At 36.6% G+C, this 144,179-nt stretch overlaps 8 protein-coding genes, 2 long non-coding RNA genes, 1 other non-coding gene and 4 pseudogenes across 19 annotated transcripts; 7 read left to right on the plus strand and 8 right to left on the minus strand.

Annotated features, from left to right (window-relative positions):
• The first annotated feature begins 3,806 nt into the window (after nucleotides 1-3,806).
• LOC132285220 (uncharacterized) lies at nucleotides 3,807-4,974 on the plus strand. The gene is made up of 2 exons (XR_009472477.1): nucleotides 3,807-3,882; nucleotides 4,704-4,974. It is a non-coding gene; the product is annotated as an uncharacterized LOC132285220 (long non-coding RNA).
• Nucleotides 4,975-5,670: 696 nt separating this feature from the next.
• LOC132285583 (nuclear intron maturase 4, mitochondrial) lies at nucleotides 5,671-10,578 on the minus strand. The gene is made up of 3 exons (XM_059787774.1): nucleotides 9,999-10,578; nucleotides 9,690-9,879; nucleotides 5,671-9,370 (listed from the first exon to the last, which is right to left on the minus strand). Exons 2-3 carry the CDS (start codon nucleotides 9,778-9,780, stop codon nucleotides 7,059-7,061), a joined length of 2,403 nt encoding a protein of 800 aa, XP_059643757.1. The 5' UTR covers nucleotides 9,781-9,879; nucleotides 9,999-10,578; the 3' UTR covers nucleotides 5,671-7,058.
• Nucleotides 10,579-14,866: 4,288 nt separating this feature from the next.
• Nucleotides 14,867-16,538, plus strand: LOC132285962 (U-box domain-containing protein 26-like). Its single transcript, XM_059788203.1, has one exon. It carries the CDS (start codon nucleotides 15,237-15,239, stop codon nucleotides 16,434-16,436), a length of 1,200 nt encoding a protein of 399 aa, XP_059644186.1. The 5' UTR covers nucleotides 14,867-15,236; the 3' UTR covers nucleotides 16,437-16,538.
• A 4,194-nt stretch (nucleotides 16,539-20,732) lies between these two features.
• On the minus strand, nucleotides 20,733-38,046 carry LOC132284745 (uncharacterized). The gene is made up of 3 exons (XM_059786877.1): nucleotides 37,613-38,046; nucleotides 21,326-21,464; nucleotides 20,733-21,113 (listed from the first exon to the last, which is right to left on the minus strand). The coding sequence occupies exons 1-3, from the start codon at nucleotides 37,976-37,978 to the stop codon at nucleotides 20,929-20,931; spliced, it is 690 nt and encodes a 229-aa protein (XP_059642860.1). The 5' UTR covers nucleotides 37,979-38,046; the 3' UTR covers nucleotides 20,733-20,928.
• Nucleotides 38,047-39,081: 1,035 nt separating this feature from the next.
• Nucleotides 39,082-45,850, minus strand: LOC132285762 (ras-related protein RABC1-like). Of its 3 annotated transcripts, none has more exons than XM_059787971.1 (7): nucleotides 45,721-45,849; nucleotides 45,465-45,609; nucleotides 44,797-44,865; nucleotides 44,109-44,174; nucleotides 42,753-42,874; nucleotides 40,858-40,986; nucleotides 39,082-39,346 (listed from the first exon to the last, which is right to left on the minus strand). In XM_059787971.1, the coding sequence occupies exons 2-7, from the start codon at nucleotides 45,598-45,600 to the stop codon at nucleotides 39,239-39,241; spliced, it is 630 nt and encodes a 209-aa protein (XP_059643954.1). In that variant the 5' UTR covers nucleotides 45,601-45,609; nucleotides 45,721-45,849; the 3' UTR covers nucleotides 39,082-39,238. The 3 variants fall into 3 exon arrangements, with proteins under 3 accessions (XP_059643954.1, XP_059643955.1, XP_059643956.1); XM_059787972.1 differs by having other exon boundaries at nucleotides 45,465-45,604; nucleotides 45,721-45,833; XM_059787973.1 differs by lacking the exon at nucleotides 44,797-44,865 and having other exon boundaries at nucleotides 45,721-45,850.
• Nucleotides 45,851-48,346: 2,496 nt separating this feature from the next.
• LOC132284507 (probable polygalacturonase) lies at nucleotides 48,347-53,993 on the plus strand. Its single transcript, XM_059786617.1, has 5 exons — nucleotides 48,347-49,045; nucleotides 49,738-49,858; nucleotides 51,260-51,434; nucleotides 52,004-52,074; nucleotides 52,214-53,993. Exons 1-5 carry the CDS (start codon nucleotides 48,584-48,586, stop codon nucleotides 52,846-52,848), a joined length of 1,464 nt encoding a protein of 487 aa, XP_059642600.1. The 5' UTR covers nucleotides 48,347-48,583; the 3' UTR covers nucleotides 52,849-53,993.
• LOC132284508 (photosystem I reaction center subunit N, chloroplastic) lies at nucleotides 53,774-54,741 on the minus strand. The gene is made up of 3 exons (XM_059786618.1): nucleotides 54,321-54,741; nucleotides 54,110-54,235; nucleotides 53,774-54,002 (listed from the first exon to the last, which is right to left on the minus strand). Exons 1-3 carry the CDS (start codon nucleotides 54,621-54,623, stop codon nucleotides 53,913-53,915), a joined length of 519 nt encoding a protein of 172 aa, XP_059642601.1. The 5' UTR covers nucleotides 54,624-54,741; the 3' UTR covers nucleotides 53,774-53,912.
• A 1,492-nt stretch (nucleotides 54,742-56,233) lies between these two features.
• LOC132284506 (uncharacterized) lies at nucleotides 56,234-61,468 on the minus strand (annotated as a pseudogene).
• A 930-nt stretch (nucleotides 61,469-62,398) lies between these two features.
• On the plus strand, nucleotides 62,399-62,480 carry TRNAS-AGA (transfer RNA serine (anticodon AGA)). The gene has a single exon. It is a non-coding gene; the product is annotated as a tRNA-Ser (tRNA).
• A 1,205-nt stretch (nucleotides 62,481-63,685) lies between these two features.
• On the minus strand, nucleotides 63,686-69,555 carry LOC132285297 (ABC transporter I family member 10-like). 2 transcript variants are annotated; one of them, XM_059787469.1, is made up of 6 exons: nucleotides 69,363-69,552; nucleotides 69,069-69,240; nucleotides 68,818-68,904; nucleotides 65,000-65,125; nucleotides 64,805-64,927; nucleotides 63,686-64,007 (listed from the first exon to the last, which is right to left on the minus strand). In XM_059787469.1, the coding sequence occupies exons 1-6, from the start codon at nucleotides 69,431-69,433 to the stop codon at nucleotides 63,798-63,800; spliced, it is 789 nt and encodes a 262-aa protein (XP_059643452.1). In that variant the 5' UTR covers nucleotides 69,434-69,552; the 3' UTR covers nucleotides 63,686-63,797. The 2 variants fall into 2 exon arrangements, with proteins under 2 accessions (XP_059643452.1, XP_059643453.1); XM_059787470.1 differs by lacking the exon at nucleotides 65,000-65,125 and having other exon boundaries at nucleotides 69,363-69,555.
• Nucleotides 69,556-70,468: 913 nt separating this feature from the next.
• Nucleotides 70,469-72,397, plus strand: LOC132283302 (NAD(P)H-quinone oxidoreductase subunit O, chloroplastic-like). Of its 4 annotated transcripts, none has more exons than XM_059785242.1 (6): nucleotides 70,469-70,739; nucleotides 70,860-70,915; nucleotides 71,393-71,458; nucleotides 71,561-71,590; nucleotides 71,949-72,008; nucleotides 72,167-72,397. In XM_059785242.1, the coding sequence occupies exons 1-6, from the start codon at nucleotides 70,523-70,525 to the stop codon at nucleotides 72,194-72,196; spliced, it is 459 nt and encodes a 152-aa protein (XP_059641225.1). In that variant the 5' UTR covers nucleotides 70,469-70,522; the 3' UTR covers nucleotides 72,197-72,397. The 4 variants fall into 4 exon arrangements, with proteins under 4 accessions (XP_059641225.1, XP_059641224.1, XP_059641223.1 ...); XM_059785239.1 differs by having other exon boundaries at nucleotides 70,470-70,739; nucleotides 71,561-71,600; XM_059785241.1 differs by lacking the exon at nucleotides 71,949-72,008 and having other exon boundaries at nucleotides 71,561-71,600.
• A 469-nt stretch (nucleotides 72,398-72,866) lies between these two features.
• Nucleotides 72,867-80,075, minus strand: LOC132283303 (uncharacterized; annotated as a pseudogene).
• A 15,423-nt stretch (nucleotides 80,076-95,498) lies between these two features.
• On the plus strand, nucleotides 95,499-114,385 carry LOC132285886 (uncharacterized). Of its 3 annotated transcripts, XR_009472638.1 has the most exons (5): nucleotides 95,499-95,828; nucleotides 95,927-96,032; nucleotides 109,270-109,867; nucleotides 109,949-111,619; nucleotides 112,141-114,385. It is a non-coding gene; the product is annotated as an uncharacterized LOC132285886 (long non-coding RNA). The 3 variants fall into 3 exon arrangements; XR_009472636.1 differs by having other exon boundaries at nucleotides 109,949-114,385; XR_009472637.1 differs by having other exon boundaries at nucleotides 95,949-96,032; nucleotides 109,949-114,385.
• LOC132285664 (amino acid transporter AVT1I-like) lies at nucleotides 103,004-104,399 on the minus strand (annotated as a pseudogene).
• Nucleotides 114,386-115,543: 1,158 nt separating the features above from the next.
• Nucleotides 115,544-116,824, plus strand: LOC132281956 (amino acid transporter AVT1I-like; annotated as a pseudogene).
• Nucleotides 116,825-144,179: the final 27,355 nt, after the last annotated feature.

Raw genomic sequence — 144,179 nt, forward strand, 5'->3', positions numbered from 1 at the left:
GGTTGGCAGTCCTCAGGCACAGGTACCATAGGGACGTGTTTTTGCACTGGCATAGACCGATGCATCTTCTGGACCGTCAGTTCTTCGAGGTATATTTTCAGTGTTTGGTTGTTGGGCCCGTGTTTTGTTTGACTCTTGTGCATCTCATTCTTTCATTTCATCATCATTTGCACTTGCATCGGGGTTAGAGGTTAGTTTCATGGATCGGGCGTTATATGTTGATACGCCAGTTGGGGTTTCAGTGTCATTGAGCCAAGTTGTGTGGGATTGTTTCATTGTGATAGCCGGGCGTACCTTTGTGTTTGACCTTATCCTTCTGGAGATGACTAGCTTTAATGTCATTCTCGGGATGGATTGGTTGGCTTCATTTCATGCCACGATCGACTGTTACAGAGGAAGGGTTACAGTTTTCACTCCCGAGGGAGACTGTTTCTTTTTCGTGGGAGATCGGAGTGATTCCCACATTTTATCATTTTATGGAGTTCGTGGACGAAGTCATGGTGATTATTTCTTAGCTAGTCTTCTAGCCGAAGAAGATGATGTCGTGGGAAAAGTTTATCCAGCGATTGTTTGTGACTTCTTGGATGTTTTTCCAGGAGATTTGACAGAGTTGCCTCCACACCGAGAAGTGAAGTTCACTATTGATTTGATGCATGGTACTGTGCTGATTTCTATGGCACCGTATCGTATGGCACCAGTTGAATTGGAAGAATTGAAGAGGCAGCTTGATGATTTGAGGATGAAAGGTTTCATCCGACCGAGTGTGTCACCGTGGGGCGCACCGGTCTTATTTGCTAAGAAGAAAGATGGATCTTTGAGGTTGTGCATTGATTACCGGAAGTTGAATCATGCCACCATCAAGAACAAGTATCCTTTACCAAGGATAGATGATTTATTTGATCAGTTGAGGGGAGCCAGTTGTTTCTCGAAGATGGACTTGAGGTCTGGCTATTATCAATTGCGGGTTAGGGATGAGGATATCCTGAAGACAGCATTCTGTACATGGTATGGACACTATGAGTTCCTTGTTATACCTTTTGGCTTGACTAATGCGCCAGTGGCATTCATGGACTTGATGAACCGCGTCTTTCACGATTACTTGGACCAGTTTGTGGTAGTTTTCGTGGATGACATTCTTGTGTACTCACGGACTCGGGAAGATCACGAGGTCCATTTGAGTATTGTTTTACAGATTTTGCGGGAGCACCGATTGTATGCCAAATACGAAAAATGTGAGTTTTGGCTACATGAGGTGAAGTTTTTGGGGCATGTTGTTTCAGAAGGTGGAGTATCAGTTGATCCATCAAAGGTTGAAGCAGTTTTGACTTAGGAGCGACCCAAGAATGTGTTTGAGATCCGCAGTTTCCTTGGTTTAGCGGGTTACTATCGGAGATTTGTGAAGGATTTCTCCCGTTTGGCAGCTCCTATGACCCGTTTGACCCGGAAAGGGGTCAAGTTTGTCTGGAATAAGGCCTATGATTCATCTTTTCAGGAGTTGAAGACGAGATTGACTACAGCTCCAGTGTTGGTGATACCTGAGCGTGGCTTGGGTTATGTGATCTATTGTGATGCTTCACGTGACGGGTTGGGATGTGTGTTGATGTAGGATGGTAGAGTAGTGGCTTATGGGTCTCGACAGTTGAAGAATCACAAGTACAACTACCCTACTCATGACCTGGAGTTAGCGGCAGTTGTATTTGCCTTGAAGTGTTGGAGACATTACTTGTATGGTGAGAGATTCGAGGTATTTTCATATCATAGAAGTCTTAAGTGCCTTTTCTCCCAATAGGACTTGAACAACAGACAGAGGCGATGGGTCGAATTCTTGGAGGACTACAATTTTGACTTGCAGTATCATCCGGGCAAGGCAAATGTGGTAGCAGATGCCTTAAGCCGAAAATCTCGTAGAACTTTGGCCTGTCTGGCTATTCGGAAGTGGAAGATGCTTGAAGATTTGGCGGAGATGGGATTACAGTGTTTTGATGATGATGGTTACAGTGAGTCGGCATTCTTATTTAGTCTTGTGGCTCAGCCCATTCTTATTGTACGAGTGATTGAGTCACAGAGACAAGACCCGGACTTAGATGCCATCCACGCTTTGATCTCTAGTGGTGAGACAGTGAAAGATTGGGCCTTGCATGCAGATGGGGGTCTACGGTTCAGGGGTTTGTTGGTGGTTCCCACAGTATGTCGTGAGGATGTCCTACAGGAGTTTCACACTTCCCGTTTTGCAGTTCATCCAGGTGGTACTAAAATGTATCACAATTTGAGACGTCAATATTGGTGGAGCGGGATGAAAAATGATGTTGCACAGTTTGTGGCTAGATGCCTTACCTGTCAGCAAGTGAAGGCCGAGCATCAGAGGCCAGCAAGTTTGTTGCAACCATTACCTGTAGCGCAATGGAAATGGGAGCATATCACTATGGATTTTGTGACAGGTTTTCCAAGGTCACGAAGGGGCAATGAGGCCGTATGGGTCATCATTGACAGATTGACCAAGACGGCTCACTTTTTGCCTATTAAGGCAACAGATGATGCAGAGAAGTTTGGTGTTCTTTATGTGAAGGAGATTGTAAGGTTGCATAGAGTTCCTGTAACCATTGTGTCAGATAGGGATGCTAAGTTCACTTCGAAGTTCTGGGAAGGACTTCAAGTAGTGTTTGGTTCAGCGTTGCATCTTAGTACGGCATTCCATCCACAGACGGACAGTCAGTCGGAGCGTACTATCCAGATTTTGGAGGATATGCTTCGGGCATGTGTGCTTGACTTGGGTGGTAGTTGGGAGGATCACCTTCCACTTATTGAGTTTGCCTACAACAACTGTTATCAAGCGAGTATCCAGATGGCTCCATTTGAGGCGTTGTATGGTAGACCTTGTAAGTCTCCTGTTTGTTGGACTGAGGTAGGTGAGACAGCCGCCTTAGGACCCGACATTGTACTCGAGACTACTGAGAAGATTAAGTTGATAAGACAGAGGTTACTTACAGCTCAGAGCCGACAGAAGAGCTATGCGGATAAGCGGAGACGACCGTTATCCTTTGAGGTGGGAGACCACGTTTTTCTATGAGTTTCTCCACGGAAGGGATTGATGAGATTCGGAAAAAGTGGCAAGTTGTCGCCACGATTTATTGGACCGTTTGAGATTTTGGACTGAGTAGGAGAGGTTGCCTACAGGCTTGCTTTGCCACCACAGTTGGATAGGGTCCACAATGTTTTTCATGTATCGATGTTACGGAAGTACGAACCGGATCCATCTCACATTTTGAGTTGGGTAGATGTGGACATTGATGAGGATGTTTCCTACGAGGAAGGACCAATTCAGATTCTTAACACACAACAGAAGGTATTGAGGAACAAGACGATACCAATGGTGAAAGTCCTTTGGAGACACCACGGAGTCGAGGAAGCTACTTGAGAGCTCGAACAGGAGGTTCGGTCCAAGTACCCAGCGTTGTTTTCTTCCTTAGGTATGTCTTGATTTCGAGGACGAAATCCTTATAAGTTGGGGAGAATGTGATGTCTGTGTATTTATTGTGTGTGTGTAGTGTATTATAAAAGTAAAAGAAAAATAATTTAATGGTGGGGCCCACAAGGCACTTTAGAAAAGGGGCAGGACCATAAAGTTGGTCTCATTTTCCTGATTCCCTTTCTCTCTCTTCGTGCATCTCTCTTTCAACCCGTAAGCTCATTTTTCTCTTATTTTTTGGTTTCAACTTTGAGGTTAGATTTCTCACTCATTTCTTGTTGGAATTAGGTTCCGTTTGAGGCAAAACGAAGCTCGTGTCAAGCTCTATACATCTATACCATCAATTTCCAGTTTTGAGTCTTCCTTGGAGCTCGAATTTGAGGACCCATTTTCTAGGGTTTTGGTGCAATCTTGAGGTAGGGGCCCTTAATTCATGAAATCTTGTACCTTAGTGAGTTAATTGCCTCTAATTGCTGTTTAATTTGATTAGTTGTTTAAAATCTAGAGAATTGTTGATATGTATGCATATATGTTAGTTGTGTGACTATATTTGTTGATTGTTCTATGTGAAGCATGTTTAGGACTTGATTATATATGTTCATTGTGCTAGAACTTGTTATGTATAAGCATGTTATGACTTTCTTGATTATTCTTGCGAATTATGCCATGTTGCTTAAATTGGATAAAGTATGGAATGATGAACTTGTGTATGTCATTGAGGTATTCATGCATTAACATTGGGCAGGAAAAGGGAAAGAATTAATTTGCTTCAAAAAGGGGAAATTTCGGGAAAGTGTTTTTAATGAAATGATTTTATGCGAAACCCGGTCGCTGCGGGGTTACCAACGGGCCGGAGATTAATATAGCCTAGAGGGGACTAGGGAGTCGTCCTAGTGTGGTTGAGCTAGCTGGGCCCTATAATGACGCCGCGGGGTTACCAAGGGTCAGGGACATTAGCCAATCCTACTCTCGTGTCGCGGCGGGGTTACCAAAGGGCGGACTGTATTAACGTTTGAAAGTGATGGTTTTGAGAATGAAAATGGGGAGTGTCATTGACATGCATTGCATTGTTTATAATTGGAATTGAATTGTATGTTGTATTTGATCCCCTACGTTGTATGATCCCTATCTCCCATTGGCCTATGCTTTGCTTGAATTCACAAGGACACAAGATTTGTGTCTTGAGTGTCTCTGCTGAGCTATATGCTCACCCCTATATCTATATATTTTTTTTCAGGTCTTGGAAAAGAACCGGTGGACGACAGTCCACCTCAACTTTGAAAGTTGCTAGAGGAGCATTTTCCTTGTTATTTTGTAATAGACTACTCCTTTGTTCATCCCTCATTTTTTGTAAAATTCCAAAGGTGTAATGATGTAAATTTCTTTTGAAGAACCATGATCATGTAATACACTTATGATACTTGATGACATATGGGATGCGAACTTGATGATATGTAACTTGTTGATGAATGGAAGGATAATCCTAGCTTGAAGCATTGTCTAGATTAGTAGGTTGTATCATTATCTTTTGTTGCCGTGAATTCGGAAATTAGTTGCATGACAGGTTAATTATGCATTTAAACAGGTTGCGGAAGGTCCATTTTTAGGGGAGGTTATGCCGAATTTTAAAAAAAAAAAAAAAATTCTTGGCATTAGTTTTGGGATCGTTACACCAGATAACTCAATCATGCTATTGCAATCTCCCTAGTTCCCTCTAGGTTATATTAACCTACCGGTCCGTTGGTAACTCCGCAGCGATCGGGTTTTTCCAAAACACTTTCATCAAAATCTTCTTTTCCAAAACTCCCCATTTTCATTTCAAAAACAATTTCTTCCCTTCATGCAACCCAATGGTGTACATGCATGTCTCATGATGTCAATTCTATGAAATGAGAAATTTGACACAACACAAGTAAGCATGTTCTCATACTTTTAAAATTTAAACAATAATGGATTATCACTAAATACAATAGGACATGCTTTCATACACTATTCATAGCATGTGAACAATACAATAGGCATAGAACTCATTATATAAGCATGCTTCTCATATAGCACAATCAAGACAAGTCTTCACATATTCACATATATACAATCAAGACATTTTAAGCTACAATTAACACTAACAAGTATGCTATAACACAATTCAAGTAGAATAACTCACAAAGGTGCATGAATAATGTGAATTAGGATGCCTCTACCTCAAAATGAGCAAAACCCTTGAAATGGGTCAAGGAATTCGAAAATCAAGGAGGGCACCAAATCTAGAATTGCTGGTATGGATGTGTAGAGTTCCTCGTGGGCTTCGTTTTGCCTCAAACGGCACACAAATCGGGTAAGAAATGAAGAAGTAATCAAGTCTCAAAGATTGATTGAGAAAAGAAAAAGAAAAAGCAATCAAGAGAGTGGGAGAGAGAGAACCAGCAGGGAGAGAGAGTGAATGGTTGGAAATGTGGTCTCTAGACCACTTTTGATATAGTGATGGGTCTCACCACTTTGATTTTCTTTTCCCTTTTTCTTTTACTTCAATTTCTACACTACACACATATAATGCAACACATAAAATACCACTTAATTCACGTAAATTGAAATGCACAAAATGCAAGTGCTCAACTAGAATCCCGTACGAAAAATGTGAAAAGACCAAAATACCCCTGTGTCAACGAAATTCAGGAAAAATAAAAAATGGCAAAAATCAGAAACGTCACAACACTCCATTCAAAAGAATATGTAGATATTGTTGTCCATTAGTGCAATGCACAAAGGTTAATGTACAGTAGAACTGTTGGTATCCTGAAGACCAAAAAAAAAAAAAAGGGAATATCCAAGCCTATCAAAGATAAGAGCCTCCAAGGATTTTGAATATTCTCTAATGGACCTTTGAGTGAGAGGATTATCTATGGACTTCACTTTTGACAGCACAGGTGTATGGGCTTAAGCTGAATGCATCAATGGACTTCTAAGCTGCTCTTTGGAATTGTCACTATAAGGCCCTGTCATCTAGCTAAAGCCTGCAGTTATTTGTCAAATTGCAGAGTAATAGAAATATATGAGAAATGCAAACAATATATATACAAGCTATATTACAATTTTCTTTTTCTTCATTCCTCCACCAAAAATATAGAGTATTTCATACAGGCTTCAACAAAAAGTATACATATAACTTCTCCATGAAACTATGAAAGATACGAGGCAAAGAAACTGAAGCAACCCTTCTCACCAATAATTAATAAAATGTTGTTGTCTGCCGTTGGAAATTGTTGATGATCAGATGGCAGCATTAAATTGCAAGAATGTCGTTGGATTTTCTGCCCTGGGGTTCAGGTAAACGGGCAAGAAACTTCTCTCTCAGCATGTCCTACCTACCTTACTTTCTGTGCAGAATTTAATGAAAATAATTGCAGTCTCTTCAACAATGGTGTGAAAAATAAACTCTAGGTCTACAAAGGTCAAAGACCCATTAAAGTTCTTCACCAGAAGCCCACTAGAGAGTTTCTTCACACTGAACTGTGAAATTGTTCCGTCATTGAGTTGTCAATAGGGAGGGCCTTTTGCTGCTTAAGCATTGCTCTTCTTAACTTCTTGGATAGTGTCATTTCCAAGCACCAAAATCAATAGATTGGAGAGATATATGGCCAAGATACAAATCCTTTAGATGCTGTTTACACAACCCGATTCGTCTTTTATTCAAACTCGGATGAATGCAACTTGGAAACCCTGTCTTCCAACCGGGGAATCTCTGTCTCTCCATCACATGAAGGGTGTATACACATGGAGCCGTAGCCATACACCCCATAACAAAACAGTTGCAAGGCCTTGACTGGCTCACCATTCTTGCTAAGGATAGTAAACACAAACCACTGTAAGAAATTCCGTACATTAATGACTCACTAAAATTGAAATCTTTTGAATCTAATGTCTCACTTGCCATCTCAAGTTCTATCTCTTGGGTCGAGGGTATTCTGCTCAATTCTGAATCAAAACGATTCTCTATCTCAGTTTCAGGCATTCGGTACTTGGCTGCCAGTGTGCAGATACAAGACTTCCTTATTTGATCTGAAATCATTAGCTTTATCTCACCAAAATTGCTGCATTCACTGTACCATCTAAGCCATCGAGAAACTAAACCTGAAAACCAGTCAATAATTTGAATGTTATCTTGTAAAATAAGCACATGAGATGTACGGCCGAATCCTTTGGTATTTATCAGCCCATATCGTAAGAGATGCTTCTTTATGATGTCTACAGGAGCAACAATCTCCGTGGTGGTGACAGATTCAGAAGAGATGGAAGTAGGCAAAAGAGCAAGAGTTGAAGCTGTCTCGGAAGAAACATATTCCTCTGCACGCTTCTGAAATTCATAAAAGGAGTCTCTTAGTTCTCGGGGAAGAGCTGGTTCTGCAATATACTTGGCTAAGATAAATTCCTCACTGTCTGCAAATTTGACATTTATGTCTTGCATCCATATCTTTAGCAAGACTTTGTACCAGTGATCAGTTTCCATCCCAGACTTACGGAATCTGGAAATTTGACTCAAAAGAGAGCTACTATCAGATAAATGCTTAATCTCTGATTCTTTAACTTTCTTCAATCCATGAGCCAGCCATTTCTTCCCTATTCTGACATTTTCAGCGTCCCAATACTCTTGTTTCTGTGAAGCAAACATCTTAACTTTTTCCTTTAACTTGTGAACAGCTCTTACTGCCGGACTTTCTCTCACACTTCTTCTAACCAAAGTGCCAAGAAATCGAACACCATGCGGACCATTACATGGCAATATTTCTGTTTGATTATCAACATCCAAGTGGAGATAATTCTGCAAGTAACTTTGGATTTCAGACTTGAAAGCAAGAGCTACTTCTTTGGAACCTGAAATAGCAAAATATATCTCATCCATGAAGCGACAAGAGTGTAATCTTACATGAGACTTCTCCCCTCCAGTGTCTTGGATACTATTGCCTTTCATCTGCCTCCTAAACCAGCTACGTAGCTTTGAGTGGGATCCATCCTGTTCACAATGAAGCCCCATATCCAAAGCTTCATATCTCATCGACATACTGTACAATTCACAGTCAAGGAGATCAAGATATATATTTATTAAAATTGGGGACAACACTCCCTCTTGTGGAAGACCATGGCCTTTGGGGAAGCCCCCAAACTCCAGATTGAGCACCTGTGCATCAAACATGCTCTGGAGGGTGCTGTATAAGTTGGGGTCTTCTATCTTATTCTCCATAGCTGAGATGAGTTTGGCAAGGATAGCAGCATCAAGCTTTTTGTTAACAAGCAATGTGAACCACCAATCGGGATTAGAGATTTCTTTGCAGATGTATTTCAATGCCGAGGAGTGACCCCTCCCACTTCGACAACCATGCGAAATCTTAGAAAAGTGGGGCTTGAAAACAACTTCCAAAACTATTCTAATGGCTTCTTGAACAACCTTCAACTTCAGATTTGGAAGGATAAGGACTTCCTTCTTTGCACCCCTTGTTGAGATGGAGAATATATTGGCACTTATATCAAAATTCCCACAAAAGAGCTCTTCTGCTATAGATTCAAACGGGATGTTGTCACCATCCAGTGCTAAGTCGACATTTGAGTTGACTCTAATAGAATCATAAGCATCCCGAAGAGTTTTTGGATTGGCAACAACTTTTGTCATAAGGTCTTGAAACTTCCCATTTGTATATTGTTCCTTCACCCTCTTCTTTACACGGAGCTCAAGTAACCTCTTAAGCTCCATGCGTGTTTTGGGTCTCTTCTTGCCATGGTCAGAAGTTTCCTCAACTAAACAGGCTAATTCTTTTGCCAGTGTCATTTTGCCAATATCCCTATCACTGTCATTGCCAACTGCTTCAAGGGTAGAAGAAACTGAACGACTCAGCAGTCTTTTGATCCCTCTCCCTGTTACAAGGGATAAATAATCTAATTCAACTTGAATTATAGACCAGCAAAAGCTTGCACTACCAAGTAGAAAGTTTACATACTTTTCCTTTAAGTATGCATACAGTGTAATTATCAAAAGAAGAAGAATTGGAAGAATTGGACTCATCATTATAAGAACACTTCATTCCTTAAATTCTGAACAAAATATATATTTTCCGCCGTTAAGTACTCCATAATCAAATGATTTCGTTTTCAGATATTGTCCAGATATCAGGGTATATAAAATGATTTCAAAAACATGAAAAAGTTGAAAATGCGTAAGCGAGCAAGAGCTTACCTATATTGACCCCAACTAGGCCTATGCTTTGTGGTATGGTGCATTTTAGTAGGTTCCTCTGGCAAACAGTTGGCCAGCCCACAAACCGCATTTTCCTTACAGATTAAGAAGCCAAGTCACCATCCACTCTCATTCTCTTCTATAACTTCACCTCAAATTCAAAATTATATAAACCCAAAAGCTGCATAACCTGAAAAAACATAACCCATAACAGCAAATTCCGTTAAGTACATGCACAGGATGGCAATCTATTGACTTGTGAAATACATGAGGTACCAAGCAGAGTAAATGACTTCTAAGAGGCATTACCACAAACAGGTGTTATGCATCACCAAGTTCTGGGATGAGCATTGCAATTCAGTTCTGCAAGACAAGTCCGATCTCTTGCTTGAACAGGTCAGTGAACAATGATGATTGACAGTTTATTCAGTTATAACAACTGGGTCAGTGTTAAGAGCCTCTGGTATTTGTTATATATGTCCGTATATGACTCTGAGCATCCATGTGTGTCCTGCCAAATCTCAATTGTTGTCACATGAAGGTATATATAAGTATTGGTTGGTCGCCAAAAAATAAAAACTAAAACGAAAATTTAGTAAAAAGTGGGCAAACCACTATTACATAGACTCTGCAAAGAATTCACCAAAATTAAAAGAAAGATACTCGCTCTGAAAGGAAAAATAAAGACAAGTAAATTTTTTTTTGTGGTAAATACTAGAACTCGCTATATATTTTAGTAAGGATTTCAATATTTATTTGGTTGTTAATTGGAGTAATTCATTTCACTTGAAAAAATATATATATATGGAGTAATAATTTATTAATTTCATTTGTTTTAGGTGTGGACTCATTTGGTTTAGTAAAATAGATAGAAAAATATTGAGAAAACTAAACAAATGTGAATTTAGAAGTCTATACCAAACACGATATTTTGTTATATAGTCCGATCAAATTAACGCCCCTAAACTAAAAAAAAATTGAATAAAGATTACCATACATTATTTGATTAGGCATTGTGATTGGGTTGGAATCAATGGCCTACTATGTAATAATTTATCCGTGAAATAAATAGATTAAAAAAATAATGTCATACTTACATATTTATCTCATTTCTTTTTCTCAATCTTAAAGAATAATGATTAATTTGTAGGCTAAATTTAGCTCATAATCGTTACACATCTTAAATAGATATATAAGTATGTTTAATTTAAAATTTTATAATATTTTTCTATATTTATATAAATTTTAGAATAAAAATAAAAAATTGTACTCTGTACAAAACTTGTTTAGTTACAGTTTTCTTAAAAACAGTTTTTGAAGGCTATTATAAAAAAATTATTTTCATAAAATATCTTTTATAATTCTTTTAAAATAATTTTTTATTTTCTAAAATCTTCAGAACATCTTACAGTGAGCACCTCCTTTGAGTAAAAAAACATTTCTTAATCTTACGGATAAGAGTGTGCACTACTAATGATAAAGTTTTACCCTTTTTTATTTATACTATAAAAAATAAAAAGAAGATATTAGTGGAGCTTTATTAAAATAAAAAATAATCTATTTATAGAGAGAGAGAATTGAATAAGAGTTCAATTCAAATAAGAAAATAAAATAAGAGTTGTTTGGCGGATGACGTTGTAATGCAAAAATAATATGTTGACACGACATTTCTACTTTTTTTGATGATGGAAAGAGAAGTTTGTGGTTGGATGAAAAGGAAAGAAATGAGGTCATCCTTTCCATTTAATAGGAGGAAAAGAGGAGAAGATATTTTAAAAGATAAATAAACTATAGTTGTTTTCATTGAATTGGGCTTAAGCTTCAAACTATAGGCCTGACCCAAAACTTAATTTGGCATGACAATACTTTGTCATTAGGGTCGAGGTCGTCCTTCGATTCTCTCTCGGTGCATAAAAAGGGTTTGGTTTTAGAAGAATCAAATGTACGTGAGGGTGGCAAATTATGACACGATACGAGTTAAAAGGGTTTAAGTTTGAGTAATAAAAGAGTCGACACAATTAACCCGTTTTCTTAACCGTGTCGGGTTAGAATTAAGGGATTCAACCCATATAACCCGTTTATGACTCATTTAACTCAACATGTTATAATCGTGAATATGACCTATATAATATGTTACCTTTTTAAACCCAATTATTATGAATAGTTAAGTCATTTTAACATAAACTTTGTCTATATCTTATAAATTTTTTATTTTTATTTTAAATATTTGGGTTAATTATGATAATTTTTATCTATTATTTAGTACTGTATTTGATTAAATATTAAATGTCTCATTTTGATAAACAGGTCATTAAACGAGTTAACACATTTACCTGTTTAATAAACAGGTTAAGTTAGTGTTGAGAATTCTTGATACGATTATTAAATGGATTGAGTTTGGGTTTACCTATTTAGTATAATATCTTTACATCGACATGACACGAACACGAATTGTCACTCCTATTATGTACGTGATTTATATATATATATATATTATTATCTTATTATTTTGAATTTGTTACTTTCAATTCACAATGGAGCATTTCTTAGTTATCTCTATGCTTGCAATGTAGAGTTTTTGGTTCTCTCTTGGTGCATAAAAAGGTTTACTTTTTGGGAGGGTCAAATGTACATAATTTTATCTCTACTTACGAAAAGATTTTTTTTTTTTTTTAACTTGTTAGCCTCCCCGTTCATGATGGAACAATTATTACTATTAGATATTTCGATGCAATGTCTAAAAAAAAAAAAAATTAAAAATCAATTGGCATTAATTTAAATTGTATGATCTTCCCTTTCTAAATGAGAGGTTAAATGTTCAAGTGGTGTTAGAAATAAAATTACAAGTGTGAACGAAAAAAAAAAAAAAAACACACACACACACACACACACAAATGTCTAAAAGGAAAAAGAAAAGGAAAGGCAAAATATTTTCATAAAAAAATCAAGGGTGGCTTATGTACTTTTACGCAGTTTGTGACCAGACAAAGCGCGCATATAATATTTTATATCTATAAGTTCCTTAGATTTCTTTAGCCCCCTCAGCTAGTTGCGAAACTATTTTTGTAGATCTTTTAAAAAGTTAGAATATATAATGAGCCATTACTTTTTAATAAAATAACTATTTATATCTATGTATATAATACTAGTGGGGAGTTGAATTGTTCAAATGGCAGACAGGATAGTATTCAAAGGAGCGAAATTTCTTCATATCAATCTTAATTTTGAAGTTTCGTTTGTGGCCTTTGTTTTGTCCTCTTACTCTTTGGCATTTTGTCTCTCTCTCTCTCTCTCTCTCTCATCATCCATCACATACATATATATATATATATATATATATATATATATTATATGGATGCACAAATCAGTCTGGTCTTACTAAATGTTGGGAACATATAGCATGTTTTCTTGCCTACTCATTCGATAAGGATATATACGATGGGTATGGAGACTAACAACAAGAAGAGTGAAGAAAGTAGGTTATCTATTCTTAGCATTTGGTATTTGGATTTGCATAATATATTTATAATATCTTTAAAAATGTTATTATATATTTTACTGGGCATGCAAAATGACATATGGGGTGTCACTGTAAGAAAAACAGTGATGCTGTGAAAAGCATCATAAAACAATTGAAAAAAAAAAAAAAAAAAACTTAAAAGTACAGTAAAAATGTTATCATAACATTTAAAAAAAAAAAAAAACAAAAGTGAAAAACATTATCTCAAATTGATAAATATTCAAAAGGTCCAAAGAAACTTTTCAATCCAAAAAGTTAGATGAACGCAATTTTACTTCTGCATGTAATTATTGCGTTACGACCAAATTTATATAATTATTCTCAATGGGTGTTGCTCTTACTCTCATTCTCTCTGTGTGTGACTTAAATTTTATTGTTCTTGCGCTTTTGTGTTCAAATTGACTCCCACTCTGACTTTCGCTTTATGTGACTTACGTTATTTCAATACTCATGGCTAGTCGATACTTGCCATAATTGAATTTCCACCATTGTATTTCTTTCTTGTTTCCTATTCTTGGTGACCATTTGATCAAGATCAGGTCAGATGGTACAAGGTGTGGACCATAAGCAGCAGCTATACTTTGAATAAGGAGTTGGTATGTTTTTAAGATTTGTTTGGCCAGTCAAAAGCCACAGCCTTAAGCTACCATTAAAGATATATTCATGGTGTTTCTAGGTTAATACAGATCTCTAATACATTCTTGATGCATGCACATGTTTACACCCCTGTACTTGCATGCACTCAAAACTCAATTTTTGGCGAATATGTTGGAATTTTTTTCTTTTTACCAAATAAATTCAGGAATATTTTCCATAAATTCAGAAGATTTAGTCAAATTTTTTAAAAGGGTCTTTGAAGAAAATTTATGTGATGACATTTCATGAATATTTGACAATAACTTAGGAATAAATACTCTGTTCATTTATTTATTATTATTTATTTATTTAATTTTAGAACATGATTGTCGTTGAAGCAATATCTACAATTGCAATTTGGACTTCTTTAAAATTGATTGTCCCATGAGCCTTAAAAGATCCTTGGAATCATTGAGCCCATCACTTTCTAATGGTATTTTGAAAAAAGACCGAAGGTTAAGGTAATAAAACAAAAGTGATCGGACTAGTTTACGCATGCATAATTTATAAAATAAGAATAATGATTTAAAATCTGAAAGTAAAATAATTTTAATGAGTTTATATGAATAGAGAATAAAAACAGATATTACGATATCATATAAAATTAATTAAATTTATCCGAATCTCGGGTCATTAATCATTAGATAATACTCACCGATTCCATCACTATTTTCATGTGGTGATTTTTTCATATTAGTGCTATTCTCATGAGCCTTGTGACTATCATAACTCTCTCTCTCTCTCTCTCTCTCCATCACCCATTTTCAATTCAACTGATGTTGGGTGGGATTCAAACTTCAAAGATATTAACAACTATTATTTTCTTTAGGTGGGCCAGTTTGACTGGATTGATAAATATGGGGGAGAAAGGTTGGGGGTCCATTTCTATAATTGTTTTGTACTATTAGTTACACCTCTACCCCTCTGTTTGTGGCCAAGATAGATAAGCCCCATTTTGGCCATCTTCTCATCTCATTCCTCCAACTAAGACTGCACTTTTGCCCCCCCCCCCCCCCTTCTCTCTCTCTCACACACACACCCAAACACACACACACACATTCATGTGCTGTCTGTCAGTGTGAACTGCAATTTCATAACTAAAGTCTAGAATTCCTCTCCCAGCCTCTCACCTTTGTGTCAGTCCATACTGTTAGTCCTAGCCCTTCTTCTGGAATCTCAACTCAACACCCACTTCCAACTTTTTCTTTGCCTTCTTTCAATCATAGGAATTTATTATTTACATCAATCTTCTCACTTCTATAAATTATTCTAACATGTCTACAATACCCATGTCTTAGACTCTTGAATTTAACCAATCTCATCAATTTATTCCTCACCAAACTCCTTTTCTCTGCTTCAACATTTTGGTTTTTTTTTTTTCTTCCTCTTCCATGAATGAAGCTGAAATGGTCATTCCTTACTTGTTTAGATGCCCAATTAGTCTAGACTTGTTCACAGATCCAGTGACACTATGCACAGGCCAAACCTACGACCGGTCCAGCATCGAAAAATGGCTTGCCGCAGGTAATCTAACATGTCCTGTCACAATGCAGAAGCTCCATGATTTATCCATAGTCCCTAATCACACTCTTCGCCATCTTATCGATCAATGGCTACAAATCGGCAACACATTAATCGATTCTGATTACTTCAAAATCATCGATCCTGATCCTTCCCTAGCCGCAGTTAAGCACATCCTTGAGGCCCATGAGTCCACCCTCGAAACAAAGCTTCAAACACTCGAAAAGATCCTAGTTTTAGCCCAAGAATCGCCATCACGAATGTCTTGTTTGATCCAATTAGGCTTCTTACCATTGTTATTGGAACTAGTTTTTGGAGGCCAATCACAATTCCATGACAACTTGCAGTTTGTTGAACAAGCACTTGTTTGTGTTCTCAAATTGTTGCCATTTGGAAACTTGCAGCCTCTAAAAATTCTCAGAAATGAGTCCAAATTAGCGCGCTTTCTAGTCCTATATGACCATGGCACTATGACTATGAAGACAAGTTTGTGTCATCTTGTGGAGGCGATTTCTACTTCTTCAGAGACAAAAGAGCTCTGTGCTACACTTGGGCAGAATCACGCGCTTCTAAACCGAATGGTCCTTCTTCTCCATGACAATTCCGAGGCTTCTCAAGCCGGGAACAGAGTCGTATCAGCATTAGCTTCTTTGGAAGCTAACAGAGAGAGTTTGGTAAGAGAAGGCGCGATAGATGGACTCATCACATACATTTTGAGTGCTGAAAGGCGAGAAAGAAGCTTGGCGCCAATGGCAATGGCAACACTTGAAGTGCTCCTAGGACTAGAGAGCGCGAAAGAGGCTGTGATCAATCATCCTAATGGCGTCAATGCTCTGGTTAAGCTGGTTTTCAGAGTGTCGGATCATGGAGGCAGTGAGAGCGCTGTTAACGCGCTCACCATCATATGTCATGACTCGCTACGTGCCAGGGAGGAAGCCATTTGTGCCGGTGTTTTGACTCAATTGTTGCTGCTGCTGCAGAGCCAGTGCGGTGGCAGGACAAAGACTAAGGCAAGAATGTTGCTCAAGTTGCTGAGAACTATGTGGGGTGAGGAGCTAAGGCATGTGTAAGATGGTTTGATGTGATCAAGTGGTAATTATTTTTTTATCATTTGAAGCTTTTGTGTATGGATTTGCATATATAACTGTATACAATAAATATCAATTCATGTATGTTATTAGTCTTTGAAAAATGAAAAACTAACTCAATTAATTAACTTACCAGATTTTTTACACTATTGAGTGAATGAAGTTGCTTATATGAGTTGCTCATGAGGCAAAATTAGTTTCACAGGGACAGTAAGAGTTAGAAATCCTCCTAATATTGTGTTCGGTTGCATTAAATTAGAATTTTAGAATTGGAATTAATAGAATTGAGAAAAAGCAATTTAAAAAATTAAACCAAAATTTTCTATAATTCCACAAATTCTAATTCCAAAGCTTCAATTTCATGCAGCCAAACAAAGCCTAAAGAAAATTTTGAAAATTTGCCGTCTCTCCTTCCATTGTTGCAAGTGATAACAGAGAAATATGTGATTTTAGCCCTTTGACATGCACGATAAAATTTGTTATCTTGATTTTTTTGAGTGGGCATGCTTCTCACCTCATATCGATCTTCTCCTAGCTTATTTCTAATTTCCGATGGGAGCTAAAAAAAAAAAAAAAAAAAAAAAAAAAAAAAAAAAAAAAAGGAAATAAAGAAAAGAAAAAATAATAGGAAAAGAAAGGGAAAGTATCATCTTGAAACAGACACATTTTTTATTTCAGTCCTCAACATAAGCTAATCAGTAGAATTTGTCATCTAGATGTTTGGACTAAAAAATGAATAAGAAAAAAGTGTTCTCTTTCTACTTGCTTTTATTTTCTTCTCAAGATTGGTTGAAAAGAGTTTAAAAGTGGGATTGATAGATGAATTGGCAACATTTTTTTATTATAATTAATTATACCATATACATCTAAAAAGTGAGTTGGGCTTTACAGAAAAGTTCAGATAAGGTACAAAAATGTCACCATAGTAGCAAATAAACTATGGAGGTAGGGTGTTTAAGAGGCCTAGATTATAGAAGAGGTCTATTTAACTATTCTCTCAAATGTGTTTGGCATGATTTTGAAACGAGATTTTGAAAAAAATTGAAGTGTCTATGTATCCGGTCTAACAAAACCACTTAGGGTGTCTTTGAATGCGTAGAATTTGATTATTGAAATTAAAATTGAAAATAATTTAATTTAATTTTCTTAATTAATTTTCTTAAATTTCACAAATTCTAATTCTAAAGACTCCACTTTCAAACAATCGAAAGCACCTTAAAATCTCTTTGTTATTACTGTAAATTTTAGTAATATTTTTCTTGTAATCTTTAGTCAATCTCAAATGGAACCATTTATTTTAGTTGTAACCATCTAAAAAATGATGTTCAACTGACCACACGTACAGAAATAAAGTATGACCCCATTCAAGGAATTAAAAAAAAAAAGACTTTTATGTTAAAAAGAGGAACATGAGTTTTAAAACTAGGCATCATCACTCTATATTTAACGTTCACATCTTTTGATCATATCATTTCCATTGATGGCTCACATTTTTTTTTCTTGTTTTAAGCGGTAGATTTGGGTTCAATCAAACGCCAAAGAAGATGTAGCTCAACATATTTCTGAAAAAATATCCCAATGACCTCAAAAATCAGAGGTGAAACTTTAAAGCCACCACTTTGTTGTGGGGATGATTAAGGGGAATTGAATGTGTTTCACTTTGGACCATGTGTACGAGCAAATATTTGGTGTACCCGGTGTACCTTGCACCGGGCACATCACAGCCGTCCGTGTTGTACATATGCAACATGTGTACAACACAAATGAGCACAAATGACGATGTGACCAGTCCACCACATCATATATATTCTCCGCAGGCACACACAGAGAGCACATTCAAACCTAAGTCAAACCAATCCACAGTTCATGATCCACATATTTTTGGAAATACAGTCACCACTTGCCAAGTTGCTAGTTAGGTTTGGCAACATTTGGACCAAAAATTACCAAACCATACATGGAGAAAAGGGTCAAGCTTTTGGCAACACACAAACAGCATAATTTTTTTTCTCCCAAATAGCATATAAACTGTATAATACATATAAAATGTATCCGGTAAGAGAGAGAAAAAGGTATTTTGTGTTACTGTAAAAGCCACTTTTAAGCCTAAGACCGGCCTATTTGTCGCACTCGCACACAGATCCTAGTTGAGACCATACCCAAAAAAAAAAAAAAATTCTGGCATGCCAAAACTAACTAAAAGGGAGCACAACATTGTCTCTAAGAGGACCCACAAGAGCACAAAGGGGCCACTTGAGTCAAGAAACTAACTGGAGTGTTTCACCTTTAACAATATAAAGGTTCACATCACAGGCAGACATGCTTGAGTGTGACAACAGACAATGGTCCAAAATTTCGGCCAAATTGCTAGCCAACTATGAAATTAGCACCCTTTTGGCCTGAAAAACTAAAGTGAAACGAAGAAATCTGAATTGTGAATAGCAGCCTATGGTCTAAACTTTCGGAAATTGGTCAAAATGGGACCCCAGTTTCACACATTTTCTGGCATTCCAAACAGCACCATTAGTCTGTATGGTGGGGCCAAAAGGCACCTTACAGAATCAGCCTTGTAATGTCACAAGCATGTTAGGTCAACCCTAAACATCCATGAACATGGAGAGAAATTAGATAATAATCATTTCTGGATCCACTGAAGTTTCAATTCTTGCAAATAAATACACCACCAAACGGAATTCTCTGGCAACCTAAACAGATATGGCAATTTAGGTTGATGAAATTATAAACAATGAATCTATGTTACAGCAACAAATTCAATTGATGATCATCGTGTTTCTCGACATGTTATATTCTATACAATACTTGGGTACTATATATCTCTTAATAGCAACACCATGACGATGTATGTCATCTATCTCCCGGTGTTCTGAATTTGTGACATTTTCAAAGTCACACATTTTGACAGTCCAAATAATCTGGTAAATACACATTCAGAGCAAACAATGACAATTGGACACGTCAAAACTACTTTCTGTAGGCAAACATTTGACTGGAAGATGAATGGGCAGTCGACAATTGAAAAAGACACGAGTTAAAGTTAAAATGAATGATGATCAAGGAATGAAATTTCAATGAACGTGAATGGCTGAGATAACAAAGTAAGCAACTGTTGTATAAATCTGTGGGCGACTAAGTCCTGAAGTTCAAAGAAAAGAGAGGACACAGAAACGAATTTAAGCGGTAAAAAAAGTGGAAGTGACTCGCCTATAGAACTGGCTTCAAAATACTAACATCAAAATATCCTACCCAAACCGAAAAAATGGAAAATTCAAGGGAAAAACAATAAAGACAAAATAAAAAATTATACTTATTGTATGGTGAAAATCTTGCCTTACTGTCGTGACTTCCAATATCTTAACAGCAAGTTGTGTTCCTGTAAAAGTTAGAACCTTGGCACTGACGTGGTACCAGCCAAAGATACTCAAATGATTAAACCAACAAGAAAAGGAGAACGAAAGAAAAAGAGATTACGCAAGGACCGTATAAATTGCATACTTTGACCTGTTGATACCACCTGTTATTTGTAGACAACTAACTGGTTATTCTGGGTAGAGTTTGTAATTGGCTTGTAATGTTGTACTTATTCTCAATTATAGTGGATTGGATGGCTCAAGACAATTTCCCTGTGGTTATCCATGTTGGGCATTTCCACCTAAATCTGGTGTGTCTCTTACTGCTTCATGGTTTGGTTATTCGCTAGTTTACTTGTTCGCTTAATTAAATATCCGTCTGATGTAAGTCAACAAAGCTGGGCTATGATTTATTATCCCCCTCCCCAAGTCACCAAAGCTGGGCTACGATTTATTACCCCCCTCCCCAAGTCACCAAAGCTGGGCTACGATTTATTACCCCCTCCCTAAGTCACCAAAGCTGGGCTACGATATATTACCCCCCTCCCTAAGTCACCAAAGCTGGGCTACGGTTTATTTACCCCCACCCCCTTCCCCCTCTTCTCTAGGTCCTGTTAACTTCCATAAGCGCTACTCTTATTTGAGACATTATTTCTTTTTAAACGAATTGGATTGTCCTTTTGTAGCTCTATAGGGACCTTCCCCCACTTTGATCTGAGCTTGCCCACTCCCTTCTCTTGGGTGTTTGAAAGAAGTAGATGAGGATCCGACCAATAAAAACTTTGGGTCACAAAATATTCCAACACATGACACTATGTCATAACATACAGTTACCACCATAATGACATTACTTGATGCCTTCATGCTAGAGAGATCCCCCACTCCCCCACCAGAACAACAAGAATGGAAATGTAGATAAAAGAATAGAAATGCATTGATAATATGTATCTATCCCTATATGTATTTCACTGTTATAATGTAACAAATTATTACAGTAATGAATCATCTTAACAATGAACTTGATTGTTTGTGAGAAAGAGTGACCACAATATCCAAACAAGTCAAGACAGTAGCTTTTAACCAGAAGTTGTATAATTTACAAAGTCCTACGAAAATGTGATGAAGAGCTGCAATGAACTAACCAAACTTGGTGGCCAATGCTTTGTTTCTCTTACATATGAGAGATCCGTATAGTGAGGATCAAGAAGAGTCGCAATCGTGAACTGGTTTTCAGCAAGCAGTGGAGCATGCTTATCCACATATAAGGCTGCAGCTAGAGCTGCATGCACTTCTGCATAAACCCCCCCAAAAAATATGGTCCAATGAGAATATTAAACTGAGATTATTTGACTTGAGAAAACAGTCTAATCATGGTAGTAATAGCATCCCGAGGAATAAGATCCATCTGGGGTGGTTTTAACTCCTAGTGTTCACCAGACAAAAGAAAACAAAAATAGAGATTGCTCCTCATATAGCCTGAGAATGCAAGATTTATGGAGATACCTGGATATCCTTTCAAAGATATGGAAACATCCTCCATCTCCGCAATTGCTTCATCTCTGTCGCCAACCTCATACAAGGCTAATGCTCTCCCCACTCGTGCATATTCTGAGAATGCAAAGTCATTGTAATTTTTAACCACCTGTAATCAAGAAGAAGTCAAGTCAACAATAGAATTCTTGCAGAATTTTTTCAACAATCATCCAGATAAAAGTACAATTTTTAAGTTGCACAATTGATTTTCCAGACATTGCATGTGTCTGTTCAAATCATCAAGATAAAAGTACAAATTTTAAGTTGCACAATTGATTTTCCAGACATCACATTCATCTATTTGAACTAGCCACTAAAAAAGAAACATTTCTATACTATAATTGGATGATAATGAAGGACACAAACACATGTAACACATATTAATTCATGAAGGCATATCAAATACTCATTCAGGAACCATTTAGATTGCATATCAATCTTTTTTTCTTTTTTCTTTTTTCCTGAATTGCATATCAATCTTTGTTGACAAGTATCTTTTTTTCATAATTGTTGACAAGTATCTTTAAAAAAGAGCTTACACGGATCCAGCAAGAATCCATCTATTACTGGATTATGTGAGGAAGGCGTGAGAAGATTGTAATGATGGCGCTCAAATCTGTAAAACCTATTGTAATGAAATATAAATTTCTTGGTTACACTAGTGTTGGACACAGAGGGGAGAGGAAGGGAGAGGGGGTTCTTTAGCCAATTTGTAGAACTACCCTGGGTGTAGAGCAACAATTGAGGGTGACAGAAAATGAAGCAATTACAATTGCACAAATTAGAACTGAAAAGAGGCATATTTGAGATGTTTTCAACTCCAAGATAATGGGGAAAAAAAAAAATCATAGATAGAAGCCTTTTCTCTCCAGTTGATGCCACAGTCACAAGACTCCTGTCATGAAGAAGGCAACATGGTTTGTTTATAATGTGAATGCCAGTAGTTGACTAAACCTGAATCATCATATGATCTATGGATGATTTTATTTCAATCCATTGGTGCCTTCAATAGCCAAGGACATTAAGGAGAGGAAAGACAAGAAGGAAAAAATCCCAATAGAGTGACTTAAACATTAAAAAATAATAAAAAAAAAAAAAAAAAAAAATCACAAACCAATATATTCAAGGAGGAATGATGCCTTGTGATCAGATGTATGATAATTGGTGATTTTCACAACTAATATATTATTCAGATGAACATATTCTTGCTCATTTTATGCTACCTTGGCAAGTGGCTTTCTGATATATTAGACACTTGATTTCTTGGATATACCTCAGATGCAAACTGCACATATTCTCTCTTGATTATTTTATTTTATTTTACTTTTAGCCCTGTGCTGACATTGCAGAGACTGAATGTGGCCATTGAGAACATAATATGATATATAAAAGTTGACAGGGGCAACCACACCTGCATTGGGGCCTGAACACTAATTATTCCACAAGGCAATGTAACCATACAGCTGCAGATAATGGATATACATTAAACATAAAGGTAGGGAAATGCCTCCTGAATGCATGTTCACACAACAAGGGTGACGTGCCAACTTCTTAGTGCGCAGACCACCAAGGGCTGTAGTATAGTAGTACTTCCCCACCTTCCAAAGTAGAAGGTCAAGGATTTAGTTCCCATAGGAATAAAGTGAGTGTGTGAGTTTCTTACCAAAGGTTAAATAAATAAAAATAAATAAAATTCAGGCAGTGCAGAGAGAAAATAGTTGGTAAAGCAGCAAAATTCAATTGAAAACTTTAGCATGGGATATTTTTAAACAGAAATCAGTAGCAAGATCTGCCAATCCTGATGGTGTTTCATTAAGATGGCGACTCTTGAGAAATGCTGATAATTTCAAATTCCTCCTAAATTTGTCAATATAAGTTGGCAAAAATCATTGAGAAGATTACGTAGCTCCAGACAAGAGGAGCAGGTAACCCAGACCTTTGTGAAATGCTTGCATGCAAAATGAGAATAATATGGAAAAAGAGACAGGAAAAGACTACTTTCTAATATTGGATCCTATTTTAAATTTCAATGTGTGCGACGGGCTGGCATTCAACACTGCATGACATGGATAAGAGGAAAAATGTCCAACACACTTCACTTTTTTACAAGCATCCAAAAAGCTTGCACAATTAAAAAGAAGAAATTATTTCATGACATGAATAAGAGGAAAAATGTTCAACATACATTATTTGACAAGCACCTAAAAAATTTATTCAATTAAGGAATATATTTTTCAAGAAACTCCCTTTGATACCTTCTTAAATTGTGGCTCTGGTACTTGGATACATTACCTTATCCTCAGTTAAAGATAAGAACAATTGGGAATTGACAATTTAAAAATTTTGCTCTCACATTAAGATTTACATGAACTTCACACCTAAACACACAGCCATACCTTACACACATACTCAAGTCCACAGAACACAGACTCAAACAAACATATCACACAACTTCAGATCCAGAAAAATCAGTTTCATTATTCAGCAGAAGCTTCTTATGAGAAACATAACAAAGAGAATGGCAGGTACGAGGATAATTAGGAAATGAAACATTAAATTATAGGATTCTGTTTATGTTCCTTGTGTCAAGAAATTTATGACCTAAATCCCAGGCTAAGGCAAGTAATCTAGCTATCAGCCAGGTAAATACAAATTTCATGGTAAAATCTTGTAGGTCATAAAAGAACTGTTCAATAACAAACCTCACAAAGGGAAGGTGTCTTACCCACAATACTATTGAAAGTATTGCTCATGCTGAACTTCAGGTTTTACCGAGGTAACCACTCCTAGAGGCTTCGCATGTACACTGACCTGGTTCAAAGAGAGAGCACTTTGACTTAAGAATGGCGTATGCCAATTAAGACACGCCAACACTATATTGGAGTATGGAGAGACTTTCTAAGGCTGGCTGATATGGTGTCTTGGCACATTAAATGTTTATTTTGTCGCATTATATGGCCACCCTATATAATAGCCATTTCTACAGAGAGTAATCTTTCAGCAATGCTTGACCTTAAAAGTCTGGTGGTAATCTGAAGACTGCAAATCTCTATCTCTCTCTCTCACAGCAGCCATTGACTTTACCTAACCCAGTCTACTTAGGACCCCTGTAACCTGTTTATTAGCTGTATTACAAACCCAAACAGATATATGGGGCAAGCTCCCTATCCTACAGTAAGATTTATTAGGGTTATGCTTGGTTAGGATACTCAAAAAAAAAATTATTATAATATAAGAGATTATGGAATAATTGAGTAATATTTGAATAACGTGGAGAAAAATTATGCTTTGTTAAACATAATAAAAGGCAGCTTCTTTTTAATTCTGAGATTCTTAATTCCAAGCATGTTTCTTTCTAAATAATTATCGACCCATGAATCATCAGTTTATTGCTAAAACACTTTCGCCAGCTAACCAAACTGTTTTCCTTTTTTCTTTCTAAATTAAAAACTGATTTAATCACTTATTACGCTAGCCAAAACCAAACATATGCTAAATAAGATTATAAAAAAATGAAGAAAAAAAAAAAAAAAAAAAAGCCAGTCAAATTTGTGAAAGTGTTCTTTAAAATTCATGCCGAGGGTTTTGACCAGAGCCTAGAGCAATGCCTTTAAGTGGCAAATGCTTAACCTAGCCATCAGAGTTAGTGTTACTACAAAGATTACAGTCACAATATACTCACAAAGTAATTGAGTTTAAGTCAATGATGCAAATAACTAACATGGCAAAACAAACAGCGGTATCATGTAAAGGACACTCACACAATTGAACAACAAAAACATAGTGGTGTTGATGACCGCGCCACGGTAGCTGACTAAGTGGCGCCACCTCTGCAACATAGGCACAACTGGCCAGTGCTGACCTGGCGTGCCCACGGTGGATTAGGTATTCTCGAGCTACCTATCCAATAACGGAACTCACTGGCCGAGGAAGGGGTCGCTACCCTTCCTCTACTGTGGACGCGCCCCGCTCCAGTCGGATGGGCTCCTCCCCCCCTGGCTCGCTCGAGGGTACTCTCTGAAAGAGCAACCTCGACTTACCTGTTTACACATTTCCCTTCTTGGCAAAGAAGACCTCAGGGATGGGAACCCGCGAGGTCATGAAGGCAGGACCTCGAAAGGGGGCCTATCCCCACTGAAGCACGGGAATCTGAGGACATGTGGATAGGTGGCTGAGATCTAAGGGGTCGCCTCAATCCGAGGCCAACACAAGGGGGAAAGGATACCCGGTACCTAAGCTCGAGCGATGAAGGATAAGAAACGCATTAATTGCGAAAGATTTGATAAGACCCTCATTAATTAGGGAGCGTCATTACCTCCTTTGATCGGGGGGCAAAGTGCCGCGACCCATCCATCAATGTCTCATCCGTCAGAAGAAGAGGCCATCGAACCTTTGGATAAGAGCGAGCTCAGCTAAAGGACTAAAAGGCATTGACCGAGGAGGTAAACGCTATAAATAGGGGTGTTAATCAGCCTTAAAGGACATCAAACACCGCATTAACAATTATCCTCTGATAAGCTCGAGTTTGCATGGTACCGAGGTCGGCCTTCCCTTTCTTAATCTCCATACCTAGAGAATCCCTTGTGTTGCTTGGATCTCCACTTGGATACTGATCTCAGATCTCTTGGCTTATGTAGAACGATCTCCTTATCCTACTCACGAACTACCATCAACATTTTGGGGAGGAGCGCTTCACCTATGTCAAGCATACGAGAGATCAGTCCGCCCTCTCAAACCAACCCTGCCTTGGGCGAGGGCTACGATGGGTCTGTAAGTATGCCGGGATCGTACTTCCCTGGAACCAGGATTATCTATCCTGATGCGCTAGTTGAAGCCCATAACGCACTATCGCATAGAATGGAGCAGCTAGAAAGCACTCAAAGGGAGGTAGTGACACTGCTGCGACAAATTGCTGACCAAGGAGCACTGCGGCAAGGGGCAGATCCGAATGATACTCTCTTTGGTGAACTTGCAACCCCAGACAATCCGGCGCGACAGACGTTCTCGTCGTCAGCCGAGGCAAGGCGGGCCACTGGTCGACACAGGCGAACGCGGGATACACCGCCGCAGGCTCGTCGGACCCTTTTTAGTACCCCTCTTACAGCGCCTGCAAGGTTGAGTATGCCGAGTACCAGTCGGAGAGAGGCTTGTCACAGAGACACGGGCTCGGAAGGATTTGAACATCAGCAGGACCCCGTGCAGCGATCGCCATATGTAACTATGGCAGACCTGCAAACACTGCTGCGAAACGAAAAGAATATACTGATGCAGGAGGTAGCCCCTGAACCACCCTACGCGCAATCCATCGCGCTTTTCCCTTACCCCCCAGGGTACCTAACCCCCAAGTTTAGCAAGTTTGATGGAAGGAAGGGGAACCCCCGAGAGCACGTGGTACGGTTTATTGAGGCTCTAGGGCCCTTCGGAAACGATCATACCCTGCGTCTTAGGGAGTTTTCAAAAACTCTCACGGATAGGGCCTACAAATGGTATGCGAATTTGGAGTCCGGGTGGCTCACTACCTGGAACCAATTAGCCACGATTTTCCAGTCGAAGTTCTTCCAGGCAGAGGAAAGGGTGACTACACTTTCCTTGACTAAAGAGACTCAAGGCCCGGGAGAGGATCTGCTTACCTACGTCCATAGATTTCATGATCGAGCCATGGAATGCTATGAGACCCATGAAGAGGAAGCGTTGGCCAAGATTTGCATACAAGGCATGTAAGGATCTTACCGAATCCATCTCATTAACCTCAAACTCCTCACTTTCGCCGACCTGATAGAGGCATCCCGGAATTTGGCAAGTAACCTCGCTATTTGTGCACAGGCCACTACACAGGAAGAATATCGAGGCAGGCGTAGACCTCAAGTTTTGGCTGCGGACGAGTCTCCTAACAAGAGGGGCATAAGACCAGCTCGTGCTCCTCGCTTGAAGAATCCGGACGAGGCTCCTCCACCGTTCCCATGCACTCCAGAGGAAGTAGAGACTATTCTTAAGAAATGGATCCAACATGGAGACATCAGGCTGCCCGAGGTGGCCCGCGAGCCCACACCAAAGGAGATGGCTAACCCGAAGTATTGCTTGTACCACCGGCATACTCGTCACCCCACTTATGACTGTTGGGCGTTGCGAAATACTTTCCACAGGCGGATTGCTAGTGGCGAACTCATTCTTCCCCCCAGGGATGTGAGAGAGGAGCCTTTCCCTGCGCACGATCGAGGCGTAGCAATGATGGTAGCGGAAGTGGCAATCGGCAAGGAAGGGGTCGGGGAGAATGCCGACCAGGTCGCGCTGGTAGAAGAACATGACCTGGATGCGTTTCGTTTATTGGGAACGGCCCCTGTCAAGAATATTCTCCAAAAGATGGATTTCTCTCCTTTTGCCCAGAAGGAAATAGCAAAGTTTCTGTGGTTGGCGGCGAAGGAGGGTGTCAAAGAGGTAGCGTCTATCGCGCCACTCTCTGTATCACAAAAGTCAGCTGGGTCAGCTATAGTCTTTACAGAGCAAGACAAATGTGTTCCTACTCCGCACAATAGGCCATTGTATGTCACGGCGTCGCTCAATGGGGTCGAGCTCAAACGGGCGATTCTGGATAACGGATCGTCCCTCAATATCATGCCTCTGGAAGTCTTTCGCCGAAGTGGTCTCCCAGACGAGAAACTTATCCGAAGGCCAACTGAGATCGCTGGGTTTGGAAGTGATATCCGGAGAACTGAGGGGCACGTGACGACCGAGCTGGCCATTGGGAAGTTTAAAAGTTCGGTGAAATTTCATGTAATTGATTCGGACACCTCTTACCATTTGCTCATGGGTCGAGGATGGATGCACAAGTTCGGGATCGTGCCATCCTCGTATCACCAATGCATGAAGGGGTTCTGGAACGCGAAGCAAGTAATGGTCCGTTGCTCCGATCGACCGTTTACTAAAAGAGAGTCTCATATGGTGGAGGCTGAATTCTTCAATGAGTTAGAAGATACAGAGGAATCCCAGCCATTGAGGGCCTTTCCTCTACCGAAATGGGAAGATATTAACCAACAGGAGGGGAGGATGCCAGGGTCGGCTGCTAACCAGAAGAGGCCAGCTGTCTGCAAAAGGATACGTTTGTCCGACGGGAGAATAGCATACCGTTTATGACGGTGTTGGGGGGCACGATCTTGGGCGAGACCGCGCCCCTGAGTAAAGTTGCGTCAGGTAGAATCCCCGGGCTCGGAGAAGGAAGCCAAAAGGGAGTCAGGCGAATCCGCTCGGCTCGGTCAAGATGAAATAGAGGAAGTCAACTTAGCCAATGATGGCCGCTCCCGGGTAGTCTATGTGTACAAGAAGCTGGAAGGAAATGAGAAAGCGGCACTGGTAGCTCTGCTCAAAGAATTCGAAGATGTCTTTGCCTGGACATATGAAGAAATGCCCGGACTAGACCCTCAAGTAGTGGCTCACCATCTCGATGTGCGACCAGATGCATGCCCGGTTAAACAGGCGCAAAGGAGCTTGAGTTGCAAATAAAGGAGGTACAGAAGCTTTTGCGAGCCGGCTTTATCAAACCAATTCAACATCCCACGTGGTTGGCGAATGTGGTTCCGGTGAAGAAGAAAAATGGAAAAATCAGAGTTTGTGTAGATTTTAGAGATCTGAATAAGGCATGTCCTAAAGATGATTTTCCGCTGCCTATAATTGACAACTTGATAGACTCGACCTCAGGGCATGAGATGTTCTCGTTCATGGACGGATACAGCGGATATAATCAAATAAGAATGGCGCAGTGCAATGCAGAGAAAACAGCATTCCGCACCCCCATGGGGAACTTCTATTTTACAGTCATGCCTTTCGGCTTGAAGAACGCAGGAGCCACTTACCAGCGGGCCATGACCGCTATCTTTCACGACATGTTACACAGGCAGATGGAGGACTATGTGGATGATCTGGTAGTGAAATCCCGAGTTCGTAGTGAACATTTGGCTAATTTGAGAAGTATCTTCAAAAGATGTCGGAAGTTCAAGTTAAGGATGAATCCGCTGAAATGTACCTTTGGGGTCGAGGCTGGCCGTTTCTTGGGCTTCATAGTGCATCGTCAAGGGATCGACATCGAGCAAAGCAAAGCCCGAGCTATCATAGAAATGCCTCCGCCACAATCCCTCAAGCAACTAAAGAGTTTGGTAGGGCGGGTTTCGTATCTACGACGCTTCATACCGGCACTTGCCAAAGTGACTCATGCTTTTGGCGCTCTGATGAAAGATAGATCCGAGTTCAGATGGAGTGAGGAGCACCAACAAGCTCTCGATCGTCTCAGAGGACTGCTCTCCTCGCCAACCACCATGGTAGCCCCTTGGATAGGGATCCCCCCCTCAGACTTTACATTACCTCGATAGAACGCTCCATTGGAGCGCTTCTCGCCCAGGAAAAGGATGGTTAAGAGCGCCCTGTGTATTATATTAGCCGAGTTGTGCAAGGTGCCGAGGCACACTATTCTCCGATAGAGCGCCATTGCCTCTCCCTCGCGTTTGCGGCCAAGAAATTCCGCCATTATTTCTTAGCCCATACCATTCATCTCATCACCAAATGTGACCCGCTGAGATACCTGCTCTCGCGACCGATCATTTCGGGGTGAGTCGCGCGGTGGCTTTTGGCGTTAACCGAGTTCGATATCCAATGCCTAGCACCTCGTGCTATTCTAAGTCAGGCCATGGCTGATCTGATAGCCCAATTCCCTTCTGAGAATTTCGAGCCAGTGCACGATGACCTTCCTCTCGACGAGTTCGAGTCAATTTGTTGTGCGGATGAAAACATGATTTGGACGCTGTCATTTGATGGATCATCGACCTCTACGGGAGGCGGCGCAGGAGTGGTATTGACCCCTGAAGCGGGGCAAGCCCGGAATCTTTCATACAAGCTCACCTTCGGATGTTCCAATAACACAGCAGAATATGAAGCTTTGGTGCTGGGCCTCCTGGCAGCACGAGAAGCTAAAATCAAGCGGTTGCACGTGCAAGGAGATTCAAACTTGGTGGTAAAACAACTAGATGGCTCTTATGCTATCAAGGAGCCGGCCTTGGCCGCATACAGAACCATCATCCAGAAGCTCAGTGGCTATTTTAGTGAACTTCAAATAACCCACGCGCCGAGGACTGCTAATCGGCATCCGGACGCTTTGGCCACTCTGGCATCCAAAGTCGAGATCACAGGGGAATCAGTAGATATCCGTATTCACAGAAAGAATGAGTCATGTCTGTACAACGTACAATTTGCGGACTCTGATGATAAGAATTGGTGAGACCCTTACGAGTCGCAGCTGAAGGGTGGTGTGGGCGAGATCCCTTTGGTGGAACTCAAAAATTTTACAGTGTATCTGGGGGTGTTGTATTTCAGGGCACCCGGAGGAACTCTGGCAAGGTGTGTCGGAAGGAAGGAAGCTAGTAAAGTGCTGGGCAAAATTCACGGGCACACATGTGGTGACAATTCGTTAAGCTTGTACCGAAGAATACAAAGGCAGGGATATTATTGGCCGACGATAGCAAAGGAGGCAGCGGCTATTCAGAAAGCATGTCGCAATTGCCAAGAGCTATTCGAAGGGAACCGACATGTGGCCAATGTCGAGGAAGACTGGAGGCGCAAGTACGTGGAGTATCTCGAAAACCGGTCGCTCCCGCAGGAGCATGGAGAGGCTGCTCTACTTAAAAGGGAGGCAAGCCGATTCTTCATTTGCAGCGGCGAACTAATGAGGCGAGACTTTGATGGTAAGGCCAAACGGTGCATTAATTTGGCCGAAGCTCGTGAAGTTTTGAAGCAAGCTCACAATGATGAACACCAAGGGTGGAAGAAATTGTATAATCGGATCATACAACTGGGCTATTATTGGCCTACTATGCAAGCTGATAGCAAAGACTACGCCCGAAAGTGCTGAGAATGCCAACTCCACAACAATGCCATCCACGCCCCAGCTGTGGAACTGCATCCCACAGACGCGCCTTGGCCATTCCACACCTGGACTTGGATTTGATAGGACCAATCTCACCTAAGTCCAAAAAAATGAAGTGGATATTAGTAGCAACGGAGGTCTACACTAAGTGGGTCGAGGCGATAGCCCTGTCAACGGCAACCGGGCAAGTAGTGGCAAACTTCATCAAAGAAAATATTATATGCCGTTTCGGCGTACCTCGAGTCATTGTTTCAGACAATGGGACACCCTTCATCAATAGTCGAGTCCGTGCGCTTCTCCAAAGGTATCGGGTGGCTCACCGTAAATCGACACCCTACTATCCGAAAGGCAACGGGCAAGCAGAGGCCACCAATAAGACACTGATTCGAATCTTGAGTCGAACTTTGAAGGAGCAGCATGACAAGTGGGTCGAGCAGCTGCCACTAGCACTTTGGGCATACCGTACCTCAACAAGAGGAGCTACTGGCGCAACACCTTTCTCCCTGGTGTATGGAACAGAAGCGGTGCTCCCGGTCGAAATAGCAGTTCCTTCCGGAAGTCTAGCCGAGCGGAGCCAGCTACAGTTCGACCACCAGATCGGGGAGCTCGAGGGGCTTCAGGAGCAGGGGGAGTAGGCGAAGAGCAAAATGGTGGTTTACCAAAGGAGGGTGGCTCGGGCCTACAATGCCACCGTTCGACCTCGAGCATTTCAAGAGGGCGACCTGGTTTTGAAGACCGCGACACATGTGATGCGGAACTCGTCTGCACCAAAGTTCACACCGAAGTGGGAGGGTCCCTTCGAGGTAAGGGCTGCCAGCTCTAGTGGGTATTACGACATTGGAAGGATTGGAAGCAAAAAGATATTGGGCACGTTCAATGCTAAATGGTTGAAAAAATACTATTCCTAATTTGAAAGCCCCATTCGAGGCACTGTTATTGTATACAAGAACTCGTGTAAGATGTTAAGAAAGGCTCGAGGGGCCCTGTGCTTTACTCTTGTTTTTTTTTTTTTTAAGGACTGGCATGTTTCTCCTTTTTTAAATTCCTGGTTGGACCTATCTCTGGTAGAGGTCATGCAAGAAAAACACTGATCATTTGTGAAGGCCTCTGGGCTATAACTTTGGAAAAGATTACTTGTAGCAACCATGGTATCGCCTGGCCTCGGCCAAAAGCCGCTTATGATTCTGATTCACTTAATAACTTGTAAAGGTCATTTATAACATTTCCATAAGAGAAAAGATGGACGATAATAATAAAAAAACTGTTCTGTTAATAAAAGATCGTCATATTTCTCAAAGTACAAATTACATAAATTGATACTCTTAAGAGTACCTTGGTACAAGGTGTTACAATATCAGGGCAAATCACCTAAAACTAAGACAGCAAGACCGAGTTGAGATGACCTGCGCTCGATCTCATCCTTTAAAGAAGCAATGTGTTGTTCTCTCGAGTCCACCTGCTCTTGCAACTCGGCCAAGTGGATCTTTTCATTATACAGCACTCCTTCCTCTTCAATGACCTGATCGCGAAGTTCTTTTATTTCTTCTACCATTCTCTCACGTTCCCCCAAGGCCTTAATCCGCAAAAGGATGTCGCGGGCCCAGCCTACGTCGATCTGTGCTCGGCCCAAATTAGTAAGGAGACGGTCGAGGGAATCAAGATCTTTCTTGGCCAAGGTACGATCTCGGGCTTCTCGAAGGCCGATTACCAACTCGCATATGGTTTTATAAGCAAAGTCCAGGAACAAAGGCAACATCCCTTCAAGATCCCCAAAGGTCTGGGGGTATTTTGCTTGGACCTCGTCCAAAATTTTAGCCTCGGCGGCGGAAACGGTGATCCCACCCCATACCACGGGTAAAGGGTCGCCCGTTTCCTGACCTGATTTTGAGGGATTCACGATCTGACCTTCTGTTTGTAAGTCAACTCCCTCGGTTGTATCCTCATTGGAGGCCGGCCGAATCGATCTGTTACCCTCAATTTGGTTGATTTCATGCCTCGAATTGTTCGACTCTGAACCATCACGGGACGAATTACCACTGGCATCCGAGCTCTCCATTTCATCTAAACCATCATCCTCAGGAAGGGATCTGATGGCTGAATCTACCATCTGTTGCAACTCGGCAATAGGCTCTCGAGGTAGCACATGAACAACCTCGACTTGCGAACTGGTGTCGCTGTCCTCACCCCCGCGACCAGCGAAACGACCCCCTGAATCAGCTGCCGCTTTAGCTGCGCCAGATGTAGCTACCTCGGCACCTAAGGGATGGATAACCAATTGTTAAAAAAAAAAAAAAGGGGGGGGGGAGGGGAAAGAGAAAGATTGTACCTCCTCCATGGGATGGCGAACGACTTGGGCTTCACTCGATGTTAAAAATTCCCATAGCAGGATCCGCCGAGGTATTAACCTCCCCGGTCTCCTCGTCGAACCTACCCAAGCCGCGGGCTAGGGGGATCAACTCTTTGCCCACCCCATGCTGCAGAGGAAGAGGGTTCAAGTCAGAAGATAGTATTTCCCTTTCCGCGCGCTCAGGGTCCTCCAGAACGCTTGCCAAAGTATGAAGAGGGTCAGAGGGAACGGCCAGGCCGGCATCCGCCTCAGGAGCGCGAAGAACACCGCTAGTAGGCGCAGACGTTGCAGTTCTTTTTGGATGGGTAGCTCGAGACCTTGTTCTCAAAGGAACCCCAGCTCGGGTGGGCGAATGAGGGATCTCGAAAGAAACAGGATCCTTTGCAACGGTGGGAGTCTTTGAAACATCCTATAAAAAAGGGAGATGAAGAATAAACTGGTCAGTATGGAGTTAGGTAAGAAAGCAGAGGTAGAATTCGTCTTTTACCTTAGCTCGTTTCGAAGACACGGTTGCAGGTATGAAGGTGCTAACATCTTGATCTGCCTTGCGTTTGTCCCGGCGCGCCTTAGTAGCATGGAGGGCTATCACGGGTGCAGTTGCAGTTGGCAAGAGTAGAGGAAGTAAACCCGTTGTGCTGCAAGGTTTACCCCTCGCGGATACAGATGTATTTTTAAAGGTGTGGAACGAGGCGTTACCTTTCAGCAGGGCTCGAGCAGGGACAGGGACAGGAGTGCTACTTACGAACTTCTTAAAAGAAAGAATTATCTCATTCCAATAGGCCTTTGTCTTTTCAGCCCATCTCCCAACCCTAAGAGTAGAGGGCACGTGAAGAATTTGGCGATCCCCAAGGAGTTCTGCCTCTTCAGAATCGAGGAAGCGCAAAAAGCCTAGAGCATAGGTGCTGTGATCCTGTCGCGCCCCATAGCCATAATCCCTCGGAAGTCCTTGATTGAACCCAAATTGTCGAGCCACCCTATGAGGGTTGTAAACCTTACCTACGCCCGAGTGAGGGGGAAGAAGCGCGGGAAGATAGCCAGGCAAGGTCATGGCAATGATGGTCAGGGCTGGAGTGCGCTTCAAAGACTTGCTCGAAATCACCATGCCGTCCTTCGACGCACAACACTCGATGCGAGGTCCATGGGTGTATGGGCGAGCTACAAAGCAACTCTCCCTGTCAATGAACTCTGACAATTTCTTTTTCGTGGTAAGTTTATGCCACTGGAAAGATCGCTTCAAGCCGCCGTCACGGGCCAATGTGTTTGGACGAGGACCATACTTCGGGAAATGTTCGTACAAGAACATCTGAAGAAAAATTGCATTAACAGGAGAAACCACGGTCATGCGACCCACGGAGCGCTCCATGCGGGCATGCGCCAAGTCGAGCTCATGGCAGAGAGTACCCAAGAACAGAGCAGCCAAAGGTAGGTTGTTGCCATAAGATAGCCTGATGGCCAAAGGAATGAGGTCAGGACAAGGCCCGTCATCAGGGGGCCCCGGAAAAACAAATCTGGATAGCCACGACAAGATATATGCAGCAAGGCGAGCTGAGTCCTTGCACTTCGGGCCACTGAAGGACTCCTCCTCTTCTTGACCCTGGGGGGGAAAGTCTCGGAAATAATAACGCAAAAGTGATACAAACGTGCACTTCTTGCCCGTCTCCGGGAACTCCTCAAGAAGTCCAGTATCTTGATAGCGCGAGGCTATCTTACCTGCCGAGGTAACACCTTTGCAAAGCTTGGAGGCAAGTTTGACCTCGTCTTCAATAATGGTCCAAGAGCTAGGGTCATGCTCACCAAATACGTTCAAACACATGAGCTGCACTACATCCTCCAAAGTAAGGGTGAATTCTCCCCAAGAGGTGATAAAGGTATGGGTATCTCGGCTCCACCGAGATAACAGGAGGGCGAGATCGGGGACATCCCGAGGTATGGTTAGCTCCCGAGTGTTTCGGATAGCGTCTCTAATTCTCGAAGCCTGCAAAATCCCCGAGAACTTACCATCAGATAGAATCGCGTCTGTCCACAACTCCCACCCTCGTCCATGACCGGTCTGACTCGTAAAGGCAATGTTGGAGTAAAGGAAGTCACCGCGCTCTACTCTAAATCGTAAAATCGAGTTGGGCTGAATGGGCGCCCCGGTGAGCGCGTAAGGCTCTCCCAGAGTGTGCTTGCCGGAGCCTCATTTACCTCGCTTAATACATCGCTGTTAACCCAGAAGGTGTCACTCGAACCAAAGTATGGGGCAACTCGCCATTCATTCAAAGGAGGGACGTTGGGAACATCATCGCGAATCGCCATTGCCTTGTTTTGAACAAGAAGTTTTTGCGAGGAGCGAGCAAGGATAAGTGGACGAATGATTTTGGTGCCTTTAAAAAAAATGCGTGTTTTGGAATGACTTAAATATGGGGGCTCGGCATCCCAAGCGTCGCGCCTCCGGCTGACGAAAGGACGTGACTCGAGACCCGAAACGTCTTAACCTGACACACCAATAAAAGGGCGACACGTGGATCGAGAAACCAAAGCGACATGACCCCTGAAGTGATATGACTGTTTAGTACTTAAAAGACATGACCCTTCGGTGACCCTTCAGTAGGAGCAATAATTAAAATTAAATTAGTGGTTTGCTCGAGCCCCTCTCTCGACGACCTCGAGCAGGGGGGGCAAAATGTTGATGATCGCGCCACGGTAGCTGACTAAGTGGCGCCACCTCTGCAACATAGGCACAACTGGCCAGTGCTGACCTGGCGTGCTCACGGTGGATTATGTATTCTCGAGCTACCTATCCAATAATGGAACTCACTGGCCGAGGAAGGGGTCGTTGCCCTTCCTCTACTGTGGACGCGCCCCGCTCCAGTCGGATGGGCTCCTCCCCCCCTGGCTCGCTCGAGGGTACTCTCTGAAAGAGCAACCTCGACTTACCTGTTTACACATTTCCCTTCTTGGCAAAGAAGACCTCAGGATAGAACTGGGATGGGAACCCGCGAGGTCATGAAGGCAGGACCTCGAAAGGGGGCCTATCCCCACTGAAGCACAGGAATTTGAGGACATGTGGATAGGTGGCTAAGATCTAAGGGGTCGCCTCAGTCCGAGGCCAGCACAAGGGGGAAAGGATACCCGGTACCTAAGCTCGAGCAATGAAGGATAAGAAACGCATTAATTACGAAAGACATTTGATAAGACCCTCATTAATTAGGGAGCGCCGTTACCTCCTTTGACCGGGGGGCAAAGTGCCGCGACCCATCCATCAATGTCTCATCCGTCAGAAGAAGAGGCCATCGAACCTTTGGATAAGAGCGGACTCAGCTAAAGGACTAAAAGGCATTGACCGAGGAGGTAAACGCTATAAATAGGGGTGTTAATCAGCCTTAAAGGGCATCAACCATCGCATTAACAATTATCCTCTGATAAGCTCGAGTTTGCATGGTACCGAGGTCGGCCTTCCCTTTCTTAATCTCTATACCTAGAGAATCCCTTGTGTTGCTTGGATCTCCACTTGGATACTGATCTCAGATCTCTTGGCTTACGTGGAACGATCTCCTTATCCTACTCACGAACTACCATCAACAAGTAGCTATACAAACTTGAGAGTCTTTGTTTTCAAAACCACAAGATTGTTATCATCATATTAAGAGAATAAGAGTACTAGTGATAATAGTAATTTAAGTATGAACTAGATTTAGTCCTCACAAACTTCTAATTCATGCAGTAAGGAATTTCCTGTTATTATGTAATCCCAAATATAAAACTGAAACTTAAAGACATGAGCATGCTATCCATAATATTGATTTAATATTTTTTGCAGAACCCCAATGGTGAATTATATATTTCCCTTACTGATTGAAACTTCAAATAGTGATAAGACCGGATATTTTGTGCATGGTGTGAAAACAGAGAACAGGGTTATTTTAAGACCCGTAAACACTCGGCCTAGGCCTTCTTGTGTGGATAAACTTTTCTTTTCCACAATTTTCTTGGAAACGAAACAAAACCCAAATTTGGGTACCTGAGTGAAGTATTCAAGAGCTTGATTAAAGTCACCCTGAGCCTGCAACTCCCTCCCTCTCTCCAGCAACTCTATGGCCTCGGCAACTCTCCGGGAGACTGTAGCACTTGCATCTTCTTCGGCAGAGCTCACTGGCTCGACACTCGCTAGGGCATAAAACCAAGAACTGTACTGGGTTGAAATAGAAATGGGTAGAGAAAGTAGCAAAAAATGCCTCCTCTGTATTGTGAAACTGGCTTTAGAGGTAATGGGCTTCATTGGTGTTCTTTTAGGGTTTGATTTTGGGGGTTTTGAATTAGGGTTTTTGTTAGGGTTTGGCGATGAGGGGAGGAGAAGATGGGAAATGGGTGCTGCATATGCACCCATTTTTCTAGGTGGCAAATGCACAACTTTGGTCCTCTAGAGTTTTTATTACTCTTTCAATCTGTATTTTGGTGGCAAGTTGCAACTAACTTTTGACTCATTTGTGTCGGACACTACTGATTCGAACTCGTTTCGAGTCAATAATATATTAGTATATGTTTTTACGAGGTTTTGTAGTAAATTAGCAGTAAAATGGTTAAGAAAAGTGAGGCAACCGGTCAAATTATTTTTATCAATGAATGAAATTAAATAATTTTTTTATTTATTCAACTTTGAGTATAATGTAGATGCTCAGATGTCCCCCAACTTGGTTTTAATTTTGTTGAAGATTCAAAAAAAAATTGACAACATTCGGATTTAGACTTGAGGATCAGATCAATAATCTTACAAATGTTCATAGGCCAAATTATTTATCCGAAATTGGATATTTTGAAATTAGAATTTATAAATTTTAAAAATATTTAAAATATATATGTTTATATATAGAAGTTCAGGCAAACTGGGAGCGAAAATTGAGAAAGAAGAGTTTTGTTTGTTCAAATAATGTCTAATATTTGGGAAGTTTTAAAAAGTCAAAACCATATTACTAGTAAAATACCAATATTCTTCACAAGAAATTTCATCAAACAAAAAAAAAATAGTTATTGTCATGGCATTTTGTAAAAAATTTATTGCTTCAAGGGTCACAAATGTATTTATTCGTTAATCAAATTTAATTCTGAAATATCTTCGTAATTAATTAGATGTTTTGCCTTAGTTTTTCTATGGATATTTTTTCTAGTCTTTTGGTTTGTAAAAAGTTTTACCGGAACATCTATCCAATTATAGTGAATTCTCTTCTTTGTAGCGGGAACACGTCATTGTCATTTTGGTGCTTAAGTATGGAGCTTGACGCGAGCCTATGTTGAGAATTCACACAACCCGTGTTATGTACCAAAACAACATTGTTTTAGTGCATAGATCCAAGTCCGCCATAGTTACCTAATGTGGTAAACAAGGTAAGTTTCAACGACCCAAACAAAAGATGCATGCCCTTTCAGCAAGCTGGCACATGAAAATACCAAGCATTTCAGATACAACTATTTTTTGATAATGTAGCAAAATCATTTAGGATCTTAGCCAGTCTCATTAAATAAATTGATAAGATGTACAAGTTGCAGAGTAAATAAGCTGAAAGAATGTCTACATTAGTAATATTCAGGTCTTGGCACAGAAGTTAGAAACCTTCTTGAAATATGAATGATTTGAGAGTAACGAACAGAATCAGCAGCAACTGCTAGTTGATGTATCGGATTGCGATGGATTTTCTTCGAAGATGTTCTTTTTCACACCTTTGGAGCCATCAGCTAAGAGGGCGGGCGTATCCAAAATCTGCATACAATCATGACCGACCATTCATAACATCAATCATTCAATCCTAAAGATGATAACTGAGAAAAAAGAGTAACACTGGATTCAAAGCTTCCAATTGCAAAATGAAAGTCATAAATTCAAGCCTCTGACTTGGTGGATGTTAATGGATGTTAATTATATTAAGAGTCCATCCAGTCATTATTGTTTTAAGAAAGTCTCATCCCTCTTTCAATTGCAAAAATGAATGCCATGAAAGTCATAAAAACTTCCTGTCATCAGATCATTTTCAGTTTCACTTGATCATAGTCTGGAAAAATGTGGAAAACTATTTTATATATTTTATTGAAAAAGGTACACTTTCAAGAATTTTTTCAACATAATTTTAGAAGAACCATACCAAATGGGTGTTTCTGTCCTACACATTTTTCTGTTTCCAAGACAGAATCAGTTCTCAAAATGGTACTTGACAGGCCCTTCGCATTTTGACGTTCCAATAAATCTTGTCAATGAATTTCCTCCGACATTTTACACAACTAATATTTTCAATTGAACAAAATCTAAGACAACATTTCAAATGTGGACATAAAAATACTAAATCAACCCTTTGAAATGTAAGCATGGATCCATGTTTTGAATAGTGGTCACAGACATGAGTGTAACAAATGTTACATAATAGAACATGGGTTTCAGATCCGATATTCTTTAATTTGGCCAATAGCAGTAACACACATGTATAACAATCCATAAATCAAAAATATTATATGATTTTTAGTGAATTTTATAAAATCTAGAAAGATGATTTAGTATAAGAAATAATTCTTACGTTGTTTTTCCAGTTGCTGTCAATAGAAAATAGTATATTTTCCTTTAATGTTTTAGTAATTTATTGTCATTATCATTGCAATAGAGATAAATTTTCTTTTCTTTGAAAAATAAAAAATACAGAATTTAAAAATAGATAATTAATCCTTTGAAATAAGCAAACCAAGTAATAACATTTAAAGGTTGAGCTCACAATCTCCTATTATGGATCAATTCAAATCTCCTATTTTGGATCAGTTCAAATCTCAATCTCTTTCTTACAATTTTTTGTTCCGCAAGAGCTCACATAAGATCTAATAATGATTTTTTTTATTAAAAACATTGAAATTGGTTTAAAAATAGACTTTTCAAATTTATATGCTAACAGGAGGCTCTTGTGGCCTATTGCCACCCGTAACCAGGGGATTAAGGGACCATAATGGTCACTAAGCATGTCAAATGGCCACCCACCACAATGGCAGCCCAAATTGTATCAGGTCCCTCTGAGACCATTATGTACAGCTTTGCATAATAGTCGCAACCAATTCTTAAATCCATGGAATGGACACCAAGGAAGCAGGTGGTTTGTAACAAGTGCCACATCAAACATGTAAACAGTTTTTTCTAAATGTTGAAAATAAAGTAATTTCAAGGAAACTCATGCAGATGCACATACACCATCCTTTCAGAAAAGAAAATTACAGTAAGAAAGCTATCATTTTCTGTACCTTTAAAACTAGCTCTTCAAAGCATTGCTGTACGTTGACTCGAGTTTTTGCACTGCACTCAATAAAGAGACATCCACATTCCCTAGCAAAGTTTATCCCCTCCTTCCTTGTTACTACTCTTTCATTTTCCTAGACAAAAGAAATGATTCAGACATGCACGAAAGCCACAAACGGAATAATATATAATAATAGTAAAATGTCTGAAAACCATCTAGTAGTTGGTGTTCAACACAGATACGAGACCAATATGCTACCCAACCACCTCAAGAAACACTCTTCAATACAGTTATATTAATGTCACTACATGTGTGAAAAGCACAAGAGTCCCACAAATGCACACCAAGGTGCTACTTGCCATTTAAAGAGACAGCTTCATATAATAAGCACTAAGAGTGTGTATCAATCTCCCTTTCATCGAACTCCTAAACCATGTCTGTTTTGTAAAAAATCAGTAAACTCTTTTTAAAAGAGAACTGACCCCACAATCTTCTTTGAGAAGTTTGAATATGCATGCTCAATGGACGATTCCATCAACAAATAGGGATTAAGACATTCTTCATGAGTGTTTGATCCTAGAATGTCTAATTTGAATTCTCTCACCCTATTTTTTCGTTTTTGTGATTTAAAAACCCTACTGTTTTTGAAGAAATTAATCGATTTAGATGGCAATCAAAATCATATCACAGCAGCTATTTTTCACCTTGTAAATATCTTAGAACGAACCATTTAATTGCATGAGATGCTCCTACTTGGATCATCTGTTAAAATGTACATAGGAAATTTTCCTCCTTCTAAACTGACCTACCCTTGTTATCATCTGGGCTCCCGTTACCTCCTCTACTCAAGATTGCAAACTGTAAACGCACATAATATTTTGGGCACAATTTACTGGTCATATTTATACACAAAAGAAAGAAAGAAAGTGTTACAACAAACGCAGCGAACCCAAGCAACAATCACGAAACACAAAAGAAAAGTAAACACACTACACACAAGAACACAAAGATTTATACGTGGTTCGGCAAAACCTACGTCTATGGTGGATATCCGGCGAAAGTCTTCACTATGTGTAAAATCAGAGATTACAAGTTTCATCCCCACTCTCTTTCTGTACAATTTTCAGTGTCTCTCAATAATTCACTCCAAACCCTAATCCCCCTTATATATCAGGCTATAATAGAGTACTAATTAGGGTTCATGACCCACAAAGCAAAATCGGGTCAAAAAGCTCATCCAACGGGTCGTAAACGGGTCACAACTCGCCCCGGCACCATATTCAAGCCACAACATCACATAAAGAAAGAAAAAAAAAAAAAAAAAAAAAAAGATTATTTTTCCTACACAATTCCAACCATTTAAGTTCAATCAAATTTTATAAACAGTGTCAACTCTTTGTGAATTTTAGAGATTTAGCATAACATAATTGAATAGTTAAATTTATTCTGATTGGAGTGATTTTTCATCTTGTAAATCTACTGAACTAGACCCATCATTTAGCGGTGATACTATTTATCATCGAGCAATTGGTGAAACACAAGAAAAAAAAGAAATGCTCAAATTTTCAGAGGGTCATTTGCCCCACAGTAATCTACTCTGCCCCACCATAACCCCCAGCCCCACCCCCCAAACCCCAACCAACCACTCCATTTCTCCAATAGATTCAGAAATGTAGGATACAAACATTTATGCCTGTTTCTTTGCGCATGAGAGAGAGGGAGAGAGAGAGCATGATATCTATAGTAGCCACTCCTATCCATTACTCAGGACTTCTGATTTTCTTTAATCATTAAAGCATGAAAAAAATATCCTCTCAAGGAAAATTCAGTTTTGAAAATCCTGGCCAATTACCAGGTTGAGAAGAAAAAACACTTAAATATATAATCTCCTTAAAATACCTTATCGACTTTGTTTCCGACAAGCATCTTGATGCAATCTTGATTAGTTGAGTAGAGGCCAATCTCCTTGGCCCAGACATCAGAGAGATTTGTAAATGTTTCTCGCCGTGTTACATCATAAACTGTTACAATTACAACCACCAAAATCAAGTTTTTAGTAAGATGGAGAAAACAACCAGTCAATCCTGGCATATAATTAGCAGGAATAAGAATAAAACATAACAAAAGAATCATGTATCCCATACCATATCTTTGAACTTGATTGGTTGGCATGCAAAAATCTTTTCAAAAACCAATTATTTTCTTGATCCTAGACTTTTGAAGATGTCCACATGTCAGCTCAACAGTTCTTAACACACATATGGTGTTGCTCTGTTGCAAATTATGTATTGCACAGAGGAACAAAAAAATAAAAAATGCAAATCATTGGCTTAAAAATTCATGAAGGCAATTCACCAATGCAGAGATAGTTATTTCAAGAATTTAAGCATGCAAATCAGTGGCTTAAGGAATCATGGAAGGAAATTCACCAACGTAGAAAGGGCTATTTCAAGAAGCCAACAAAAGATTGGTCTGTGAGATATCAAATACTAGCGGACAAAGGTCAAAGTGAAGGATCATGGAATACTAAATAGAAAAGAAAGGAAGTTTAAGAAAATTTTGAACTCAACACTTGACTATAAAATGAAGTCTCCAACAACAAAGATACAAGTAATCGACACTCAATACTCATTATGTTGCTCCACATCTCTACGTTATAATCAGCAGATTCCAGTTAAGGATGTGTGGATCAACTCATGAGCTTTCTGATGCCACGTTTCTAAGCAATAATTATCTCTAGTGAATAAAATGAATGAACGTCAATAAATTAGGTTATTTACTGAATGTTCATAAATGTCTACCATGAGGGGGGAAAAGTTTTATCTTCATTAAAAAAAAAAAAAAAATGTGGAGTGCTTATAATGTCGAGCAAAATCAGCACATCAACGTAGCCAGTGCATTTTTAGCTATCCAACATTTTTTATTTATTTATTTTTTGGGTAAGAAAATTCTGGTTTTTAACATATATCTCGTTTCAACCAAAATTATTTTAGAATATTCTTCTTCTTTTAAAAGGCTTTGATTGTTGTAATTGTTGTAACAACAATAGAAAGGTCTGTTTTTTCACATATGTCTCACTAACCATGATGAATACTCTTGTTCTAGATTTAGTCCGGGTAAAAAAGAAAAAGTTTCCTAAAAAATTTATCCTCCCCACAACTCTATAATAGGCCATAATTTGCAATTTTTCTTTAAAGAGAATATCAAACAACAGTGGTCGAAAAAAACAAAAATAAATTAATGAACAGAAATCACCCATAATGATCCCTTGAGCTCCTCTGTAGTACGAACTAGTCAATGTTCTGAATCTTTCCTGACCAGCTGCAAGATAGAACATTCAGCATCAGTAATGTCATTGGAAACAATGAAACCTTTCTTGCTTCTCCTTCATTCCGATAGATGAACAAAGCCATCTTTCCTGAGACTAGTAAACCAAACAAATCTTAAAACATGAACACAATTATATTTGCATTTAAGATCAAATAGCTTTCTTATTAGCAATGAAAATACAATATACGGACTGATAAAGTTGCGTCATACGGTATAACTTCTGATTATTAAGGCCAAAATTGGAATTTGATAAACTACAAGATTGCTTAGAAGTTGATTAAAAATAAAATGATTCAAAAAGTCAACAAATACATATGCTTTTTTATCCCAATTTGACAGTGTTTACTTTTTCACATAAGAAAATAATTTATTTAATAAAAAAAAAGAAACTTCCCAGAATATAAGGTAAAATTGATAAGGCCGTTAAATCTGACCCCCCATTTTGATTTACCAAATAAGTTTCACAATCAAAACTTTGCTTAGGGGCACAATTGAAGAAATGTACCACAAAAGGTTGGTTTGAGATAGCAAGAAACAATACAAACTTACAAAGGACAATACTTTTCTGAAAAAAGAATAGAAACATGCGCCTAAGCAACGTATGAAATATTACCTGTATCCCAGATTGCAAGTTTTAACTTTTTACCCCCTATAATAACATATTTCACCTTGAAATCAACACCTATATGCAAAAAAAAAAAAAAAGAGAGAGATGCAAATAAGGATGCTGCAGAATTAAACTGCCATAAATGGATTGTAACAACAGTGGCTATTATGCATATAACAATCTGAACATTGTTCATTTCATACAAGTTGAGAACAAAATTAAATGAAAATATAAGATTTCCAATATTCATCTCATAAAACAAAATAAAAACTGTGATGTTGTGTTGTGGTTTTCTACGGTAGCCCCGTATATAAGGATGTTTAGGGTTTGTAGTGGGACATGAGAGACAAAAGAGATTCAGAGTTAATACTCTCCTGATTTTCACATAGTGAAAATTTTCGCCTTATCTTCATTGTGGATATAGACACAACTTATGTTCAACAACGCTAAATCTTTGTATTCTTTATTTGTGGTAGGTGTATTTTCCTGTCGTGATTTGTTCTTAAGATCGTAAAACAATTATTTGATTAAGGATGACCTTGTTAAGAGATTCAAAAGCATATTTTTCAAATTCATTCAAAAGGCATCGAGAGAATTACCATTTATTTCTAACATAAAACTCTAGGTTCCCGTGTATGTGTGTTTATTTAATGCCAATTTTCCTATTTTTGTACCTATAGTGGGAGAAAGATCCTCGAATGTATCAGAAGTAAAACTGAGGAGGAGGCTGCTTTTGCCGACACCAGAGTCTCCGATCATCAAAAGCTTGAATAAGTAATCAAATTCTGCTTGATTCGATGACGAATCCATCAATCTACACTATCAAACCAAAAGCATACCAACGGAAGATCCGGTCAAAATTACGTCAATATATAGTTATACATAATACACACACAATGTGAAAGCACACACATAGAGAGAGATGGATACCTGAGCAGAGGTCTGTCTGGCTTTTGAGAATAGAAGCAACCTCCGAGATAATGAAGGCAACGGTCGAGAAAGAACAGAAATGGAACTGCACAGGAGTCCGGGTCAACTCGCGCCAACTCAGAGTGCAGATAAATGGAAAAAAAAAAAAACAAAAACAAAAACAAAAACAAAAGCAAAAACAAAAAAAAAAAAAAAAAAAAAATTTCTAAAACAATAATGTGTACTTTGGGAAAAATAAATATTAAGCACGAATATGATGAATACAATAAATCTCAATATATATATGGTAGGAATATGTCAACAAATAAGAATATAATATATATCATATATAAAATATAAAAAATAAAAATAAAAAATCTTATTAGATAATATTATTGTGATGGTAATCACTAATTTATAAGTTAGAGCAGGACACATATTGGGTTTGGTTTTTATATCTTTATATAAGTTAACTCATTAATTAAATGTTTTGATATTACATTGTAACTTCATTGCTTGAAAAAGAAAAAAATGCAAAACTATCCCATCAAAGTGTTCGAAATGTATTCCGTCCATATCCATAGCATTTTATATTCAGAACAATTCGAAATATATGCGTGACAAAAAAGTATTCATTTCCTCCATAAGAAGAATAAATAGTTAGTAGATTTTAATGAAAAATGTCTTAGGTTAGGTTTGCAAAAGGATATGCAAAGTAATTTAAATTTGTGAAAAAACAAAAAGTAATTTAAATTTTATAATTAGATAATAAAAATAGACTCTATTAAGAGCACTTGCACGAACCTAGCCAAAACTCATTTTTGGCCATTTGGAGGCCCAAATGCTGTGTAGCAGACTAAGGGAAATAACACGAGCCTACAAGGATTAGCAGATTGACTTGAGCAAAAGCGCGAGCCCAAGTTTGATCGCAGAATTTCTTTTTGGCAAAACTATGCCGTTTTGGCGCAAACAACCTTTTGTTTTGCCTCAAGTCGCAGAATGAGTTTTTGGAAGAAAAAAACTCAAATACGGATTATTTATTTTGGGAGGGAGAGAAGGTTGCAGTGTAAAAAGAACAAAATTACTATATGACATATAGATGGTTTAAATCAAGAGACAAAAAAGAAAAAAAATTTATTGCAAAATAATATGATAATCAGTGAGAAGTATAAGAAGAATAAATAGTTGACCGATATAAAAATTAAAATATTATTCAGTTTTATATTAAATACAATTGTACATATTTGTATTGTGAAAACAATGCATGAAATTACACCCATTAACTTCATAAAATTATAGTATGAAAAATGAAACAACTTAGAAAGGAAAAAAAAAAAAAAAAAGTCTAATTGAAGAAGGAAATTTTAACTTTTATTTTAAAGAAATTATAAAAAAAAAAAAAAAAAAAAAAAAAGGAGGTTAAGAGATAATTCTATTATAGAATTAAAAGATTTAGGGGGTATCATATAGAAATTTTCACACACACACATAAAAACAAATAAAATTTAACTTAGGCGGGGCCGGGCCGGACCAGGTGTCCTGGATGCATAGATGTGTATAGAGTTTGTGCAGTGGGTGACGAGTGTGAAGAACTCGCTACTTTTTTATCAGTGGAATCAACAACCCTTCACTTCATTGACTGGAGCACTTACGGTGCCCGCCCATAGGAAATCCTACTTTGAATAGTGTGATCCAATTTGCAAAATGGCTTTGTCTTTACTCTCTCGAATCAAATTCTTTTTGAATCTGAATTTGAATTTCAAAAAGTAAAATAGATTTAATTAAGTTATAATACACACACACACACACACATATATATATATATATATATCATTTGTGCTTTTGAAATAAAATGGAATTCAAGGTGCTAAAATAGAATTGCAAAATACAAAAATTATAGTCTTAAAAATTGAACTAATATTTTCTCCCTTCAATTTCATCCGATCAAACAAAAATTTTGAATTTAAAATTTAGAATTCAAATCGAAGCCGTAAAATTAGAATTAAATTTTTTTTTAAAAAAAAGTCAAATTTATGGAATTAGAATTGAAAAAAATATATATTTCATTCAAAAAAATCCATAGAATCAAAGCACTATATTATATTGAAATTTTATCAATTTTAATTTCATTTTCAATTTTTTTTCCAATCCCAAAAAATAAAAATTTCATTTCATAATTCAAATCACGTCCGTATAATTCAACGGATGGACGCCCTTATACTCGTGAATGGCGTGGCCAACCAGATTAACATATCATCATAATTCAGAGTGGTGATCATCATCAACCATCAAGAGTAATCTGGTCTTCTATGGGCCCCACGACTACCAGAATCTCCCACGTGTGATCCTGCCACAAACCGACTGTTTATATATATATACACACATATAATTCACGCTTAGACTCCCGTGAAAGTCGGCTTCTTCACATTACTTTCCAGTAAAAGCTCCAAATTGTCCACTCTCCACACACCAGTTTCAATTCAGTGCAGAGCCTACTATATATGCCTCTACATCTAATCAACCAATGGTCATCCGCCACGCAACATCCGCTGGCGTGGCACATGCTCATTCGTTTATACTTTCTTCGTTAAATTATGGCTATCACACTGTATTTGATCCAAAACTTTCACACGGATTAACCAAGACCTCACCGGCCTGCTAATATACGCCTCCGTGCGCAATACGCACACTCCCTCCCCACGTCCTCATTACAAGTTTCATGGCCTCCAGCCAAGAAAACGATCATTCCTAGAACCCACCAAAACTATGCGTAATACGCACTGTTGTTCTATCCTATAAACAACACCTCCCCTGTTCTTCCTCATATACATATACATATACATATAAACGCATATATATATATATTTGTGTATACATAAATTTCATGTATGAACGTAATATGATGGATGGTGAAAAACAAATGTTTGGTGCGATGATGGGTGGGTATACCAGGCCAACATGGGCGTTCTTGTTATTGATATTCACGGTTATAGCTGTTTCTTGCCTTCAAATCACCACAAAAAGGGTATTTCCGATACGGCCCGAGTTGGTTCAGGATAATACCGGGCTTTCCGATAGGGTCGGGTGGCCGAGCTGTGTCTGGTTTTTCCGTCACGCGCCGCCGAGGAAGGTGGTGATGTCGATAAGGGATTTTGGGGGCGTCGGTGATGGGAACACTTCGAATACGGCGGCGTTTCAGCGGGCGATACGGCACTTGGAGAAGTTCATGGAGAGAGGTGGGGCCCAGCTCAATGTTCCGAGGGGAAGGTGGGTCACCGGTAGCTTCAATCTCACCAGTAATTTTACGCTCTTTCTAGAAGAAGGTGCTGTTATATTGGGTTCTCAGGTAATCTCATATATATATATATATATAATATAGTTGTGTGTATGTATTATGTACTGCGGGCGTATACTTTTTGACTCTATAGGCTTAATTCATTTAGAATATATGATTTAACTAACATTTTTGAAAGATTTCAACTATTTATTGGGTTGAATTTGTATTAACAATTTGATAGGTAAATGGGTTTTAATAGTCTATATAGAAGAGACAAATGGTTTGGTAGCATTTGAGCTCTCTCTCTCTCACACACACATACATATTCTCACTTGAGTAACTGTGTGCTAATTAAAAGTCAAAAAAGTATGTTATCAGCAAAACTAGTTGGGAGAAATTTGAGACATTTCATTTATTTGAATTGTATATCAGCAACAAAAGTTCTTCTAGAAAGAAAAGACAATTTACTTACAAACTCTGGATTATTTGGAATTAGCCTTTCTGTTGGACTGTGCATTGGAAAAGGTCAATTAATATTCAAACTTGGAAGTAAATGAAGAAGAGAGAGAGTGTGTGAATTTGTTTTACGGGAAAAGGCATTTTGGGGACTATACTGAATGAACCCATTTCAATTTTTATCTTGGTGATGGGTGACTCTGGTTCACAACTACTCATTTTCAGTGATTTATTGAACTAAATCCATATACTTTAACTCAAAATTCTAATTTTTAAAATTTTTTTTTGTTTACTTCAAATTATAGGACCCAGAAGAATGGCCAATTATAGAGCCGTTACCTTCTTATGGAAGAGGGAGAGAAAGGTTGGGGGGGAGGCATATAAGCCTCATCCATGGAGATGGTCTCACTAATGTTGTCATTACAGGTATTAATACTTCGTCATGTAATGAAAGATGAAATTGCATCCCCTTTTGAGTTTTTAATAATCATCTAATTTTCTTTGACTGTCTCAAGACCTAACGTCGAGGCTGTGGAAAATGGACTAAATTTTTTTATCACAGCTCTAAGTGTTCCTTTATGAGACATGTAGTACACTGATGATTCACTGTCTAATTTTTCCTCACCTTTGGTTTTTTCAATTTCCTTGTCTTGCGTTGTAATGCATTTCTGTGTGTGTGTTGCGTTGTATTGCAGAACCTGTCACAAATTGATGCTCCCCTTGCTTATTTGTAAGGTTATATTAATAAGCACTACATAAGTGTTGGTTGTTAATATTTGTTTGTCTATTTATTGTGAGGGGATGGATAATCTTATGTATATAAATGAAGAATCTTGCGTACAAAGTTAGGCTGATTAATCTAGTTTGCTCTGTCAACATTGATGAAGCTAAAAATGCCTACAATAATTGATCAAAGTCACAATTTGAATTCTTATGTTTTGCCTTTAATACACATCATTGAACTGGTTCCATGTACAAGCAAGCAGCCTTTAACTTCTTATGTTTTGCCTTTAATACACATCATTGAACTGGTTCCATGTACAAGCAAGCAGCCTTTAACCATCTTCTTTTTTCTTTTTCTTTTGCTTTTTTTTTTTTGTTAAATGGGTAAGCTAGCCTTTAACCATCTTGATCCTTAGAGTATCAAGAATTTAATTTCAAAGTTTGTGGTCATCTTTTTCTTCCACCTAAAGGGAGCATAGTATTTCCTTTAGTTATGATTATTATTTTTAGAAAATCTTGTTGAACCATCACAAATGATGGCTGCAAATGAGGATAAGTTATGTTTTCCTTTTCAGTCAGGTTCCCTAGAGGGTTCATTCATATGCTTACCCATACAGTTATTCAATTATACATCAACTATTGCTTTCAAAAACACTCACTGTACCAGTCTTGTGGATTCCCAGTTCTGGCACTACTTTCACATTCATGTGCCTTTGTATATTGCTCACATTCGTAGTTTAGTGTTTAAGGGATCACATTAATCTATTCTATGAAGATCTAATTAGAGTTGTGACTTCGAGTAATGCACAGCTCAAAAAAGGAGAGTTACTTGGAGCTAATGTTTTGTATTGCGACTCATGCATTGTGCCTCTTAGGTACTTTAGGAATGCATCGAAAACATGCCATGGTCTTACAAATCAAGTAGGGGGCACGAAATTACCATGTACCACTAGAATGTATACTATTATCACTTTTTGTTAGTCTTTCAGACAAATTTGGATTAAGCTAGGATGCCGAATTCTCATCTATTTTAGCCTCCCAAATATTTGAAGTTGAATAAATTGTTGAGTGGTCTGTGATCAGTTCATTTTTTATTAATTTCAGGACAGAATGGGACCATTGATGGCCAGGGAAAGATGTGGTGGGATCTATGGTGGAACAGAACATTGAAGCACACCAGAGGCCACCTCCTTGAGATGATGTCCTCACATAACATACTCATCTCCAACCTCAACTTCCTTAATTCTCCTTTCTGGACCATCCATCCTGTTTATTGCAGGTTTGAATACACTAGAATCCTCAATTGCTGCTAGCCAGTATTGAATTATTAATTTCCATGTCATAAAGCGTAATCATCTTGGATTTAATAACAACTGATTTTGGTATTAGAAAATGAAGTAAGTATCTTTTCTTTTTATACTACTGACTTCAAAATTTAAACATGAGTAGCACTTTGTATATCTTTTTATTATGTCCAGAATTTTAGCACCTTGGGTACATTTTGCAACTGCCTGAGCGCATTAGCATTTTGAAAAGGAAAATCAGTGAAGTATAGCAGATAAAACAGATTCTTCTACACTACCTTAAATTGACTAGAATTTATTCACAGTCCAACCCCGATAGGTGTTCCGATAGGTGTTAAAACAACATCTCGAGGGGGACAAATCATCTATGAAGTTATAACGTTTCCAAAGTCCTAATTTCATACAGATCTTAAACATTTGAAGCATAAAATATCACTTGTAACAATGGACCAGCAATCAAGATTTCCCCCTTTATCTTCATGATAATTTCATGTGCCTTAGCTTTCTGGTGGAAACCTAACAGGTAACTCTCCATTTGTTTCAGTAATATTGTGATCAAAGATGTGAAAATCCTGGCTCCTCTCAATTCCCCAAATACCGATGGCATAGACCCAGGTAGGCCACTAAATTCTCTTTATGGTTTGATTCTCTTTATGTTGCTATCTTATCATGTTTTATTTTCTGAATATTCGATAAAATAAATCCAAAGCTTAAAAGAGTAATGATTTTAATCTCCTGATAATTTTACTCACAGATTCAAGCACGCAAGTGTGTATTGAAGACTGCTACATTGAAAGCGGGGACGATCTTGTTGCGGTGAAGAGTGGTTGGGATCAATATGGTATCACCATGGCCCGTCCAAGCTCAAACATTATTATAAGGAGAGTCTCGGGCACAACTCCAACTTGTTCTGGGGTGGGAATTGGCAGCGAGATGTCTGGTGGGATTTCAAATGTCACTGTGGAGGATTTGCAAGTTAGAGACTCCGCAGCTGGGGTGCGAATAAAGACAGATAACGGGAGGGGAGGATATATAGCAAATATCACCATACGCAACATTATAATGGAGAGAGTTAAGATACCCATAAGATTCAGTAGGGGTGCCAATGACCACCCTGATGATGGATGGGATTCCAAAGCTCTCCCAAAAATACGCGGTATTTTTATAAGTGATGTGGTCAGTTTGAATTCCACAAGAGCCCCAGTATTAGAGGGTATTGAAGATGCACCTTTTGAAATGGTATGCATGAAAAATGTTAGTGTTCTAGGCCTGGCACCATCTGCAAGGTGGAATTGTAAATATGTTTCTGGTTTTACTGATGGAGTAAACCCGACTCCATGTCCTCAGTTGCAGTATAATGGCTCCTCATCTTTGTGTTCGTACTCTTGAGGTTCCGCGAACAGATTCATACAGATAGACAGACAGATCGGATTAGATACATGCAGATGGATAAATTGGACTAGATATTGAGCGTTCACTTGAATTGCAGTTGACAATTGAAAACCCGAAGTTTGCTTCGAACATATTAGACATGCTCGTGAGCCACATTCATGTTTTTGCAACTCATATGAATTGGTAATCGTGGTATGGTTGGGTAAAAGTCTGAAGCTTGGTATTCTTGCTGATGAGATTGCAGTATCAATGCATTGTTGGCCTTACGACGGCCTAAACCTCCTGTGGAGACCAATCATTCAAGTGCAATTGGACTGGCTTGACTAGAGTGATATTTTTCATGATCACCGGGAAAATAGTTTCTGCTCACAGTTTTCTTATTGAACAATTTATGTTTTGTAATTTCACAATTTTTGTTCATTTTTTTTTTCACCATACAGTCAATCTCAGGATATAGAAATGGAGTATGTTTAACCCTAGGTCCCTAACCAACAATTTTTGTGAAAAGAGTACTGCAACATATGCGGAAAATTGTAATATTATTTCATTGATGAATATGTTGATATTGTCCGCTGAACTATCTTTCAAGTTTGAGGCAAGAAATGGATGATACCATGAGTTGTACACTATATTGTCATTACGTATCAAGTATACTGGAGTTTGCGGCTGGAATCACTAAACAGGATGAATGGGTATTAGCATTACTGTCCTCTCTATGGTTATAAATCTTTTTTTTTTTTTTCTCTAGTTTTTACTCCTTATCTGTGGCTATAAGACCTAAAACTTATACAGTTTCTGTGTTAGTGTAACCTAGGGCATGTAAGAAAATCCGTGCCATGTAACATATCAGATGTGATCATTTTTAACTAAGATCAAAATTCTGGGCACATTCTGTCCATAATTTCCCAAGAATTACTAGGTGTAGAACAAGGATCAAGCAATAAAACTTAGAAACAGAGAAAAGACGACAGAACAAATAGAGTACAAGTCTTAATGGAAATTAAATACATGTTGGGGAGAATTTGATTGACACATTGACACACGCAAGCAGCTTTCACACTTCACCATTTCCAGAACACATTGGAACCACACTTGAACTTGTCCTTTCCTTCGCACTCCAACGCCAAATCCTCAGATAAAAATGGCACTTTCTGCATTAGACCACCACCAAATAAATAAATAAAATGGTTGCACAAAGATCATTCTTAAAACTATTAAATCCAAATATCAGAGTCAGTTTATGCACTATAAATCAAACCTTCTGCTTGGCCAGATCTTGGCAGCCGGTGAAGTTCTCCGGGAACTTGCAGGTGCCGAATTGAACTGTATATGCCCGTGCAAAGTTTGCACCACTTGTGGCCAACCTCTTCTTGTCATTCAATTCCTATTACAACACACATATTTGTTTAAGTCATCAAAAGTAGAAACAGTTATATTATTAAGTGATGAAGATTCAATAGCTAACAAACCTTGTTAGCTTTGCTCTTTTCGAGATAATCTTCGATGACGCCTGCATTGGCAGAGGAGGTGGAGGCAGCAGTGGTGAAAAGTGCAGCTGCAAGGCCAAGAAGTGCAGCTCTTCTTCCGTCATTCCCGGCACGGATTGGCTCTTTCGAATCAGAAACTCTGGCATGTTTGGCCCTGATCACAGGTAATTTAACTGAGGATACAAGTGATTGTGAAGAAACAGTCTTTGAGTTGAGCTCTGGTGATCCAGCACCAGAAGAGATGGCATAGTTGCATGCTAGCACACTGGAGTTCATGGTTGCCATTGTTAGTTGCTACAAAAAGAAAATTGTGAGCTCACTTGACCCTTTACAAAATGAAAAATGAAGAGGCTGTGTTGGTGTTTTTGGTTTATGGATAGTTTGATGGGGAGAGATGTGGAAGGGTGGGATGATGATGAGTTTAACTAAAATTGTGGTGGGAGTGTGGATAAGGTGAGATTGCCTCACTCCCATTGGCAAATTTTCCTTCCATAAGTCTTATAGCTAGAAATTTGTGTGGTGCGTGTGATATTTTGGAGCCCACTTTGAAATTAAAATGTGTTTTTTATCTCTTATTTTCGCTTGCTAGACTACAGAAGGACCCAATTTTTGTGTGGCCAGTGACTCCCAAGTCCCCAGCCAGATTCCCTAATGAAAATTTACCACTCAATTAAGAATGGAGATATTGTCATTATTAGGAACTGTAATGACATAGAGGAAGGAACAATTTATAAATATTTCTTTATGAACTTCCAAGTTAAAAATAACTCAGGTGTAATGTTCTGAACCTGGGTCTGACACTGCTCTAGCACTCACAAGTGCTGTGAGCGGGTGCACCTTGGCCACTTCAGAATTCGGTCCCCCATTTCATTTTCACTTGACCAATGGAACTAGCATAACATATAACAAACCGACACTATGATTTCAAATGACTATCTTACCCTTATGACCTCAGGTTTCCTATTTTGAATTGGAATTGTTGTATCGTGTTTCAATTAATCTAAATGTCTTTATAATTGACCAGTATGACACTAGTGTGACTCCTAATGCATTGAATGATGTGAAATGATGACTTTGCCCTTAGTTGACCCCGGGTCATTACATGAGGTTGCGAGTTCAATCATCCCTCCCAAGACCTGACATCAACTCAGGTCCCAAACCTGTGTTAAAAAGGTTCCCAATTTCCATCTACATAACAGCAAACTTTCTCAGCAATCAAACAGCGTCTACTACTTTGGGTAATTCTTTTCCCAGCATGTCCCTTCTGTCCTTTTGGGCTCTACTAACCCATATTATAAATAAAAAAAATGTAACCAAAAACTACCACACACAAATTCAATCTCCAGTTTCAGCAGCATTTCAATCAGATACTTTTAAGCAAGAAAATAATCATCAAATACTTGTCCAACTCAAACGCTCAACTCTGGCAATCTGCATGCTTCACAATATTTGAACATAATTCCAATACCCAATTTAACCGCTAGTCTGCACATGTTTTGAAATTTTAAATATATGAAACATAACAAAGATCATCAGCAGTTTTCTCCAATCTCTTTCTCTACACGCTTTCTAACAAAAATGTATATGTCTACAAGTTAAAGAACAAGAAAATAATAGACCTCAAGCGACCGGGGGAAAGAGAAAAGGAGACGACGCACAATGTCAATGGACTCCCAGGTCTCAATAGCTAATTTCTCTGACAAAATATGAACTTTGAATTTGCCACCAATCTGCTAGAATCACAAACTTGTAGATACATCTTTAATTCCTTCAATAGCATTTTTTCAGACTCCACTTACCAGATAAACTCATACAGTTCCACTATACAGTTTTGATGCTAGCACTGCCTATACCTGTTTATCAAAGAATTATGAAGAAAGGACAAATTCCAGCTCTGGAATCAGAACGATCTGCCACTAGATTAAAGTCATATTTGAAAAGTAATTTCTGAGATGAAATCAAGCTTGCATGGGTCAAATATGTGCAAGAACAACCCTCTACCTACCATCCCAACCGAGACAATCTCTTCCTGGTTCTTTTTTCGTGCAGCAGAATTCTTAGAATTACCCATGGAGCTGGAGGGCAGAGCAAGAGTGGATGGCGTCCTGCCAACAGATGTTCTCCCTTTCTTAGCAACCCATTTCAGTGGCAGATTATTTACTACACTGCCAATATCATTTGAACTGTTCAGTTCTACGAGTGTCTGAATTTGATCAAGCATCTGGTGTGTCCATGCCAGTGACAGATCCAATGCAACTGAATCATCCTTTGGTTTTTTTCCAGAGATTCATTAAAATATCTTTAAAAGAACAGAAAGACATTGAAGACTGATATCCTTGACGATTTTCACAGATCATATTGACCTTTATGACATGCTTGCAAAAGTTTCCCTGCATTGACCATGCACAATCACAAAAAGCAAATTCTGATCCAGGATTCCACACAAGATGCATTAGGCCGCTGTCTTTTTGGCTCACAACCTTGGCAAAGAGGTGGTCCCTCTAATCCAAGGTAACAACTGTATCCGGAATTTGCAGTGCCCGCTGCCATGATGTGGAAGCAATATATTCTTCCTTAACATTTTGGAAGGAATCGCTTTCATCTGCATATCGGTCAAGCCAGTAGCTTGAATGCAACTCTGTTGTCAGTTTGTGCACTAACCAATCAACTCTCTGGAGTGCACCAAGATGTGAATCATCAAATAGTTTGACTTTCAGCTTCACATGATACGCTTCTATGGCACCAGATGCCTCCTGGCTTGCAAGTGGGAGAGTTTTCATTGTTGTAAGCCACATCTCTATACAACAAAAACAAATAATACTAATTTCAGAAATTGAAATTTTAAAGAAGTCCCCTCCCCCCCCCCCCCCCCCCCCCCCCCCACACACACACACACACAGAGAGTCATCTAACCAATCTTAGGCACCCAAGTGGCCTTGAAGTACTGTACAAAGGCAGTTTGATCAACAAAATCTTGGGTTAATTCTTACAAGGCAGCCAAAGAATCCATTCCACCCCAAATGCTGTACACTATTTCTCCCAGTCATTTAAAAATCTCCCGTTGAACTTCAATATTACTACATTTCTTGACAATATTCCTTAGCCATGATCTACGAACACGCCAGAGGGAGAATAGGACAGGACAAAAAAATGCATCCCTGAAAGACAGTCACTTCATATAACTGATCCGAAAATAATGTATATTTAAACAGGAAAAAAATAAAGGAAGAGCATCCTGCCTTATCGGATCAATCTCTGCAGCAGCATTATCAATCAAAAACCCATTGGCCTTCCATCCAGGTTCAGCAGCACGAACACGATCAAGTAGAGTTTTCATCCACTTAGACACATCTGCCTTAGCAATGCTACGAGTAATGACCCAGGCAACAGGGAGCGCATGTTGTCTTGAATCAAACACAAGAAGTGTACATAAGGGATACTGCCATTCAGAAAAGACGACGTGAGAATGTCTGGTAGATTTTCTAAAGCATGCACAAACAAACATCAATGAATTCATTACCTTGAGTCTTTTTATGCCAAATGTTGAATCAACGGCCATGAGACTGCAATGGCCAAAACGAATCATTTGTTGCAACTGCCACTCTGTTTGAATCCCCAGAATGAAAGAATCTGTCTCTGAAGTATCTTGGTAAAAGAATATAGATTTCTTATTGTGTTCCACCCACATTCATATGCTAGCTTGGTCATCTAATCCAACTCATGCGTAGAACGTTTAATAATCATCCTGAGTTTGTGGACATACTGGGAAGCAAGGCTATTTACTTTCGCATTTGAGCCACAGTAGTTTTGAATCCCTTCAATGTGCTTCTCTAACACATTCTCCTCGGGAATGCCAAGATAGATCATAGACATAGTTTGCTGTTGAATCTCATTACATATATATGGAATTTTCTTGGCACCAGGGCCAATTGCATCTCTGTCAAGTGGCCCGTGACAAACAAAACCAGACTTGTTTACATGGCGCTTATCATTGTAGACAATAAGTGCAAGAGATGGACGGGAATACAGACGCTTCACTACAAAATGGCATGTGCAGCCACGCATAGACTGAGGTCTAGCAGCGCGGTTTCGAGTGTTAAGTCGATATCTTCGGCTTGGCAAAATACCCCCACCTTCCCCATAGTTTTCTGGACCAAATGAACACCAATATCTTCGCAAAGATAAAAATGAAAGAAAACGAACACAAGAGAACATAATTATTAGTTTGAAACAGAATATGCAAACTCTACTTTGACACATATGAAAACCTAAGCATTGAGAATTTTACAGCTCAAATGACTGATTTGTCAACTGAAAAAGGCAGTTTAGCTTGTAGACCACATTTTTTATTCCTCCACAGTAAAAGGTTCCAAACTTGGTGTTTGAATGCCAAATCTAAATGATGATTGTTATGAAAGTGAAACAAAGTTTCAAGGAATTTCATCAGAGTTTGATGATGAACTCCTTGGATCACATAATCTGAATAACTTCATTGTGTTAATTATCTAGTGTTTTTCAGAAATACATTGTTCAGGTTTAATGATATGACAGAATAACCTTGTCACCCTGAAGCAGCAAGGTGAATATGAAGTAATATGCAAGCCGACAAACTGAAAGCCTATATTCCAAATACTCATCACTCTTGTAGTCCTTCAAGGTGCCTTTTGATCGTTTTCTGCCCCTCTCAATATGGAATCTCGTCGGACATTCTACGTTAGAGCATTATCCTATTATGAAATCATCAACCCGTGCATAAGGAATAAGGGCTACATCATCATGACGTTCGGCAGTTCCAAATTTCGTCCAATTCAAGTCAGCAGAAGAGAACTCTTCATCTTGTGGATCTTGAACAGGAATATCGAGGATAGATTCGATTATATCCATCTTCTACAACAACACTACCTACTGATTGGAAGAATTCTTGAGCCAGCTTAACATTCAGCACCAATTACTGCTAAAAAATAATGCATGCATCAATTAAAAAACATAAATTAGTCAAAAGAGGCAAACAAGTAACAACTTAGATTGGATAATTTTAAACATTTACTGTCACAATTTTTTTTCAGAACCATCACAAAGACTGGTTTTTGGACCATGGGAGAAGAGCAATCATTACTTTACCGGGAACAGAATTCCAGTTGCAGAGGAAGTATCATGCTCACTGCTCAGCAACCACATTTGCTACCACATGGTGTCAATGAGATCGAAAATATTGTGGAAAGTTTAGCCGTATTGAATCCTACATTACAAGTATTTGGGTACGTGCATGTCAAGTGTGTGGACATGAGTCTAATCACTGTATTTATCGAATTGCCAAACCCAAGGCCACGGCGACCAGCCAATACTCAAATTAAAAGAAGTACACACCTATTGAATCCTACATTACATGTACTTAGGTACGTGCATATTAGGTGTGTGGGCATGAGTCTAACCACTGTATGTATCGAATTCCCAAACCCAAGGACATGGGGACCGGCCAATATTCATATCTTTTAAATTAAAAAATAATGTTTTATGTGAATATAATGTTTAGCATAGACATTATAATGTGACAGAAGGAACATTAAAATATTTTTTGTGTAAAATTCTACAATAAATTTAAACTTCATTTAAACTAATCAAGCATTTACCTTAACGCCAGGAAATTTAAGCTCCCACATTTTACGAATGACGCTGATAAAATAAGAAAAGTTTACTTGATATTTCATCATAACACTCTCGTTTATATTATTTGTAATTCTCCTGTTTTGGCTTTGCAACTCAAACAATAGTTTGGTTAAATAGGAAAAATGAAATAACTTTCACAAACTTCACATTTAGAAACTAATATCTCTCTTTGAATAACATGGCTGCATGACAATTTCTAATCCTCCAAAAGAGACAACCAGTTGATAATGTCTTTTCTTCAGTTTCGTACATTTTTGTTTTTTTTTTTTTTTGGGTTAACAGCAGTTGATGAGGTCAATATTACACATCCTAAGGTTGTTTGCCAAAGTACAGACTTAAAATCTGTAAAAGCAATTTAATAAAATCTATACCATCATTAAACCCTATTCCATCTGACCAGAAATCACACTGTAATTGTGACAGCAGAAACTTTTCTAATAGAGGACTAAAACACCATCACCAATTCTACAACTCTCCCCAACAAAGCCTTGTTCCAACCACGTACATCACATCTCATTTTACCTTTTTTTTCCCGATTGGCCATAGCTAACAAAATTAACGACTCAATTCAACAACATCTTGTCTCATCTATTAGGTTAGGCCACATTAATCCTGTTTTGCCATTCTAAATCGAAAAGCAAAAGATTATCCTTCAGAACCATCACAGAGAATACTTAGTTAATCATTTCCTATAGGATATACACACATACATATACACATAATATATATAACATATATACATGTATGTATATAAAATTATAAACAAAATACATATACACATATAGTAGTGCAAATAAATTGGGTACTTCTGCTTTCTTAAACCTAATCTATCAATCATTTCATCTCAATATGTTCAACACATGAATTTAAGGCAATTTATAAACGTGTGAAGACCATCGAAAAGGTATAGAAATACACATACAAACAATAACATCGATATAAATATATGTATATACATGAAGTAAAGTTTGATTGAAAGAAAACTCATCCAGTACTATTTCTGAATGCAAATTCAGTCAGAACTCCTTTTGGGATTGTTTAAATTGCGGCTTCAGTTTTACTGGGTTATGATAGTAGACTTATCACATGTGCGTGTGCGATTGTGTGTGTAAATACACAAATACACACACATACTTATAGCTGATAATTGATGATTCTGCAAAAGTACAGCAAATAGTTAGTTTTTTTGGTTCAGAAATGCAGGTAAGGTTTTACTTAAAACCTAATCCCAAGCACGCGGAAGGCACCAAGTCGGGCTCGAGTTTGGACCGGGTTAAATCCACGTGAATCATGTGAGAGTCGTGAGACAAGGGAGGAATGGCTGCAAACGAGCCGAGCCGATTATTGAGGTGCTCGGGCTCGGCTCGTCACAATTTGCAGAGGTGCCGCCGTTACTGTATAGTTGTCGGTCGGATGGGATTTGGTTTGCCGCGGAATGGAGAGAAGAAGAATATTGGTTTAGGGTTTAGAAGGGGTGGCAGGAAATGGGCTTGGGAATTAATTAATGGATTGGGCTAGTTTTATTTTAACATTAAAAATGATATCAAATTGGGTTGGGCTGGATTGGTGGGCTAGTTGTATTAAAGAGAAATAATAAAACGAATGGCTGGTTTGGATTGTTGGGCTTGGGTTTAAAATAAATTCAAATGGTTGAAATACTTATTTATATAACATAAAAATATAAGAAATTATATATAACTCAAAACAAGCCTTGACTCGAGCTTGTTCATGAATGTGTTTACAAACAAACGATTCGAGCACAGTGATGTTGAGCTCAGCTTGTATAGTAATCGAGCTCAATAATTTTATTTGAGATCGGTTCGTTCAATAAATAAATGAACGCAAACCGAACTCAACTTGAGCTGAGCCCAAATAGTTTGCGAACCCTAGGGAGGATATAAAATTTTTGGAAAAGGCTCTAACAAAATAACAAGTAAAGGCCAACTAATCAAATTAAGCTGTGTTCGGTTACTAATTTATAAAACTTTATAAGTGAATTTTTAGTCGAAAGCCCCTTTTACCTAAAAATAAAAATAATAGTGGCTATTTTTAATCGAATTAGCCAACAAATTCAAGTTTGGGTTAATTATGTGCTTTAATATAGGAGATGGTTAGTAATTCATAAATAAAATAAAATAAAAAATGTAATTCATTTCCAACTTCCAAATGAAAAAATGAAATTTTGTTAGTGAAAGAAAAAATCTTAAGAAACGTAGATTCACAAGCAATTTAAAATTTTTAATTTAGGGCTATCTTCATAATCATCCAAATCTTCCACTAGATCTGTCTATTATGTATATATCAACCTCCCAACCACAAGTTACCAATTAACTGACCTAAATGTCCGTTTGTACGGAATATATATAAAATTGATCCACATCCTTTGCAAAACTGTGGACGTGCCGGAGTGGTTATCGGGCATGACTAGAAATCATGTGGGCTCTGCCCGCGCAGGTTCGAATCCTGCCGTCCACGTGTTTTTATGTTTTTTATTTTTCTCCTTTTTTAGATCTATTGGTTGTAAATAGTATTATATATGTATGTATATGTATCTGGGAATATGTTTTATTGAATCCAGTAGTCTTGGTATCAACACCTGACAGGTTTAAAGCATGTGTTTCTCTGGCCATGTTTCATGGTTAACATTGGAGGATATTAGAGATTGAATCGACATGTTTCATTGACTTGGCCATGTTTAGAAGCAAGGTTAGAGATATCCATTGTCCTAATTTGCTCATGTCAACATATTTTCCTGACTAAAAACTTAGAACACAGCACAAATTTATTTGCCAGTACAGGCGAAAAACTGCATTTTCATCCATTACAACTTGCTTATTGTGAAGTTGGCCCAATTTCTTCTGGTGGTTCAACACATAATTTTGGCAACATTAACACTTTCATGAGAACAACTAGAACTCAGCACAGCTTCACTCTCTTGTGCAGGTGAACAACTACAATTTATCCATCCCAGCTTTGCAGTATTATCAAGATGTGCAAGATGATGTGCTCAATCATTTAAGAGACTTAAAATTTCAGAAACACTAGCAATACTGCAATTGTATCTCGTTGTTTACCATACTGCCTCCAGGAGCTGATCAAAACTTAACGAGACGACATCAATCTCAAAAATCAAGTCAGCAGGATCAACACCAGCAGATCCAACACCGGTTTGGAATAGTTTGGTTGAAACTGAATGGCCGGAATCATCAAGCAAGCTTATTCACCCCATTGCGGGTACAATCCTTAATCTAACATGATGGCTATAATTGGTCAAGAAACCATACTTTCTGTTCACTATAATGAAGCTCTTCCCTGAATCAATTTAACAACGGGAACTGTCCCTTTACAACCACCCCTCTGTAATAACACTTGATGACCTTTCACATCTTCCCATGCCCTTGGCAAGAAAAATAGAAAAGGTATTAAGCTTTTTTTACATTAAATGCATTTTGATATTTCTTGACCTTTCTAACATAAATTGTAACACATATAAGTCGGTTGTCTGGGCAGCTCTGAATTATTCATATTTCATCTGAAACCCTGCCCAACTATTATTGATTGGAAATCAACATTGGAGCAAAAACATTTCAAGAAAAGAGAGAACAAAAAGGGAGGAGTTCAATGATGCCCCTTCCCCAGCACTCCACAAACATGAACCTACTGAAAATAGACACAACTGCTTCACTAAAAAAAAAATATTAAAATAATTTCATGTGCATAATTAACCATTATACAATAGAAAACCAGAAAGTACGAAAAATGAAAAGGAAAAAAAAAAAAAAAAAATTGTCCTCAAGAATTTATTTGATCAATATAAGAGGCTTGCCTGACTTTAATGAAATCCAATATGCTTGAGGCATCACCATGCTTGATAACTCTCCCATCTTCCATATAGACAGCACCATCCGCATACTCGAGTTCCTCTAAACGATGGGTCACCCATAATGCAGTAACTTCTTCAGAATTTTTCAGAGAGTTCTTGACTGCTTTTATTACCCCAATCTAGCAAAATTTGGCAGTATAATATTTTTCAGAAAATGAAAAACATACTAATAAACTGTTCCAATAAGTTGTAATTTGTAGAGATATTAAAATACATTTTTTTTTTTTTTTTAAGGATCTAAGATAAAAAAGATGCATCACTATCATAAGCACATAAAAATATATTTTGTATGTAACGATAAACTGTTGTTACCATATCCTCGCAACACCTCAATACAGCAGGCAAAAGAACTACCAGCTTCTAGCTTGAGTAGTATCTCCTACCACCACTGAAGGGGGAAGTGCAGGGTTCAAAGGAAGTTGTGTGCGTGACTTGTTAAGAATAAACAAAATATGAGAGGCAACAGAATCAAAGTTGTGTCAACCTGCTCACTCCAAATGTTAGAGATATACTGTTGGCAGTCATCTACCATGTATGTTATGCTGTCAACTAATGCCACTGAACATCACCTAATAAAGTTAGCATCCTCCCCCTCAACTCTTTCTCTCTCCTTTTTGGGGATCTAATGAGAAAAAAACCCAAACTTATATCTAACAATTTATTTATGTTTTCCTGATTCCTCTTTTCCCCCTTTTTATAGAATTTTGACACGATAATGATGGATATTATGTCACGCTAAGATATAACAAAAGCACCAAGTATACATTTTACATTTAACAGACAAGTGCTGTGTAGCTCTCTTTAAACATGACATGAGATGCTATAGAGTGCATGAACAAGGTCATGGTAATTTTTTGCATCTACAGATTAATGATACTGTAAATGCAACCTGATCACTGACATTGAGTAGTAGTACCTGATCTTTTTCATCCAAAAACGTTGTGAGTTCATCCAGCAACAATACTTTGCATGCTTCTGCCAAAGCACCAGCTATGGCAACCCTTTGTTTCTGACCACCACTTAGAGTTTGAACTGGTCTCTGAAAAAAAGAAAGGTTGTCTTCAATATATACTCCAATAGTCAACTAAAATCATAACATGTTATGACATACTTGCAAAAAGTCAAGCATGTCCACAGCATCCAAAGCTTTTGCTACTCTTGACCTAATTTCATCACGGGCCATATTGAATTTACCAAGGCCAAAGGCAACATCAGCTTCTACAGTGGGCATCACTACCTGCAAAATGGAAGAGATAGTGCCCATGTAATTCATGCAAGTCCTTCTTTATAGTTTCCTTGCAGCTTCATGAAAGGTTATTTATTCTTGTAGAAAATGTTGGCTCAATTCACTAATGCTACGTTTGGTGTGCAGGAATGAAATGGAATGGAATGCCCATTCCAACCATTCATTTGTTTGGTGTGCAAGAATGGAATGGAATGGAATGGCTATTCCATTGGAATGAAAATCCATTCGAGAGAATGAAAATTCATTCCATTACTAAACCTATGGAATGGCTATTCCATTCCATAGTAAGATTAAATATTTTTGCAATATTCCTAATAAGCCCTTCATCACATTCCAATAATGCAAAAATCTTTCGTATAGACAAAAAAATAATAATAATAATAATAATTCACATTCCGTTTTTCAACTTCTTTATTATACGTGATAAAGGTCTTTCACCTTTCCTCTCTTCTGAATATACCCAAGCTGCCATTGACAAAAAGTTACAGGATGTTCAACCAAATTGCAAGTATTAATCTTTTTATCTTCTGAGTATATCACTTTTTTTTTCTTTTTCTTTTTTTCGTATCTTTGTGTTGAAACGTTTGTGTGATTTATCCATCTTTCTCTCTTTGAACATCTGGAGTCAAAAATAATATTTTATTTTATTTTAAGGTTTTTCTTTATTTTTTTCAATGACAGTATTGGGCATCTTATACCGTTCCATAATTCATCGTCAGAATATTAATTAGATTTTTATTAAAAAGTAATGCAAGCCATTAAAAAGGGTATTTTTAACAAAAATCATTCAATTCCAGATTTAATGATGGTCAACCAAATAATAGAATGGTAATAATCATTCCATTCCATAACGATTCACCGTGTCACACCAAACAATGGAATAATATTCTCATTCCATTCCATTCTCATTCTCATTCCATTCCGAGTTGCATTTCATTCCATTCTTGTACACCTAGCCTAAAAATATGACTAATGACGGGAACTTGTTAGCATGTTTTATGGCTTGCAAACTAAAACATGCTGCAATATCACTAATGCATTCAGCTATAGGACCAGTGCTTGAGAAGAAAAGCACAACCTTCATTCAGAAAAACAAAATTTGGCTTCTACTGAAGACGTGTTGCTAAAGGACAATGTGAGGCATCTTCACATACTTGTTTTAGTGTGGCAAAACTCTTTCTTTGGCTACATTTTCTTAAAAAATTCTGTTCACAGAAGCAGGATTAGCTCTCGTTCCAATTTGACAAGTCCTCGGAAGCGCCAACTAACCAAGCTTATCCGTGAGCACTTTTATCAGTCATCATACATTTAAGCCAGTAGTTCATCATAATGGGCAATTATCTAGTAATGTTCCAACTAATGGAAGTGTTGGAAGGGGTGTGGAATGCATACATACCTAACCTCTATTATTCATAAGGTCGGTGAATCCATGTTCTCATGGTTGGTTGCCAACACTTCCATCATATAGGAAGAATAGGGATGGCATTTGACCCACCCCGCCTTGTTTTTGGCAGTTTTGGGAGACCGTTTAACTTATTTGGACGGGAATGATTTGATGTAATAAAAACCCGCGCGGGTTTGGTATGGGGGCGGGGGGAGGTCGGCCCGCCCTGTATAAATAGACAAATTACTTAAGTACCCTTATTTCATTAGTATATATATTTCCCAGTATATATATTAAGTACCCTATATAACAATATTAAAGTTACAAATGAATTTGATTAGAAGGAAAGTTACAATGGTGAAGAACTGAAGATGAGGGGCAAAAAAAAAAAAAAAGAGCAAATCTATTTAAACAATAATAAATTATGGTCTTAAACAGGGCGGGGCGGGTACCCGAGGGGTAAAAATGTTAAACGGTTGCGATGATGGGGTAGAAAGTCCCCCATTTTTGCGGTTTTGGTGGGGGGCGGGGGCGGGGGCAGGGACGGGGAGTTTAAACAGTTGCTGGGGAGGGTACACCCGCCCAAACCCTCCCCCATTGCCATCCCTAAAGAAGAATACATGGAAAGAAGTTGTTGAAACAACATATCCCATAATAATCAGGGTACACAAACAAAATTTTTTGTAGACTATATAACTTTTTCCTCTTATATTTATGTGCTTCATGAAAACCAAAAAGCAGTTTGATAGGAGGCTGGTGCCAAAGAAAACAGTAAGAGGCAGAGTCTCAGGGCAACATCCATATCCTTACACAAGTAATACCGTGGAAAAAAAAAAATAGCAACAACTACTGAAATTGTGAAACAAAAAAAGCATTGGTGACGAAAAAGAAAGAAAATGGTTTTCAAGGATGCCGCATGAAATTCATCTTCCATGGTTTAAATGGAATACGGTTATACAATGCCCTTCAGTCATTCCGTTGCTCCTTAAATCCTACAAATTTGTATGGCAAGCATGTACTTTTCTCTTTTAATATAGAGTGAGAAGTTGTGAAATGCAAAGTTTGACTTTCAATGCTCTTAACATTCTAGAATGACGTGAGTCATGACCAACCCCAAAAGCGACCTTTATTATATCAAAAAAAGAAAAAGAAAATACTGCTTACTGATTAAATGGTACTTCCAGTTCATATGAATTTCAGACATCCATTATAGGAAACGGAAACATTTGCACTTTTAATCCACCAACTATTTTACGAATAAGAAGTACATTCCATCCATTTAAAATAATCCTCTTAAATGATATATAACTGCCACAAGCACATACGGAGTTGGGGTGGAGTGCAAGGGACATACCATTCCGTAATTTCTAAGTCATATATGGTTTGATTTGAGAAAGTAAGTGCAACAAATAAAAGAAAAATAAATAATAAGGAAATAAGGAAAGACCCATTTATGTTATTTGTAAAATGATGACAACACCGTAGAGTTATTCACAAGATCATATCATTTTAACTTCAGGAGGAAAGCATGAAAAAACACAACTACAATAGCTTTCGTAGTCAAAGTATGAGCATGCTACTTACCTACAGAAAACTAAACAAAACAAAATAAAGATTGAGCATCCTGGAAGAAACGAAGAAACGAAGTAACGATACTCTGAAATGCTCTTTTGACCTTAACAGCAAAATCATTAGTGAGCTGTGATGCTTCATTCCTTTCAAAGTCCACAAAAGATTATAAATAGACAACATCATACTTATCCCAATCCTTCATATAAAAACAGATTATAAAAAATCAGATTATGGGTTACTGAAAGCTCTTAGTTTCCATACAACTCTCCATAGCTTACCAAATTACCAACCTGTGTTTTTCTATTTTGAATTTCTGATGCAACTAAGCAAGGATACAAAGTCACATTACAAATCTCAAAGCTGTCGAATTATTTGGAAGTCCAGAATTTATAATCAATTCAGGCTTAAGACTGAAAAGTATTTTCTGATTGGTTTATGTTTTCTGCATATGTATTCCATCCTTGGCACATAAATTTCTTAATAATAGTTTGCAACCCCATTTGACTCACTCACTTAGAAAATCAATATCGCGCATCTAAAAGCAAGATTAATTCATACTTATATGGTCACCACCAATCAAATATTAAATCCATGAATTTAAGTACTTGGAGCATTGTCATGTCATTAATGTTTCAAGGTCTTTGATCATCTTTAATAGCACTTCAGTAACTCTCCATCCCATCATGCAAATAAATAATGTAGCTAATGAGCAGGAACCAGAACTAACCTGATGATCCGGGTTCTGGAAAACGAAACTCTTGGGTTTCTTCACGTACACAAATCCATCAATCGGATTCAAGAGACCAGCCAAGATCTGTGTAATACATGATATAACAATTTTTACTTAGAAAAATCCTAATTTTAATTGAACATATCATGATGATGATAGTTTGTCAGATTGCAAGAAATGTTGGAACTTAAATACACAAAAAGTCAGCTACAACTTTAACAAGCACAACAGAGTGAAATGTGGCATACCTTCAAAAGGGTTGATTTCCCGCAACCATTGGGTCCAAGAAGCATCCAAAACTGCCCGGAAGGAATCCGAAGCGAACAATCTTTCAAAATTGGAACGAACTTCCCCTGCCTTGTTGTGACTGAGTAATTCAAATTCCGACCTTCAATGGCAAAATTCTCAGTAGAACCATTCCTGCATTAAACAGAAACAAATAAAACAATCAACATAAATAGATACATGTATATAAATAGATTGAATGTGTTTGAAGAAATGCCAAGCTGAAATGTGTGTGGGATAGAGAGAGGGTTCGGAACCTGGCGGGACCGATTGAGTGAGGGGGTGGAAGTTGAGGTGCAGCCGCACGAATGAAAGCAGAGTGAATCATTTGTCTATATATATATATATATAGCTAATTTTCCAACCAAAATCCAAACTTTTGGAGCAAAAATTTGGCAGTAAAGCTTCAAACGACCAATAATTTACCCAAAAATATGTTTTTTTTTTTTTTTTTTTTTTTTTGGGTGAATAGAGGAAAAAGATTTTCCTAACTAACAGCGATGTCAATTTGATTTGTCCAAATCCCATTTAATCGGGTCTAACCCGAACTGGCTCCGTTAGTCTTAAAAATTTATATAAGTAAATATATTTTCACTATTTTTATGATATTTAGATTTGGGTTCATTAATTTAACAAAATTTATAATTATAATTGCTAAATAATTTATTATATTTCTAATTTTTTTTAAAAAAAAAATTATATCTCAAAGATGTTTAGTATTATATTTAAAAAAAATTATATCTTAAAGATGTTTAGTATTATATTTAAGTTATCAACTACGAACCTTCAATTCAATCCCTACTCTAAAGAAAAGCAATTTTAATCATTATCATCTTGTTTAATTCTAAAAGAATAGAATCCACCTAATTGAATTCTCTTTCAATTCTTTTTATTATTTATCATTTCGCCTTAATTTTTGTCCTTGTTTAATTCTAAAATAATAGGATTGGCTTGATTGAATTCTCTTTCTTCAATTCTTTTTATTATTTGTCATTTCACTCTGGACTTTTTATTGGACCAGTATATCTTTATATGTCCAAACTATTGAATTACTCCCTCTTATTTTTCTCACTAATGGGAGTCGTTCCTAATTTTTCTCACAAGTTCGTAAGTGATCCCCTCTCTCTCTCTCTCTCTCTTAGCACTCTCATTTTGCATTGTTCTTGTTTCTGTTTTAGGCCTCAAAACTCTGAGCAAATGAAAAAGATGCAGCATGCCTTTGTTTTCTTCTCCTGTGAGAGTAACTAGGAGGAATTCACCCTTAAATATAAAATTACTCTGTGAATTTACCAATAAGACTCTTTATCCACTGAGGTGGCGCGTTTTGATTAGCCAATATTCAGATGGCAATTAGAAGTTAAAAGAGTGACCATTCCTTGTCTATTGAGAGGTGGTAGAACTTCAAAGCCCTTCTCTCATGGCTTTCTCTGCAATTTTTTCACAAAGCTCCTTCTCATACTTATCATCATTCCCACAAACCAGAAGAAGAAACTCTCTTCGTCTATGGTCAATTAAAGCCGTAAAATCGACAGAACCAGAGAATGAGAAGCTTGCACAGACAAAAACTGAAGGCTCCTCTAATGACCAACCTTCAACCTCTGTTTCTAAGCTTCCAAAAAAACCTGTATATTCCAGTTAAGTATCAAAAACTCTATTAATTGTATTTTGAATCTCTAAACCTCAAAGAAAATACTTTTAATTGCCTTTTTTTATAAATAAAAAAAAAAAAAAATTCTTGGTTTACTGTTTTGCAGTGAAGAAAGGTCAAATTGTTAGGGTGGACAAAGAGAAGTATCTCAACAGCGTCAATGTGAGCAAAAACATTAACTGTGTTGCTTTGTTTTGCAAATTAGAATTTTTTTTTTTTTTTTTTTTAAGTATTACATTTCTAATATTTTTACTTTTCTATGTTGAAATGGCAATTTAACTTTTAAGCACAAGGGTTGTTTTTGAGAAAAGAAAGACAAATTGTTCATCACCAATCATTTTGGATGTGATTATCAAATTGTGTAGTCCATTGTCACATATTATGACCTACAATATGTGACAATAAAATTTAAGGTTTACCCAATAAAGTTTAGATTGAAGTTATCTCCCTCATGAAACTTTGATTTATAAGCAAAAATAATAGAACTAAATCCATAAGAACTTTGATTTGTAGAGCCAAAAAAGCACTCACAAATCATGTAACATCCTTCTGCTTTTATTTGCATAATTCTTGCTTGCAACTTAAGACATGAACACGAAGAAGAATTTAACCGGTGACATGTTTTTCTTCTCATATCAGTATTTATCTGTTGGACATCCTCCTTACTACAAAGGCTTGGATTACATATATGAAGACCGCGGTGAGGTATCTTCCTGATATTCTTTTACAACAACTTGTCAGTACCATTATATGCGCGCAAACTGTCAATTCTTTCCAGTGATTACTGACATTATACTGTTACATTAGGTCTTGGATATACGTATATTTGACACGGGAGTATGCACTGGTATGAACCCTTCTTGTGCAGTCTATGCCTGTTTTCCTCTTATTTGATAGTCCACATTAGTATAAATTAGGATGATAAATATACTATACAATCAGAATATAGATTATTGCAGTAACATGTATGACTAGGGTACCTATTAATGGATAAAGTATTCAATGAGTTCAAACTCAAATAATAGCCTGAGACAATAAATGATGCAGTCATGTACATTTTCCTGAAAATTTTGGTTTTCTTTTTTTTATTTATAAAGAAATGTATAACGAATAAAATGGGAATTAACATTTGCCTACATGAAATATAAATAGAGCATGGACAAAATTTCAGGTCATAATTTAATGGTTCTAACAGATTGCATGGGTAGGGATCCCAACTGCACCTGCCTGGCTTCCAACAGAAATGCTCATTAAGGTCCTGTCAAAATTTTCAGCTTGTTCTCATTGGTAGCTCACTATTATGACTTCATTTCTGCAGTTGAAATTGCCAAAAAATTTTTTAGAAAACTAAAACTTGAAACAGAGTCATTTTGAGGTACCTATTGTTTGCTTACTTCTTGTGTTTGCTTGCAGTCTGATAGGCTCAATTATGAAAGAACGTAAATTATATGCTCCTCTGGCAGAATTTTAAGATCAGATGATGGTTATCTATATTGCTTTCCTCATGCAGTGATATTTAGAAGAAGAAAAAATAATTGTCTTGAGGATTCTTTGGTTTGTCATCAAATGGCTACTTTTTGTGTTTTTCAGAAAAATATATGCGATTTTTGTATATCTGTCAAAATATAACGCGATTTGTTTGGAGATTATGCTAATAATGTCTTCTTCTGCATCTTCTACCACTGTTTATAAGTGCATTAGATCTGCCATATATGAGAAAAATGCATTATTCTTCAGCAAAAAGAGATCAAATGTATATATGTATATACTGAAGTGTAAACTTCTACAAAAACTAATGGGAAATTGGGAATATATTGGTTATCAATCTAATCTAAATGCATCCCAAATTGGTAGCCTACAAAAACATAATGACTCTCAGACTTGAGCAACAAAATCCAAATCAGATGTGATGAAGATATAACCCTTCAAGATCACTCTTTAACAGATGACTGGATAGAGCATTCAGAAGGAAAATCAGAGAAGGATAAATATATTGAACTTCACAGGAAATTTTATGTCCGATTTATAAGACGAGAAATTTGGAGTCCTCTTTATGTTTTTTCTCCAAGAAAAAAACTCTTTCGCACATGCCGAGTATTCCATCAGACATTACTTGCCAAACATAACAAACCTTTTTGCATACAATTACATGAAGTTCCAACATTACAAGAAAATAAAAGAATCCGTACAAAACTTGGGAATTACATAATCTGCAAATACATATAATGGCATTACACTACTTAACTAATATTGGCTGTTCATAGAATTCAATTTGAATTTGCTGAGTGGCGAAAGAATCGTCCGTGATTGTATAGCAACTGTTTTCAGCGACCGACAGTAATAACTAAAATGGGAGTATTTAGTACAGACCTTCACGTGTAGTTTCAATTACCTACACTCTTCCTCACCAAGAGTTCAAGCAGCTGGGATGACAGCTCAGATAGAAAGTATAGTCGGTGAAGAACGAACATCAGGCACAATCTGAAGATTTATTCTAATTCTCTTGGTTTCTTAGCACATCAAAGCAAGGATTTGATACTCCATAAATTGCAAGAAGAGGTAAATCTAAAACTGAAACCTCCTCTTTGCACGTTTATTGGAATTCATAAGATCCACCAAGGAGGGAAGAGGCTGCGGTACAGGCACATTCATTGACCTGTACAACTTTCTAAAGCTTTCATTAAAGCTCTTTGATGATCCAATGGTTGGATAAGAAGCGGTCTTATGGGCTTCTATATCTTTCTCCACAGACCTTTTACATTGCACTTCAGTAACATCTGCCTTGTTCTCCGATGATTTTTTGCACTTCACCTCAATAGCTTCCTCAGTATGGAATCAGAAACCTTGTTCTACTTTATTAAAAACTTCATGTGAAGGCTCATCTTGAATGGATAAACCTCGTTCGACTTTATTAAAAACTACAGGAGGAGGCTCATCTTGAATTGGTGCTATTTTGTTCTCCTCGTGTGAAGTATAATCTGACAGCCCAAGTCTTGCTCTTCCAAATTATGTAACAGTCTGCCTTTTCCTAGGAGGAGAGAGAATCAACACTGGTCTTTGGTTAGTGGATATTTTCACTGGTTGTAACTGAGATTCAGCAGTAGTTTGAGTGGGGCCTTCCATCACAAGTGGAAAACTTACACCTGAATTTAAAGAATCTTCAAGACTAATGTCTAGAAGTTTCGAGAGAGAGCACTTGGATGCTAGTTGCAAACCGAAGCAATGCTTTTTAACATAACCCAGCTCCATAGCCCTGCAATTGGGAGTTGTCGACACAACCCATTTGGGTGCAAGAAGTTGCAATTGCAGTGCCCACTCTAACTCTTCTCTGGACGAGTGCATTGAGTAACAGACATGCCAAATACCAAACTCATCCCTTACTGCTTCATTTGCTCGCTCTTTTCTTTGCTTTTCATTCTCTGAAAGTTCTTCATCACATACATACCACTGTGCTGAAGGGCAGATTATGAGAGGCTCGGGCAGTAAATTAGCTCGGGCCTCAGTGAGCTTTGCTTTTGCTCTTTCACCCAGTCTAGGAAATCCTTCAAAAAGCTGGAAGCGGGACGATGGATCTTGAGAGAGTGTTTCAGGAACTGTAAGTGTTAGAGCATCAAAACATTCTGGATTCTTGTCTTTATCAACAAATATCTGAGACCCAAATGTTTGAAACACATTTACAATTATCTCTTCCTGACCAAGAAGGTCGCAGTCAGATACACCACTGAGGCATCAGGGTGCTTCCATATACAAGTAATAACCTGTGCCATTAGATATGTAACTAAGACTGCTACAACAGTTTGCACTTAAACAAGAAGTTGCTCCAAAACAAAGGAGCAACACTAACACACTCATATACTCCGTAATATACACACATGCATATATATATATATATTGGCATCTAAGTTGGCTTCTCAAAGAAAGAACGCCTAACTTTCTTTAAACTTCATTAAGGGCCCGTTTGGATTGACTTTTCGAAAGCCGCTTTTGGCTTTTAGGACTCAAAAGCTATTTTTTGCCGCGTTTGGATTACAATGCGGAAGAGCTTCAAGCCTGTGGAAAAGCGTTTGGCTGAAGCTGGGGGAGGGTAGCTTTCCCAAAACACTCTTCCTGATGGACACGGGAAGCCGTCTCTTGTTTTAATGAATTTTTTATAATTTCCATAATACCCTATGTGTTTATATGTAAAATATTGTTTGTTCCCAACGTATCCCAAATAAATATTCCTACCATTTGGCGACTCTTGTCTTCTAGGGTTTCTGCTCACATTCAACTCTTTCCTCCTGACGACTGCAGCAATACTATATCTATATGATATAGACCACTCAGCAGCCTGCAACGGGAACAAAAAACCATCTTATATTCAAGGCCTGTGATTTTTTTCCTTGGGTTGTGTTTGTTCTTCAATTTTGGGTATGAACAACTGAAGAAATACAATATTATCAGTTTGTGATATTTTCCCTAATGATTTGTACCAGAAGCAAATATGGCGGTTTAATGGTCGAAAATTTCTGCTATTCTTTGTTGATGCAATGAATTCCGAAGTCGAAGCTATTAGTGTGGAGAGAAAAGGGGAATTGCTGCTCATTAATTTCCATTCTCTCTTGAGCAAAGGCTAGCAGTTTTTTTTTATCCGTCAAGTATTGTCTATCAAATTATTCTCTCTGGAGACAGTTTTTCCCAACAAATTGATGTAATTTAAGCCCAGTTTCCTTGCTTGTTGATGCCGAAATCACAAATTATTCATCTTTCATGAGAAGTTTCAGTTTTTTTTTTTTTTTTGTCCATTTTTCATTCCACCAAGTTTTCACATGATACTTATTCTAGATGGAGCATTCATTGGGGTTTCAATATCTTCTTCTTCATTTTTTTCCCCTCATTATATTTAATTTTACCTACTTTTAGATGCTGTGCTTTTATTGTTGGGTTTTGGAATGACAGATTTTCTTTATGATGAAGTATTTGTTTAGTGAAATACCAATAATCTGATGGGGTGGTTTTTTTTTTTTTTTTTTTCTTCCTTCACGTTTTTATTCCTTCCGTCGTTCATTCTATTGTTCTAAATTCTGTGAAGTTCCATGAATTAAGATGGTGAGGTTGCATGTTTTGTTGACTTTCTAATATGGAATTGTGAACTAGGGAAATTTAGTATGGATGAATTGCAATTTTTGTGTCTGGAAAATTGAAAGCAAACCTTCCATGTGCTGATGACACACTATAATTTTTGGAATATAGAGAAGATTACCTTGTTAATAGAGTTTACCAATTTGGAAGATTGTGATTCAAAGATTGTGATTCAACAATGACATATTGTGCTACTTCAATAACTTTGTAAATTGTATATTTTGTTAGTTAGTGGTACATGAAAAGTTTTAGAGTATATTTACTTTCTATAAAATTTCACAGTATGTTAAAGACATAAAAAAAAAAAAAATTATCAACTGATTTTTGAGGCCTTTATTTACTTATATGAAATGTAGGTGAAGAAATGCTTCTACCCTTGGGCACACATTTAAATTTCATGAATTGATATAATAATAAAACAAAATAAAAATATAATATCACAATTTTGAAGTTTTGGTTTATTTGAAAGTGTGTAAAAAAGAGTCGTGTATATAAAACAGGTAAACTAGTTTATGTTATCCAACGGTTCAAAAAAATAAACACTCTAAGGGCAAAATAGTTAATTCAATAGTATAAGTGCTTCAATAAATATTTTGCCAAACAGATAGAAAAACTCTTATTGCATTGAAAGCTCTTCTAAAATACAGTTCCCAAACACTAACACATAAGTCAAATAGAAGTGATAACTTTTGCTTCTCTTTTTCTTCTGCATAAAAGCAGAAGTAAAAGCTATGCCAGACGGGCCCTAAATTAGAGAGAGAGAGAGAGAGAATGCAAGTGTTCCATTTATGATAATGAAATATGATATCATATTCTTTTAAATGACAAGATAATGTGTAAGGGGCTTGAGTGCTACTCAGTGCTAGTCTAAGACTTGAGTGTATGATATACCAAATAAGGCCCTGCGTGTGAATAACTTGTTACCACAAAGAAACCTAAATCGAACAAAGCCAACCAAAAATACCTGTCGGACTGCAGAATGCTTGCTGGGCATCTTTAGGGAGAATCTTCCAAATATGCAGTCTAAGAAAACTTAATCAAGCCAACACCGCGGTTCTCTTCCTTTCTTGCCTATATACTTCTCTGGTAAGCTTTGCAAGCACTCAGAGGTGAGTCTACAATCTCCCGTATGCAGGATGTTACCAAAATCGCCTTCAAACAAGAACATTACAGCTCCTGAAGTTCATAAATAGCACGCCAGACAAGGGATCATCTGTCAAATAGAGTTCTCATATCAATTTAGATCATCTACATATATCAGAAATGAACAACCTAAACACACACACACATAAAACAACATACTGGTCCTACCCAACCACACAAAAGATAGATACATCTAAAGATCAAATGAGTAAGATAAGATAGCCCATATAAACAAATTCTAAAAACGAGCACAGGATAACATTGTAGTTCAGTCCTTTAAAGATCACTATTTATTTTATTTCAAACTTTTCTTTTTCGTTCGCCAACCTTTTTTAAGAGTTATTATGTGTTTCCCGATATTAAAGGACTGATGCAACAATATTCTGAAATCACCTCTTATTCTAATAGTTGGAATCCTATCAAGCATAGTAGATACTGCAATAAGGGGCCAAAAAGGAACATGTTTTTCTTTTTATTGATAAAATAAAATAAAAATCCATTCATAAGGCTATAAGCATAATTAAAATCTGAATGATATATACATATAGTTATAAATTTATAGACATATGGCAACTTTGTGTCCATCATTCATAATAAGAAGTATGAAAACCATGTGCATCATTTAAGTCCAGAGGCCTCACTTTCGGTGAGACTCGAACCAGCCTCATACACAAGTTGAAAAATAAGCATCACAAAATCAATGAATAGAACACAAAAATTTACATTTTTCCACATATACAAAGAAACAATTAACATACTGTGAAACGGAATGGTAAATGTTGAATAAAATGTGCCCTTAAGCTGACATTAGAATCCAAATCATATGCTCCGTTTAAGTAGGAAGGAAGGAAGAGGGGTGGAAGGAAGACAGGAAGGAAAAAACAAACTTCCTTCGTTTGCTAGAGAGGAGGCAAGGAGAGAAGAGAAAAGAGGATGGATGAGTCATCCTTCCCCCTTCAAAAATTTTCTTCCCTCCAAATATGGACGGAAGACACGAAGGAAGAAAGGCAATGCTATTATAAATGTTTTTAAATTACAATACTTTCCTTATAATTAACCTTTCTCTTCCCTTCTCTTATAACAAACAAAATAAGGTATTATTTCATTCTCTTCTCTTCCATCCAACCAAACAAAAAGAGGCAAGTACACAATCTCTTCCCTAGGATGTCTCATTCATCTCTTCTTCTCTCCCTTCCATCCAATTTTCTTCCATCCTATCAAACGGAGCTTTAGGATTTATATATATATATATATATATAGAGAGAGAGAGAGAGGGAGAGATTCTAATGTAATGTGTAACTGAAGGTAAGATTAACGACGTAAATGTTAATTATTTGAACATATCCAAAAGTTTTACCTTATCAAAAACAATGTTTATGATTAATAGCATTTTAGGCGTTTTGTCAAGTTACTCTATTGTCAATGCAACATGATTATTCAATATAAATTAGGACCTTAAAATAACACAAGAAAAATAATATGAGATGAAGAAAGGGAAAAAAATGAAATTGAACTTGCTAGCTACACTAATAAAAAAAAGATAAAAACGAAGAAATACTGCCTTAGATGATCCAGAATTATTCTCAACATAGAACCCATCCTACTCTAATCCATAAATATGATAATAGCTAAATAACTATAATCCTAGGGACCTAGACTGCCAAATGAGAGGCTAGAGGTGGTGGTTTGAAGCATGGTTAAAGAACAATGCATTTTGACGGAGAGGTTTAGAACAACTATTGCTATAAATGACTAATTGACCACGCCAGAGAAAAGTCACATGATTTGGCCACTCATGTTCTGTAGTGCCATACTTTAATTGGTGCAGGAAATACCCAAGAATGCAAGAATGTAAGTACAAGTTATATTCTCCTTTTCTCCTTGAACAAACCTTTTCAATTGTCACTTAACAAAAGGGGAAATCCAACCAAACCAAACTCAAAGAGAAGCTCAAGACCATTTTAAAACTTCAACTCTAACATATTTGCATATCTTCTCTTACAAATAAAAGATGCAAACAAAATAAGATAAAACTATTAGAACCCACAAAGAAGCTTTTATTTTATTTTGTCCTCCTTTGAAAGACACCCAACACTCCTTTTAGAGGTAATATGTAAAGAAAGCTAATTTTATGGCAATATATGAGATAACCATCCAATAGTTCTTGGCAATTATATTGTCAAAAGCTTTCTAATTTGACAATAAGGAGATTAAAGAAGCACAATCTGTAGAACGGGAGGAGCGAGGGTTGATTAAATTGAATCGTATGGCCTAAACCAAATCAAGAAGGGACGGATTAATCGGATTGAATCGCATAGGTCATAATAAATTTCAGTGTGACCCTTCCATGAAAGAATTTATCAGAAAAACAAAATCAGAACAGAGCCTAGAAAGCAAACAAACCCTAAATAAATCCCTATTAATAAGAAATCACAAATACCTCCAAACCCAAATAAGCAAATCAATCAAATAGGAAAATATCGCAAAAAAATAAATAAATAAACTTATATAGAATAAAATACCAGGACAGTGATTTGCATCGAAAGCAGTAACAAAGAAAACGCCATCCGGGTTATCGATAGAGACTGGTTGGCCGACTTCAATACCCACAAACAATGAATCATCAAGCTGCCAAAACAGCCGCAAAAAAAATTCAAAATTAGAAAGAAAAGAAATGAAATTGATGTATCTGAAAACAGGGCAAAGTTTGGAGAATTAAGACAAACCTTGGGGTATTGTTGAAGCGTGAGACTTTTGGTGAGAAGGGTACAATAAATTGGGTATGAAGAGTGGGTGGAGATTCCTTGGGAATGATCTTTGTGGGCATGAGTAAGAAAATGGTGCCTCTTCTTCTTCGAAGAAGAGCTCCATGTATCTACAGAGAATGGTAGCCCTTTCGGCATCTTTCTGTGTGTGTGTGTGAGAGAGAGAGATTTCTGAATTCACAAGCTTGCGAGAAAGAGGAGAGATGAAATTTGAGGAGAAGGGGGGAAATTTGCGAAACAGCAAAAGTTGAATGGGTTAGAATCTTGTGTGCTATCTCTAATTCTGCAATCGGTCACTGAACTCGTTTGGGGCTGCTAATTTTGTCTACTATATCTAGAAAAGTCAAGGGTTGGGTTGGGTTGGGTTGGGTTGGGTTGGGTCTGTGGGTAACAAAAAGCATATTAATGTCTTCTAATATTTCATCTAATATTTCGTAATGGCACAATGGCGTATAAATGCAAGATGGACATGTGACAGCACACGATGGTTTTAACTGCCGGAGCTTTGCCCAATGGGGCCAAACTGCAACAAAAATTGTATAGTTTAGGAAGTTGAGCATTTTACCCTATAAAAAATGATAGGCTTAGGGCCGATTTGGCATGTAAGTTATGTTTTTTTTGCTAGTATTTTGGATAGAAATTAAAAAGATGTTTGGTAACGAAAATTTGTCGTAAAAAATTTGAAAACAAAAACATATTTGGTAATAATGTAAACACATTTGAGAAGTCTTTTTTGTTGCTAAAATTTCTGAATCAATAACATGAAACTTGTTTGGTAAAAGTTGTTTTGTTTATACTTTAAAAAATTTAAATAGTATATATTAATACAATTATTAGTTTATATCTAATAGTTCAATTTTATATGGTTTGACAATTTTTGCACACAAAAACAAAAAATAAAAATTCCATTATAACTTGGAAAAAAATTATAAAAAAAATTCTACATTGACACCCAAAGATCAACCACTGGTTTTTATATGTTGGTGTATAGATACTCAACTACTATCATCATCTGGACAAAAATGTCTTTGTTGTATTACTTGTATGCCACCAAATTTCATGCCTTAGGTCAGGACGAACCTAAAGAGGAATGAAGGGGGCGTGTCCTCTTAATTTCTTTTTTTAGTATTAAGTAGTTATAAATTTTCTTATTTTTAGTTATATACCTTTCAAATTTTATCATTGCTCCCCTAAAAAAAAAAAAAAAAAAAAAAAAAAAAAAAAAAAAAAAATCACTTTTGCCCTCCACTCAATATCCTAGGTTCGTCCTTGTCTTAAGTGTTGTTTGATAACTCAATTCAGTACTTAATTTATTCAATTTAGCCTAGGTTCGTCCTTGTCTTAAGTGTTGTTTGATAACTCAATTCAGTACTTAATTTATTCAATTTAGTGTGTTTGATTTTGCAATTTGAATATCACTGAAAAGGCTAAACATTTTTTTTTTCTTAGTTGGTACTTACATACACATACCTCCACCGAAGTTTGAACCCCTAACCTCCCTTTGGAAAGTAGGAGTTGAGTACCGCTAGGCGCCTGTTGGTAAAATGTGATAAGATTTTAAGTGAAAAGACATTACTTAACATTGAATGCTTAATGCTGAAATTTTTAAAAAATATCAAAAAATATTTCTTTTTTAGTTACCTACTTAAAATTTTCAATTTTATTAAGCAGCACCTTGGTCTTTTGCCTTGGCCCTTTTTCTATTCTTGCTAAATTAATTTGTACTAAATTATTTTTCGAACACAAAAACTTATTTAAAAAGATATTTGAATGTATTTTTTAGCCAACAATAATATTGTTACCATTTGAATATGTTTTTAATAGTTATCTCAATTGAAATTTTTAGAAATGGAAATATATATATATATATATTTGTGTTTGGACTTGAAGTGCAAAAATTTTAATTCGACTATGAACGTGGATATGACATTAGAGTTCCAATGTATATAATAGTACTATTGATGTTTGGATGGGCCATTGATGTGGGATAAATTTCTAACCTCCTTTCACTCGAATTCACAATTTTCTCGTTGAGGCTCAAGCCACTCTGTCTATTCAAGTGGGGTACCAAACACCTTTCGGCTTGATATTTAGTGTAACATTAAATCAAGAATTGAGTTTGGTTCTGATACTAAATGTAACGAGTGGAATGTTTTGCAATTCAACCCAAAAACTTAAACTATCGAGTGAAACTATCACTCAATCCATACATACTATTTCACTTCCCATCCCTAAATTTGTCTAACATTTGAGATAGAATTAACTCTTAATATTAGTTTTTACATAGTGAGTGTTTTTAAAAAATAAAAACAACAATAAAAATGATAATGATAATGATAATGATCCAGTGTCCTCATTCTTGCCCACCACCGGATTTTTTTTTTTATTCCTAAACAAAATAATTGTACCTAAAAAAATGTCAAATATCGAAGTAACAAATTAATTGGTACACACAGAATTTGTTCCATTGTAAAAAATAAATAAATAAAGAAAAGAAGAGGTGATAATATCTTAGACAAAGAAGCTCATGAATATAACTTTGTGGACAATTTTACTGGTGTGCGTGGAATGATATAATACTCGAGGGATCTATGATTAATCGGACTTATTAAACCTCCTATCAAGTCTCATATTTAATCGGTATGGTGGGACAAAGAGTACGGGTTTAGATGTTGTATTGTAGATAAGGGTGACAAGGTGACGATATCGTGTTTATTTAAAGATGTTATATTAAACAGTTCAATTCGAACACGACCTATTTAATAATTATATCGAAAACTCTCAATACTAGTCAAACCTGTTTATTAAACAAGTTACACGTGTAAACAAGTTAACCCGTTTAATAACCTATTTACAAATATATAACCCGTTTAATAACCTATTTACAAATATATATATATATTTGTAAATAGGTTATTAAACGGGTTAATTTGTTTACACGTGTAACTTGTTTAATAAACAGGTTTGGCGAGCGGGTTAACTTGTTTACACGTGTAACTTGTTTAATAAACAGGTTTGGCTAGTATTGAGAGTTCTATATATATATATATATATATATATATATATATATATATATTTGTAAATAGGTTATTAAACGGGTTAATTTGTTTACACGTGTAACTTGTTTAATAAACAGGTTTGGCTAGTATTGATATATATATATTTGTAAATAGGTTATTAAACGGGTTAATTTGTTTACACGTGTAACTTGTTTAATAAACAGGTTTGGCTAGTATTGAGAGTTCTCGATACAATTATTAAATAGGTATATATATATATATTAATAATACTCAATAAATTAATAAATACTAAAAAAAATAAATAAGTTTTAATCAACCAAATTACTAAATAGTTTTTAATTTACAAAAAATTAAATTATAAGACACAAGTTTATATAGTTGTTTTAGAACTTAAATAGAAATTTATTTACGACATTTATAGTTAAATATGTATAAACTGGTTGAACTCCTCAACCCAAACACGACACGATTAACTAAACGGGTTAATCGTGTCGACCCGTTTATGACTCGAACCCGTTTAAGGTCAATCCAAACACATTTAACTCATGTCGTATTGGCGGGTCGTGTCAACTTTTGCCACCCCTAATTATAGATGCAAATTATTGGTTTTGTAATTGAATTCAACCACATACCATTACCCCGATAAAATCAAAGTTCTATCAATAATAATTCACGTGACCAAATTAATGGTACTTAATAGGAATTGTGTGTGTGTGTGTGTGTGTCATGTGTGTGTGTGTGTGTGTGTGTGTGTGTGTGTATCAATATCGGTCATGATTGGGGGCACACTAGGTTGAACACTGGGGTGTTTGGGGGCACACGGGCTGCAAGTTGGGTTGGCCCAACCCAGCCCAGCCCCAACCCAACCTCAACCCGAATCGAGTTGGGTTAGGCCAGCCCGAATTGTACCCAACATGGGTTGTGGTCATAACCCGGATCGAATATGTTCGGACGAGTTGGGTCGGGTTGACGGGTTGAGTTTTTTTTTTTTTATATATAATTTTTTTTTCAGAAATTTATATATATTATATATTATACATTATATATATATGTATATTATATATATTTGATTACACTATTATTAAAAATATATATATTTTTAGGGCAAATCATTTCAGCTTCCCCAATTGCTTCCATCTCTATTCTCGTTCTCACCTCTGAAATTGCCCCCTCTATCTCTCTCTCTCTGTGCAACTGCAAACTACAAAATCAACAAGAATCAGAAGTTCAAAACCCATATATTTCAGTTTATCTATCTGTCTGCAAGAATCAAAAGTTCAAAACCTATTACCTATATCAAAACCCATATCGGCATATCATTTCAGATTGTTCAAAAAATCAAAACCCATACTTTTTCTTCTCCAGGCCTCTCTATCACACCATAGCTTCTTCATAAAGAAAAAGTATTCTGAGAAGTCTCTCCTTCTCTTCCCCGAGATCTGGAAGGTTCTTTAATGGCAGACTTGAAGAACACCACCAACCCCATTTCTTAGAAGCTTGTTCTCTCTGTAAGAAACCTCTTGGTGTTAATAGAGACATCTTCATGTACAGGTTAGCAATCCATGTTTTTATTTTAAAACCCAATTTTTAGTTTCCCTTGTGTGTATATATGTTTGTGTGTGTGAGTTTATATATTAATTTATATTTTTACACCATTTGGCGGTAGAGGCGGAGGGACGATGGCGGCAGCGAAAGATCGGCAGCGGCTGAGGATGAGCGACGTCGACGGCGACGGCGGGAGAAAGAGAAAGAGAAAGAAGAGAGAAAAAGGAGGGAAATTTATTTTTATTTTTTATTTTTTTATTTTGGGTTGAGTTTGGGTTGAGCCCAAGCCCAACCCGAATATGTCTGGGTTTTGACCAAACCCAACCTAAACATGAACCTGATTTGTGAATTGTATGTCCAAATTTCAAAATTTATGGGTTGGGGTTGGGTTGGGTTGGGTTAGCTCGCCCAAGTTGCAACCCTAGGCACACTGGGGTAAGGATTAACAGACTTAAAGTTCTTTCTTGATTATATGGGTGGTGGAGCATGGTTGTTCTTAGTTGGTGAAGCGATTTGTCTGGTTAATTCCGCGGTGTAACAAACTCAAATGAATATCGGTGTAAACTGTGATACCCCTCGGATCCGAGACACGGGTTGATCAGGTCCAGGTCCAAACCCGAGGGATATCAAACAATTAATATGTTAAAACGAACACAGATGACAAAATTAATATTAGAGATAAAGTTTAAGCTGAAAGAAACTAAAATAAAATCCTCAAATAATAAAGATTAAATAATCCAACTCCAAAACCTCCAAGGGTACAACTCGGGAATCCATCTCTAGTGGACCCCTAATAATAATCCAAACAGTAATAATAATAAAAATAACTGATAAGACATCCAGAAGTAAGCTACGAAGAGAAGTCCTACATTATTGGTAGAGTGAATAGAAACCTCTGCTCAGCACGAAAACGTCTAAGTCTGGAACTGTCGTATACTTGAAAAAATAAAAGTGGGTCAGGCTCACGTGCAAGTTCTATACTACTATAACCCAAACAGAGGCCCGATACGCATGTACATCCTAACCAATCCAACAATAACTAAATAGTCCGCAGATATAGTTATATATATAATCATGACGACGGCCGTTCCAATACGCCAAACTGAATGTAGTGAATGTGTGGTTCAAGAAAAGCCTTTTATGTCAAATTTAAATTTATAAAAACCACTACCAACACTACTACTAACGTAGCAAGAGTGAGTAGGGATCGTCCCAAGGGATTATACGTGTTGGAATTTCAACTTCGACTCTAGCGTACCAAATGATTGCAAAAGAGAATTGGATTGGTTGACTACTTCTAGAAAAGAATTAGTTAAAATGCATTAAGATAAAGAGTAAGTAAGAAGGAAAGGTCTTGGGGTGTAGAGATCACCACCAAACAATACTATTCCAAACCATAATCAAGTGACTAATGAGGGAAATGAATGTGTTGCAACAATATTGTGTGTATAAAAGACATTCAATTGGTAAGGGTGACTCAACAAGTGCAAATTGTCTCAATTAACATGTGTGAGGCCACAATACATCTATTGGTAGAGGAATATATTGTCTAAACATCATGTGAAGAGAACAAAATATCAAATCAAGTCATTGAACCTTTCATTAAGCTCATAGTCCAAGCAATCCATAAGGATGACTTAGTTAAACATGCATTATCTAAACATCGTGTGAGAGGCCACAATTTATCTATTGGGAGAGGAATAAATTGTCTAAACACATATGAAAGATACAACATATCATAACTAGTCATTAATCCTTCATTAAGCTCACAATCCACTTGCAACACAATATTAGAGGAATATGCCATTTGGACTCACAAGCATGGAACATCAAACATCAAGAGTAGATTGTCCTCCCATCTAACATTATACTACCACTACACTAAATCTACACTACTAGCATGAAAATAAAGCTATCTAGACTAGGGGAGAGGCACAAGCCATCAAGAATAGGCATAAACCATCAAATGAACCAAAATAGCATGCATTAAGCATATCATCTTGATAATCTCTAGATCTATAGCATCAATACACATAGACATGCATCAAAAATACTAAATCTAGAGATAAGCACATGAATATCCTACTCTAGCATACATAGACATATGGGTAGAATAGAATAGTCAATTGGAAGCATTAAACCATATAAACCATAAAATAATCAAGATTTATATATACATGAATATCAAGATGTATCATACAACACTAATCCCTCAATAATACACAAGATTAGAGTATAGAAAGCATGCTTGGGGCTAACTCTAGCCCCAAGAGGATGTCTAGACACTCATGGTAGTGATGATCCAACCCTCAAGGCTAACTCCATGGCTGCTCCTTGTTGGTGAAGATCTCCTCCAATGGTGCTCTAGCTTCCCTCCTTCCTCCTCTCCAAGGAGAGCCTCCAAGATGATTTTCAATGTGTGTCAAGAGACTCTAGACTCTTCTTGGCTCCTCTCCAAAAAGTGTATCATATTCCTTATAAAGGTAGGTCAAATACACCCTATGATGAGTTGTGGTCGTGCAAGGCATATTCTCCAATGATTGGGTGAAGGACAGAATAAATGAGCTGGACTTTAACTTTTTCTCGCTGGAGGAAGTTCGATCGATCGAACCTTAACTTGGATCGATCGAAGATGGGTTCGATCGATCGAACTGCATCTTTGATCGATCGAAGTGGTCTGACTCCTCCGGATAAGAACAAGGCTGAGATATTTCGAAGATATTTATGGGGAAAAGGACAAAAGTGGTTGGTAGGCGTACAGCTGTGGATAAGATCAATCATTTGAATAGGACAAAATAGGGTTCGATCGATCGAAAGTGAAGTTGGATCGATCGAACTTGGAATTTCAGCAAAGGCCAAGGTTGGATCTATCGAGAAGTACTGTGATCGATCATAGATGTTCAATCGATCGAACTCTAAGTTGGATCGATCGAACTTTTCAGCTGCACAACTTTGATTCCTTTTTGCTCCTTACTTTCTCCACTTTGCTCCCTCCTTTGGTTTATCTCAGGATTGCTTCAATTAAGCTCTTCTTTGGCTGAGTTAGCTCAATTTTAGGATTAGTGCCTGAAAATATAAATAAAACGTAATAAGTCTAAAACGGCAAAGTAAGATAGATAAAGGTACTAGAATGCTTAAGCTTAACGGGTTTAAATGCGCACTTTTCAGTGCTCATCAAATCACACTAAAGGATTCTCACTGGCTCATAGGCCGGTCTCAACCTGAGTAGAGGCAACATGCAAAAACGCACACGAAGTGAGCATGTGTACCTAACCTAAACAAGGTACACCTCCAACCATCGTAGTCAGCTATGCATCATAATGCGTATACGCTCCCTAACCAACGACTCTGAGACTCAGACTCATATCGTGGCACCATAAAAATATATTTAAACTCCAATCCAAACCAAAAGTGTCACTCAACTATTTAATGATCTGACACAAAATACAAGTAGGATTTAACTTTTGTAGTTAATCCATCCTTTAATCCAGTGTAGGTAGGACTTAGCATTTTTTTTGAGCTAATCCCCCTAGTATGACACCGTCCCATATCGATGCATACAATCCATCTAACCAGTGTTTTCAATATAAACGACAGTAAATACCAGCATATCCAGTCTAAGCACAACAAGAACGTTTAAATAATAGGCTTGTTTAATACATCCAGTATATGATTCTCTAACGAATTTTTAAAGTACAGAGAATCAATATAATTATCCAACAACCCACAATAAGCATAATAACATTAATAATAACATTAGAATTAAATGCTTACTGTAACTATCACAATATCCATAAGTTGATATAAACACAAATTTGTAATCATCCACTAACTTCTTATTAAGCACAACAGAAATTATTATATGACATGCTTAATCTTGCCACTGTTTTATGATATACATATAAAAATTCCAAGTTAAAATTGCTAATTTAAAACTAAGCAATTATGATCATCCCCATCAAAATAAACCTGAAAACTTCCCTGAGAGTTTCAGACTGTATTCCTGTTTCAGCCTCTTATGATAATTTATGAATTTCCATGCCTTCTGCAAATTTACCAAGAGTTTAAACATCACTGATTTCCCCTAGAACCACCTCCAATACATTCTGGAAACTTCAAACATCCATGTACAGTAGCCTAGGTTCACAGAAAACAAAATAAAATAACTGAAAAACTTAGAGGACCCGGCTCCACACAAAGTGGAGCCGCCTCCAATGATGGTGGAGCCGCTTCTATTTAATCCTAGAGCCGGCTCCACTCATGGTGGAGCCTGCTCTGCGTTTTGGTGACCCAGTTCCTTCTATGTGCGTCGTCTCCTTCCACTCCGACAGTATTATACTGCTTTGGTCCTCTAAACCAACTTCACTACTGATTAAAACTAAGCCCCAAAGTGCTCTAAAGTTATTTAAATTCATTATTTGTTAATCAAAATTCATCCAAAACAAGAACAAGCAAAAACAGTTTACAGACGGAAGAAAAACACAAGCATGAAAACATACTGTTTTGAAACAACTAATTGTGCAACCATATTAAATTAACGTTATTACTTCCTGGAACTGAATTAGTGATGCAAAGAACACGAAACCTAAGGGATTGAGTTAGATATAAAACTTGCCTTACACCGGCGGTTCTTCCCAAGTTCTCCGGTAAATCCCTCTGTGTGCTCTCTCCCTCTCTGTTTCCTCTATGCCTCCACAGAAAACCCACGGTTTTATTTTATTTTTCCTTCAACCCTAAACCACCGTATAAGCCTATTTATAACCTTAAACTTTAAACCCTAATCCATCTATAATACGGCCCATAGGCAAACCTAGGTTATACACTGTCGACTGTCTATGAAAACTATAAACCCCATAAACTATAGCCACGTTGCAACCTACTGAAACCAATTAAATATAATTTAACTAATCCAATTAAACTTAATTTCAATTAAAACAATTAAATCCTTAAATAAGACAATTAATTAAAACAAATTAACTCAATTAAATTCAAGTAAATTAAACAAGTAACCAAATTAATTTAAAACAATTACAATAATTAAAACAAATAAGTAAACAAATGCAACTTAAAATAATTAAATCAAACCAAAGAAATAAACAAAAACAATTTTAAACAATAATTTAAATACTAGGACTATCCTTTTAAAATTAGAGGTATTACATAAACCGACTGAATGGGCCGGTTCATGAAGGTGTGTGTGATACCCCTCGGATCCGAGACACGGGTTGATCAGGCTCAGGCCCAAACCCGAGGGAATATCAAATAATTAATATTTTATAATGAACACGGAATACAAAATAAATTAAGAAATGAAATTAAAGCTGGAAGGAACTAAAAATAGAATCCGCAAAATATTATAATTATTAAAATCCATCAAACACAAACTCCAAAACTCCATCAGTTTACAACTTGGGAATCCATCTCTAGTGGACCCCTATTAAACATCCAAACGGAAGATAGAACAACTATAATAAACGTCTAGAAATAAAACTATAGAGAGAGCCCTACATCGTCGGAAGAGTGAATAGAGACCTCTGCTCAGCACGAACACGTCTAAGCCTGGAACTGTCGTATACCTGAAAAATAGAAGTGGGTCAGGCCCACGCGCAAGTTCTATACTACAATAATCCAAACAGAGGCCCGATACACATGTACATCCTAAACAATTCAACAATACCTAATAGTCCGTAAATATATATATATAGTCACACTAAAGGACTCTCACTGGACTACAGGCTGGTCTCAACCTGAATAGAGGTAACATGCTAAAACGCACACGAAGTGGGGATATGTACCTATACCTAAACAGGGTACACCTCCAACCATCGTAGCCAGCTACACATCTCGATGCATATACGCTCCCTAGCCATCGGTCCTGAGGCTCAAGCTTATACCGAGGCACCATAACAGTACATATATAAAATCCATCCAAAATCCCTGGTATTGCCGCTCAACAAGTAGTTGCCATGACAATACAAATCCATGGGACTTAACTTTTAGTTAATCCCATCCTTATTCCAAGTAGGTGGGTAATGGTATTGTTTTAAAAACCAAACCCATCCTTAGTATGTCACCGTCCCATACCGGTGCCTACTTTTCAATCCTCCAATAGTCAATAATACCAATAAATCAAGTATATATCAACTAAATTCCAACATCCAACATTCAATGTTAGCAGTGATAAAAATAAGCATTGATAAACAGGGTCACAACAACAACATATACATGCCCAATTTAAGTTGTTCCCTTTAGTCTGATATAAAGACAGAATTAATTAAAACTTCCATTTAACACCTTACAAATGACATACAAATATGTAGGGTATGTATCACAAAATCCTAACCTCCACAGTTGATACTAACTGTGATAATGTAAGCATCAAAACAATATTCACAGTATGTATGTAGACATGCTCAAATTATAGTGTTCTACAAAACCGATCTAGTGTTAAACTCAAATCCTCCTAGTATTTAAGTTCCAACAGTTGCTATTACAGAAGTTAAGATAGCTATCATCTAGACCCATCCTACCAATAATTTATACTAGCAGTGGTAAGGAAAAACGTGAACCACAGAACCACAATGCATCCACAAACATGCTTAGTCTAGGTTGAACAAGCATACAACACTACTGTAACTACCAGTTTCATAGCAAAACAGATATCATTTTAGTTTGGTTTAATCTTCATTAATCCTCGAATCATTTAAGAGTGCAAAGAGTATGAAGCCTAAGGGAAAGAGTAAGGATAGAACCTTGCCTCAGAAACTTTTGTTCAAAGTTTCAACGTCGTCTTCTTAAAAAATCCCGGCGAGTTCCAAAACCCGGTTACTGTTCACGGGTACGAAACAGTGTTCCTGAGGTCAAACTCTGATCTTCACCGTTCAGATTGTGCGTCACTGAGTCGTGAACCTCTCCTCCAAAATTCAGCTCGATCGGACCACGGACGAAGCGGAATCGGATGTTTGATGAAATCTGGGCAGAATAGAAAAAAAAACCTGTGCGACCCGGTTACTGTTCACGAGTAAGAATCACTGTTCCCGAGGTCAAACTCTGATCTCCACCGTTCAGATTGTGCGTCACTGAGTCGTGAACCTCTCCTCCAAAATTCAGCTCGATCGGACCATGGACGAAGCGGTATCGGAGCTTTGATCAAACCTTGGCAGAATGTGAAAAACTGCGTTTTTTCTTCTCCACTCCCGCAAAACGTATGCTTTATTTAGAAAAAACCCTACACAGACATCTACCTTATACTTATAGAGTTTTCCTAAACCCTATGTTCATTTAAGTCCAACTCACAATCCTAACCGGCCCATCCAATTAACGTAGAAACCTACGACGGCTATAATATAAAACCCTAATTTATACTGTAATTAAAACCCTAGTTAGATGTATTTACCTAATTACCCTATTCACCATTAAATACTTAACAAATAATCTAATTGAATAAAATAATAATTAGTAAACCCAATTAAACCAAATAAGACACACATAGAATAATTAAACCAATTACACTTAAACCATTAATGCCAATTAAATAATTAAAACACTAACAAGTAATTCCAATCAAATAACTAAAAATAAATATTATTTAAATAAATTAAATCACCACAAAAGAAATAATTAAGCACCTAATAAAAAAATAATGACACATAATAAAAAAAAATGCACTTAAATAATAAATTAAATACCATTAAATACCAGGAATATCCTTTTTAAAATTAGGGGTATTACAGTGTGTAACGAAATTGGATTAATAAAAAAATGTTACGAATCAGACAATACATACTTATTGACCGATACGACAAACCATGATATGTATATAATCCAAAAAAGGAAACTCACACGTTTTGTTTTTTTTTTTTTGTTTTTGTTTTTTTAAAAGATAAAGTAAAATAGTACTAAAAAAATCCAAGGGTTATTTTGGTAACTAGCAGTGTCCACAAGAGGTCTAAAAGAACTAAAAAAAAAGAAAAAAAAAGGGTTAATTACAATGACACCCCCCGAGGTTTGTCTTATTGACAGTTGTATACAACTTAGTAATTTTTTGGACAAAAACACCCCCCAAGTTTGCAAACTTGAACAATGACACCCCAAACATGATGAAAGGACATGTTTACCCTTTGACCAAGTAAAATGACCAGATTACCCTCATCCAAATTTTTTTTTCTTCTTCCAATTTTTTTATCTCCCTATTCATTCCCTGTGAGCCCTTCTTCCCCGTCGCCAGAGGCCCACAACCGAGCCCATCACTGTCCCGCCGTCGCTCTCATCCGAGCCATCCACAGCCGTAGTCCATTCCTTCACAGTCTGCTTACTGCCATCGCAACTCTCTCTTCTTGGGCTTTGGCTCTGGCGACAACCGTCAATCGATTAAAGTGAAGTTAGAGAGAGAAGGTAAACATGGCAAACATCTGCAACTTTCTGGGCTTTGGCTCTGGCGACAACCAATCGATGAGATTGGACTCTAGCAACAGTGGCGATCAAGTAATGTGATTAAGTTCCAGCCACTAGCACCAACGATGGCATGGCGGTGACGCGATTCCGACGTTGACGAGGCAACGAGGTCCGGCAACTAACAGTGGCGATTGCACGACGGTGACACGATTCTGACATCGATGAAGGGGCAACGATATGTATTTGGTGTGACCCATCGATTCGGATTGATTGGGCAACAACATTATTGTTAATTTCTTCTTGTGGTAATTCAGACCGATGAGCATAGCGCTCGTGGCTTGTTCAACCATTTAATTAACCATATTTGCTCCAAATTTAACCCAAGAACTATCAGATACTGACAACATCTAAAATTTTTGTTGAGATCACAAAGAACTCCGGCGACACTCGAAATGCAAGTGAGTTCAGATGAAATCAAGAAATTTACACATACAATTATATATATATATATATATATATATATATATATATATATATATATGTTAGAATCTCTCTCTCTAACTTCTCTCTCCTCTCCCTTTCTCTTTCTGTGATAGTTAGCCCGAAGAAAAGTGTTAATTCCCTACAGCCGAGGCCGTCTTCATCATGGCCGAGCCATCACTAGCCGTATCGAGTCCTCCACGGCTGAGCCTGCATCCATAGTCAAGCTCTCCACCGGCCGAGCATTCCCTCTTGTTCGCTGGCCGCCGTCCTAAAAGTGCTCTCCGAACCGTGCTGGATAGTCACCCATCACACGAATCTAAAACCCAACTCCACGATCACTCGATGACAACGGGCAGCTCAACCGGTGGAGGGCTCGGTCGTGAGAGGAACTGCGGCATGGAATCGATGACCAAGAATAGTGACTGGGGATTTGAGAGATACTGTGTGTGTGAGATAGAGAGAAATTGGGTTTGATTTACGGATTGGCGGTTTGAGGGTATGGAAGAAGAGGAGGGCGATAGAGCAGTTTGTGTGTGAGAGAGAGAGATAAGATGAGAGTTGTTGAAAGAGAGAGATGAGATGAGGGGTAGTTTGGTCATTTTATGTGAGGATTAAAATATATCTTAGGGCATATTAGACATTTCATGTGACTTTAGGCTGTGTTTGGCTCCGTTTTTTAAAAATAGGGTGTCATTGTTCAAGTTTGTAAGTATGGGGGTGTCTTTGTCCAAAAAAGGGGTAAGTTGTATATGGCTGTCAATATGACAAACCTCAGGAGGTGTCATTGTAATTAACCAAAAAAAAAAAAAAATGAAAGGTAGCCCCATCATCATCTATTATTGTTTGTAACTCTTATTGTTGAGTGGTGTTGTCCTCATGTTGAGGCCCATTACCATGTGCACATGAATATTTTTATTACAACTTTACATTATATAATAGACACACACGCACATATAATAGGGATTTTTATTTGTATAATTTTTTATTTTTCTTAGCAAAACAACTTTCACAAACTATTTTTCTTATCACATTTTATTAACATGCCAGTGGTCTATAGGTACCGGGTTCCTACTTTTCAAAGAAAGGTTAAGAATTCAAGCTTTGGTGGAGACATGTGTGTGTGAATACCAATTAAGATAAAAAAAAATGTTTAGCCTTTTCAGTGATATTCAAATTGCATTATCAAACACACTTGAGTGAATAAATTAAGCGCTGCATTCAGTTATCAAACAACACCTAAGCATGGACGAACCTAGGATATTGGGTGAGGGGGGCAAAAGTGAATCTTTTCAAAGATATATAACTGAAAATAAGAAAAATTATAACTACTTAATACTTAAAAAAGAAATTAAGAGGGCAAGCCCCCTTCATTCTTCTTTAGGTTCGTCCTGACCTAAGGCATAAAATTCAGTGGTATACAAGTAATACAACAGACATATTTGTCAAGATGATGGTGGTAGTTGAGTATCTATACACTTCAACATATAAAAACCAATGGTTGATCTTTTAATATTTTCATCACAAGTATATCTTATTTTCATCCAAGTGTCAATGTATAATTTTTTTGCAAGTTATAATGGATTTTTTTTTTTTTTTGGGTGTGTAAAATTTGTCAAACCATATAAAATTGAACTATTAGATATAAACTAATAATTGTATTAATATATACTTAATTTTAAAAATATAAAGAAAACAACTTCTACCAAACAAGTTTCATGTAAGGATTCAGAAATTTTGGCAATAAATAGGACTTCTCAAACGTGTTTATCTTATTACCAAACATGTTTTTGTTTCCAAATTTCTTACAACAAATTTTCGATACCAAACATCTTTTCGATCTCTACCCAAAACACTCCGGTAAAAAACATAACTTACATGCCAAACGGATCCTAAGACTATCATTTTTTATAGGATAAAATGCTCAACTTCCTAAACTATACAATTTACATGCACATCTTGCATTTATACGACCATTGTGCCCCTTATGAAATATTAGAAGACATTAATATGCTTTTTGTTACCCACAGACCCAAACACCCCCCAACCCAATTGCCTTCACACCCAAATACCCAACCCAATTGACTCAAGTCCCGAATGTCTCTCTCATAATTGTTGGGGAAATCAATGTGTTGTGCCGGATACGAAAAGGTAGGTAAACCTTCAGTCGGTTGCCCAAACCAATCATAGGAGATAATGGGCCCACCCAGGATTGACTTTTATAGATACAGTAGACAAAATTAGCAGCCCCAAACGAGTTCAGTGACCGATTGCAGAATTAGAGATAGCACACAAGATTCTAACCCATTCAACTTTTGCTGTTTCGCAAATTTCCCCCCTTTTCCTCAAATTTCATCTCTCCTCTCTCGCAAGCTTGTGAATTCAGAAATCTGTCTCACACGCACACACAGAAAGATGCCTATAGAGATGCCGAAAGGGCTACCATTCTCTGTAGATACATGGAGCCCTTCGAAGAAGAAGAAGAAGAGGCACCATTTTCTTACTCATGCCCACAAAGATCATTCCCAAGGAATCTCCACTCACACTTCATACCCAATTTATTGTACCCTTCTCACCAAAAGTCTCACGCTTCAACAATACCCCAAGGTTTGTCTTAATTCTCCAAACTTTGCCCTGTTTTAAGATACATCAATTTCATTTCTTTTCTTTCTAATTTTGGAATTCTTTTGAGGTTGTTTTGGCAGCTTGATGATTCATTGTTTGTAGGTATTGAAGTCGGCCAACCAGTCTCTGTCGATGACCCGGATGGCGTCTTCTTTGTTACTGCTTTCGATGCAAATCACTGCTCTGGTATTTCATTCTATATCAGTTTATTTATTTATTTTTTGCGATATTTTCCTATTTGATTGATTTGCTTATTTGGGTTTGGTGGAATTTGTGATTTCTTATTAATAGGGATTTATTTAGGGTTTGTTTGCTTTCTTGGCTCTGTTCTGATTTTGTTTTTCTGATAAATTCTTTCATGGAAGGGTCACACTGAAATATATATATATTTCTTCCTGAATGGTCACACTGAAATTTATTATGACCTATGCGATTCAATTTTAACCCGTCCCTTCTTGATTTGGCTTAAGCCATACGATACAGATTGTGCTTCTTTAATCTCCTTATTGTCAAATTAGAAAGCTTTTGATAATATAATTGCGAAGAACTATTGGATGGTTGTCTCATATATTGCCATATTATTAGCTTTCTTTACATATTACCTCTAAAAGAAGTGTTGGGTGTCTTGCAAATGAGGACAAAAATAAAATAAAAGCTTCTTTGTGGGTTCTAATAGTTTTATCTTATTTTGTTTGCATCTTTTATTTGTAAGAAAATACGAACTTGGTTATTTTACATATAAATGATAAACCATAATTGTGAACTAGTCTTACTCCCCCCTCTTAAAGTCATTGAATGTAGAATCTGGTTCAATTTCTTGGCATTAAAATTGTTTTGCTCATGATTACCTCTTGAGCTTTTGTTCCATTTCCAATGAAGTTTCTTACCTGTTTTTTGTTTTTAAGATCTTAATGAAATTTATTTTCGTATCATTGAAGAAATGCAAATATGTTAGTTGAAGTTTTAAAATGGTCTCGAGCTTCTCTTTGAGTTTGGTTTGGTTGGATTTCCCCTTTTGTTAAGTGAATTGAAAAAGTTTGTTCAAGGAGAAAAAGAGAATATAACTTGTACTTACATTCTAGTCTTAGTCCCCCCTCTTAAAGTCATTGAATGTAGAATCTGGTTCAATTTCTTGGTAAACTTGTGTGATACCCCCTAATTTTGGAACACGGATTGATCAAGTCCGCGCACAAAATCAAGGGATATCAAAACAATTTAAGTATTTAACAAGCACAGAATACAAAGATGAATAATAAAGAATAAATAAACCGCTGAAGAAAACTAATAAATAAATATTACTTAATGATTCTCCAACAATTACAATTCGGAAATCCCATAACTCAAGGACCCCTTAAAACATTATCCAATAATCCAATACTATTTAAAAGTACACAAGATGAATAGATGAATGACAGTCTCCCAGCTGCGGATCCTCAACCTCGAGACTGGAACCTCTAATAACCTGAAAAATAAATCGTGGGTTAAACCCTACGAGCAAGTTCACTCTACCAGGCCTCTGAAAACCAATAAACAGATCATCTCTGATCAAAACCAAACCTAATAAAGTTTTAACTTTAATAAAGCACGATATACATGTCTATATATAATTATATATACTATACTAATCACATCCATTAATAGGTTTATTAAATTTCCATACCTATTAAATAATTATTAAAATAATATTCATACCTAGACCAATCTACCATTTCATTTTATAAAAACTCCTTTGACCTTAATCCCATCCTAGTCAGTTGTTTAATCATTTAAACAACAAATTATAATAAAAGAAATACTCTATTTAATCCCAACCCGATAATGATTTTAATTGTTTAAATCACATATCCAAAATCCAAGTTTTGACAAATCATCCACGTCTTCCCCAATATTATTTTATTAATGTAAAATAATACACTAACCAGTAAGTACTAAACTATTCTCATTTAAGAATATCTAACCCTAATCCAATCTATACATACAACAACTATAGATGATATTTTAATCATCTAACACATAACAACGTAATTATGCTTTGGCAAATCAACCATGCCATTGTAAATATTTTTATTTATATATTGGCAATTCAACCATGCCTCCATAAGTATAGTTATTTATACATTGGCAATTCAACCATGCCTCCGTGTATGTATATTTATACATTGGCAATTCAACCATGCCTCCACAGGTATATTTATTCATACATTTAATTAGCAATTCATCCATGCTTTCCATATATGTATTCTATTCATACAAATATTTAGGTAATATATTTAATCATTTGACAATTCATCCATGCCCACACTTTAACCATGAATTAACTTTAAAATTAACAATACGTTAAATCATACATAGCCATCACATGCATATTATACGCATATCATTAATTTAACAACCAGCCTATTAAGATATGCCAAATAAGAATGATAATATTAATCATCTTAAATGATTTATATATATATATATACCTACACATATGTTATTTAATGTATATATGTGTTTAACACCTTCTTTAATAATCCTTGATTATTTAAAATCAATATACATACATACATACACACATATATATATATATATATATATATATATATATTCATCCTTTCATACAATGCATAGACAAATTAAACTATATATACCCATATATATCCTTTCATACAATGCATAGACAAATTAAACTATATATACCCATATATAAATAATTATATATATATATACACTTCCTTCCATAACAAATTATTAATTTATTATATTTACACAAATTAGTGCAACTAAATATCTCAGAAATAGTTTCCTTTAAATACTCCATATTGGTTTAAATAGTTTTCCGACACTTTCTCACTAAAACATAAATATCTCCTAGTAGGATGGGAATCTGATAATGAAATTGGTACCATTGGAAAGAAGACGAAAAATCCTTGAATTTGAGCTCAAGAAAGACCCAATTTCGATTTAAAATGACTAAGTTATGACCGTTTTAATTTCTAGTGTCGAATTAGGCCAACATAGTTTCCCACGCGCGCCCACGTGCTTACTATGCACTTGCACGCGCTGGATTCAAGCCTCCTTGTGTGCTGGTATTGGCTAAGCTCTTTCAGCTACCGTGAGCTCACCACACTGAATCCATCACTTCCTTTATGCCGCATCCAATGGTCATAAATGAGTGCGCAAATGAACACGCTCACACTAGATTATTTTCTATTAACTATAATAGATCTAAGGTCCAGATCAGCGACTGCACCATCTTCTCATGGTCTGCAATACACCAAATAATCCCATAGTTGACCAGACCACTTTTATGGTCCAGATACACATGCGCACCAAAGTTTTATGCGCCGCGATGCACCATATCAATTCACATAAGTTTAATTAATCAAATGGCCCTAATTGGCGTATACACCCTATTATCCTACACCGCACCGCACTGGATCAATTCTTTATTGTGCCGCCGCTCCACATGCGCCAGTTACCTAGTATATATATATATATATATATATAAAATTATTTTCCTAACAAATAATAGGAAAATAAATCCTAATAAATTCCTAAAAATATCAGAAAAATTCCAGAAAATTACAGAACAATTCTAGAAAATAAAGAAACCATAATTAACTCTCTTGGGTCACAAATCCACCTATAGATTGATTTTAAAATATACATAACACCTATATATATCAATTAAAATCCAATAATCTAAAAATCAAATATAATAGTTTATACTTTTTAATTATTCCGATCTAACCATAATTTTTAAACAAATAAATTTAATTAAAGCCTTGATACTCAAGGTGAAATCCTTATGAGTTCTAAGAGGAAAGTTAGAGAAAACTCGCCTGAAAGTTTCGAAACGAAACCGACGCTTTAAGCTTTAATTATCTCTTCCAATTCCGACGTCCTCCTTTTCAGATCCGACCTCCTCCTTATCAGCCCTTCTTCTTCCTCTCTCTCTGTCTGTTTTATTTTTCTAACGTGTAAAACCTTTAACCCTAAAGCCTTATGTGTATTTTTATACACCTTAAATTCCAAATCCTATTCCAACTAGTATTATGAATTAAAATAATAATCTTTAAATAATTTATATCTATAAACATATATATATATATATATAAATATATATTCCTTCCATAATTAACTCATTAGTTAATTAAATCATATATACTTATAAATATCAATAAATATATATCTATATATAACAATTATTAATTAATTATATTTATATATAATTATATATATATATATATATATATATATATATATAAAAATATAATTGATACAAAAGTGATCATTTAAATAATTAAATAACCACGGACCTTCATTAATTAACCCAATAAGGTTTCATACAAGCCCAAGACCACATCTTTTGGTCCAACTTTCCTTAAGCCCAATCCAATTAATTTAAATAAATAAGATAATTAATTAAATACAGAAATTAAAATAACTAATTACATGAAGCACATAAACAAACAAGAATTTACAACTAAGTCATATAATACCAATAAAATCAACACACCAATAATTCAATCAATAATCAACCATACAAACAATCAATCATCATACATAATCACGAAATATAACTTAATTAAAATAAGATAATTAATCTAGCACTCAATAAAATAAAATAAATCATTGAAAAATAAAATAAAATAATTAATCCTAATTAATAAATCTTTTAAAATTATCGGGGTATTACAACTTGGCCAGCAGAGATGACATAAAGTCACTTCCAACATCTTACTTGGGAGATGGGATTGTGCCTTATCTTCCTTTCTTTTTTCCCATGTTCTTTTTGATAGACAAAAACATAAATTCATTATATAAAGTCTAAAGGAACTCAACCAACATAATGGCATTCACAGAAGAGAAGAAAAAAAACACACACACACACACAAAAACCAGATACCAAGACTAATTTTCCAGTTTTTTTTTTTTTTAAACAAAGTAGGGAACGCCTTTGTGCATTTGTTGTTACCAAGAGTAACAGGGGTGTTTGCTTTATTCAATCATTTCCACTTTTCAAATGAAAAAAATGGGGACACTACTTTATGCATGTTGTGGCAGTGGTTCCCAGTGACAATTCTTGGTGGTAATGGAGAGAGGTGCTATTGAGGATCTGAGCAGTTCAAAAAAAGAAGGAACTTAGGCTAATAGAAAGCCCAGTTGTGGGTACTCTCCAATAATTTAATTTGACAAATCATTTAGTGTACCACAAATGTAATTGTCAATGACAACTAAATTTGCCAAACATAATAGTCCATTTCAATTGAATCTCAATAGTCTCTTTGTTTCTTTATCCTCGAATGCTTCTGTCAAAAACTACTACAATACCTCTATTGGGAATGATCCAAATGGTGTTTATGGTCTCCAGTGTTGTTAAAGGCACGCCTAGGCGCGCCTAGGCTCAAGGCTCAGGTTTAGCGCCTGTTGTCATCTCAGGCTCACTGATGTTTACTAGGCACGCGCCTCGGTTGCGCCTAGGCGCGCCTCACTGATATTTGTTTAAAAATATACGATTGTTCTATTTCTTGAGCCAAAAAGGGTACTTTTGGCAACTTAATAAACAAAAAAGAGAGCTCAATCATACTATATAAGGAACTTTTGTTCAAAAGAATAAAAAAAAAAAAGAAAGCCCAAGAGTCAAAGTGTTAAACAAACAACGATAGAATGAGATTATGAGACGATGACGAAGCCCTAGTTGCAGAGATGAACGACGAAGCCACGTCAGTTCTTTCTTTTCTTTTCTTTTTTCTCTCTTCTCCTCTAGATCTCTCGTCTCTTTTTATCTTTGTTTACATCTCTCTCTTCGTCTAGTTTTCTCATCTCTCTGTCTTCTTTTTTTTGCTCTGTTTTTTCTTCTTTTTTTTTTTCTTGTTAAGAATTTTTTTTTTTTTTTTTTTTTTTTGTTAACATATTTATTTCTTTTGTGCTATGTTTTGCCATTCAAAAAACACATTTTGTTTTGCCTTTCAAGAAAACAAATTTGTGCTCTGTTTTATGGTTGTTGGATGCTTGTATAGTTGATGGATTTACTTTTTTATATTTGATATTAATTTTTAGAATATTGATATGACTTATGAGATATGAATGTTATTATGGTAGTTTAAATTTTCAATTGGGCGCCTCACTTCACTCGGGCGCGAGCCTCGCCGTGCTCTTCGCGCCTAGGCTCCAAAGGACCTCTAGCGCCTTGGGCCTTTAATAACTATGATGGTCTCTTTCTCTGCTATAAATATGTTTCGAGAAACGATTTTGAGAATTGCATAGCCACTCGCTTGAAAAATACATTGAGACTGTTATCCTGTTGCTCACTACTCTAAAGATGACAAGTTTTACACAAGCAAAACCATTTTACCATAAGGCCTAACGCAAACCATGTGCATCATTTTAGAAGGCCTGAGAAAATGTCCAACGCAAAAATCTATAAGTTTGCATGCATCATCATCCAATCACCAATTTTAAACTCAAACAAATTGAGTTTGGATAGCAAAATTGGAATATTAGAACCCTTTTCCTTCTCAGCTCTATCGAATCCTAACCATCAGATTTGGCTGAGCCTACAACTACAGAAAACAACATCAACAACAGCAAAGCCCTTTTCCCACTAGTTATAGGATTCATATTGGTCATAACTCATGATAAAGTTTTACTTTAATTGTCAAGCTGCCTAACATAACCCCCCTCCTTTATCTAGACTTGGGACCGGTTGTGTAACGATACTCAGGGGATATCACATTTTCCTAATATTCTACTCGAGTAAAACCTTATTTTTCCAATCAAATACAAACCATTTACAACACCTTCTTTCAAAACATTACAGCAGGACCTCATTTCCAGCAAAAATAATTTTTTCTACTTCCCCTCAAAACAGTAGCACATAATAAGATAAATCATTTAAAACACTACCCATAAAAAAATGCAGTTCCAATTGATAAAAGACACTTCCAAATTTCACCAAAAGCTACACTACACAAACACATAGCAGAGTGACATATATCTATTGACATTTAGATGAAAACATAAAAATATGAGTTCAATATACACAGAGCATGAACAATAAAACAAACATAAACATATATCATTGCACTTGGTACTAAAATCCAAATCAAAAGATAGCAGTACCTATAAATTCTCCACATAGGTACTAAGATAAATAAACCTTCAATAACTATAATTCTCAATTCCACTAAGAGAAATCTGACTTGACAAGTCAAAAGTATCCTACTATTTCCTTCAAAGATGCCCAAGTACCAACAATTGCCGTGAAGATACCCATTAAGATGATGGCACCTGTAACCACCAATTCCTATCCAACCCTTTTATAACTGCCTGTGATCATCAGGTAGCAAATGCAAGGCAGTAAAATAGATGTTGTGAAACCCAAAAAAGCTCCAACAAGTGACATGAGAGATACAAAAAGGGAATAGTAACAGCTACAATAATCGTGCTGATCATCAAGCAGGTCTTAAACAATAGGCTAAGTAGTCTCCTATTGTTAGAATGGTGAAATAGACCTTCAATCAAGTGCATTATCAGTGTAACCATCAATGAATATTTTGAAACTGGATTGATCGTAGATGATCACTTTTGAACTAATCTTTTCAGCAGGAAGACTTAAGCTTATCTGTAGGGACGCACCCAGAAAATTATGTGAAGGCAGGGGCACTAAATTTCCCCCCGGGGCAAAAGTGAAATTCCATAGGTATATAATTCAAAAATAAAGAATCAATAGAGGCATAATACTAAACAAAAAAAATTCAGTGGGGCTACACAGGTTTGCGTCTGCTTACCTGTGACTCCACCTTTGAGCCAAACATTAGATACCCGGTAACTGCCATGGACACATTTGCCAAGGTACAGAAGAGAAAACAAAGCATCATAACCTACAAAGAGAAAGCATACCATTTGACCGCTAGTCACTAGTGAAAAAAGAACCTTAATTAATTCGATGACATTGGTACATACCTTTGTAAATTGAAGCTTGTTTGCCATAAAAGTGTATAGGGTTGGAAAAACAGGATGTGCGCTGTAGCAGAAAGCATATAAGCTTGTAGCGGTATGGATTCCTTTCAAATGTAGAGTCGTCCCGTTCTTATTAAACCCAATCCCACCAAATGCACCAGTCCACAAAGTCGAGCCAAGGATTATAGTAGACGTCAGCACTCTAGTGGCAGAGATATAAGACAGAACGCTAAGGTTGTTGAACCAGACAGTAGGCATTACCACGAGGTCAACTATCAGTACAAAACTTTGTCTTCCTCCCATGTGTAGTCGTCCAATCTTAATTGCCACTTTGAGGAATAATTTGTGCAAATTATCCCCTTCAATGATCAAGAGCCCGGTTGCAACCAAAAACAGCTCTACGTTCATCAAAAATAAAATGAGCCATCGATATCTTATTCCAAATGCACGTTCACCTATGTCAGGATAGGTTTTGATGTTCGGATTCACGTCCATGCATCTTTTAATTAACAATGCCGTATAAAACGTCGCAACAGTAATGGCTTAAAGAAATGTCAAACTCCCCCAACCTCCAGATTACAGTGCATATGGGATAGACGGAAACAAAAGAAAACAAATGCGGAAGCGAAAAGGTGAAAATAGACCAAGTATGTCCCCAAGGGCAAAATGGTCATTTTCAAAAAGTTATGGGTGCTACCGAACACACCATTGAATAGATAACGAAAAATTAACGAAGATAGACTCAAGAATCACTTAATTCGGAGTCCGATCGAGAGAGAAAAGTCAAAACAAAAAATGGGTGTCGTCGCGGCCGAGAATGGCACCTTGACAACCCCATGCGCGCGCGCGCCCCCTGCACACAATCATGAAAGAAAAGAGGATAAGAACCTGGTGAATATCTAGTAATAACATCTTCGATTTCTACACTGTAAATTGCTTTCTTTCTCTCGCTTGGTAAAACCCTTACCATGTAAGCAGGGATGGCCAATACAAAGAATTGCATGCATAATAAGGAATGTGAATTACAGGAGCCCAACTCCTGAGAAACAAACAAAAATAGAATAAAAAAAAAAAAAATTAGTTTCCATCTAGCCTACATTTCAAAATATAGTTGTGTGGACACACTGGGTGGAATCTTTAGATTTAATTAAGCTAGAAATTCAAATTCATATATAATATCGAATTACATCACAAATATCAACAGTAAAAAAGAGATCTTAGTTTCCTTAATCTAAATTTAAGTTTAAGGAACATAGTTTCAGGGAATAGTACATGTTGGCATTAGATGGTATATATATGATTCAAAGTCAAGAGCAAGATGAAAAATAATACTAGTTGTTTGGTAAAAGCAAGTAAAAAAAAAATTACATATAAATCTAGCTAACACTACCCTTTGATACCACAGGATAAGTAGGAAAAAGAGAGTGGCATACCATACTAAATTTTCAACAGCCGGGAAAAATAAATAAATGGGAAACTGCAAACCTTTTCAAGCAAATACCAATATGTTATATGCAACTTCTAAAGCATGTCACTTGAATATGCAGTCATAGCTAGAACTTTAAACTTGAAAAACGTATTGTATAATAAAATTCTATAGGGAAGCTAAGAAAAAAAACTATAAATCAACAAGTATGTTTTTTTTTTTTTCCCTAAATAAAGGAGTTTTTATAAATATGAACAATATAGTACAAAGACAAATAAGGGAATGCCCTTACCAAAACAAAACAAAACCCTTAAAAAGGGAATACAAAATGCTCAAAACAAGCCAATAAAAATAAGAGAGCTACATGATGTCCTGAAGGCATACCCCCATGACATCAAGTACCTCCCAAAGAATACACTTTACTAAATCCTTAGACTCTCGCATTGTATCATTATGCATTCTGTTATTCCTTTCACCCCATAAAAAAATATAAGGAAGCTGTAAACAAGATCCTTGCCATCTTCATCTTCCTCCCCTTCCCTTGATATTGTTAAGTAAAGAACTTTGCCAACTCATATATCCCATTACAAACTTGAGCATTCGAAATACAAATTCCTTCAAAATTGTGCCATACTTTTCTTGTATACTCACAGCAACAAAATAAATGATCAATACTCTCCACTTGTAGCAAAGAAAGCATCTAGAAACCAAAGCAAAACCTTTTCTCTGTAAATAAGAGTGAGTGAGAATGGCATTTTGCATCACCAAAACCGCATGAACTAACCACCTTGGTCTCCCCACACTCCAGCACAAACCAGCCCAATTCACTTCATACAACCTGAAACGAGTAGCTTCCCAAGCAGCTTTGAAACTAAATGTGGTCACCCACTGAATTTCATCCACTCCGCCATGAATTTTCTGATTTTGGAACATCTGAATTAGCTCATGAGAAGTATTATTCAATTGAGATACATCCCATTCTCCCTCTATAATAAGCTCATGTATACTGATATTATTGGAACAACAATTGTTGCCATCTAACTAATTTGCCATGATTAGTGAGAAATGCTTCTCTATTTAAAATGCTTGTATTTGTTGAGTAGTGCTATTCCACCAGACTAGAAAAAAACGGACTTAATACCAACTCCTCTACGTGATTGTCCAAGTGTCATTGAATACATCTGGAGGAAACGCCGACTTGGGCAGTTGCAACAGTTTGTTTCGTGCTGGTTGCAATTTCAATTGTAATTGAATACATCTTTCACTTAATTGGAAAGGTAGGCTAGCTAGCTGTTCCAATATATATATACAAACAGGGAAAATCTTTTTGAAATTAAATTCAAATAGTAAAAAAGGAGGGGAAAAAAATTTAAACCTATTGTTTTGGGGAAAAAAAAAAAAAAAAAATGGGTTGACCCGGATAACCCATTCAACCTGTGAATATTCGGGTTGAAGCCCAGATTTGTGTTATCTCGGGCCGGCCCAACCCAACCCGAAATCGGATTGAGGTCGGGTTCGGTCTAGGCTAGGCAGGCCCAAGTTGCACCCGTATAAGAATATCACATATCACCTCAACTAATTTTAGAGGGACCCAGACTTGTCCTAACCTAATTTTTTTTTTTTTTTTTACCATATTTGAGGACCCTTAAAATTTGAGGCCGGCCCTGTGAAGAACCATGGCTTCAACAAAACAAATATGTAAGAATTCTTAGACTTAGAGAGCCGATTTGAGGTCATTGGAGTTGTGAGATTCCAAGAACAAGCTAATGGCAATGGAGTTTGTAAAGAGAGTCACTAACATATAACAACCACCACAAAACCAACAAAAACAAGAAAGGAAAAAAAAAAAAATGAAAAACAGAAATGGTCTTCACAGTTCATCAAGAATTAATCTCCACAAGATGCAAGATGCAAAACCTTAACAGTGATATACTAGTATAATATATTACGTACCTAATAAAACATTGATTCCGTTGAAGACAATAGAGGCAGTTCCAACAGATCATTGTGCAGCTTGGGCTTCATTAATTGCCTCTATGAAAAGATTAGTGTGAATGAGAAGGGGTGGAGAATGATACTTCTGCAATCTATCTGGCTGCTGATACAAGAAGGCCACGTGAAAGATTATACTAAAAAGAGTAGGAACCCCTACATGATTTAAAAGAACCAATACAAATAAAGAATGAAGCAGGCTGCTTCTTTCTTCTTAAGTAGGCTATATTTGGGCTCATTTCTTTATTATGTACTGGGCTCAATAATTAAAATAAGCCAAAATACAGCCTACTTAAGAAGAAAGAAACAGCCTGCTTCATTCTTTTAAATCATGTAGCGGTTCCTGTTTTTAGTATAATCTTTCACGTGGCCTTCTTTGTTGTATCAGCAGCCAGACAGATTTGCAGAAGTATCATCCTCCACCCCTTCTCATTCACACTAATCTTTTCATGGAGGCAATTAATGAAAGCCCAAGTTGCACAATGATCTATTCGAACTGCCTCTACTGTCTTCAACGGAATCAATGTTTTATTAGGTATGTAATATATTATACTAGTATATTACCGTTAATGTTTTGCATCTTGTGGAGCTCAATTCTTGATGAATTGTGAAGACCATTTCTGTTTTTCAATTTTTTTTGCCTTCTTGTTTTTGTTTTCGTTGGTTTTAGGGTGGTGGTTATATGTTAGTGGCTCTCTTTACAAACTCCATTGCCACTAGCTTGCTCTTGGAACCTCACAACTCCAATGACCTCAAATCGGCTCTCTATGTCCGAGAATTCTTACATTTGTTTTGTTGAAGCCATGGTTCTTCACAGGGCTGGCCTCAAATTTTAGAGGGCCTCAAATATGGGAAAAAAAAAAAATTAGGTTAGGACAAGTCTGGGTCGCCTTAGGCCTCAAATTTTTGAGGCCCTCTAAAATTAATTGAGGTGTTATGTGATATTCTTATACGGGTGCAACTTGGGCCTGCCCAGCCCGAACCCAACCTCAATCCGATTTTGGGTTGGGTTGGGCCGGCCCTAGATAACACAAATCTAGGCTTCAACCCGAATATTCACGGGTCGAACAAGTTATCCGGGTCAACCCGTTTTTTTTTTTTTTTTTTTTACCCAAAACAATAGGTCTAATTTTTTTTTTTCCCCTTTTTTTCTATTTGAATTTAATTTCAAAAAGATTTTCCCTGTATGTATACGTATATATATATATATTGGAACATCTAGCTAGCCTACCTTTCCAATTAAGTGAAAGATGTCTTCAATTACAATTGAAATTGCAACCAGCACGAAACAAACAGTTGCAACTGCCCAAGTCGGTGTTTCCTACAGATGTATTCAATTACACTTGGACAATCACGAGGAGTTGGTATTAAGTCGGTTTTTTTCTAGTCCGGTGGAATAGCACTACTCAACAAATACAAGCATTTTAAATTTCTCACTAATCACTGCAAATTAGTTAGATGGCAACAATTGCTGTGAATAACATACTTGTTGATTTATAGTTTTTTTCTTAGCTTCCCTAGAGAATTTTATTATACAATACGCTTTTCAAGTTTAAAGTTCTACCTATGAATGCATATTCAAATGATATGCTTTAGAAGTTACATATAACATATTGGTATTTGCTTAAAAAGGTTTGCAGTTTCCCATTTATTTATTTTTCCCGGCTGTTGAAAATTTAGTATGGCATGCCACTCTCTTTTTCCTACTTATCCGGTGGTATCAATGGGTAGTGTTAGCTAGATTTATATGTAATTTTTTTACTTACTTTTACCAAACAGCTAGTATTATTTTTCATCTTGCTCTTGACTTTGAATCATATATATACCATCTAATGCCAACATGTACTGTTCCCTAAAACTATGTTCATTAAACTTAAATTTAGAATCTTTTTTACTATTGATATTTTTGTGATGTAATTCGATATTATATATGAATTAGAATTTCCAGCTTAATTAAATCTAAGATTCCAGCCAGTGTGTTCACACAACTATATTTTGAAATGTAGGCTAGATGGAAACTAATTTTTTTTCCTTCTATTTTTGTTTGTTTCTCAGGATTTGGGTAATTATCTATCCCATATGCACTGTCATCTAGAGGTTGGGGAAGTTTGACATTTCTTTTAGCCATTGCCGTTGCGACGGCATTGTTAATTAAAAGATGCATGGACGTGGATCTGAACATCAAAACCTATCTTGACATAGGTGAACGTGCATTTGGAATAAGATGTCGATGGCTCATATTATTTTTGATGAACATAGAGCTATTTTTGGTTGCAACCGGGCTCTTGATCATTGAAGGGGATAATTTGCACAAATTATTCCCCAAGTGGCAATTAAGATTGGACAACTACACATGGGAGAAAGACAAAGTTTTGAACTGATAGTTGGCCTCTTGGTAATGCTTACTGTCTGGTTCAACAACCTCAGTGTTCTATCTTATATCTTTGCCATCGGTGTGCTGACGTCTACTGTAATCCTTAGCTCAACTTTGTGGACTGGTGCATTTGCTGGGATTGGGTTTAATGAGATGGGGACGACTCTACATTTGAAGGGAATCCCTATCGCTACCAGCTTATTTGCTTTCTGCTACAGCACACATCCTGTTTTCCCAACCCTGTACACTTCTATGGCAAACAAGCTTCAATTTACAAAGGTATGTACCAATGTCATCGAATTAATTAAGGTTCTTTTTCACAAGTGACTAGCGGTCAAATGTTATGCTTTCTCTTTGAAGGTTATGATGCTTTGTTTTCTCTTCTATACCTTGGCGAATGTGTCCATGGCAGTCTCAAGGCATCTAATGGTTGGCTCCAGGTATCTAATGTGTGGCTCAAAGGTGGAGTCACAGGTAAGCAGACACGAACCTGTAGCCCCACTGAATTTTTTTTGTTTAGCATTATGCATCTATTGATTCTTTATTTTTGAATTATATACCTATAGAATTTCACTTTTGCCCCCGCTGAAATTTAGTGCCCCTACCCTCACATAATTTTCTAGGTGCCTCCCTGCAGATAAGCTTAAGTCTTCCTACTAAAAGATTAGTTCAAAAGTGATCATCTACACTACCTTGATCAATCCAGTCTCAAAATATTCATTGATGGTTATACCGATAGTGCACTTGATTGAAGGTCTATTTCACCATTCTAACAATAGGAACTTAGCCTATTGTTCAAGACTAGCTTGGTGATCAGCACAATTGTTGTAGCTGTGACTGTTTCCCTTTTTGGATCTCTCATGTCACTTGTTGGAGTTTTTCTAGGTTTCACAACATCTATGTTACTGTCTTGCATTTGCTACCTGAAGATCAAAGGCATTTATAAGAGGGTTGGATTGGAATTGGTGGTTATAGGTGCCATCATCTTAATGGGTATATTCACGGCAATTGTTGGTACTTGGACATGGAAATAATAGGATACTTCAGACTTGTCAAGGTCAGATTTCTCAGTGGAATTGAGAATTATAGTTATTGAAGGTTTATTTCTCTCAGGCTACGTTTGGTGTGCAAGAATGGAATGGAATACAGCTCGAAATGGAATGAGAATATTATTCCATTGTTTGGTGTGACACGGTGAATCGTTATGGAATGAAATGATTATTACCACTCTATTGTTTGGTTGACCATCATTATATCTAGAATTGAATGATTTTTCTCAAAAATACCCTTTGCATTGGATTGCATTACTTTTTAATAAAATCAATTCTAACGATAAATTATGGAATGTTATAAGATGCTCAATACTGCCATTGAAAAAAATAAAGAAAAACCTTAAAATAAAATAAAATATCATTTTTGACTCTTGATGATTGTTAATTTTTATTTTATATTATCATTGTTTCATATATATAAATGTTCGAAGAGAAAGAGATGGAGAAATCACACAAACGTTTCAACACAAAGATACGACAAAAAAAAAAAAAGAAAAAAGAAAAAAGAAAAAGAAAAAAGTGGTATACTTAGAAAATAAAGAGATTAATACCTGCAATTTGGTTGAAGATGCTGTAACTTTTTGTCAATGACAGCCCTGGGTATATTCAAAAGAGAGGGAAGGTGAAAAACCTTTACCACGTCTAATAAAGAAGTTGAAAAATGGAATATGATGAAGGACTTATTGGGAATATTACAAAAAAATTTAGTCTCACTATGGAATGGAATGGTCATTCCATAGGTTTAGTAATATAACGAATTTTTATTCCCTAGAATGGATTTTCATTCCAATGGAATGGTCATTCCATTTCATTCCTGCACATCAAACAAATGAATGGTTAGAATGGGCATTCCATTCCATTCCAATCCTCCACACCAAACGTAGCATTAGTACCTAAGCGGAGAATTTATAGGTACTGCTATCTTTTGATTTGGATTTTAGTACCAAGTGCAATGATATATGTTTATGTTAGTTTTATTGTTCATGTCTAAGAAGCACGGAAACGGATACGGGATACGGATACGACATGACACGGACACGGCGAATAGTATATATATATATATATATATATATATATATATATATATATCACTGATATGTTATATATATATATATCAGCATCTTTAGGACACGGACACGGCGAATTGTGGCACCTTTAGGTTAGTATATATATATATCAGCATCTTTAGGGAGTACAAAACAAAAAATAGAACATATCAGCATTAAAAATTTTAAAAATAAAAATAAAAAAATTTAACATATCAGCATTAAAAATTTTAAAAAAATAAAAAAAATAAAAATCCAGAAAAGTATGTCCGAGCCGTGTCTGAGCCGTATCCGAGCTGTCCGAGTCGTGTCCGAAAATTAAAAAAAATAAAAAAATTCCAGACACGTTTTTTGGCGTGTCCGACACGTGTCGGGGCGTGTCCGACGCGTGTCCGTGTCCGACATGTGTCGGACACGGATTTTTCGCCCATTTTGGAGTGTCCGTGCTTCCTAGGTTCATGCTCTGTGTATATTGAACTCATGTTTTTATGTTTTCATCTAAATGCCAGTAGACTCTGTTATGTGTTTGTGTAGTGTTACTTTTGAAAATTGAAGTGTCTTTTATCAATTGGAACTGCATTAGAAAAAATTATTTTTGCTGGAAATGAGGTCCAGCTATAATGTTTTGAAGGAAGGTGTCGTAAATGGTTTGTATCTAATTGGAAAATGGGGTTTTACTATGTAGAATATTAGGAAAATGTGATATACCCTCCTTCGTTTTCATTACACAACCGGTCCCAAGTCTAGATAAAGGAGGAGGGTTGTGTTATGCAGCTTGACAACAATTCAAGTAAAACTTTGTCATGAGTTACGAACAAAGTTCTTATGTGCTATCCTTTAAAAAATGAGAACAGAGTTGTGTTAGACATTTTTTTAACCAATATGAACATGAATCCCATGACTAGTGGGGAAAAAGGCTTTGTTGTTGTTGATGTTGATTTCCTTAGTTGTAGGCTCAGCCAAATCTGATGGTTAGGATTCGATAGAGCTGAGAAGGAAAAAGGTTCTAATATTCCAATTTTGCTATCCAAACTCAATTTGTTTAATTGAGTTTAAAGTTGGTGATTGGATGATGATGCAAGCAAACTTATAGGTTTTTATTTTTATTTTTTGTAGCACCTTCACTTCTGATCAAACCATTTGCATTGGACATTTGCTCAGCCCGTCTAAAATGATGCAAAGGGTTTTGCTTGTGAACTTGTCATCTTTAGAGTAGCCAGCAACAGGGTAACATTCTCAATGTATTTTTCAAGCGAGTGGCTATTTGTTTCCGCTTGGTGGGTTGGGCTCTCTGACTGTTTTTTTTTTTTTACTTCGAGCTTGGGCTTGCTCCAAAATATTTCTCCTTTGCGATTGTTTGGGCTTGCCCCTTCGCTCTAAGGCCTACTAGTAGTGTACATAATTTATTTTATATTCAGTATTGCTTAAACTTTTGGAATATATATATACACACACGCGCGCGTCTATCCAGTGAATGGGATCCAATGTTGATCTCATCACTTCATACGAGGAAAAAAAGCACCTGAATGTCAGAATTCAGATGACCATTTTGGTAGCTGAAGCTCTAGCAATCACTGTTGAGGGGTTTTGTAAGTGAGAATTGAATCTGACAGAGACATGGTGAAAGCTCTAGCAGAGTAGTTGATGTCCAAGGACTGAATTGGTATTTCTCCTACCATTAGGTTTAAATATTTTGAATCAGTTAAATGTGTCTTATAACTTTTGTAAGAGAAAATTCTACATTTAAAGAATTCTAGATCATAATCTTAGAAAATACTTTTACATTTTTCTTCTTCTCAAGAACAATAATTCAAGGAGGAGGGTTCGAGATGTTTCTAAACCTTTGTCACTTACCGAAAAAACTGCGCTAATTCTCCATGCAGAGTGTCCAAGTCAAGTCAGGGTATGTTTTAGTTTTGACTCCACCACCAAACAACTTTGATATTTCTTTGCAGAAAATCTATGACAAAATGTAAAAAAAAAAGAAAAAAAAAAAGAAAAAAAGAGAAAAGGAATATGTACTTTCAATAGTCGCATTTGGTAGCATCGAAACGATGGTATGAATTTGAAATTGGACGACATAAAGGTATAAATTTTTTCACTTTGCAGGGCGATTAAACGTAGCATCAAGTGTTTCTTGTTAAAAAATTTTCTCTAGTTCTAGGATTTTGACTAGAAGAAATACCATAATTCTTTTGAGGTATGCCATTAAGAGTTAATACTTTTCCATTTTTTAAAGTCGAAGGTCGAGGAAAGTGGATGGGTGAGCTTCCTTTCCGGAAAGAAAAAAAAAAAAAAATAATAATAATAATTTAACCCAAAAAAAAAAAAAATGTATAGTTGGGTGAGTTTCAAGTAGAAGTTGATAAAGTGAAGCACTTACAAGTTACAAATGACTTTTCTTGCACTGTATAGCACGTTAATTGAGAATTGGAATCGACCAAGCAATTATTTTCCCATGCCCCAGTGATACAAAAATTTCACCAAACCAATGCCAATTGCTTGCCATGCCCTTCATCATCCATGGTCCAACAAACTAACAAGCTTATAAAATATTATTTCATTATTATCCTTCAAATGCTCATTTTCCTTTCAAAGCTGCTACCTGTGGCTAATAATTTTGGTGAAATTTTAACCTAACTTTATTTCAATCTTTCGTAAAGAATCGGCAAAATGCGCATTATATTCACAAATAATTTGGAAGTCTTTTTTTCTGAATATGAAAGTGAACTTGGTTTGCTTGTTTCTGTTTTTTATGAACATTTTTTTTGAAAATTGAAAATAAAAAAATTGAAGATAGATTCTAGGAATTGTATTATGAAAACTAAAGTAAAAAATTGCATGTTTTTGGAGAATCATCTTTTATAGTTTTTGAAAATAATTTTTTATTTTTTATTTTAAATTTTTAAAATTTATTTTTTAAATGACGAAACAAACAAGCTCTTAATTTTCACAATATCACATAATTTTGAAACTTGAAATGAAAGTGTCGAACACAATCTCATGGTTGAGCAAAGACTGGCTACAGAAAAATAAAAATAAAAAACTTGAGCACCCAAATCAATAACCATCCACATCCATATATTAAACTCTATGCTGGGTTTAGTATTTGCAAGAATAATTTATTGTTCATAGAAAGCAGAAAATGGTTTGAAATTTCTTTCAATAATTGTTTTTTTTTTTGAAATCAAAATTTCAGAATTTTGCTATATACAAAATGTGCAAATACTTAATATATATTTTTAACTACAAATCTAGCTAACATTGATTACGGTGTTAGCTAGATTTATAGGTATTTTTCTTGTTTTTTATTTATATTTTTATTTTTTCACTTGATTTTATCCATGCAGACTACAGTAATAATTATTTATCCTCTTGCTCTTGACTTTGACAATCATATAGATACCATCCGAATACCAACATGTACTTTTCCTTAAAAGTATGTTCATTAATCCGGAATTTAGATTAAGAATGGGTTTTAAGATCTCTTTTAATTCGATATTATATATGAGTTAGATGCATTTCCGGCTGAATTACATCTAAGATTTTCGGGCTTGGAGCAAGAATTTTTTTTTTGTTCCTTCAAATTAGAGAGAGAAAAAAAAAATTTTGTTTTCAGTAAATATTACCAAAGTTTTGATTCTTTTTGTTTTAAGAAATATGAAATAAATACACATGTTGAAATAAACAATATTTATTCCTTTTAATTGAAAAAATAACATGTTTTTCCAACCACTTATGGGGTTTGTTTGGAATTATATAAAGTTTGTCCAATTCTTATTAAAAAAAATGGTTAATTGCATTTTTCTTGCGAATATTTAGTTCAAAAATTTTCAATTTTTGTTTGTTCCTTGAAAATGTATGGTACATGGAAATTAAAGTTTTCTTCTTCTTTTCTATTTGTTACCAGGAGTTGGAATATTGTCAATCCCATATGCACTATAATCCGGAGGTTGGGTGAGCTTGGCATTCTTTTTGTCATTGCCATTGCAACCTTTTTATACGGGCTTGTTAATTAAAAGATGTATGGATGTGGAACCTAACCCTAAAACATATCCAGACATTGGCGAGCGTACATTTGGAAAGAAATGTAGATGGCTGATATTATTTCTGATGAACATAGAGCTCTACTTAATTAGTTGCAATGGGATTCCTGATTCTTGAAGGTGATAATTTACACAAATTATTTCCGAATGTGGAATTAGGGATTAGACAACTACACATCGGAGGAACACCAACATTTGTAATGATAGTTGGTCTCATTGTAATGCCTACTGTTAGGTTCAATAACCTGAGCTTTCTTTCTTATATCTCTGCCATTGGAGCTCTCACATCTTGTTATAATAATTGGCTCGACTTTGTGGACTGGTGCGTTTAGTGGGCATTGGGTTTAATGAGAAGGGAACAACCCTACATTGGAAGGGGATTCTTACTGCTCTCAGCTTTTATGCTTTCTGTTACTCCGCATATCTTGTTTTTCCAACCCTTTACGTTTCTATGAAAAACAAGCGTTTGTTTTCGAAAGCATGAAAAAACGGTTTTTTGAACTAACTATAACCAAGGTTCTGGTTTTTTATTTTTTTATTTTTTCATATTCTCACTTTATGCCTTGTCTTTGTAGGTTTTGTATTGTGCTTTATTTTATGTACCACGGCGAATGTGTTCCTGGCAGTTATCGGTTATCTAATGTTTGGTTCAAAGGTGGAGTCGCAGATAACCTAACTCTTCCTACCGAAAAACTTAGCTCAAAAGTGACCATATACATTACATTGCTCAATCCGGTTTCAAAGTATGCATTGATGGTAACACCAATTGTGCACACTATTGAAAGCTAATTCTACCATTCTTCCAATCAGAGACTCTTTAGCCTATTGTTCAAGACCTACTTGGTGATGAGCACCATTGTTGTAGTGGTGACTCTTCTCCTTTTTGAATATCTCATGTCACTTGTGGGAGCTTTTCTAAGTTTTATACCATCTATTTTATTGCCAAGCTTGTGCTACTTGAAGATTACAGGCAATTATAGGAGGGTAGGATTAATTGAATTGGGGATTATTGGTGCCATTATATTAATGGGCATCTTCACAGCAATTGTTGGTACTTATAAAGCTTTGAAAGAAATAATGAAGCACTTTGTGACTACTTGTGAGAGGAGGGTCAGATTTCTCTTAGCGGAATTAATTGGTTTTAGTTATTTAAGATTACTGTCTCTACTAAACTGAGTAGAAAAGTATGTTGCATCATTTTTCATGGTTGGTGTTCACAGAGAAGGGAGCGTTTATTGAAAGTTTGTTATTGTTATTGCGTCCAACAAATAAATATATCAATGTGGTAAATTGTACATTGTGACAGTAACCAATAAAGTAAAGGAAACAAGCAAGCCCAAGAGAAAGACCAAACGAGGCCCACTAGAAAACCAGTCATAGAAAACCCAAAGCTAAAACTAATAAATGACCAAGAAAATAAAAGTTTTTCCTCCTCTGCAATCCACTGTGAAACTAATAGTATATCAATATGTTTTCGTGTTGAAGTTGCATAAACTTTTGTATTTAACTAGCATAAACTTTTGAAGTGAGACAAATATTTAGGAATATTTAAGAGGAAAAAAATGGCAATTAATATGAAACAGATGATTCGGTTTCCACGGATTGGACTTAACAGAACACAACTAAGAAAACTAAAATTGGAGGCAAAATACTATTTTTCGTCTCGGTTCCATAAGAGACCGAGAGTATTAGGTAACCTGGGCTTTCCATGAGAGACTGTGAGCACATCAGTGGGTTTGTGGGATCAGATGAGACTTGATGGGAGGCTAGAGACGCATGCAAATGAAAGGAATATAAAAACTAAAAAGTGTAAAATCCTAAGTCACAAAGCAGTAAAGCATCTTGGGTTCGTAAAACAAAGAAACTTAATAATTAAAGAAAACAAAAACATAAATAATTGTACTATGCAAATACTGTATACTATATATATTATATAATATATGTATATTAGTTATACGAATCGGTTTGGTTTTTTCAGCACCTAATCCGTTAACCGATTCGGTCACTATGGATTACTAATTTTTCAATTCATCACCTAACCACGGCACTAAAAAACCAAACTGAACCGTACTGATCGGATTAGATCGGTTCAGTTTAGCGGATTAACGGATTATTTGAATACCCCTATTCATATTTCCTACTTTCACAAAATTTCATCAAAAGTATATAATTTAATGTCAAATTAAATAAACCTTTACCATCCGACAGATATTAGCACACTCATAACGTGACAACCAGATTACCCGTGTGTAGATAATTGGGGTAGAGAAATTTTAAAGACAACTCTCGTACACTTAATCTATTTTTGACCTCATGGAAATGGTACTTACAAATATTAAACTAAAATAATTTGAACTTTGGATCAATTAAATTAGTAAAATTAGTTTAAATTTTCTACTATTCCGATTTGAAGACTTTAATCTCATACTTCAAATGTAGAGAGGGCAATTATTCAAATTATTTAGACAGTTCATTCGAATTATTCAGGAGGGTGATTATCAATTTTTTTTTTTTAATAGTAATTGATATATCAATTTAATAATTATAACTCAAAACGGTTACAAGTTTCAATTTTATTTTCTTTCCAAATTAAATTTAAAGTTTAGAAAATAGAAAAAAGGAACAAAATTTGAAAACAAGAGCACAAGTTTACCCAATACACTTTTTAATGCGGTTTTAATATATACACTTCATGAGAAAATTTACAATATCTCGAGGGTGCCGTGCCCTGAATTTCTCAATCATTATATCATTCTTCACGTGAGTTCTATTATTTCTATCACTACATCCAATGTCTGGTACCTCAAAAGTATGATATACCCCAAAAAAAATAAAAAATAAAAAATAAATAAAAATTATAGCTGTTTCCCCTGAAAATTATTACTAGTAAATTGATAGCTGGTAAGATGGTTGTCAGTTTTAACCTTTGAGCCTCACTACAAGTGTACTACTACCATATATATATATTTTGGTTTAACGACTGCTAAAATTCAGATTTAGGAGGAAGAAGAGTAGAGTTTGGAATAGTACAAATATCCTACCAGCATTTTTTAACCATTTTTTAAAATATTGTGTATTTTTTTTTTTATTCGGTTAGATAGAAGAGAAAAAAATAAATTCATAATTTATTGTGTTTGTTAAGAGAGTAGGAAATGAAAAGTTTTAATTATTTTTACTATTATATCTTATAATATTTATAATATTTTAATTTATAAAAGATAATACTGTAATTTAAAACTTGTATAATTTAAGATAATATATAATTTAAAGTTTCTAAAATAGTTCACTTGTCTTCCCTTCTTTCTATTCTTCACATACTTTTAATCACGGAGATAGTTGAAGCATATTCATCTGAATTCCTCTACTCCAGAGGCTCTGCAAAACTGCTTTTCTAACTAAAAGTAAGTAAATAGATCCGAAAAATATAAAATGCTGTTAATCCTGTTGTAGAGCAAGCTATTATTGCAAAAATTGGTGAATACAAGCAACTATCATTAAGAATTTCATCTGGTGGAATACCACAAAGAGAAAGTGTACCGAATAAAAAAAAAAAAAATTTGTGATTGGCCATCAGAGAATATCCAACAATAGTTTTCATTGAATGAATAACAAATCCTGATCCTAAAATCAATAATGCTTTCAAATATGCATGGGTAATTAAATGAAATAAAGCAGTTAATATATTATATATATGTATTGGTTTGAAAAGGATTGCAGCTTCAACTTTATTTTTATATATTTTTTTGCATTTATTTATTTATTTTTGTGACTACGCTGTTGAAAACGTAATATGAGCAGAAGGGTACATTAATTACGGTGTTAGCTAGATTTATAGGTATTTTTCTTGTTATTTTTTTCACTTGATTTTATCCATATAGTTATAATTATTTATCCTCCTCCTCTTCACTTTGACAATCATATATATACCATCCGAATGTCAACATATACTCTTCCTTAAAACTATGTTCATTAAACTGGAATTTAGGTTAAGGAATGGATATTAAGATCTCTTTTAATTCGATATTGTCTATGAGTTAGATGCATCTCTGTCTTAATTACATCTAAGATTTTCCGGCTTGGAGCAAGAATTTTTTTTTTCTTCCTTCAAATTAGAGAGAGAAAAAAAAATTGTTTTCAGTAAATTCTACCAAAGTTTTGATTCTTTTTGTTTTAAAGAAATATGAAATAAATACACACGTTGAAATAAACAATATTTATTCCTTTTAATTGAAAAAATAACATGTTTTTCCAACCAGTCATGGGGTTTCTTTGGAATTATTTAATGTTTGTCCAATTCTTATTAAAATGGTTAATTGCATTTTTCTTGCAAACATTAAAATATGGCATTTTTTTTTGTGTTCAGTTTTTTTCAATTTTTGTTTGTTCGCTGAAATTAAAGTTTTCTTTCTTTTTTTCTATTTGTTCACGAGAAGTTGGGGTATTGTCAATCACTGCACTATTATCGGGAGGCTAGGTGAGTTTGTCATTTCCTTTTGTCATTGCCATTGCAACCTTCTATACAAGTTTGTTAATTAAAAGATGTATGGATGTGGATCCTGACCTTAAAACATATCCAAACATTGACGACGAGTGTGTATTTAGAAAGAATTGTGCACATTATTGAAAGTCGATTCTTTAGCCTATTGTTCAAGACTTTGCTTGATTTGTAGTTGTGACTAGGGTTGCAACTTAGGCTGGTTAGCCCAGCCTAGCCCAACCCAACCCAACCTTAACCAAGAAATTTTGAAATTTGGGCTTTAAATTCACAAATCGGGTTCATGTTCAGGTTAGGTTTTGTCAAAATCCAGACATGTTCGGGTTGGGCTCGGGCTCAACCCAAACCCAACCGAAAACCCAAAAAAAAAAATTATTATTTTTTTCCTCCTTTCTCCCTCCTCTCTCCTCTTTCTCTTTCTCTCTCTGCCGCTGTCCCCTCTGCTACCATCGCCGCCACTGTCCCTTTCCTCGCTTCCCATCATTTATATATCTATTCTCTCTTTCACATGGCCTTCCTTATATCTATACACCAAATAAGTCATTTCTTACTGCAAACACGCTATCAGTAAGAATTCTTATAGTAAGGGCTTAACATTATTATCTAAGCGGGGAATCAAAGTCAGTCAGAAGGGAAGGACGATAGTATATGAGGTGGCAACATTGATTGGACTGAGGACATACATACCACACCAGACTCAGAAATGGATCATTTTAACATACTTGTATGAAACTTCACAGTTAACATCCTTGTTGTCTCAAACTTCACGGTTTAGGAATTGCGGAAGTATCATCCGCCACCTCGTCATTCACACTAATCTTTTCATGGAGGCAATAAATGAAGCCCAAGCTGCACAAGGATCTGTTGGTCAATTCTTGATGAACTGTGAAGTCGAATTTGGTATGTTAGAATCTGTTTCTTTGACTCTGTTTTACTTTATTGATGTTTGATAGAAATTGTATTTGTTTGATGAGTGGCACGGCTGAGTCATGAAAAGGCTAATTATTATTTATTTTAATTTTTCAACACCAATCTTCTATATACCATTTGTGTTTTTAATTTTTTTTTTTCTTCTTGTTTTTGTTTTTGTTGGGTTTGTGGTGGTTGTGATGTTACTGACCCTTTTTATAATAGTTAATTGCATCATTAATAAAATAAAATAAAATTTATTACTCTCTGATGAATAAATAGTAAAAATAAATAAAGAATCATTGTTCCACCAACAAATCTTCTGTATGTTCCTTATTGATCACGAACTTTCCTTTGTAAATTCATTGATGGGTTATTTGCAGAAACGAAAAGAGGAAAAAAGATATTTCTATCTGGACAAAATTAATTGAGGTGTCATTTGATATTCATAGGGGTGCAACTTGGGCCTGCCCAGCTAGAACCCGACCTTAATTCGATTTCGGGTTGGGTTAGGCCGGCCTGAGATAACACAAATCTAGGATTCAACCCGAATATTCACCGGTCGAACGGGTTATCTGGGCACCTTTTTGTAATTTGAGAGCGGGCTAATTATAGACAAAATGTTCAAAGACAAGTATGTACCTAGCGACTTCTTGACTTCTTCTTTCACACTTTTACTCCACCAACTCCATTTCTTCACTTCCCATCATTTCTTTCTTTATTCTCTCTTTCACGTGGCTTTCCTTATATCTATACACCAAATAAGTCATTTCTTGCTGCAAACACGCTATCAGTAAGAATTCTGATAATATGGGCTTAACATTATTATCCAAGCGGGGAATTGAAGTCAGTTGGAAAGGAAGGACAACAGCATATGAGGTGGCAATATTGATTGGACTAAGGGCATACATACCACACCAGACTTATAAATGGATCATTTTAACATACTTGTTGTATGAAACTTAATGGTCAACATACTTGTTGTATCAAGCTTTACGGTTCAGGAATTGCTGAAGTATCATCCTCCACCCCTTCATTCACACTAATCTTTTCATGGAGGCAATTAATGAAGCCCAAGTTGCACAAGGATATGTTGGAAATACCTCAACTGTCTTCAACGGAGTCAATGTTTTATTAGGAATGTAATATATTATACTAGTATATTACTGTTAAGATTTTGCATCATGTGGAGCCCAATTCTTGATGAACTGTGAAGTCGAATTTGGTATGTTGGAATCTGTTTCTTTGACTCTAATTTCCTTTATTGATGTTTGATAGGAATTATATTTGTTTGATGAGTTGCACGCCTGAGTCATGAAAAGATAAATTATTATTTTTTTCATTTATCAACACATATCTTCTATATACCATTTCTGTTTTTCAAATTTTCTTTTTTTCCTACTTGTTTTTGTTTTTTGTTGGTTTTGTGGTGGTTGTTATATGTTAGTGACTCTCTTTACAATAGTTCATCGCGTCATTAAAAAAATAAAGTAAAATTTATTACTATCTGATGAATAAATAGTACAAATAAATGAAGCATCATTGTTCCACTAACAAATCTTCAGTATGTTTCTTATTAATCAAGAACATTACTTTGTAAATTCATTGATTGGTTATTTGCAAAAACGAAAAAAGGAAAAAATATATTTCTATCTGGACAAAATTAATTGAGGTGTTATGCGATATTCATAGGGGTTCAACTTGGGCTGCCCAGCCTAAACTTGACTTCAATCCGATTTCAAGTTGGGTTGGGCCGACCCGAGATAACACAAATCTGGGCTTTAACTCGAATATTCACGGGTCGAACGGGTTATCCGGGCCCCTTTTTGTGATTTGAGAACAGGCTATTTATAGACAAAATGATCAAAGACAAGTGTGTACTTAGCGACTTCCTGATTTCTTCTTTCTTCACATTTTTACTCCACCCACTCCCTTTCCTCACTTCCCATTATTTCTTTCTTTATTCTCTCTTTCACGTGGCCTTCCTTATATCTATACACCAAATAACTCATTTCTTGCTGCAAACACGCTATCAGTAAGAATTCTAATTGTAAAGACTTCACATTATTATCTAAGCGATGAATCGAAGTCAGTCGGAAGGGAAAAACGACAGTATATGAGGTGGAAACATTGATTGGACTGAGGACATACATACCACACCAGACTCAGAAATGGATCATTTTAACATGTTGTATGAAACTTCACGGTTAACATACTTGTTGTATCAAACTTCACGGTTCAAGAATTGCTGATGTTTCATCATTTTACTCTTTCATTCACACTAATATTTTCCTGGAGGAAATTAATGAAGCCCAAGCTGCACAAAGATCTGTTGGAGCTGCCTCTATTGGCTTCAACGAAGTCAATGTTTTATTACATATGTAATATATTGTACTAGTATTTTACTATTTAGGTTTTGCATCTTGTGGAGCTTAATTCTTAATGAACTGTAAAGTCAAATTTGGTATGTTGGAATTTGTTTCTTTGACTCTGTTTTCCATTATTGATGTTTGATAGGAATTGTATTTGTTTGACGAGTTGCACGGCTGAGTCATGAAAAGGATAATTATTATTATTTTTTTCATTTATCAACACCAATCTTTAATATACCATTTCTGTTTTTCAAAATTTTTTTTTTCCTTCTTGTTTTTGTTGGTTTTGTGGTGGTTGTTATATGTTAATGACTCTCTTTACAATAGTTCATCTCGTCATTAAAAAAAGGGTCTTGTGCGCTTTACACCCCTGTGATATCGAGATAGTGCGTATTACCCCCAATTGTTTGTTAACCTCCCCTATACTTTAAAAATGGTGCGAATAAGTGCATTTTGGGTGTTGACTGTTATTGACCGGTACCGGAGCTATAAAAAGACTAAAATAGCCCTCTATTTATAATTTAAAAAACTAATAATATAACATAAAATGTGAAAAGACAAAGAAACCCTTTGTGAATACAACGTCGTTTGAAGTTGGGGCATATCCTACACTTAATGTTTCACACATCACTTTCACTTTCACTTTCTCTTTTTCTCTTTCTGCCGCTGTCTTTCTCTCTCCAATAGAGACGTATTTGTGTTAAAAGTGACGAGTTATACAGGCGGCATAGATCCTTCCCGACTTCGTTTCCTTTGTCGCGATATGTGGAATCCAAGCACAATGGTATGTATCCAAAAGCTAGGGCTTTTATTTGTTTGATTTTGACTATGTCGGTTGTGTAAGGTATATTTTTGTTTGTTTGTGGCTTGTAAAGTCAAGATTCTTGTTGTCGGGCTTGTTTTTCAGAAATAAATTCAGTTCTTTAATAAAAGAGTGGACCACTTCTTTCCTTAATGGTCTGCGGGTCCTTGAATCTCCATTAAAAAGTAAGGGTTTATTATAAACAACCAAATTTGATGGCCCCAGTATATTAGTATGTGTGATTAATGTTGATGAAAGGGGTTTTTAAAATCTGATAAGGGTTTTTTTAATCGGATTAGGTTTTTAGAAAGCTAATAATGGTTTTTTTAATCTGATTAGGTTTTTTTTTTTAATGGAATTAGGGTTTTTAAATATCTGATTAGGGTGTTGTTTTTAACGGATTAGGATTTTTAAAAATCTGAATATGGTTTTGTGTTTCTTGATTAGGATTTTGTTTTTCTTGATTAGGGTTATGTAAAATGTGATTAGGTTTTTTTGAACATTAATTTGGTTGGTATATGCATGCAGTTACTGCATGGATATTGATTTATTTTGGATTGTGTGTTATAATGAATGTCCTTGTTGACAGTGTATTCATATCATCAATGCATGTCCCTGTTGACAGTATACTTCATCATTCTGGTTATTTTGATAAGAAGTGGAATTATGTTTATGGCATTGTAGAGTGTTATGATGATATTGATCCTGATTTGATGTCTTATATAGAGATTGAGGGAATGTTGAAAAATATTGGTGTTAATCCTAAAAGTCCAGTGTACTATAGAAATCCCAATGATGGAACTACTATACTGATGCAAGGCGATAAAAATGTTTTAGACATGTTTGAAATGTACAAGAGGTTTTCAATTGTCAAGATATTTGCACTTAATAAGGAGATTGAAATGTGAATGGAACTGGAGCTTTACATATGGAAGATATAGCCATTGAAGATGCAGGTAATGAGAGATATGATGGTTATCATCCTGACATTGATTTTGAGAGTGATTTTGAAGTTGAGGATGCTGATGTTGAAGTTGGGGATGCTGATGTTGAAGTTGGTGATGCTGATGCTGATATTTAAGTTGGGGATTCTGATTTTGATTTTGGTGATGCAACAGCTGAAGATGCAATAGCTGAACATGTTTACTTAGATATTGATGATGACAGTGAAACTGAAGGCAATAGAGATATAGATGCTTTGGGTACTTTAGAGGACTTGTCTGGGGAATTTGTTTATGCACCAAGTGATGAGTTATGGAGTGTGCATAGTTCATCTGAAGAAGATTATTGTGTTGAAAGTAATAGGCCCAGTGGTGATGAATTTATTGTAGAGAGAGATTTGGGTTCTAAACCTTTGAGAATTGGAATGAAGTTCACTTGTGCAGATGACTTTAGAATTGCTTTAAGGGAGCATGCCTTAAAGAACAGATATGACTTCAGGTTTTAAAAAAATGAAAGACAAAGGGTGACAGCTATTTGTGTTAATAAATGTAGTTAGAGGGTTCATGCTTCTCATAATAGTGTTACCAAGGCATTTATTCTTAGGAAGTTATCACCTACACATATTAACTGCCCTCCAGTTGATAGAAATAGACAAGCCATCTCTACATTGCTTGCCAAAAAATACATAAATAAGTTCAGAATTGATCCAGATTGGAAGTATGCCCTTATTGAAGATGCAATCAAGGATGACTTTGAAGTTGGTGTTTCTAGATTCCAACTTTGGAGAATGAAGGGAAAAGTAAGAGAAATCATTGAAGGTAATCATGAAGATCAATTCAGCAAAATGTATGAATATGGTAATCTACTAATGATGCCTTAATGCAATATGGAGGGGCTATAAAGAAGGGTGTAGACCCTTTGTAGGCCTAAATGGGTGTTTTTTGAAAAACAAATACCAAGGGCAGTTACTGTGTGTTATTGGAAGAGATGGTAATGATAGCTACTTTCCAATTGCTATGGCAGTGGTGGAGGCTGAAAACAAATCAACATGGACATGGTTTCTTGATGAGTTGATGAAAATCATTGGTCCCTCCACTGGAATCACATTCATCTCTGATAGGCAAAAGGTATCATTACAGTCAATTCTGTCATCAATTTATATTATTTTCTTTAGCACTAATTATGCTAACAAAGTTCATTACTGCTATTACAGGGATTAATTGATTCATTAGAGCAGCTTACAAATGACAATGACCATAGGTTTTGTGTGAGGCATATTCATGAGAACTTAAAAAAGAAGTGGAACTGTTTGGAATTAAAAGCAGAGGTGTGGAATGCTGCAAATGCATATACAGTAGAGGACTTAGAGATTCATATAAGATCCATAAAGAGACTCAATGCTGATGCATATGCTTGGTTAGATAAAATCCCATTCAACTTGTGGTCAAAGTGTAGTTTTTCTCTTTTTTTCAAAATGTGATTTGAATAGCAACAACATGTGTGAGAGCTGGAACAGTCAACTGAAAAAAGCTAGGGAAAAGCCAATTATTTACATGTTTGAGATGGTACGTAGGTATTTGATGAAGAGATTCCAAGAGAATAGAGAGATGATGGAGAGTTATGTAGGAGTTTTATGTCCTAAGGTACAAGATGAATTGGAGAAAACAAAGTTGAAGGCAAAGAAGTGCTATTTCCATAATTCAGGGAATGGATTGTTTGAGATTGATAGTAAAGGGTTGAATAAGGCTGTGGACTTAGGATAGAAAACATGTTCATGTAATGAATGGCAGATAAGGGGTGTTCCATGTATACATGCAGTAGCAGCCATAATTTATAAAAGGTATAATGTTGAGGACTATGTGGATCCATATTACCATAAGGAAACTTACCTCAGATCCTATACACATGTGATAAAGCCATTGTCATTGAGAAAAATGGTGAATTCTAGAAAAGGACCAGTTGACCCACCAATTATTAGAAAGAAGACTGGAAGGCCAAAGAAGGCAAGGACAAAGGCTGCAACTGAAGGTAGTTTTAGTAAGTCAGTTAGAGTTCAAAGGGGAAAAGTAAGATGTAAAAAGTGTTTAATTGTTGGACACAATTCTAGAAGTTGTAAGAATGATCCAGCTCCACCAACACAAAGAGTAAGCAAAGGGGGAAGACCACCAATTCCCAGGACAACTTTATTTGTTGGTAACAGGTTTGGAGATTCTCAACATACCTCAGCAGGTCTGCAAAAGGCTGGAAGAGTTAGCAGTCAGGTTATAAATACTATAGAGTACTTATTCTGAATTTAACCCTATGTAATTGAATATACAAACTAAAAATGGTACTTTTTCCATAAAAAGGGTACCTCAGATGGTCTGCAAAGGGCTAGAACAGTTAGAGTGCAAAGGGGTAGAAGATTGGGTTTGTAGAGGATGGAAGTTGGGATCAGTTCAATGAATGAACCACATGGCAATCAGGTATAAATACTCTTCTACATATTTTTTTAATTATATATTTTCCTTTGGATTATTGTTTATGATTTATGTAAAATGGTTAATTGATTTACAACTTGACATTGACTTTGCTGGTATTTACTTTAGTTGGATGGTCTATTTACTTTTTGTTTTTGTTTTTCTTTCTTTTCAACATCATTAAAGAGTTATTATGAATTTAACCCTATATACTTGAATATATAACCTAATAATGTTACTTTTCCATAAAAGGGTACCTCAGAGGGTCTGCAAAGGGTTGGAACAGTTAGAGTGCAAAGGAGTGGAAGATTGGGCCTGCAGAGGATGGAAGTTGGGAGCAATTCAATGAATGAACCACATGACAGTTAGGTATAAATACTATACAGTACAATTTTTTACCTCTATAATTTTTTATCTCTACATAATTGAATATAAACTAAAAAGCTTACCATTGCTTTGTAGGTCATAAACTAAAAAGGGACTTGAGGGCTGTGCAGTGAAATTTTTTTGGTTTTGTGTTGCTGTGAAGATGCTCTTTGTGGTGCAGTGACGATGGGCTATCCAGTGGTTTTTTTTGTTGTTAAAAATGTGACTATGTATTTTGGTGGTTTTGTAGTGGTTTTATTTTGGTAATCTTTAAACTGTGACAATGTATTTTTGTGTTCGTGTAAAGATGGGACTTAAGGGGCTGTGCGGTGGTATATTTTGGTAATATTTAAACTATAAAGATGTATTTTTGTGGTCCTGTCAACATGGGACTTAAGGGGCTGTGCACTGCTTTTTGATTTTGTAATGTTAAACCTCTGAAGATGGTTTGATTATGTGTATGTCATGAAGAACTTTGGCATTTGTATGTAATGGCTAGATATTGTCAGGTTTGACATTTGTATCAATTTTGGTTAATGCATATGAGTTGTTTCCATTATACAAGTTTGGTTAATGCTGTGAGTTGGTTTCTATTATACAACTTTGGTTAATGGACGGTTTGATTCTTCTCTGAATGCATGATTTACAGGTTTCATACAGGTTTCATTTGTGTCTAAGCAAAAAAATTGACAGAACACAGGTTTTGAAAACTCACATAACACATTCTTTATTTTTTTCCCATTCATTCAACTTCTTTAACAAAAGTCCCAAACCATCTAACAACCATCTCACTAGGAACAAAGCTCATACAATAACTTTTAAAATTAGAACAACAGCCAAAAGACCAACAAGAAAATACACAACAGCAGCCAAAAGGTTGAAATTGCATTTGTTTGTTTTCCTCTCCATTTCTCTTTGCATTGAATTCATTTCCTCTATTTTTTGGTCTAGTTGCCTCTGCATTGCTAATACCATGTTCTGCAGCTCCACGACTTTGTCATCAACTCTGTCGTCAACACCAGAACTAGAATTTTTAATTGTAGATGGAACTTTTCTATGTTGCCTAACTTCTGATATAAGATCATAAATGAAATGCTTGTAGTAATCAGAAACTTCATCATCTTCCCACATATGAAAATCACATGTTGGTGATGGATAATTTGGGCAGCCATAGAACCTTCTGCCAGGGTTCCTATTAGTATAAAAGGTCTTTATGGGTGTTTTAAAACCACAATAACAATACATCCTTTTCTCATTATGTCCACTTGAGCTTCGATTTACAGAACTTGAAAAGTATGCCATTGGGAACCTACAACAGAGAGTGCAACAGAGAGTGGAAAAAAGAAGATATGGTGTAGTTCGGGTGAGGGTGAGAATAAGAAGAGACAAATAAAGAAAGACATAAAATATGGGGTACTTACAGTGTCATATATGGGACGCCAGTAGGAGGAAGAAGGAGAACGACGAAGAAGGAGGAGGAATAAGGAAGAAGGAATCGGTAGACCAGATAAAGAGAGAAAAATTAGGGTATAAATCAATTTATACATATATATAAATATATATATGGTGAGGGGTACTAAAGGAATGTTAAAAGGGTAATTTTGGAATAAATGGTTTAACATGGTCATGTGCATAGCACATAACCAACTGGAGTCCAATTCTCACCAGAATAGTCACCGGAAGTGGCTTAATCGCACATTTTTATATTTGGATGGATTTATATAAATGAATCTAACTAAAGAGGGGTTAGTCGCACAAATTTAAAACCACAGGGGTGTTTTTCAGACTTTCCCCTTAAAAAAATAAAATAAAATTTATTACTATCCGATAAATAAATAGTGAAAATAAATAAAGCATCATTGTTCCACCAACAAATCTTCTGTATGTTTCTTATTGATCACGAACCTTCCTTTATAAATTCATTAATGGGTTATTTGTAGAAACGAAAAGAGGAAAAAAGATATTTCTATCTGGACAAAATTAATTGAGGTGTTATGTGATATTCATAGGGGTGCAACTTGGGTTTGCCCAGCCCAGCCCTGCCCAAACCAGACCTCAATCCGATTTTGGGTTGGGTTGGGCCGGCGGAAATAATACAAATCTGGGCTTCAACCTGAATATTCACGGCTCGAATAGGTTATTCGGGCCCTTTTTTGTGATTTGAGAACGGGCTATGCTTGGTTTAGTTTAATGAAAAAAAGCTGAGAAATGGATAACAACAGTTTACAAATGTATAAGTATGCTTGGTTGAGGAAGCGAAAAATAACGCAACTATAAGACGTCAAAGTCAGTCACCATCACTTTCCATCTTCATGTACACCAGATCTCCTTGTTGTTCTGGAAAGTTACATCTCACAAACTTGACATCCATGGCGCAAGAAAAGTTTCTTCTACTCTTCAGTACAAAAAGAATAAGCGGGTAAGATTATTTTCCTCAATGATGGTTCGGAAAACACCATCCAACATATCTCTACCATCGACAGTCACATTCTTAAAAGCAGTGATGACCTTTAGTGTTAGGCTGTGTCCACAACTGGTTGCCCAAACAGTCTTTCCTTCATAACTGTTCAAGACCTTGAAGCAATCGCCAGTTATTTCCCAAGCTCAACACACGACAAAGTCATCCTCCAAGACTTTGAGGCAAAAGAGTATATGTGAAATGGGAAATACAATGTGGAAACCAACCCCATAATTGGTATCGGAAGGTTCAAAAGCCAAAACAACAGCTTCACAAGCAATGTCATCAATTGATTCCGGAATAGGGATTAACTTTTGTTTTGCTGTTACCGGATTACATACTATAAATCCATTTTCTCCCTGGCACAGCAGTAAACCACTGCAACTGTTACGGATCTCAAAGGGTGCAGCCAAGAAATTGAGACTCGGGAAAAGGACACCTAGTCGTGATGATCAAGTAGGGCTAAAAATGCCGGTGGATTATTTCTAACATGTGAGAAGTAGCCACATACTTCTTTGCACATATAAGACTGCCTGTACTGAAAAATAAGAGAACCAATATTGTTGTTCCAAGCAAGGGACACTTTGACAAGCCTCATCAGATATTTTGCCAAGAACAGAGGCAGTACAAATGTATTCAACAACTCCATTGCATTTTCAAATTCAGTATAACTTTCCCTATCAACTTGTTCAAGACAAATTATTATTATTTTTTTTTCCATTTATCAACACAAATCTTCTATACCATTTCTGTTTTTTAATTTTTTTTCCTACATGTTTTTGTTTTTGTTGGTTTTGTAGTGATTGTTATATGTTAGTGATTTTTTACAATAGTTCATCGCGTCACTTAAAAAAAAAAGTAAAATTTATTACTATCTGATGAATAAATAGTAAATATAAATAAAGCGTATTGATGGGTTACTTAAAAAAACGTAAAAACGAAAAAAAGATATTTCTATCTAGACAAAATTAATTGAGGCGTTATGCAATATCCATAGGGGTGCAACTTGGCCTGCCCAGACCGAACCCGACCTCAATTCGATTTCGGGTTGGGTAGTGTCGACCCGAGATAATACAAATTTGGGCTTCAACCCGAATATTCACGGGTTGAACGGGTTATCCGGGCCCCTTTTTGTGATATGAGAACGGGCTATTTATAGACAAAATGATCAAAGACAAGTGTGTACCTAGCGACTTCCTAACTTATTCTCTCTCCACACTTTTACTCCACTAACTCCCTTTCCTCACTTCCCATCATTTCATTCTTTATTCTCTCTTTCACGAGGTCTTCCTTATATCTATACACCAAATAACTCATTTCTTGCTGCAAACACGCTATTAGTAAGAATTCTTATTGCAAGGGCTTAACATTATTATCTAAGCGGTGAATCGAAGTCAGTCGAAAAGGAAGAACGACAGTATATGAGGTGGAAAAATTAATTGGACAGAGGACATACATACAACAGAATAATCAGAAATGGATCATTTTAACATGTTGTATGAAACTTCACGGTTAACATACTTGTTGTATCAAACTTCACGGTTTAGGAATTGCTGAAGTTTCATCCTTTACCTCTTCATTCACACTAATATTTTCATGGACGCAATTAATGAAGCCCAAGCTGCACAAAGATCTGTTGGAACTGCCTTTAATGTCTTCAACGGAGTCAATGTTTTATTAGGTACGTAATATATTGTACTAGTATTTTACTGTTAAGGTTTTGCATCTTGTGGAGCTCAATTCTTGATGAACTGTAAAATCGAATTTTGTATGTTGGAATCTGTTTCTTTGACTTTGTTTTCTATTATTGATGTTTGAAAGGAATTGTATTTGTTTGATGAGTTGCGCGGCTGAGTAATGAAAAAGCTAATTATTATTATTTTTTTATTCATCAACACCAATCTTTTATATACCATTTCTGTTTTTCATTTTTTTTTTTCCTTCTTGTTTTTATTTTTGTTGGTTTTGTGGTGGTCGTTATATGTCAGTGACTCTCTTTACAATAGTTCATCGTGTCATTAAAAAAATAAAATAAAATTTATTACTATCTGATAAATAAATAGTAAAGATAAATAAAACATCATTGTTCCACCAACAAATCTTCTGTATGTTTCTTATTAATCACGAACCTTCCCTTGTAAATTCATTGATGGGTTATTTGGAGAAACGAAAAGATGAAAAAAAATATTTCTATCTGGACAAAATTAATTGAGGTGTTATGTGATATTCATAAGGGTGCAACTTTTGCCTGCCTAGCACATCCCTTCCCAAACTCCCTGAGATAACACAAATCTGGGCTTCAACCCGAATATTCATGGCTCGAACGGGTTATCCGGGCCCCTTTTGTGATTTGAGAACGGGCTATGCTTGGTTTAGTTTAATGAAAAAAAGCTGAGAAATGGATAACAACAGTTTAAAAACGTATGAGTATGCTTGGTTGAGGAAGCGAAAAATGACACAGCTATAAGTTATCAAAGTCAGTCACCATTACTTTCCATCTTCATGTACACCAGATCTCCTCGTTGCTCTAGAAAGCTACAGCTCACAAACTTGACATCTATGGCGTAAGAAAAGTTTCTTCTGCTCTTCAGTATAAAAATAATAAGGGGGTCGGATTACTTTTTTCGATGATGGTCTGGAAAACACCATCCAATATATCTCCACCATAGACAATCATATTCTTAAAAACTATCTAAGCTTACTTCCATCATAGTGTATAATGTGCAGTACATTTAAGACCCTCTAGTTTTATGCAACGTATGCAAGTGTGTATACGTACGCGAAATGTGTTGCCATAGGGTTAGCATCAGTGGGGTAACGGTTGCCGGGCATTTGGGCAAATGCTACTGGGACAAACTCAACCAAACCAGTGATGACCTTTGGTGTTAGGCTGTGTCCACAACTGGTTGTCAAAATAGCCCTTCCCTCATGATAGGGATGATAGTACCCTGGAGCAATTGCCTGTTGTTTCCCAAGCACAACACATGACAAAGCCATCTTCCAAGACTTTGAGGCATAAGAGTTGTAATACCCCTAGTTTTCAAAAGGATAAAATGGGAATTTAAATTTTAGATTTTGATTTTGATTTCATTTGTATTTAATTATATGACTTAGTTGATTTAGTGTGAATTTATTTTAAATTAATTGGTTATTTGTTATTATGTATTTAAGTGATTATTTGTGTTTGTTTAATTGATTTAGTTAATATTTGTGTAATTGATTCTATTTGCATTCATTGTTTAAGTTAATTATTTAATTGGTCTATTTTAATTAGTTGTCTTAATTGTTTTAATTTAATGATTTTAATTGAATTAATTTTGTGGAATTTAATACTTTAATTGTTTAAATGACTGGCTTTAGTTACATGGATTTGGTTTTCAACATGACTGTTATATATATAGCTTTTCATAGGTAGCCGTCATTAATTATCACTTAGGTTTACCTATGGGCCGAGTTATATATGGATTATGTGATACCCCTCGATTCTAGAGCCACGGGTGATCAAGTCCGAGCACAGAATACAAGGGATATCAAACAATTAATATTTAAACAAGCATTGGAATACAAGATGAATTAAGAATAAATAAAGAAGCTGAAAAGAAAACTAAATAAATAATCCTCATTTAAAAAAAATCCTCAAATAAATGATAATTAAAAATCCCATACTAAAATCCTCCAATCCTCTGATATCAGTAATTAATTAAACTACAACTCGGGAATCCATATTGTGGACCCCTAATAATATTTTAACTGAAATAACCGAACCGAAATAAAAATAGTAAGTAACTAATGAAGAGGAGTCCTACGTAGAGTCGGAAGAGTGAATGGATGTCTCTGCTCGGCACGAACAATCTCTAAGACTGGAACTGACGAACACCTGAAAAATAATGGTGGGTCAGGCCCACATACAAGTTCTAATCTACTGCATCCCAAACAGAGACCCGATACACGTACGCATCCTAATTAATTCAACAATAACTAAATACTCCATACATAGATATATACACACTAAAGGAACCTCACTAGACTATAGAGTTGTCTCAACCTGAATAGTAGGTAACATGCAAAACGCACCTATAGTGGGCATGAGTACCTAGACCTACCAGGGTACACAACTACACTATATCTAGCTACACATCCCTGGCAATATACGCATCCTAACCACTGATCCTGAGACTCAAGCTCATATCATGGTGTATAATTATATATGTAAAATCCGTCATATCCAACCATGTCATCCAACTGTTCCGTTGACCTGACACGAATAAGTAGGACTTAACACTGTGGTTAATCCGTTCCCTTATTAAAAATAGGTAGGACTTAACTCTTAAGTTAATCCGTCCCTAATATGCCCCCATCCCATGATGGTGCATTAATCCATATCATAACCAAATAAAAGTTTCCGATCCAAGGATAATGTAAATAATATTTACATCTAATAATTCAAATAAACATGATATAAATTATATATATATCTTTTGCATTTATTTGAACAAAAATATCAATTCTAATTAGCATGCATTTAATTTACATCACAAGAAATTAACATGCATCTCAACTAAATTGTTCATCTCCATATTCTGATTAAATTAATTTAAATCTAAACAATTGATTAAAATAATTTAATCCAAGAATATTTAATTAATTTATCCTTTTAAAATTAATTAAATTCCATGCTTAGCATGTAAACTTAAATCATGGATTCCAATTCTTAATGAATCTACTTACATTAAATAAATATTTATTATCGATCCATCAACCAAAAACCACAATATTAATTTAATATCTTAGCATTTAATCAGACTTACATTTAAAAATATTAAATGTAAACACATCTAATCAAAACAAAATCAAAAGAGAACACATACAGAATAATTAAAAATAATTTGCTTAAATATTCCATGCAATCCCATTAAAGAAAAACATTTAGTTACTTTTTCTCCTTTCTCGTTCCACGTGCCCACATATAAAGAACAAGTTACGAATTTCACAACACAAACTGATTCTAGGAACTGATTCTAGGAAGCTTATTTTATATATATTCCGTAAAGCAATATCATCATGGGTCTCCTCATTCGACGTGCATGTTTTGTAAGGAAAAACAAACTTCCATTATTATTTTATAACAACCTTTTTCCTTAAAAGTAATTGTACATCGTTCGGCGTGTATGAAGACAAAATTGATTTATACAAATACCCAAAACTGATTTCATATATAAACACCAAACTGATTCAATTGGAGCATTTTTCGTTCCGCGCGCAGACCATATATGAACAACTTTAATCTAATCTAGTTTATATACAAACCGCTTCATACTAAAATCATGATATATAACAGCACATGAAAATTTAATTTATCAAAATATGAAAATTTATCACAAACTCATTATTAATTTTCAAATAAATCTATATAAATAGATCCAATTAATTTATTTAATAAACCTGGAATTAATCTAGCATGCATAGGGTATGAATCAAAGGAGAAGAGAAGAATTAGAACTTGCCTTTAGGGATTTGATAAAAACCCTAGCCTCCTTCTTCCTTTTTCTCTTCCTTCGTCTTCCTTCTTTCTCCCTCTAGAATATATTATGTGATTTATGTTCTAACCCCTTTTACAACCCTATAGTTATATATTTATAGGCAACTAAAATAACCCAAAAAACCTTTTCCCAATCCAAGTCAAACTAATAATAAAAATAAACTAAAATTTAAATACTAAAAAGGTAACTACAATATATTAAATTCCCAAACAAATACACATCATCATATATAATTTAATTTAAACAAATAAGTCAAATATACATAATTTTAGCACACCATTTAATTTAAACAACCAATTCAATTAACACATAAACAAATAATTAAATTAATTAAACAAGTAAACAATTAGCCATAATTAAAACGCAATTAAAATAATTTAAATAATACCGAGACTATCCTTTCAAAATTAGGGGTATTACATTCTTCCCCCCTAACAAAAGGAATTCCGTCCTCGGAATTCGCTCTTACCTTCTTCCATTATGTCTGGAAACTGGGAGCGGATGGCATCCTCGTGTTCCCAAGTAGATTCAGCCTCATTATGATGACTCCACTAGACACGTACTAACGATATGACTTTATTGCGAAGAACATGATTCTTACGGTCTATAATGCGACATGGTGGCTCCACATATGTTGCATCCGGCTGCAACTCAATCTCTCCAACATCGATATGCTGATACCGATCTGTATCTCGCAGAAATTTCCGCAACATGGAAACATGAAACACATTGTGCACTCGATCCAAATGATCTGGAAGTGCCAACCGATAAGCTACAGCTCCAACGCGATCGGTAACCATGAATGGACCCACAAACCGTGGTGATAACTTCCCTTTCTTCCCAAAGCGCATTACACCTTTCATAGGAGACACTTTGAGTAGAACCTGATCCCCAACCTGAAACTCCAATGCACGGGTACGACGATCCGCATAACTCTTCTGCCTACTCTGGGCAGTGCGCATGCGATCCCTAATAAGAGCAATCTTCTCAGAAGTATCCTTAATGAACTCAGGACCCAAAAATCTGCTCTCGCCAACCTCCATCCAACAGACAGGAGATCGACAAGGTCGGCCATATAATGCCTCAAATGGTGCCATACCAATAGTCTTCTGAAAGCTATTGTTATATGCGAACTCCACAAGTGGCAAATACTCCTCCCAATGACCCTTAAAGTCAAGGACACAAGAACGAAGCATATCCTCCATTATCTGATTAACCCTTTCGGTCTGTCCATCAGTCTGAGGATGATAAGCAGTACTAAGATGCAACTCTGTACCTAAAGCCTGTTGAAAACTCTTCCAAAACCCTGATACAAAGCTCGAATCCCTATCCGATATAATAGATAACGGAATGCCATGCAACTTCACAATCTCTGTAATGTAAAGTCTCGCCAACTGTTCCGAAGTGTAATCAGTGCGAATAGGCAAGAAATGAGCTGATTTGGTCAACCGATCAACGATGACCCAAATAGAATTGTGATTCTTGAACGAATTAGGCAATCCCTCCACAAAATCCATAGAAATGCTCTCCCATTTCCACTCCGGCATCGGCAGTGGTTGTAGAGCTCCTGGCGGCCTCTGATGATCAATCTTGACCATCTGACAAGTACTACATCGTGAGACAAATAGAGCAATGTCCCTCTTCATACATGCCCACCAAAACTGCCGCTTCATATCCTGATACATTTTGTCACCTCCTGGATGAACCGAAAACTCAGAGTGGTGAGTCTCGGTCATCACATCTTTCCTCAACTCTTCAGCAGAAGGTACCACTAACCGTCCCTTGTACCTCAAACCTCCATCAGCCCCAACATGGTAGAATGGAACCTCTCCGGAAGCTATCTCTGCAACTTTATCAATGCACTGCTGATCCGTGAGTTGTGCCTTCAAAACTTTGTGAATGATAGAAGGTGTAATTACCATGCAAGCCAGGAAAACATCCGACAATTCATCCACCCTCTTCAACGCATTCCACTCAGTAGTGAATAGAGCGGAAAGACTACCAACAGGTCGACGACTAAGTGCATCCGCCACCACATTAGCTTTTCCTGGATGATACTGTATAGAAAAATGATAGTCTTTCACAAACTCCAACCACCTGCGCTGTCTCATATTCAGCTCCCGCTGAGTGAACAAATATTACAGACTCTTGTGATCGCTGAATAACCTGAAGGACTCACCCAACAGATAATGCCTCCAAATACGTAAGGCAAAGACCACAGCTGCCAACTCCAAATCATGCGTTGGATAATTAAGCTCATGAGGCTTAAGCTTTCGAGATCCATACGAAATCGGTCGCTCTTCCTGCATCAAAACACATCCAAGACCCTGCAACGAAGCATCTGTGTACACAAGATACTCTATCCCGCTCTGTGGGGTAGACAAAACCGGTGCAGAAGTCAACTTAGTCTTCAGCTCCTCAAAAGCTTTCTGACAATGTTCATCCCACACGAACCGTACACCCTTCTTTGTCAGATGAGTGAGTGGTCCCGCTATTTTCGAGAATCCCTGGATGAACCTCCTGTAATATCCTGCCAAACCGAGAAAACTTCGAATCTCGGTAGGTGATGTAGGCTGTCCCCACTCAACCACCGCTGAAACCTTGGCTGGATCCACCGCTATTCCCCTTTCTGACACCACGTGACCCAGAAATTTCACTTCCCGCTGCCAAAATTCACATTTCTCAAACTTGGCATACAACTGATGCTCACGAAGCGTCTGCAAGACTATCCGAAGATGTCTAGCATGATCGTCCTCTGACCTCGAGTAAATCAAAATGTCATCTATGAAGACAATGACAAATTGATCCAAGTAAGCCCTGAAGACTCTGTTCATTAAATCCATGAAAACCGCTGGCGCATTAGTCAACCCGAACGGCATCACCCGAAACTCATAAGATCCATATCTAGTGAGAAATGCTGTCCTCGGAACATCCTGCTCCCGAACCCGAAGTTGATGATATCCGGACCGCAGATCAATCTTAGAGAAATAAGTAGCTCCCTTCAACTGATCAAACAAGTCATCAATCCTGGGCAAAGGATACTTGTTACGAATAGTAACCTTGTTCAACTCCCTGTAATCGATACACAAGCGGAGCGAACCATCTTTCTTCTTCACAAATAAAACCGGTGCTCCCCAGGGTGAAGTACTCCTACGAATGAAACCCTGGCTGAGTAGCTGCTGAATCTGATCCCTCAGCTCACGCATCTCTACTGGGGCCATCCTATACGGTGCCCTAGCAATAGGCGTAGTGCCTGGAGCTAAGTCTATCACAAAGTCGATTTCTCGACTAGGCGGCAACCCTGGAATCTCCTGAAATACGTCCGGGAAATCCTGTACAATTGGTATGTTATCCAATAATACAGTAGTCCCCTCCTCCGTTTCCTCCTTCACATGGAACAAATAGGTGCTAGTGACCCCGTTAGAACGTGGCATAGCGACGACGTACATGTCTTGACCAGGTATGGTGCAAACAATAGACCTATCATAACAATTAATTTGGATATGGTAATGCGATAACCAATCCATCCCAAGTATCACATCATAAGTGTGCATGTCCAGGACCAAAAGATTGGCTAGAAATCTGAGTTTACCAATATCTAGTGTCACAGGCCCATCACTCTCATGAAGAATGGCTGTATTTCCTAACGGTGTCGTGATTCCATGTGGTTTACTGCATACTCGAGTCATCATCCCAGACAAAGCAACAAATGACCTAGCTACAAACGAGTGTGTAGCACCCGTATCAAATAAAACACGTCCAAGTAAACCATGAATCGGAAACTTACCCTCAACAGCCTGAGGTGCCTGCATATCCTGTGGCATGGGGTTGTACACCCTGCCATAATGTAACTGCTGCGGTGCCTGTCCCTGAGGCTGCGGCGGCGCTGGTAAAGCCGGATATGTCTGTCCTTGAATCCGTGGTACCTGCGGAGCTGGTAAAGGCACTGGCGCCCTCTGCCCTTGCTGTACATGCTGTCCATGTCCCTGTCTTACTGTAGGACACTGTCTGGAAGTGTGACCATACTCTCCACAAGTGTAGCAACTACCCTGGAAAGTACCAAATGGCCTCTTCTGTCGGTTAGCCAGTGGCTGACCCTGTCCTGCCTGTGGTCCCCCATTTTGTTGTCGCTGAATAGGTGCCACATCCCTGGGAGCATCTGAACCACCCTTGTGCTTCTTCCAAGGCTGTTGTCCCTGGAACTTACCCTTGTCATTCTGTCGGTGTCCGTTCCCATTCTTTTTCTCAGCTGACTGATTAGCAGAGTCTCTGTCGCCCCGCTTCTCACCCCTGGCCTGTCTGAAATCCATAGTCAACTGATACTGCTGAAGAGCGGCATCTACCACCTGAGCATAAGTAGTATAGGCTGGACTACCTGTAATAGCTCTCTTGATAGACCACATCAGTCCCTTAACGAAACTGTTGCGCTTCTTCTCCTCTGTATTCACCTCCTCCGGTGCAAATAGAGATAAGCGCGTGAACTGTTGCTCATACTCCGCCACCGTCATGTTCCCCTGCTGTAGATTAAGAAACTCAGTCTTCATAGCTGCCCTGACTGCATAAGGAAAGTACTTTTCTTCAAAACGCGCACTGAACTCCTCATAAGTCAATGTCATCCTCTCCTCTATGGTGGTAACTGACTCCCACCACTGTAGTGCATCCCCAACTAGCTTGAAAGCAGCAAGCATCTGCTTTTGAACCTCCGTGCACTGAACCAAGCGAAGATGTCGCTCGATGTCCTGTTTCCACTGGTGAGCTGCTCTCGCATCGGTGGAGCCTGTAAACTCAGGTGGGCTCCCCTTTGTGAAAGAACTCCTGGCCTTTTCCCAAGTATCAGTCTGAACAACCAGAGCTGGTAACGGTACCGGTAATGGGGCCGGCTGTACCTGAGGCTGGTTTCGAAGTGCAGCTGTTATACCTGCTTCTATAGCCCGAGCAATGAGATCATTTATATGGGGAGGAAACTCCGGATCCCTGCCCTGACTGTAGCCTCGATCCTGAGACTCTTGAGTAGTCTGCTGCATTTCCTCCTGCCTATTGTGCAACTGACTATCTTCCTCCTGAAACCCAGGCAGTTGTTGTCCTTCATCCATCTGCTGACGCCGTAGGAAATCCTGTTGCCTACGTGCCGCCCCCCTATGCTGCCTGTTCCTCTGATTGTCCCGTCTTCTTCTAGCATTAACCATTCTGTTAACAACGAAAGACAAACATCAGTACGATTTAAGCGGACCGTAAAGGAATACAATGAATCCTAAACTTAGGCTCTAAATAAAAGAATACGCTACGCGGAAGTCTTAAACGATAGATCCCTAGAGACACTTGAACCTGGAGTGCTCTGATACCAACTGTGATACCCCTCGATTCTAGAGCCACGGGTGATCAAGTCCGAGCACAGAATACAAGGGATATCAAACAATTAATATTTAAACAAGCATTGGAATACAAGATGAATTAAGAATAAATAAAGAAGCTGAAAAGAAAACTAAATAAATAATCCTCATTTAAAAAAAATCCTCAAATAAATGATAATTAAAAATCCCATACTAAAATCCTCCAATCCTCTGATATCAGTAATTAATTAAACTACAACTCGGGAATCCATATTGTGGACCCCTAATAATATTTTAACTGAAATAACCGAACCGAAATAAAAATAGTAAGTAACTAATGAAGAGGAGTCCTACGTAGAGTCGGAAGAGTGAATGGATGTCTCTGCTCGGCACGAACAATCTCTAAGACTGGAACTGACGAACACCTGAAAAATAATGGTGGGTCAGGCCCACATACAAGTTCTAATCTACTGCATCCCAAACAGAGACCCGATACACGTACGCATCCTAATTAATTCAACAATAACTAAATACTCCATACATAGATATATACACACTAAAGGAACCTCACTAGACTATAGAGTTGTCTCAACCTGAATAGTAGGTAACATGCAAAACACACCTATAGTGGGCATGAGTACCTAGACCTACCAGGGTACACAACTACACTATATCTAGCTACACATCCCTGGCAATATACGCATCCTAACCACTGATCCTGAGACTCAAGCTCATATCATGGTGTATAATTATATATGTAAAATCCGTCATATCCAACCATGTCATCCAACTGTTCCGTTGACCTGACACGAATAAGTAGGACTTAACACTGTGGTTAATCCGTTCCCTTATTAAAAATAGGTAGGACTTAACTCTTAAGTTAATCCGTCCCTAATATGCCCCCATTCCATGATGGTGCATTAATCCATATCATAACCAAATAAAAGTTTCCGATCCAAGGATAATGTAAATAATATTTACATCTAATAATTCAAATAAACATGATATAAATTATATATATATCTTTTGCATTTATTTGAACAAAAATATCAATTCTAATTAGCATGCATTTAATTTACATCACAAGAAATTAACATGCATCTCAACTAAATTGTTCATCTCCATATTCTGATTAAATTAATTTAAATCTAAACAATTGATTAAAATAATTTAATCCAAGAATATTTAATTAATTTATCCTTTTAAAATTAATTAAATTCCATGCTTAGCATGTAAACTTAAATCATGGATTCCAATTCTTAATGAATCTACTTACATTAAATAAATATTTATTATCGATCCATCAACCAAAAACCACAATATTAATTTAATATCTTAGCATTTAATCAGACTTACATTTAAAAATATTAAATGTAAACACATCTAATCAAAACAAAATCAAAAGAGAACACATACAGAATAATTAAAAATAATTTGCTTAAATATTCCATGCAATCCCATTAAAGAAAAACATTTATTTACTTTTTCTCCTTTCTCGTTCCACGTGCCCACATATAAAGAACAAGTTACGAATTTCACAACACAAACTGATTCTAGGAACTGATTCTAGGAAGCTTATTTTATATATATTCCGTAAAGCAATATCATCATGGGTCTCCTCATTCGACGTGCATGTTTTGTAAGGAAAAACAAACTTCCATTATTATTTTATAACAACCTTTTTCCTTAAAAGTAATTGTACATCGTTCGGCGTGTATGAAGACAAAATTGATTTATACAAATACCCAAAACTGATTTCATATATAAACACCAAACTGATTCAATTGGAGCATTTTTCGTTCCGCGCGCAGACCATATATGAACAACTTTAATCTAATCTAGTTTATATACAAACCGCTTCATACTAAAATCATGATATATAACAGCACATGAAAATTTAATTTATCAAAATATGAAAATTTATCACAAACTCATTATTAATTTTCAAATAAATCTATATAAATAGATCCAATTAATTTATTTAATAAACCTGGAATTAATCTAGCATGCATAGGGTATGAATCAAAGGAGAAGAGAAGAATTAGAACTTGCCTTTAGGGATTTGATAAAAACCCTAGCCTCCTTCTTCCTTTTTCTCTTCCTTCGTCTTCCTTCTTTCTCCCTCTAGAATATATTATGTGATTTATGTTCTAACCCCTTTTACAACCCTATAGTTATATATTTATAGGCAACTAAAATAACCCAAAAAACCTTTTCCCAATCCAAGTCAAACTAATAATAAAAATAAACTAAAATTTAAATACTAAAAAGGTAACTACAATATATTAAATTCCCAAACAAATACACATCATCATATATAATTTAATTTAAACAAATAAGTCAAATATACATAATTTTAGCACACCATTTAATTTAAACAACCAATTCAATTAACACATAAACAAATAATTAAATTAATTAAACAAGTAAACAATTAGCCATAATTAAAACGCAATTAAAATAATTTAAATAATACCGAGACTATCCTTTCAAAATTAGGGGTATTACATTCTTCCCCCCTAACAAAAGGAATTCCGTCCTCGGAATTCGCTCTTACCTTCTTCCATTATGTCTGGAAACTGGGAGCGGATGGCATCCTCGTGTTCCCAAGTAGATTCAGCCTCATTATGATGACTCCACTGGACACGTACTAACGATATGACTTTATTGCGAAGAACATGATTCTTACGGTCTATAATGCGACATGGTGGCTCCACATATGTTGCATCCGGCTGCAACTCAATCTCTCCAACATCGATATGCTGATACCGATC

This window comes from Cornus florida, unplaced genomic scaffold (genome assembly GCF_030987335.1).
Source record: "Cornus florida cultivar Cherokee Brave unplaced genomic scaffold, ASM3098733v1 CherokeeBrave_3.0.0_Hap2_Chr11, whole genome shotgun sequence".
Taxonomy (NCBI): domain Eukaryota; kingdom Viridiplantae; phylum Streptophyta; class Magnoliopsida; order Cornales; family Cornaceae; genus Cornus; species Cornus florida.

Excerpts from the sequence above, each read along its gene's own strand:
- LOC132283302 (XM_059785242.1), top strand. The coding sequence starts at position 70,523 with ATGGCTTTCTCTGCAATTTTTTCACAAAGCTCCTTCTCATACTTATCA. Across the intron at positions 70,740-70,859 it reads AAAAAAACCTGTATATTCCA|TGAAGAAAGGTCAAATTGTT; the intron begins GTTAAGTATCAA and ends ACTGTTTTGCAG. Across the intron at positions 71,459-71,560 it reads TATATGAAGACCGCGGTGAG|GTCTTGGATATACGTATATT; the intron begins GTATCTTCCTGA and ends CTGTTACATTAG.
- LOC132285962 (XM_059788203.1), top strand. The coding sequence starts at position 15,237 with ATGAATGAAGCTGAAATGGTCATTCCTTACTTGTTTAGATGCCCAATT.
- LOC132285297 (XM_059787469.1), bottom strand. The coding sequence starts at position 69,433 with ATGATTCACTCTGCTTTCATTCGTGCGGCTGCACCTCAACTTCCACCC. Across the intron at positions 68,905-69,068 it reads GGAAATCAACCCTTTTGAAG|ATCTTGGCTGGTCTCTTGAA; the intron begins GTATGCCACATT and ends TGTATTACACAG. Across the intron at positions 64,008-64,804 it reads TTTTGGATGAAAAAGATCAG|ATTGGGGTAATAAAAGCAGT; the intron begins GTACTACTACTC and ends AAATTTTGCTAG.
- LOC132284507 (XM_059786617.1), top strand. The coding sequence starts at position 48,584 with ATGTATGAACGTAATATGATGGATGGTGAAAAACAAATGTTTGGTGCG. Across the intron at positions 49,046-49,737 it reads CTGTTATATTGGGTTCTCAG|GACCCAGAAGAATGGCCAAT; the intron begins GTAATCTCATAT and ends TTCAAATTATAG. Across the intron at positions 52,075-52,213 it reads TACCGATGGCATAGACCCAG|ATTCAAGCACGCAAGTGTGT; the intron begins GTAGGCCACTAA and ends TTTTACTCACAG.
- LOC132284508 (XM_059786618.1), bottom strand. The coding sequence starts at position 54,623 with ATGGCAACCATGAACTCCAGTGTGCTAGCATGCAACTATGCCATCTCT. Across the intron at positions 54,236-54,320 it reads AAAAGAGCAAAGCTAACAAG|GAATTGAATGACAAGAAGAG; the intron begins GTTTGTTAGCTA and ends GTGTTGTAATAG. Across the intron at positions 54,003-54,109 it reads AAGATCTGGCCAAGCAGAAG|AAAGTGCCATTTTTATCTGA; the intron begins GTTTGATTTATA and ends GGTCTAATGCAG.
- LOC132285762 (XM_059787971.1), bottom strand. The coding sequence starts at position 45,600 with ATGGATTCGTCATCGAATCAAGCAGAATTTGATTACTTATTCAAGCTT. Across the intron at positions 42,875-44,108 it reads AGCTCAAGGGATCATTATGG|TTTATGATGTAACACGGCGA; the intron begins GTGATTTCTGTT and ends TAATTGTAACAG. Across the intron at positions 40,987-42,752 it reads TCGGAAACAAAGTCGATAAG|GAAAATGAAAGAGTAGTAAC; the intron begins GTATTTTAAGGA and ends TCTTTTGTCTAG.
- LOC132284745 (XM_059786877.1), bottom strand. The coding sequence starts at position 37,978 with ATGGGTGCATATGCAGCACCCATTTCCCATCTTCTCCTCCCCTCATCG. Across the intron at positions 21,465-37,612 it reads CTCTTGAATACTTCACTCAG|GTGGTTAAAAATTACAATGA; the intron begins GTACCCAAATTT and ends TCTTGATTACAG. Across the intron at positions 21,114-21,325 it reads ATCTTTGAAAGGATATCCAG|AAGTGCATGCAGCTCTAGCT; the intron begins GTATCTCCATAA and ends GGGTTTATGCAG.
- LOC132285583 (XM_059787774.1), bottom strand. The coding sequence starts at position 9,780 with ATGCGGTTTGTGGGCTGGCCAACTGTTTGCCAGAGGAACCTACTAAAA. Across the intron at positions 9,371-9,689 it reads CCTAGTTGGGGTCAATATAG|GGAGAGGGATCAAAAGACTG; the intron begins GTAAGCTCTTGC and ends CCCTTGTAACAG.